Source organism: Balaenoptera borealis (assembly GCF_965194805.1).
Source record: "Balaenoptera borealis genome assembly, chromosome: 17".
Taxonomy (NCBI): domain Eukaryota; kingdom Metazoa; phylum Chordata; class Mammalia; order Artiodactyla; family Balaenopteridae; genus Balaenoptera; species Balaenoptera borealis.
This window is the reverse complement of record NC_138876.1, coordinates 36,030,145-36,134,833: the sequence shown is the minus strand read 5'-3', so window position 1 is coordinate 36,134,833 and position 104,689 is coordinate 36,030,145. Positions and strand designations below refer to the sequence as shown.

The 104,689-nt window shown below is 38.0% G+C and overlaps 2 protein-coding genes across 6 annotated transcripts; both read left to right on the top strand.

The window, feature by feature from the left end:
* Window positions 1–681: 681 nt before the first annotated feature.
* POLR2K (RNA polymerase II, I and III subunit K) lies at window positions 682–2,816 on the top strand. 2 transcript variants are annotated; one of them, XM_082364541.1, is made up of 4 exons: window positions 682–788; window positions 1,452–1,520; window positions 1,863–1,955; window positions 2,617–2,816. In XM_082364541.1, exons 2-4 carry the CDS (start codon window positions 1,460–1,462, stop codon window positions 2,637–2,639), a joined length of 177 nt encoding a protein of 58 aa, XP_082220667.1. In that variant the 5' UTR covers window positions 682–788; window positions 1,452–1,459; the 3' UTR covers window positions 2,640–2,816. The 2 variants fall into 2 exon arrangements, with proteins under 2 accessions (XP_082220667.1, XP_082220668.1); XM_082364542.1 differs by lacking the exon at window positions 682–788 and adding an exon at window positions 1,024–1,127.
* A 3,260-nt stretch (window positions 2,817–6,076) lies between these two features.
* SPAG1 (sperm associated antigen 1) lies at window positions 6,077–100,154 on the top strand. Of its 4 annotated transcripts, XM_082364267.1 has the most exons (19): window positions 6,077–6,156; window positions 9,768–9,909; window positions 11,655–11,814; window positions 22,124–22,249; window positions 26,204–26,268; window positions 26,775–26,884; window positions 27,485–27,590; window positions 30,664–30,794; window positions 34,071–34,177; window positions 43,325–43,484; window positions 71,088–71,501; window positions 71,887–71,986; window positions 77,014–77,166; window positions 86,026–86,192; window positions 89,945–90,077; window positions 91,966–92,092; window positions 97,201–97,365; window positions 98,447–98,818; window positions 98,924–100,154. In XM_082364267.1, exons 2-19 carry the CDS (start codon window positions 9,770–9,772, stop codon window positions 99,053–99,055), a joined length of 2,868 nt encoding a protein of 955 aa, XP_082220393.1. In that variant the 5' UTR covers window positions 6,077–6,156; window positions 9,768–9,769; the 3' UTR covers window positions 99,056–100,154. The 4 variants fall into 4 exon arrangements, with proteins under 4 accessions (XP_082220393.1, XP_082220394.1, XP_082220395.1 ...); XM_082364268.1 differs by lacking the exons at window positions 6,077–6,156; window positions 77,014–77,166 and having other exon boundaries at window positions 6,623–9,909; XM_082364269.1 differs by lacking the exons at window positions 6,077–6,156; window positions 26,775–26,884 and having other exon boundaries at window positions 9,830–11,814.
* Window positions 100,155–104,689: the final 4,535 nt, after the last annotated feature.

Sequence of the window (104,689 nt, the reverse complement as noted above, 5' to 3'; positions counted from 1 at the left end):
TTGTGAACCCAACAGTTACTAGTCTCACTAAAATTTTGATCTTTGAAAGAACACGCCTCCACTGAGCAAGTCGTTTTGTTCTTCTGGGGAGGAATGAATACATGGGATGAAAGGAGGGTCGATGGACGGCTACCACTACCTAAATCCCTTAGCTTTAAGTGGGAGTAATTGACGTAGCTGCCCGCAAGCCCACCTGTGCTTTCAAACGAGTAAAAGGAGGGGGTTACAGGGATGACGGGAGCCTAGAAGAGAAAGGGGCGAAAAGCAAAAACGAAATTATGCTAAGGATAGGGGCGGCTGCTCCACTGCCCCAGCACAGGTATCAAACGACTTGAAATGCATAATCTGAAAAGTGCTTTTCTACGTGGAAATGAGCGGTGGAGCCGATTCTTCTACGTTCCTCGGAGTAACGGTCAGCCTAGGATTCCACGAGCACTTCACTTGGGTTTCTCTTCTAACCCTCTGCCCTCCTGGAAAACTGTTACTTTCTACCGACTTCATATGTCAGAGAAACAAACCTCCTTCGACTTGAGAAGCTTCTAAAACGCTTTACTTCCCTGAAAAATGAAAACAGGTGAGACCGAAACAAGCACTTTTGTCCAGAGTCTAAAACACAAAAAAAGAACCAGCTTCACCACCTGCGCTTAATCCGGCTTTCTCCGCCACACCTGGGGCGGAAGGGGCGGAGACTCCGCTTGCGTCATAAGCCAGCGCCGGAAGTTGGCTGCGATACAGCGGCGAGTCGGAATCTGCTCGGAAAGGCAGAGAAGTTTCTCCGTGTTACGTGGGTAAGGAATTGGCGGATTGGGGGGTGGGTATTTGGGCCAAAACTGGAAAGACGCTAGGGGCTAAACAGGTCTGGTGTGGGGTTAGAGTCGGGAGAGGCTGGGGATAGAGTCTATGCTGTTAGTTCTTTGCCTCTTTAGCTGTTGGGTTGTCTGTTTAGCTGTTGGCTTTTTAGCCGTTCGGAGTTATTTCTTTGTTCTTCCCTTATCTTCGGTTCGCATGTTCTCCTGTTGAGGGATTCAGTTTTTTGGCAATCTCTTGCTAAAGTTTGGAAGAATGGAACTTGTGTTAAATGAAGACGTGAGCTTTGCAGTCAGATCTAAATCTCTGACTCTTAACAGGTGAATAATCCTGTCCAAATTAACTTCCTTAAACCCCAGTTCCTTCATCTGTAAAGTAAGAGTAATACCTCCTAGAATTGTTGTAAAGATTATAATGAAATAGCATGCATAATTGAAATGACATATGTAAAGTGTTTATTATTGTGTCCAGTTTGGGGGTAAATGCACAATACGTTGTGTTTTTGTTTCGACCCACCTATAGGATTTGGAAAAAGTACAGATTAGGAATTGGGACCTTTTTAGCTTTTTCCTAGAAAAATGAGGCCTGGTTAGATTTGTGAGGAGCCCATTTGAGATATTAAATATTTGAGTCTGTGATTTCAGGGACAACAATGGACACCCAGAAGGACGTTCAACCCCCAAAGCAGCAGCCAATGATATATATCTGTGGAGGTAAGAGTAACACTCACAAAAGTAAGAGTATTTCACCTTTTTAAAAAATTATTGCATTTATCTTTGGCTTAACTGAGTCATTCATCTTTAAAGTTAGAAAGCAGAACAACTTTAGCAATCTTAAAAAAAATCCTCTTATTAAGATTTCATTTTCTTTCCTAGGAAAAATGCATTGCCCGCCACTCTTTTATTCTTTCTCCCTTAATATATTGGTAATGGCAACATACCCTTGAGATTGAGTATACTGTATTTTAGTGCTTTGGGTGAAAAGTATGGTTAAGATAATTTGCTTGTCTGTAATATTTCTCTTTTAGGCATTGAATAAACGTGTTTTGTTTCTAGAATGTCACACAGAAAATGAAATAAAATCAAGGGATCCAATCCGTTGCAGAGAATGTGGATACAGAATAATGTACAAGAAAAGGACTAAAAGACGTATCCTTCTAACTAAGCTTTCTGAATATGAGATAAGAGGAAGTGAAAAATAATGCATGGTTTGATAGTCAAAGACTAATTTCTGGTAAAAATGGTAACAACTTGGATTACTTACCAAAAAAGCAAAAGGCGTGATTAGCATTTTCATGGACCAGTACTCCAGTGTATAGACATATACTAAATAATCTAAATACTAGTTGATTCTGGCTTTCATAAGTGTATTTTTTCAGGGATTCTGTATATAAGTACTCATTCTTGAGCTTCAGTTTATGGGCAAACTAAATGATACAAGGATAAATACAAATATTGAGTTTGTATGCTACCTAATGGAATAAGTGAGGCTTACAAATTAGGTGGAAGACTGAGAGTAAATTGTTATGTAATAACTACCAGTGTTTTTTAGATCACTAAATTATCACTTTTAACACTGCTTTAGTATGTCTTGGTGCGTTGGTCTTTTGTATCATTGGGGGGGCTAATAATTAAAATAGTTTATTTTTTTGGTTCATTTCTAATTATCATAGTAAATAGTGAACTTCATTCTTTTGTGCATTTTAGATTAAATAACTAGCTTATTGCAAAGAGAAAGTGACTTGGAAGTATTAAATTTTTAATATAATTTTAAAGTACTTTTTTTGTCCTTAACTCAGTTTTTGTATAGTGGTGGTTTTTGATGCTCGATGAAACATGAAATTCAGAGGAATGTCTTCATTTGGATTTGAATGTGCTATTAATGTTGTCGTATAGCTTTTGATTAGTGTACTTTATGAATATAACTATATACACATGATTTCATTTTAAAAACCATATTGTATTTAGGTATCTATTAATAGCTTATATAAAGATATTTTTGTTCAGTTACATGGTTTGTACTTTAATTTTATCGTATATGTAATCTGACACACGATGAAGGTTAAAAGTGCTTCCCCAAACTACACTTTAATCAAAACCTAGAATCATCTGGGGCCCTTGTTAAAAATGAAGTTTGCTAGGGCCCTCTAAAGGTCTGATTAAGTAAGTTCCTAGGAAACCACTGTTTTACATCACCAATTGTTTGTAAACTCTCCAGCCTCATTTTGTATAGAGTATACCAATGCACTTACTGTCAGTGTGCATACCTCATTTTGAGTTCTAATTTTCATTTGTTAACTTGGCATAGGCCTTTCTGTATTTGTATATAATGCTTGACTGTTTTTTAAATCTTCAGCAAGGGAAAAGAAACTTTAATGGTTGCTTTCTCTAAGGCAAAATCAACCCCAAGTAAAGTGGATGAAGCAGACTATTAAGGCAGGTGCAGTTTCCCAGGTGTAATCATTCATTAAGGTAAAAAACTCTGCTTCCAGGATATAGAAAAAATAGGAGTTGGTTTACACTGAATTGGATGAATGTTTAAAGCTTTTGCCTTGATCTTAGGGATATGGATGCTCAGATACTCCATCTGTTCCAGGATTCGATTAGATATATTTCAACTTTGTTAATAGCTTTGTGTGTCTCGCACATTCAAAGTATTAACTGTGCAACTGTGCCGTTTAAAAAAGAAAACAAAACATTGTTTCTACTACCATCCTCAAATATTAAGTTCTGTAAATTTATTATGTGCTATACAAAGTACTACCATACTCAAGATTTTTAAAGAGTGCTTCCTTGGTCCAGGTTTTCCTGGACTGTGGCTTTCATAATTTTGTAATTCTGCCATGTTCCTTCTTGAGCTTGTCCTTTTTGTACAAGAGTCCCAATAAATATCTCTTTACGACAGGCTTCTAAACCATAGCTCATTGGGTAATGTTGCTCTTAACTATTCTAATTTCATCATAGGTCCTTTGTGTATCAGTAGTTTAATTGAATACTGTTATTTGGTTAACTAGACAGTGGTTTAATGGGAAAAGTATTATCACTGGAACTCAAGACCATCGTTTCAGTCAGTTACCTCTTCGTGTCCCCATCATCTATAAAATGGAAGTAATTTTACTTCTTGCCTACCTGGACAGTTTTAAGAAAAGGTAAAATAGGTATAAAATTGCTTTTAAAAGATCCTTTTGAATAGTGCTCTATAAATATAAAAATCAGTAAATCTGAGCTTGAAGCTAATACATAACTTGTCCCCTACTAAACTGCTCACCAATGACTGTAGACACGCAGGTCCATGAAAAATATCAATACATGGAAATTGGTTCAAATCCAGCGCTGCTACTCAATTACTGGCCAGTTTATTTCTTTTGACTTCAGCTTGTCAAAGTCAAGGAATTAATGATAGTTCAGTGCTTTTAGACTCTGAAGCTATCTTCAGAGATTGAAGTTAATGACATTCAAAACTAGTAGATGAAATCATAAATGACTAATTTTAAGAAGATTAAAATATCACATAAAGTGAGAAAGTGTAAACTGAGAACACGTAAAAACAAGTTGCCTCCTTACATGTACAAATACATGCACATCCATCCACCCTCCACCCTCCACCCTCCACCCTCCACCCTCCACCCTCCACCCTCCACCCTCCACCCTCCACCCTCCACCCTCCACCCTCCACCCTCCACCCTCTGCCCAGACTTAAAAGATTACTGGGTCTGTTCTGTGGGAACGGACAATATAGGGACAGGATGGTGGGAAGCCAGTTAGGGGCCACCTGTAAAAGTTCCGGCTAAGAGTAATGGTGGCTGGGCCAGGGTAGGCGTAGAGGGAGTGAGAAGTAGCTGGTTGTGAGATATGTTTTGAAGTTGAATAGGACTTACTTGTGAATTGGTTAGTACTTAGGAGCACAATAAACAATATGGACTTTGGCAAAAGGCTTTGGGTCTGTATTCCCAGAGTGTCCCTTGTTCGATGCCAGTGACTACCAAGATTCACTTTCCTTATTTGCAAAATGGGCAAATGGGCATGAAATAATAGCACCTATGTCAAAGGTTTGCTGCAAGATAAAATTAAATACTCCATAAAAACTCTTAATCTAATAAATGTTAACTGTTAACACCATTACAAAAAGTAGTAGCATTTTCTGCACAGGTGCTTGTATCAGCCTTAGGATTAGTCTCAGTTACCGGTCTTGCTGTTTTCCATACTCTTTAGCTTGCTCATTGTAGAGTCCTAATCACTGGACCACCAGGGAATGCCCAGCTTGCTCATTGTAAAATAGAAATTGCACAGCACTGTCTTGCTGAAAATTCTTAGTAGCTTCCCATTTTGATAAAACAAAAACTATTGGGAATAGTATATTTGGGAATAGTATAGACTCCTTTCCTGCCTCTGTCACCACTTCAACCCACCTCTCAATCTTGGTTTTAAGGAGATGTTTGCAGTTCCTTAGGCAGATAACGGACCTTTTTGCCTGTGCTCCTGCTTTTCTCTCTGCCTGAAATGACCTGTCTTGTGTTCTTCACCAGTGTCAGAATGTCATCTAGTTTTCTGTATTATTGTGGAGAAGTCCAAAACTATTCTTCCTAACGCTTTGTATGTGACCTGTTTTCGCTCTAGAAACTTAGAACTTTCTTTGCTGGTGTCCTGAAATTTTGCAGTTTGTGCCTTGGTATGGGTCTGTTTTCCTTCCCTGTTTTGGTCACTTGGTGGGTGCTTTCAGTCTGGAAACTCAAGCTCTTCAATTCTGGAAAATTTTCTTGAATTGATAACTTCCTACCCTCGGTATTCTCTTCTCTCTAGATCTTTTAAATCTAATATTAGACCTAACTTTTTCATCTTTTTCGATTTCCTTTTTTTTCTTTATCTGCTCTGTGAAAGATTTCTTCAACTTTACTTTCTAATCCATCTATTAATTATTGGACGCAATGTCTTTATGAAGATGATAGTGGTAATTTTCATTTGCCTGCATAGTCCATTTCCTTTGAGTTAGTTTCTATCCTGCTTGTTTATTCAGCATAATTGTATATGTACATAATTATAACCAGAAAAAAAAAGTGCGTGAAAAGAAAATTACAGGGCACGTGGAATTGCAACTGTTCTTATTTCTCGGCTAACGTTCTTCTGTCCGGGTGAAGCTGGGTCTGCAAGGCCAATCAGCCGGATGGCAAACCGGAGACTAGCCAGTCATCACGCAGAGGCTCTAATCCCCGCCCCCGGCAGTCAGCCGCAAGCCCTCGGGTGCCGGAGTGGGGGGGAGTGGGGCGGGGCGACACGCCCCTCCCTGGGTACGAGCCGCGCGGCTGGTGAAGTGTGTGGCTGCGGCCTCCGCAAGGCTTGGGGTCTGAACCAGGTGAGTATCTGCCGGCCAGGAGTAAACTACGTCTCTCCATCGCAATCCCTTCCTCTGGGAGCCGGGGTGAAAGACGGACCCGGAGGAGTAAATGCACCGTCGGACTGCAGTTGGAGGGATGAACAACCTTGTCGGACGGGGAAACAACCTGGGGGCCTTCTGTTTCTCGGGGCTGACGGTGGCGGATGTTGGGGCAGAGCGGCAACGCGGAGGTGGTGGTGCGGCGGGGAGGTTCCCGGGCTCTGGCGGCGGCCACCGGTCCTTGTGAACAAAGCAGGGGAATGGGGAGCAGTTTCGTAGAGTCCTAAAGTGCCCCTTGACCGTTGCGGGTTGGCTGTAGAGCTCTCGGATCTCAGGCAATCCCTGACTCGCGCTGTACATAGAAACCGTTGCTACGGCTGGAGGATGCCGTTTCCTTTCGGTCTCCGGCTGCAGGTGGCGCCCAGCCCTGTGGATGCTGGAAAGAACGTGCCTAGGTGGAAGAAAACCATTTTTCGTGTTAACTAGCCCATTGCAGTTTGCGCTGGAGGTATTACTGATAAACTGATTAGGAAATATGGGAAATGGATGTGGATTAGGATTGTGGAGAAGAAATTAACGCCAATTAGGACCAAAGTTTTTTCTAATCAGAGACAAAGAAATTGCAAGCAGATATGGAAGAGTTCTACATAGAGCAAACAAAGTATTGTATGACTTGTTTTTTGGAGTTTGAGAGTTAACATTTAGTGGTCTTGAGAATGTCTCTCCTACCCCCCCCCCCTCAAGTGGTAGTTTTCAAAGAGGATTCTCAGAAACGTTGAAACAGTGTTCAGAATAAAATTCGCTTGATTAGATAAGAGGTGTCTTTATCATTTCAAATGTTTTTCACCATATTTTATTCAAATCATAAAATCTCAGGGGTTTCAAGATTCCTTTAATTCGAGCGAATCTATTTTAATCCCATTAGATGCTTAAGTCACTCCCATCAAAGATCCTCCAGCTCTTTGGAAAAATTCTCCTAAAGACAACTCATTCTATTCTGGGCAGCATCAATAATTTTAAAGTTCTTCACTGGCTTTCATGTGACCTCCACCCCGAAGGCTATCCTTGTGATGGGAGACATTCATCATACTGGGCCCCCGCTAGCATGGTGTGAAAGCCATATTCTCACTTCTCAGCTGGATCTCATTCGAAAGCTGGCAAACTGTCATCTATATTCTATACCCAAGCCAAAGCCAGCAGGAATACGGAGAAACTGACAGAGCATCCTCTTTCTCTGCAGAGATCTGATATATGACCAGACTCCCAGAGGGCAGGCATGCTGAAGGGAATACTGCTAATGAATTAGACCCATTGCTACTTGTTTAAAAATTTATCACCCAGTGTGTTTTAGTGCAGTGTTTTTTTTAAAAAATACTTTGACAATAACTCATAATATATTTTTCTTTGCAACATTTATGTACACAACATTCGTGTGTGCATTTATATACACATATATTTATAATTTTTTTATATAGACGAAATAAAATTTTCTATAAAACAGTATTTAATGGTATGTGTCAGGTAGTCTGATTTTATTGCTGTTCTATCTCATAAAACAATGCTGATTGCAGCTCACGAAATTGATTTCTTGGGTTGCCACCTGCAATTTGAAAAGCACGATTAAATATGATGGTTAAGTATGTGAGCTCTGTAGTGGCCTACTGAGATTCAACTCTTCAGTTCACTACTTAAGAGTTATATGACCTTGAGCAGTTTATATACTTGAAACGTCACCTTTCTCATCTGTAAAAAGGGAGTAATTATTAATATCTTTCATGAAAGTGGTTTTGAAGATTGAAATAATTCATGGCATATAGAAATTTAGCTCCATAAATGTTGACTATTATTACTGCTCTCTACTTAAAATCTACTTGATATAGTAGTTGAAGGATTAAATGAAGTAATAATATAAGTAAAGTACATTAAGAACTACATATTTGTTGCTGTTATTGTCACCATCATTAGCAGCATATCAATAGAGTGAAACTGTCCAGGGCCGTCTTATTCCCAATTCAGTTGAATTTAGCAGGTATTTTTTAAGGGGTATAAGACAGTATTTACTATGTTAGACCTGAAGCTCTTGAGATGAATGAGGTAAGATCTCTCGTGATCTAGAAGGGAAGACAAAGAAACAGAATTTGGATATGTACTATGTGATATGAGAGAGGTATGTACAGAGTGCCTTTAGAACACAGCTTTGGCAGCTGTTCATTATGGGAGTGGGCAACTGAGAATGTAAGGAGGCAAGGAATAAGGAAGAGGGTGATATTAAGGAGAGTTACAGAAAAGATGTTATTTATGTTTGTGCTGAATCACGAAAGGATGGTTGGGATATTAACAGCTAAAGTAGAAGATACCAAAATCAACATTAAAAGATATCTTAAAAAGCAGTTTGAGCACTAAAGAGGATCAGAATATTCCACCCCCAAGTAGACCACTTTGACATGAAGATTATTTTGAGCTAAAGGCAATTAGGAAACAGCAGACACAGGAAGAACTCTCGGCCTTCCCCTTTTTTGCCAAAAAGCAGGGCATAAATTTCCCTTTATGAAGGTGTTCCCTCCTCTCCTTTCTCATACCAAGATGAAGAGAACAACCCTTATCACAGTAGATGGACAATCAGCACTGAGGTGAGTCTGCATAAACAAACCTTATTAAAATAACCCTTATCTGCCATTAGTTTCTTCCATAGATTTACCTTCTAGAAACCAAAACCCCTTTTCCTTTGTCTAATCATTTCTACACAATTTATCACCCTTTGTTAAAATGGTATATAGTTCCCCAGGCCTAACAGTTTCTTTGAGTTTTCACTTTTCTGTGAAGCCCCAGGAGTATATAAAATGAACCTTTTCTCCCGTTAATATCATTTGTCAGTTTAATTTACAGCCCTCAGGGGCTGAACCCAAATGGATACAAGAAAAAAATGTTTTCCTCTACAGCACCAAAACCTGCTCTGTTGTTGTATTTCAATTTTGCTTAAGTGAAGATTAAGTAAAATAATCCATCTGTGGTATATAGTAATTTATTTTTATCTATTTATTTATTTAGTTATTTTTGGCTGCGTTGGGTCTTCGTTGCTGTGCACGGGCTTTCTCTAGTTGCAGCGAGCGGGGGCTACTCTTCGTTGCGGTGCACAGGCTTCTCATCGCAGTGGCTTCTCTTTGTTGCAGAGCACAGGCTCAGGTGCACGGGCTTCAGTAGTTGTAGCACGCAGACTCAGTAGTTGTGGCTCATGGGCTCTAGAGCGGAAGCTCAGCAGTTGTGGCTCATGGGCTTAGTTGGTCTGCGGCATATGGGGTCTTCCTGGACTAGGGCTCGAACCCATGTCCCCTGCATTGGCAGGCGGATTCTTAACCACCACACCACCAGGGAAGTCCGTATATTGTAATTTAGCCCCATGAATGTTAACTGTTCTTATCGGGGAGAGAGAATTTACAATGTGTAGCTTCCTCCTTAGAAGAAATACTCCATCTCCTTTTCTATAGAAATGAAAAATAAATATTACAGAAGTACCTAGATGGTTACTACTATCCAAATTGAGTATTAATGTATTTTTAGATTCATAACTATTTTCCTACACTATATTTCAGCCATGACTGCCAAAGATTATCCGTCATTGTGGGGCTTTGGAACAACAAAAACATTTAAAATACCTGTTGAACATTTGGATTTCAAGTATATTGAAAAATGTTCAGACGTTAAACACTTGGAAAAAATTCTTTGTGTGCTCAGGTAAGCGTTTAAAAATCATATCATGTTTCAGTTTGCCAATTTTAATTATATTGTTGACTTCTAAAATTCAAAGCTACATTAGAAATTTTGGAGCAGATTTTCCAATATTGAAATTGTTGTTTTTGTCCATGTTAGGTTCCAAAATAGTGGTTTTGATCCTGTGGTTAGTTTGGCGGGTTCTGGCTAGATCTACTTCCAGCACAAGACTTAGGCTAATTAGTACCCAAGAGGGCATTTTTCTTGCTTCCTGGCACTTTCTAGGAACCGGTAAAGCATCCGTTAGGAGGCACCTGCTTATGCTGATAAAGTGCTTTGGCACTCTCCCACTTCACACTATCTGCCAGCAAAGGTGGGTGACTCAATGGGAGCCGTTGCATGGGGGATGGGGTGGCGGGGGAGAAAGTAGGACCAGAAGTCAGGGAATCAAAGCCTTTTCTGGGTAAGAGCCCTGTGGCTGTGATTCTCAAACTTTAATATTTGCCAAACATGGTGGTTAGAAAATGCAAATTTGAGGGCACCACTCCTGGAGATTCTGCTTCAGGAAATCAGGAGTGGAGCCCAGGAACATGTGTTTTTAACAAGCACACTGGCTGATCAACATGCGGGTGGCCAAGGGAACTCTACAAGAAACATTGCCCTGTGGCCTACCAACCTGTGCCAACTGTTTGGGGTTTCTTGAGGGTTTTGCATTTGGAGGGTAGCCTCATTATTGCAGAAGTACTTGTGAGCACAAACTGCCCATTTCCGGGACATCAGTAGTATTCCTTTTGCTCAGCAGTGGTTCTCTCTTTTCTTTCCTCTGATGCCCTTCCTTACTGCTGTGTCCTTTCCTTTTTCTTTCTTATCACCTTTAGCCTCCTGTCCTTCCTAAGCATCCCTGCTTGTCCCCAGCCAGTGTTGATGTAATAGCCTCATCATATCATTGTTTTCCCTCTTGTTTTTCTCAACATATAAGAATGTTTTCATTTTTATTTGATTAAAGACTAAAAGAAAATGTGAAGTTTATGGGATGAAAGAGTTTGAAAGACATTTTATGAATAGCCTAATTAAATTGTATTGACTTGGGACTATTTTTTTTAAATTTAATTTGAAAATGGGATTTATTTTTATTTTTCTAAAAATTTAGAAGTAAACAGATTCACAAGAAACGAGGAAAAGATTGATTTTCCTTAAAAAAAAAAAAAAGCAAAAAAGAACACATGTCTCTGTTTAACTCTCTAAGGAAGGAATTCTGTTCCTTGAGTGGTTGAATTTAGAGGTGTGTTGTTCTAAACTGTTCCTCTGCCATATTCTTCCTATCCCTTTGGGGGGAAAAAAAAATGAGCCAGAACAGTAACTCCTCATTGGAAAATAAGTCCAAAGTCTCATTCTTTGCCTGTCTCTAATAATGAATTTCCATTTATAAGTTTAAAATTACCTTATGTACAAAATGAACATATGTGTGTTAAAGAGGAGAGAAAATGTTATCTATTCAACTTTTAAAGCGTGTGATGGAAATTGATGTCTTTGGAGCTCCTTTTTTTCCCCCTTCAGCTCAGCACTCCATAGATTAGCATGTGAAAGTGGAGGTTGCTCTAATTGAGGACGGTGAGGGGGAAGGCAGCAGCTCAGCCTTCATCCTCGTTCGGGGCAGACCGTGAGATCTCTGTGGAACCCCTGGGCTCCATGGAACCCAGCTTGCAAACCACTGGTCTATATGGTCTCTAAGTGAAGTGGTAACTCTAAAATTCTGAATTTTTTAAAAGGTCTGGTGAGGAAGGATATTATCCTGAACTTACTGAATTTTGTGAAAAGCGCCTTTCAGGCTTGGCTCCTGGAAGTAGAGCTTTGAGGAGAGAGAAACCTGCAGCGACAGCAGCCAGTTTCACAGCAGAAGAATGGGAAAAAATTGACGGTGATATAAAGGTATAGAGTAACATCACTTTTTGTGGCATTGTCATGGATATATATCTACTTTACTTATCTGAAATCCTAGGCTTCCTTTTTTGTCAGTAAAGGGCTTTTAGTGGTAATTACTTAGGTGGTACTGGTTGCTTCTTACACCTAGGAGAATATTGTGAATGTGTGTGTGTCTCTGTGTGTGTATGTCTGTGGATTTGTTGGTGGGGGGTGGGGAGGGCATGCTCATGTATTTTATTTTTTTTTTATTTATTTTTAAAATAAATTTATTTATTTATTTATTTTTGGCTGAGTTGGATCTTTGTTGCTGCGCGTGGGCTTTCTCTAGTTGCAGTGAGCTGGGGCTACTCTTCGTTGTGGTGTGTGAGCTTCTCATTGCAGTGGCTTCTCTTGTTGCAGAGCACGGGCTCTAGGTGCACAGGCTTCAGTAGTTGTGGCACGTGGGCTCTAGAGCACAGGCTCAGTAGTTGTGGCGCACAGGCTTAGTTGCTCCACGGCATGTGGGATCTTCCCGGACCAGGGCTCGAACCCGTGTCCCCTGCATTGGCAGGCGGATCCTTAACCACTGTGCCACCAGGGAAGCCCTGCACATGTATTTTATTTTATTTTTTTTTTTTAATAATTTTTTTTTTTTTTGAAATTCACGGTCTTTTATTTATTTATTTATTTATGACTGTGTTGTGTCTTCGTTTCTGTGCGAGGGCTTTCTCTAGTTGTGGCAAGTGGGGACCACTCTTCATCGCGGTGCGCGGGCCTCTCACCATCGCGGCCTCTCTTGTTGCGGAGCACAGGCTCCAGACGTGCAGGCTCAGTAGTTGTGGCTCACGGGCCCAGTTGCTCCGTGGCATGTGGGATCTTCCCAGACCAGGGCTGGAACCCGTGTCCCCTGCATTGGCAGGCAGATTCTCAACCACTGCGCCACCAGGGAAGCCCTGCACATGTATTTTAAATGACTGAATAATATCCCACCCTATGAAAGGAACATAATTCAGTCAGCATCTATAAATAGTGTTATGTTTGTTCATAATTTTTTTGTACCATCCTGGTTGTTTCCTAGGGATAAATTATTAGAATTCAAGTTACTTGATCAAAGGATCTAAATATTTTTAAGGCTGTTGAAACACATTTCTGTGTTCTCAGGAAGTTGTACCTTTGTACTCTCCCACCATCAGTGTGTAAGAATGCTCACTTCAGGTACTCTTCACTGGAAACTGTAATCATTTTTTACATTTTAAAGTCAATTAAATAGTTAAAAAATGATAGTACGTAGTGTATTGTTTGTTTACTAGTAACGTTAAATTTTTTAAAATCTGTCACTTGAATTTCTTCTTTTCTTAATGACCTGTTTGTGTCTTAACTGATTTCTTTTAATCAGCTTTATTGTTATTATTTACATTCAATAAAAATTAGCTATTTTATAAAACAAACAAATGTGTGCAACAAAGCAGAAACAGTCTCACAGACATAGAGAACAAAATAGTGGTTACCAGTGGGGAGAGGGAGGAAGGAGGGGCAGGATAGGGGTAAGGGATTAAGAGATACAAACTACTGTGTATAAAATAAATAAGCAACAAGGGTGTACAGCGCAGGGAAACAGAGCCATTCTTTTGTAATAACTTTAAATGGAATATAATCTATAAAAATATTTAATCACTATGTTGTATACCTGAAACTAACATAATATTGTATATTAACTGTACTTCAATTTTTAAAAAATTAGCTATTTTATGGTAATTTCACTGAGTTTTGACAAATTGCATTTGCTGTGGAATATTTCCATTATCCCTAAAAGTTTTGTTTTGCCCCTTTGCAGTCAGTGCTGACTCCACACCCTGGCTCCTGGCAACCGCTGAACTGCTTTCTATCATTATAGATTTGCCTTTTCTAGACTTTCATATAAATATAATTATATAGTATATCTTATTTCATGTCTGGCTTCTTTCACTTAGCATGATGCTTTTGAGATTCATCTATGTTGTTGCATGTGTCCACAGTTCATTCCTTTTAATTGCTGAGTAGTAGTGAATTGTATGGATATCTCACAGTTTAACCATTTACCCATTGATGAACAAATGCCAAAATGTTTTCCAAAGTGGCATCAGTCCTGCCAATAATGGATAAAAGTTCCAGTTGCTCTACATTGTGGTCCATGCTTATTAGTATTGTCAGTTTTGTTATTTTAGCTATTCTCTTAGGTATATAGTGGTATCTCATTGTGGTTTTCATTTGCATTTCTCTAATAACTAATGATATTGAATGTCTTTTCATGTACTTATTTGTCATCCATATATCTTCTTTTGTAGAGTGTCTTTAAATCCTTTGCCCATTAAAAAAAATTAGATTTTTTGTGTTCTTATTGAGTTGTAAAATACATGTCTTTCATGTATTTTACACACAAAGATACATCTTTGCAAATATTTTCTGATATTGTGTGGCTTGCCTTTTCATTTTTTTAACAGTACCTTTGAAAGAGCAAAAGTTTTTACTTTTGATGAAACTGATTTTTCTTTTTATAGTTTGTGCTTTTGTGTTCTATTAAGAAATCTTTGTCTCATTCAAGATCCCTAAATTTTCTCCTATGATTCTTCTAGAAGATTTATAGTTTTAGCTCTTAAATATACGTCTAAGATCTGTTTCATTTTTTAGACACACACACAAATATATACATACACACACATACATATATTTGTACATACTAACATGGATAGCCAAAAGTTCAAGTGTCATTTAATGAAAGATTATCCTTTCCTCATTGAAATTCTTGGTACCATTGTCAAAAATCAACTGCCCACGTATGTGTAAGTCTATTTCTGAACTCTCTCTATTCTGTTCATCAATCTAAATGTCTGTCTTTACACCAGTACTGCATTGTCTTGATTACAGTAAGTCTGTTTTTTAATTTTAATTTTATCAATATATTGGAGTATAGTTGATTTACAGTGTTGTGTTAGTTTCAGGTGTACAGCAAAGTGATTCAGTTATACATTTTTATATATATCTATTCTTTTTCAGATTCTTTTCCCATATATGCAGTCAGTCTTGAAATCAGATAGTGCAAGTCCTCCAACTCTGTTCTTCATTTTCAGAGTTGTTTTGGGTGTTCAGGTCCTTTGCTTGCCAATTTCTACGAAATAGCTTGCTTGTATTTGAGTTGGGATTGTGTTGAATTTGTGGATCAATTTTGGAAGAATTGATATCTTAACAATATTGAGATTTCTTTTTTTTTTTTTTTTTTAATTAATTTATTTATGGCTGTGTTGGGTCCCCATCTCTGCGCGAGGGCTCCCTCCAGCCGCGGCAAGCAGGGGCCACTCCTCATCGCGGTGCGCAGGCCTCTCACTGTCGCAGCCTCTCTTGTTGCGGAGCACAGGCTCCAGATGCGCAGGCTCAGTAGTTGTGGCTCACGGGCCTAGCCGCTCCGCGGCATGTGGGATCTTCCCGGACCGGGGCACGAACCCGTGTCCCCTGCATTGGCAGGCGGACTCCCAACCACTGCGCCACCAGGGAAGCCCTAAATAACAACTCTCCATCCCACCCCCACCACCAGCCCCTGGCAACCACCATTCTACTTTCTTTTTTATTATTTTTTTTGATCTGTTTACATTCTTTTTTCTTTTTTCTTTTTATTTTTTTATTGAAGTATAGTTGATTTACAATGTTGTGTCAGTATCAGGTGTACAGCACAGTGATTCAGTTATACATACGTATATATCTATTGTTTTTCAGATTCTTTTCCCTTATAGGTTATTATAAAATATTGAGTAGAGTTCCCTGTGCTACACAGTAGGTCCTTGTTGATTATCTATTTTATATATAGTAGTGTATATATTTTAATCCCAAACTCCTAATTTATCCCTCCCCCCCCGCCCCACCTTTCCCTTTTGGCAACCATAAGTTTGTTTTCTATGTCTGTGGGCCTATTTCTGTTTTGTTTATAAGTTCATTTGTATCTTTTTTTTTTCTTTTGGATTCCATATATGAACAGTATCATATGATGTTTGTCTTTCTCTGTCTGGCTTTTCACTTAGTATGATCATCTCTAGTCCATCCATGTTGCTGCAAGTGGCATCATTTCATTCTTTTTTATGGCTGAGTAATATTCCACTGAATAAATATACCACATCTTCCTTATCCATTCACCTGTTGATAGACATTTAGGTTGCTTGCATGTCTTGGCTATTGTAAACAGTGCTGCAATGAACATTGGGGTGCATATATCTTTTTCAATTACGGTTTTATCCAGATGTATGCTCAGGAGTGGGATTGCAGTATCATATGGTAACTCTATTTTTAGTTTTATAAGGAACCTCTATACTGTTCTCCGTAGTGGCTGCACCAATTTACATTCCCACCAACAGTGTAGGAGAGTTCCTTTTTCTCCACACCCTCTCCAACATTTATTATTTGTAGACTTTTTGACGACGGCCATTCTGACCAATGTGAGGTGATACTTCATTGTAGTTTTGATTTGCATTTCTCTAATAATTAGTGATGTTGAGCATCTTTTCATGTGCCTTTTGGCTATCTGTATGTCTTTTTTTTTTTTTTTAAATAAATAATTTATTTATTTATTTATTTTTGGCTGTGTTGGGTCTTTGTTTCTGTGCGAGGGCTTTCTCCAGTTGCGGCAAGTGGGGGCCACTCTTCATCACGGTGCACGGGCCTCTCACTATCGCGGCCTCTCTTGTTGTGGAGCACAGGCTCCAGACGCGCAGGCTCAGTAGTTGTGGCTCACGGGCCCAGTTGCTCCACGGCATGTGGGATCTTCCCAGACCAGGGCTCGAACCTGTGTCCCCTGCATTAGCAGGCGGATTCTCAACCACTGCGCCACCAGGGAAGCCCCTGTATGTCTTCTTTGGAGAAATGTCTATTTAGATCTTCTGCCCATTTTTTTGATTGGTTTTTATATATATATATATTGAACTGTATTAGCTGTTTGTATATTTTAGAGATTAATCTTTTATCATTTGCATCATTTGCAAATATTTTCTCCTATTCTGTTGGTTGTCTTTTCATTTTGTTTGTGGTTTCCTTTGCTGTGCAAAAGCTTTTAAGTTTAATTAAGTACCATTTGTTTATTTTTGTCTTTATTTCCATTATTCTAGGAGATGGATCTAAAAAGATATTGCTGCAATTTATGTCAAAGAGTGTCCTGCCTATGTTTTCTTCTAGGAGCTTTAAAGTATCCAGTCTTACATTTAGGTCTTTAATCCATTTTTAATTTATTTTTGTATGTGGTGTTAGAGAATGTTCTAATTTCATTCTTTTACATGTAGCTGTCCAGTTTTCCCAGCACCACTTATTGAAGAGTCTTTTCTCCATTGTATATTCTTGCCTCCTTTGTCATAGATTAATTGACCATAGGTGTGTGGGTTTATTTCTCGGCTCTCTATCCTGTTTCATTGATCTATATTTCTGTTTTTTGTGCCAGTACCATACTGTATTGATTATTGTAGCTTTATAGTATAGTCTGAAGTCAGGAAGCCCGATTCCTCCAGCTTCATTTTTCTTTCTCAAGATTGCTTTTGGCTCTTTGGGGTCTTTTGTGTTTCCATACAAATGTAAAAATTTTTTGTTCTAGTTCTGTGAAAAATGCCATTGGTAATTTGATAGGGATTGCATTGAATCTGTAAATTGCCTTGGGTAATATAGTCATTTTGACAATATTGGTTCTTCTAATCCAAGAACATGGTATATCTTTCCATCTCTTTGTGTCATCATCGATTTCTTTCATCAGCGTCTTATAGATTTTGGAGTACAGATCTTTTGCCTCCTTGGGTAGGTTTATTCCTAGGTATTTTATTCTTTTTTATGTGATGATAAATGGGATTGTTTCCTTAATTTCTCTTTCTGGTCTTTTGTTGTTAATGTATAGAAATGCAACAGATTTCTGTGTATTAATTTTGTATCCTGCGACTTTACCAAATTCATCGATGAGCTTTAATAGTTTTCTGGTAGCATCTTTAGGATCTTCTATGTATAATAAGTATCATGTCATCTGCAAATTGTGACAGTTTAACAACTTCTTTTCCAATTTGGATGCCTTTTATTTCTTTTTCTTCTCTGATTGCTGTGGCCAGGACTTCCAAAACTATGTTGAATAAAAGTGGCGAGATTGGACATCCTTGTCTTGTTCCTGATCTTAGAGGAAACGCTTTCAGCTGTTCACCGTTGAGTATGATGTTAGCTGTGAGTTTGTCATTTATGGCCTTTGTTATGTTGAGGTATGTTCCCTCTTTGCCCGTTTTCTGGAGAGTTTTTATCATAAATGGATGTTGAATTTTATCAAAAGCTTTTTCTGCATCTATTGACCATTCTACTTTCTGTTTCTTTGAGTTTGGCTAATCTAGATACCTCATATCAGTGGAATTTTAATTTCAATTTCTACTTGTACATTGCAAGCTTATAGTTATCTAAAATTGGCCTTTCTGTATTGACTGTGTATCCTGTGTCTTGTTTAATTCAAACTAACACATTCATTCTAGTAGATTTTTTTGTAGATTCCTTGGATTTTCTTTATGGAAGATTATGTCATCTGTGAATATTGAAAGATTTTCTTCTTTTCCAGACTGACTACCTTTTATTCCTTTTACTTGCCTTATTCCATTGGCTTGGACCTCTAGTACAGTGTTGAAATGAGAGCAGATATCTTTGTCTTGTTCCCCATCTTAGGGGAAATCATTTAGCCTTTCATTATGTTACTTATAGATTTGTATAGTTCTCCTTTATCAGGTTGAGGAAGTTCCCTTCTGTTCCATGTTTGATGGGTGGAGAATTTTTATCATGAATGGATATTGAATTTTGTGAAATGCTTTTCCTGCATTTATTGAGATGAACATATGGTTTTCTTAGTAGTCTGTTAATAAGGTAATTTATGTACACTGTTTTTGAGTGTTATAGCAACCTTACATTCCAGGATAAACCCTACTCATCATGATGTATCTTTTTTATATGGATTGGATAGCTAAAATTTTGTTAAGGACTTTTTGTGTCTATGAATCATGAGAGATATTGGTCTGTAGTTTTCTTGTAATGTCGTTGTCTGGTTTTTGTATCAGGGTACTGTTGACCTCAGAATGAGTTGGAAAGTATTCTCTATTCTTCTGTTTCCTAGAAAAGCTTGTGTATAATTGATATTATTTCTTCCTGAAATGTTTTCTAGAATTTACCATTGATGCCATCTGGGCCTCAAGTTTTCTTTATTGATAAGGTTTTAACTATTAATTCAGTTTCTTTAGTAGACTCTGGGCTATTCAGGTTATATTCAGAGCTTTCTCTCTGTCCACCTCTCTCCTCTCAGAAATCTTACCTCCTCAATTCTTGCAGTCTTGGTCCCAGTCTGACCTCCGTTCTTCTAAATTCATTGAGACCTAAGACTGTTTCCTTTCCCTATGCTGTAGCCTGGAAACACTAGGCAGTCAGTTTGGAGCAAATGTAGGGTTTACCTCATTTGTTTCCCTTCTTTCAAGAATTATTGTCCTGTGCTACCTATTGTCCAGTGTCTGAAACTATTGTTTCATATATTTTTTCAGGTTTTCTAAAGTTTAGGCAGGAGGGTAAATCTAGTCCCTGTTACTTTGTCAGAGCCAGAAGCCCCTTTATTGACTTTTCTATTGATATGTTTCTTATTTATTTGTAAGAGTTCTTTCCTACATATTTTAATTTTCCCCTCAATTTGTTATTTGCCTTGTAAGTTTTGTGTGTGGTGTTTATTCATTTATTTATTTTTATGTAACCACACCTCTTGATTTTATCCTTTATGATCTTTACATTTGTTTTATACTTAGGAAAACTCTGTCTCCACCGGATACATATTTACCTGTATTGTCTTATAGTTCCTTTGTGGTTTCTTTTTGCTTAAGAAATATATATTTTTTAAAACAGACTCTGGAAAAACAAATTTTTTTGGTTTTACTTTATTTTATTCAGCGTATTTTTTCTGAGGTAAATCATACACTTGAAAACAATTTTGAGGTATGTGTATTCTCTAACTCAGAATGCTAATTTTTAAAAACTTTTAGCTTTCTCATTTTGTCATTTTATTGACTTGAGTTTGAAAAATTTGGTAATTAATCTACAGGTTAAAATAGCAGTTCTTGTCCAGCGTTCTTTGGCTTTATTTTCTGAGGGGTAAACAGCTGTTTTAATTGCAGGGCCTGCTTTCCCCCCAGCTGTGTGTTCTTTCTCAGTCAATTCTTAAGTTAGTTTCCTTCTCATCTCCCTTCCTTCATACTTTTCTTGCCACTTCTCCTTCGTTCCCAGTTCTCTCTCTCCCTTTCCTCCTCTATAATCCTTCCTCTCTCTTTTTACCTTTCTTCCCTTGTTTTTCTTTTTCTCTTCCTGTTTCTCCTGTTTGCCTCCTTTTCATCCTCCCCGCCTCCTATATGGGTAGGACAGTTAATATAGTTTATCCTAGCCCCTATTTGAAGAGTGTCTGACAAATATTAGACCCTCACTATATATCTGCTGAATAATAAATAATAGAATTTCACAGATAATAAGGAAATATCTTACTCAATTTTTCTGGCCTCTGTGACGATTCAGTTTAATAAACATTATTGTGAACCTAGTATATGCCAGACAATGTGCTAGGTTTTTTTGTGTTTTTTGTTTGTTTGTTTTAAGTACTTCAACGTTTCTTGTATCTAAGTTAAGTTTTTCAGGGAATTTGTTTATTTTATCTAACTTGCAAAGTTATTGGTATAAATTTGTCTAAAACATCCCCTTGTCATTTTTTTAATATCTGTAGAATTATTAGTGATGTACCTCTTTTATACCTGATACTGGTAATTTGTATTTTTTCCTTTCACTTTCTTTTGACTAGTCTTGCTGAGGGTTTGTCAGTTGTATTAATTTATTTCCAAAAAAACTAGTTTTGAATGTTGATTTTCTTTATTTTTCTATTTTCTGTTTTACAGATTCCTACTCTTATTTTTTAATATTTTTATTTCCTTCTACCTACTTTGGCTTTAATGTGTTTTCTCTCTCTTTATTAGTTTTTTAAGGTAGAAGCTTAGATAATTGGATCTTAAGCCTTTCTTCTTGTTTAAAGTTGTATATTTCCCTCTAATACTTTATCTGAATCCTACAAATTATATGTCATGTTTTCTTTATCACTTAGTTCAAATTATTTTCCAATTTCCCATCTGATTTCCTTTTTTAACCCATGATCTCTTTATAAGTGTATTGTTTAATTTCCAATTACTTGGGGATAATCTAAATACTTCTTATTACTGAATTCTAATTTAGGTCTGTTGTGGTCAGATACCATACTTTGTATAATTTCACCCCTATCAAATTTATTGAGACTTTTTTTGGCCTATGTTCCATGTGCTCTTGAAAATAACATAGAAGTCTTTAATATTGATTAGGTCAAGTTGGTTAATGTTTGCATCTGCTATAACATTACTGATTCTCTTTTTGTCCACTTTTTCCCTGTGTCCATCCTACTGTTAATCAAATAGATTGATTTTGGATACTGAGTTTTTCATTTTCAGGATTTCCATTAAATCTTTTTAAAGTTTCCATTCTTCTCCCAAAGTTCTCAATTGTTCATGCATGTTGTCCACCCTTCTCACATATTTACTGTAGCTGTTTTTAAGTCCCTATTTGTTACTTCCAACATCCATCCACTCTATGTGTCTGCTTCTATTGACTGTGGGTAATGTTTTTCTGCTTCTTTGTCTTTCTTGTTATTTGTATATTTTATACTGACCACTGTATATAAAAAAAATCAGTGGAATCTGAAGTAATTAATATTTACCTACAGAAAGGAGCATGTTCCTTCTGTCAAACTGCTAGAGTTGGAGACTGGGTCAATCTAATCTGTATGTTAAGTTGCAGCTGACATGCTAAGGTTCTTGAGATTAAGACATAGGCTCTGCCCTCAAGGAACTTACAGTGTGGTAAGAGGGACAAACAGTAAATAGAGGATTTAAAATCTCTATGCTAAACACAGAGGAGGAACACTTTTAGCCCAACCAGGAAGTTCAGAGAAAGCTTGCTGGAAGGGATGATGTAAAAGATCTTGTAAGATAAATAAAGTAGGAAGGGCAACAATGAACATACTGAACAATACTGAACTGTACACTTAAAAATAGTTAAGATGATACATTTTATGTTATTGTGTATTTTCCTACAATTGAAAAAAAAACGAGAGAGTAAGAAGGGCATTTCAGGTGGGGAAAATGGCATGATCAAACTGTCACCTAAAAATTGACCCACAGTAAACTATGATGATGTACAGTCCTTTCTAATGCCTGGTTAATTATTTCAAACTGTATATTTACCTTCTTTTTTCCTCTCTTCTTCTCAGAGTTGGGTATCAGAAATTAAAAAAGAAGATGATAAAATACACTTTCAAGAAACTGAAGCATTTCCAGCAATGGAAGATAATTTGCCTCCAGTTCGTGGTTCAAACAGCCATCTTCACGTTGCCAAGGTAGGCCTTTTTGGTGTGGGGTGTGGGTGGTAGGGGGAGAAAGTTGTTGTTTATTAAGAACATTATCTTGGTTTAATCAGTGTAGCTGAAGTGTGATGTCCTGTAGGCAGCTGGGGATTTTTTTCAGGTGATCGTGTGTTATCACCTTCTGGAGTAGGCCTCACCTGGATATCAAAATGAAACAGTATTTTCATTTGAAGACTTGCATCTTGGGTTTACTGCCTTCCTCATTTTTTCTTTTGCTGTTCTGTCTCTTCTACTCTGACAATTTTTGATGAGTACTTATGATCCAATTCAGTGTGTAAGAGTTTCAGGGAGTAATTTCATGTATCCAATAGAGGTATAGAGGGAGTAGTTTGTTACACAATTAAGTATGGATTTAAAGCGTAAAACAGATGGATTAATCTGTTTAATTAACCCATTAAACTTGGATATCAAGCAGTTATAGATGTCATTTCTCTGTTTAGTGCATTTCTCCCCCCATCTCCAGCCCCTCATTTTTATTTCTCTGAGATTGGTCCCTATTTTGCCATGCAGATCTCTCCTTGGTAACCCATGGCTTCCATAGAGAAGGGGCCTGTTGGAGTTCCAGGTTCACTTAACTTCAAGTTAAAATTGAGCTTCTTGGCATCCACCTGACCCTGATATTAAAGAACCCAACCCTTGTCTCCAGTGGGCTTTCGCTTGGATCACACATTCCATTCCCTCTGCCCTCCTTTTTTTTTTTTTTTTTCCTATTATTCCTATCATCTTTAAGAGGATGTTTACCTAAGTCTCTTCATTTTGGGTTGAGTCATTCTTGTTTTTCTCGTCTCTTCTTTGAGTCCCCAATTTTATTAGAAAAACATCCATAGCCTTTTCATCACTCTGCTCCTTGGTAATTTACCTTCCTGGGTCTTTTTACTTCTCATTAGGAATTACTCAGGTAACTGAGGTACAAAGTAAGTAAGTATAGGAAGGATACCACTGTCTGTAATCAATGAATTCGTATTTATTGAACACTCATTATGTGTTAAGTCTGTGTCCTGAAACTGTAACAACAAAAAACATTTGGTCTCTGTCCTCAAAGAGCTTATAGTCCAGTAGGGATAGACAGACTAGTGGTACAGTGGTTCTCAAAGTATGACCCGTGGACACTGGTTGTCCCAGAGATCCTTCTAGGGGATCCAGAAAGTCAATGTTATTTTCAAAAATAATGCTGATGCTTTTGTCTCTTTCACTGGGTTGACATTTGCACTGAGGGTAAAACTGCTGGTGCCTTACCATGAATCAAGGCAGTGGCACCAACTGTGGACTAGCGGTCATTGTTTTCTCCACTGCTGTGCACTCATAGTAAAACATTCCAATTTAACTTAAAAGTGTCTTTGATGAAACAATAAAACCTTTTTTGTCATTAAATCTTGAATCTTGAGGACACATCTTTTTAACATTCTGTGTGTACCAAATGTAAAATAGCTAGCTAGTGGGAAGCAGCCGCATAGCACAGGGAGATCAGCTCTGTGCTGTGTGACCACCTAGAGGGGTGGGACAGGGAGGGTGGGAGGGAGACACAAGAGGGAGGAGATATGGGGATATATGTTTATGTATAGCTGATTCACTTTGTTATACAGTAGAAACTAACACGCCATTGTAAAGAAATTATACTCCAATAAAGATGTTAAAAAAATATTCTGTGTGACAAAATGAGGAGTACACAGAAGGCACTTCACTGTGAAATGAAATATGATGGTTATCATAAGAAAAAGCACTTGTGTGATTGACTGCCAGCTGAATTAGCAACTTTTTCCTGGAACAATTTTTACTTGAAGAAATGACTGACAGACAAGCTATAGTTATTCAGAGTTGAGTTTTTGGCAGACATTTTCTTGGAAATAGTGAAATGGTCTATCACTTCAAAGAAATCAATGAACAGTATTTGTTGCCAGTGCTAAAATCTGAGCTTTCAGGTAGAATTCAGAGTATTTCATATTCTTAGGGGCTCTCAAATACCTACTTGTGACAAAAAAATTTCCCCTTAAGGGAGACACTTAATGACTTTTATGATGAGCTCCATGAGGATTTTTTTTTTTTACTTTTAAACAATTGAGATATAGTTGATGTACAATATTATACAAATTACAGGTGTTATAACAGTGATTCACAGTTTTTAAAGGTTATACTCCATCTATGGTTATTATAAAATATTGGCCATATTAGCTGTGTTGTACAGTATATCCTTGTAGCTAATTTATTTTATACATAATACTTTGTACCTCTTAATCTCCTACTCCTGTTTTGCCCCTCCCCCTCCCCTCTCCCCATTGGTAACCACTAGTTTGTTCTCTGTATCTGTGAGTCTGTTTCCTTTTTGTTATATTCACTAGTTTGTTTTATTTTTTAGATTCCACATATAAGTGATATCATATAGTATTTGTCTTTCTCTGTCTGACTTATTTCACCTAGCATAATACCCTCCAAGTCCATCCATGTTGTTGCAAATGGCAAAATTTCATTCTTTTTTACGTTTGTATACACTACTTCTCCTTTATCCATTCATCTGTTGATAGACACTTAAGTTGCTTCCACATCTTGGCAATTGTAAATAATGCTGCTGTGTACATTGGGGTGCATGTATCTCTTTGAATTAGTGTTTGTATTTTATTCAAATATATACCCTGGAGTGGAATTGCTGGATCATAGGGTAGTTCTATTTTTAGTTTTTTGAGAAACCACCGTACTGTTTTCCACAGTGGATGCACCAACAATGTACAAGGGTTCCCTTTTCTTCACATCCTCTCTAATATTTGTTATTTGTGGTCTTTTTGATGATAGCCATTCTGACAGGTGTGAGGTGATATCTCGTGGTTTTAATTTGCATTTCCCTGATGATTAGTGATGTTGAGCATCTTTGCATGTGCCTGTTGGTGAACTCCATGAGGATTTTAACAGATATGATTTTTTAATTGTATAATGAAATGTAGGAATATTTGGAAGATCTGTGTAACTCCTAATGACCAATGTACAATGATACAAAATCGTGCTTGTATAAATGACCCATTCAAATGGTTTCAAATTATGACTTTTAAGAAGCCATTTAAGAAACTATTTGTGAACTGTTGTTTGCTTTCCTCCCATTCCCTTCAAGGTGCTTGCAGTGGACATGTGACCTGGGTTGAGCCACTTAATAGCACCAAGCTAGTGCTTGGTCAGTGATGGGCCCATAACCCAAGCTAGCCAATCAGAGTCCTTCCCTGGGATTTCTCTAACTAAAGATGGAGAGAAGAGTCACTCTCCTTTTCCTTTCTGATTGGGAGGCCTGTCAGGTTATAATCCCAGACTGTGTGTGGCCACATTTCCAACTACATAGAAAAAGCAAGCAGACAGCAGGGAAAACAAAATCAGGGAGAGAGAAGCAGAGACTTCTGGGGGAGAGAAGGAGAAAAGGGGAGAGAGGGAGAGCTGTAGAAAGAGGGTATATGAATCCTTTATCCAGCAATACCCCTGCCGTTTCATCAGTTTGGTTACATAAGCCAATAATTTATTCTTTTTAACTAAAATTAGTTCAAGTTGGGTGCCTGTCATTGCAAGCAAAACAGCTCTGTCTAACATAGCAAAGTAGTTATTCTTATTTCTTCAATGCCTAGGTTTTAAAAGAATGAATGATAGTTTAGTACTTTATTATTATAAGAAAAATCAATAATAATCACATTTCACACATATAAGTTTTAAAATTTTATATATGTACTTAAAGTCCTGCCCATCACTCTCATAATTAACTACAAATTTAAAATCACTTTTTAACCTGCTGTATATTATTATGTTAAAAAAATTATAATACTGGAGTTGTTGTAACTTCAAGGGTACCTATTTTTCCTACCCATTCAATTTGTGTACCTTAATCCAGTACTACACATTTAAAGGAAAATCTGCTAATCTTATATTAAATATCTCATAAAATATAATTTTTTCTTTCAGGAAAAAAATTCTAAAAGTAGACCAGCTAAAAAGAAAATTCCGAGGGACTATGCAGAGTGGGATAAGTATGTTTTATATTTCTTTATATAAAAATTCTCTACCATAAAATACTGTAATAAATTCTTTATTGTTTTAAACCTGAACATACCAAATATCAAGTTATGTCAGTAGAGTACTAAGAGTATTTGGATTAAGCACTCTTGATTTTGTTTTTTCATTAAATAAAAAACTACTGCATCCTTTTATTTATAAGAGTAACTAAAAATAGCTAATGTAATACTTATACCCATCCAAAATAAAAAATAACAAATTTTTAAATTAAGAGAAATTGGTTACAATTTTAATACCAAAGTTCCACGCAGTTTAGGTCTGATTAATATTTAAGTCCTCACTAAATTCCATGTTTTCTAGGAAAGAATAGAGGTGACTTCTAATACAAACCTATCATATATTTTTGGAATATTATTTCTAAAGGCACAGTGATACAAATACAAGAATATCAATAATAAATTTTACTCTCTTGTTTGTATTGAGCTTTTTTTTCTCTAGTTTTATTATTTTTTCATTTAAGATTTGACGTGGAAAAGGAATGTGCGAAAATTGATGAAGATTACAAAGAAAAAACTATAGTAAACAACAAGTTGCATTTGTCTAAAATTGAGACAAGACTAGATACAGCAGGTAATTGGGGGAAAATAAGAATAATTTAGTAGTCTCTAAATTTTTTGAAATATAATAAAAGCTGTTGACCCAAAGACAGTCTCTTTAAGTGCTGCAGATTTCCATGAAAAGTTTATGGATTTTCTCCTAGAGCTTACCACCTCTAACAAATTCCATTCTATCCTTTAACTTCTTAATTTTATGAGTAAGAGTTACGATATTTAAATTTAGTAAGACTTAAAAATATATATATAAACCTATTTTTTTACTGTAATTCATTTTTCATTCCCTTTTTCAAATCTTCTTTTTCCTCCAAATCCCTCAAATTTTTTTCTTTTTGCCTCAAAACAAAAAGATGGAGGAGGTTGTTTTCACTTGAAGTCCACAGGTGTATAGTACCATTAAAGTAAAACAAAACAATTTATTCAAAAAATCTAAACCTTCAAAAATTCTGAATAATTAAAAAAAGAAAAGAAATATCTCTAAACTTAGGAAACTTTTATCTTCTTTTATTTGTTTTATAATTTTCTGCATCTGTTAAAATAAGCATTCTTGGATTTAAATTTGTTAAAGTTATACTAAGTTATATTTTTACTTATAGCAGATAACATTTATTTCTAGGTCTAACTGAGAAGGAAAAGGATTTTCTTGCTACTCATGAAAAGGAGAAAGGAAATGAAGCTTTTAACTCAGGAGATTATGAAGAGGCTGTGATGTATTATACTCGGTGAGCAGATTTTCGTTGTGGTTTAAACTTGCCATTTATTTATTTATTTATGTTTTAATTTATTTATTTTATTTTTTTGGCTGTGTTGGGTCCTCATTGCTGCGCGCGGGCTTTCTCTAGTTGTGGCAAGTGGGGCCTACTCTTCGTTGGGGCGCATGGGCTTCTCATTGCAGTGGCTTCTCTTGTTGTGGAGCACGGGCTCTAGGCACACGGGCTTCAGTAGTTGTGGCACATGGGCTCAGTAGTTGTGGCTTGTGGGCTCTAGAGAGCAGGCTCAGTAGTTGTGACGCACAGGTTTAGTTGCTCCGCAGCATGTGGGATCTTCCCGGACCAGGGCTCTAACCCATGTCCCCTGCATTGGCAGGTGGATTCTTAACCACTGTGCCATCAGGAAAGCCCAAAAATTGCCATTTAAAAAAATGATAATGTTTAAATTTAATTGTTGAAATGATGTAAATAAGCTAAATAATCAGTGTCAGAACCACTTAAGATATTGTACTTGTGATTTATCATAAATTCATTTGTGTTTGCTTTGTTTTTTCAATAATTTCCTTAAACCTCCAAGCTCCCACTTCATCCCCACTTTTGACAGAGGTTCTAACTTTACTGTTTTACAGAGAAAATAGAAGCTGTCTGAATGGAACTCGACAGAAAGTTCATATAGCTTAGAGGTTAAGAACTCAGGTTCTGTAGTCAGACTGCCTGGATCCTAGTACTTATGGTGCTACCTCCCGCCACAGGGCCTTTGCTTATGCTGGGTCCTCCATCTAGAATACTCTCCCTTTTTCTCATGATTTAGTTAATTCTGACTTATTCTTCAGATCTCAGCCCATGTCTCACTTCTTTGGGGAAGTCTGCCTTTACTTTTCAGACTAGGTTAAACCTCCACCCTACTCAGTTTAACCCCACCCCCCATTTACATACCCATATAGTAATCTTAACTCTACTTTGTTGGAGGTACAATTCAAGTGTGTGTGATTTGGCACTAACTGGACTGTAAGCTCTGTAAGAGCAAAGCCCACTTGTCATTTTTTTAATATCATTGTATCCCTAATACCCAGCAGAGTACCTGGTTCATAGTAGATAATTCATTGTATGCTTGCATGAACTTATGAAGCTCTTACAGTCTATGAAAAGTAAACTAATTTCCTGAAATATTGTTAGAGACAAACTGTGCTTATACAACCACTAATGCTTTCTCAGAGCTAAACTCTGTACAATCTTGCTTCCACATTTGGAAAGAAAAGTTTTTTTTTAATGTTGTTGGTGTCTGTAAAGAAGTTTGCTCAACTGTTTAAGTGAACATACAAAGTAAAGAGGATATTGAGGTATCATTCATTCAGTACAGCCTCCCCTGTTCAGGCAGGTGGATGTCAGCTCTGGTATTGTTATTTGTCTTTTTGTAGATTTCTACCAGTGGAGAATCTCTTGCCTATTACAGGGAACAAACTTTTTCTTGTCTTTCTCTTTGAAGAAATCATAGAGGTGAAAAATTAAAGCAGCATATTGTAATGGTTAAGGGAACTCAAATTGCCACTTTTCTGACCTTGGGTAGATTCTTCAACTCTCTTACCTCAGTCTTCTCAATGCGATGAGACTATAACAGTGCCTACCTCAGAGCAGCTGTGAGGATTAAATAAAACAACATGCTGAAAGGCAGGGTAACATGATGGTAAAGAGAACAGGTGCTGGAGTAGACAGTTGGGATTTAAATCCTGACTCTACCATTTCCAAGCTTGTGGCCTTGGGCATGTTACTTAACCTTTCCGTTACATCTGTTTTCTCATCTGTAAAATCGTAAGAGCAGTAATGCCTCCTCCGTGGATTATAATGAGGATTAAATGAGTTGACTGTTTAGTGCCTGGCATGTGGGAAGTACTCAGTGTCAGGTACTCGTGTTATTTATTCTTACATGTATTGTCCATGTTTGGTCTCTACCCAACTGTGTAATTTCTTTATATTCATCTTTAATGATCTTAGTAAATTGACACTTTTTGTGACTTTCCCATTTTTTTTTCTGGATTTAGAAAATTTAGTGCACCGATACCCTTATGTTTCCTATATCTAGGAATACATTATTTTACAGCATTCCAAATCAGTTTTTAAAGCAACAGCCAGGTAGGTTTTAAATTCTTCTTTTCATTAATTATTTTGCATTCATACCCTTAATGTAGCAAAATTTACTCTCTTAAGGTCTGTATTCCTCAATTACTACTACTCTCTTCTGTTTCCTTCAATTAAATTCCTTTGATAAAATTATGATCATTTCCTTAGATTTAAATTTACTTTTAGATTACAGACTAATTTGTATCTGTTAACACAATAACAACTTAATAAAGGATATTAGTTGTGGTTGATTGCTCCTTTTTTTTTGTACTAGAAACTTGTCCCTAAAGAGTAAAAAAAAAATGTATTTGATATTTGATGTTAACTAAACTGGGTTTTTAAGAGATCTGTGAGTATTTAAGTGATCATGTCACTTCTAAAGCCAGAGTCAACGTTAAATCTCTTAACTGGATATTTAAGCATCTGTCCAAACATTGATTTAATATGTTTATAGAATTGTATGTTATTATTTTTGATGATGCAAGCCATATTCGTTTGCTAGAGCTGCCATATAAACCGTTACAGACTGAGTGGCTTAAACAACAGAAAAGTATTCTCTCACCGCTCTGGAGGTTAGAAGTCTGAGATCAAGGTGTCTGTAGGGTTGGTTTCTTCTGATGCCTCTCTCCTTGGCTTGTAGATGGCCATCTTCTCTCTGTGTCTTCAAGTGAGCTTTCCTCTGTGCATGTCTGTGTCCTAATCTCGTCTTCTTATAATGACACCAGTCATATTGGATTAGGGAACACCCTCATGACCTCACTTTAACTTAATTATCTCTTTAAAGACTATCTCCAAGTATACTTACATTCTGAGGTGCTGGGGGTTAGGACTTCAACATATGAATTTGGGGGGACACAATTGCACCCGTAACACGAGCTGTGATTGTTTTACTTACAACTTTAGATGAGTTTCTCTATCTTATGTTTTCCTGTCATCTGCTTGTTGCCATTAAATGTCTCTTTTACAGGAGCATATCAGTGCTTCCCACGGTAGCAGCCTATAACAATCGCGCTCAAGCAGAACTCAAATTACAGAACTGGAACAGTGCTTTTCAGGATTGTGAAAAGGTCTTGGAGTTAGAACCCGGGAACTTAAAGGGTAAAAGTGTTCATAGAATACCTTTAAATTTGCAACAGGATCTGTTAAAGACCATTTGTAGACACTTATATTTACACTAAAAATATTTCAAATGAACTCAAATTTCTATATGTGAATCATTACCTTCCTCAAGTTACTTTTAATTTCAAGTTTAACTTGGAATTTAAGTTCCTAATTATTTGAAGTGAAGTAGCTAATAATCCCAGATGATTGATTGAATAAAGTGTACATGTGTTTTTTTAAAATTAATTAATTAATTTTATTTATTTATTTTTGGCTGTGTTGGGTCTTCGTTTCTGTGCGAGGGCTTTCTCTAGTTGTGGCAAGCGGGGGCCACTCTTCATCGCGGTGCGCGGGCCTCTCACTATCTCGGCCTCTCTTGTTGCAGAGCACAGGCTCCAGACGCTCAGGCTCAGTAGTTGTGGCTCACGGGCCTAGTTGCTCCGTGGCATGTGGGATCTTCCCAGACCAGGGCTCGAACCCATGTCCCCTGCATTGGCAAGCAGATTCTCAACCACTGCGCCACCAGGGAAGCCCCTGTACATGTGTTTTAAAAGAAATATCTCACGCTTGCATTTGAATTGTGGTTTGTGGTTTTTTTTTTTTCTTTCAATTTTTTTTTGTTGTGGTAAAATTGACATAACATAAAATTTACCATCTTAATCATTTTTAAGTGAATAGTTCAGTGGTATTAAGTACATTCATATTGTTGTGCAGTCATCACTACCATCCATCTCCAGAACTTTTTAAATCTGAAAGTGCACCCATTAAACAGCAACTCTGTATTTCTCCACCCACCCCAGCCTCTGGCAACCACCAGTCTACTTTCTGTCTCTATGATTTTATTATTTTAGGTACATCATATGAATGAAATCATACAGTATTTATCTTTTTGTGACTGGCTTATTGAATTGTATCTTTTTATTCAAAAATAAATTTAAGTATAATTTAATATAGATTTAAAAATATTTATTAATATAATACAATAAGTCCACACTAGAGCTCTAGAACTTTCTACCAGCTGCTTTGTGGGCTTTTCCACCTAGATGTCCATAGACATTTTAAATTAAATGTGTCTAAAACTGACTACATCTTTCCACCAACACCTGTCCTCTGTTCTGATTTCCTGTCTCAGTGACTGCACCACCTTGCTGTGGTCCAAGCCTGAAGTATGCAAGTCAGACTCCACTCTCCTTTTCTGTTATCAGGGAGTCATTCCAAAAGGAAGTGGCATAAATTATAACAGACTCATTCTATTTCTTTAAACACTTACGGATTCAGATAAATATAACCACTTAATTTTTCCTCACATGCCTACAAACGTGGGTGGGCAGAAACCATGGTTGTGCTGAGGGTGGATCCCGGTGCATCAGACCGACTGTCATCATAATAGATTGCTCTCCTTTCCCCAGTAGAGTTCTCCTGTGCCTGTATGTTGTCTCTATCACAGAGTACCGGTGGGCTCCCAGCTTTAGGCAGGTGCCTGGTAAAGGTTTTACGATCTCCTGATGGGCCCACACCATCACTGTGCCAGGCCCTGTGCCATGTAGTACATGTATTAACTCCATTAATTTTCACAACGGCTCAGTAAATGTGCAGGCACTGTTATTAGCACACTCATTTTACAAAAGGACACTGAGGCATAGAGAGATTGAACAACTCACCTAAGATCACACTGCTAGTAAGTGACAGAGCCAGGACTCAACACTGGATGAGACATCAGGAGCCCACATTCAACCACTGTGCTACTCTTCTGCCAGTAGAATGGCCTTCTGTTTTCATTCGTCCTTGATTGAATAATTCCTTAAGCACCAGAATCTTCACTATTTAAAAAAAAATTTGACAGAGCCACATCTAGTAATCACTATGGCCATAAAGCATTGAAGTCTTAGGTTTTCTTAAGTGGATAAATATCTTCCACTTCAAAACTTTATTTTTTACTCAAAAAATAATTGTTCTGAATGCAATGTGGTATTTGATTACATCCTGGAACAGAAAAAGGACATTAGTGGAGAAATTGGTGAAATCCAAAGAAAGCCTGTAGTTTAGTTAACAGTATTGTACCAATGTTATTTTCTTAGTTTTGGCAAAAATACCATAGTTATATAAGATGTTAGCATTAGGGAAAGCTGGGTGAAGGTATATGAGAACTATCTGTATTAGCTTTGCAACTTTCTGTAAATCTAAAGTATTTTCCAAAGTAAAAAGTTTTAAAAAATGGTAATTGTTATATCATGAATATTTCTTTATGGACAATCCCTTCTGAAATCTGAGTAGTAATAGTAAAAGCTAAACTTGTACTTATGCTACAATTTTGATTACACTTATGATAAAATGATTTATCCTCTAGACTTTCGTGGCTTTTTCTAGGACTAAAATCAAACTAGTGAAATTTATGTTTTAAAATAGCATATTGGGACTTCCCTGGCAGTCCAGTGGTTAAGACTTCGCCTTCCAATGCAGGGGGTGTGGGTTCGATGCCTGGTCGGGAAGCTAAGATCCTACATGCCTGTGGCTAAAAAACCAAAACATAAAACAGAAGCAGTATTGTAACAAATTCAATAAAGACTTTAAAAATGGTCCACATCAAAAAAAAAAATCTAAAAAAAAATAAAATAGTGTATTAAAATAAATCAGATATAAATATCTCACTTTTCAGAATTACCAAGACTGATTCTTTTCAAAATCATGTCTAACTACACAAAATTCTCTCATTATATAATTAATAACAATCGGACTAGGAAGGCATTCATTTCAGTATTAAAAAATGATAAAATTAGATATTGTAACCTACCAAAAAAAAAAACAAAACCCTGATACAAATTGCTAAAGTATTTAATTTCTGAACCTAGCTGACTTAATCACCAGGATTCCTTCAGTTCCCTGTGCTATAGAGATTTCACTAACAACCCATATTCTGGGTCAGGTGCTGGTCAGTAATGTACTAAATTTAAAGGAAGGGTTTTCTAAGTTTTCATAAAGTGGAAATAATAGTACTGATGATTATAAGGAGGAACATGTTACTATTTAGTGAAGACCTTCCCAGTGTTGTAGCACAGCATGGTGCCTCTGAGGGGTGAGGTACTGAGTCTCTCAGCCCTTGGAGGAGCTGGTAGGGACTGGAGCGGCCAGAGGGCCAGGTTGTTGGAAGTTGGTGTAGTTTGCACAATTGCATTCTAAACTGTTCTGTGCTACATATATTCTTACACTTGAAAGGTGTGTTATAATCATAATGCCATATGTTAAAGTATGTCTTTTATTTTGGTAAATTTTCAGCTCTTCTGCGCCGTGCCACTACATATAAACATCAAAACAAGCTCCAGGAAGCTATAAAAGATTTGAATAAAGTACTGGCTGTTGAACCTGATAATGAGTTGGCCAAAGTAAGTACAGAAAGTGATACCTCACCTAATTCTATAGTTTGCTATTTCTGTATTTATGTTAAAATGATATCAGTCTTGCTGGAAAAGTGATGTTGAGGATTAGGACACAGATTTAAGAAGTAGGTACGAGGAGCTTCAAGATGGCGGAAGAGTAAGACATGGAGATCACCTTCCTTCCCACAAATACATCAGAAATACATCTACATGTGGAACAACTCCTACAGAACACCTACTGAAAGCTGGCAGAAGAACCCAGACCTCCCAAAAGGCAAGAAACTCCCCACGTACCTGGGTAGGGCAAAAGAGAAAAGAAAAAGCGGAGACAAAAGAATAGGAATGGGACCTGCACCATTGGGAGGGAGCTGTAAAGGAGGAAAGGTTTCCAGACACTAGGAAGCCCCTTCACAGGTGGAGACTGTGGGTGGTTGAGGGGGGAAGCTTCGGGGCCACAGAGGAGAGCGCAGCAACAGGGGTGCGGAGGGCAAAGCGGAGAGATTCCCACACAGAGGATCGGTGCTGACCAGCACTCACCAGCCCAAGAGGCTTGTCTGCTCACTGGCCGGGGCAGGTGGGAGCTGGGAGCTGAGGCTCAGGCTTTGGAGGTCGGATCCCAGGGAGAGGACTGGAATTGGCTGCGTTAACACAGCCTGAAGTGGGCTAGTGCGCCACAGCTAGGCCTGTGCCTCTGAGGTGGGAGAGCTGAGTTCAGGACATTGGTCCACCACAGACCTCCCAGCTCCATGTAATATCAAACAGCAAAAATCTCCCAGAGATCTCCATCTCAATGCCAAGACCCAGCTCCACTCAACGACCAGCAAGCAACAGTGCTGGACACCCTATGCCAAACAAGTAGCAAGGCAGGAACACAACCCCACCCATTAGCAGAGAGGCTGCCTAAAATCATAAGGTCACAGACACTCCAAAACACACCACCAGACGCAGACCTGCCCACCAGTAAGATAAGATCCAGCCTCATCCACCAGAACACAGGCACTAGTCCACTCCACTGGGAAGCCTGCACAACCCACTCAGCCAACCATATCCACTGGGGGCAGACGCCAGAAACAATGGGAACTATGAACTGCAGCCTGCGAAAAGGAGACCCCAAACACAGTAAGTTAAGCAAAATGAGAAGATAGAGAAACACACAGCAGATGAAGGAGCAAGGTAAAAACCCACCAGACCAAACAAATGAAGAGGAAATAGGCAGTCTACCTGAAAAAGAATTCAGAATAATGATAGTAAAGATGATCCAAAATCTTGGAAATAGAATGGAGAAAATACAAGAAACGTTTAACAAGGACCTAGAAGAACTAAAGAGCAAACAAACAATGATGAACAACACAATAAATGAAATTAAAAATTCTCTAGAAGGAATCAATAGCAGAATAACTGAGGCAGAAGAACAGATAAGTGACCTGGAAGATAAAATAGTGGAAATAACTACTGCAGAGCAGAATAAAGAAAAAAGAATGAAAAGAATTGAGGACAGTCTCAGAGACCTCTGGGACAAAATTAAATACACCAACATTCGAATTATACAGGTCCCAGAAGAAGAAGAGAAAAACAAAGGGTCTGAGAAAATCTTTGAAGAGATTATAGTTGAAAACTTCTCTAAGATGTGAAAGCAAATAGTCAATCAAGTCCAGGGAGTGCAGACAGTCCCATACAGGATAAATCCAAGGAGAAACACACCAAGACACATATTAATCAAACTATCAAAAATTAAATACAAAGAAAAAATATTAAAAGCAGTAAGGGAAAAGCAACAAATAACCTACAAGGGAATCCCCATAAGGTTAACATCTGATCTTTCAGCAGAAACTCTGCAAGCCAGAAGGGAGTGGCAGGACATATTTAAAGTGATGAAAGGGAAAAACCTACACCCAAGATTACCCAGCAAGGATCTCATTCAGATTCGACGGAGAAATTAAAACCTTTACAGACAAGCAAAACCTAAGAGAATTCAGCACCACCAAACCAGCTTTACAACAAATGCTCAAGGAACTTCTCTAGGCAGGAAACACAGGAGAAGGAAAAGACCTACAATAACAAACCCCAAACAATTAAGAAAATGGTAATAGGAACATACATATCGATAATTACCTTAAATGTAAATGGATTAAGTGCTCCAACCAAAAGACATAGACTGGCTGAATGCATACAAAAACAAGACCTGTACATATGCTGTCTACAAGAGACCCACTTCAGACCTAGGGACACATACAGACTGAAAGGGGATGGAAAAAGATATTCCATGCAAATGGAAATCAAAAGAAAGCTGGAGTAGCAATTCTCATATCAGAAAAAATAGACTTTAAAATAAAGACTATTACAAGAGACAAAGAAGGACACTACATAATGATCAAGGGCTCAATCCAAGAAGAAGATATAACAATTGTAAATATTTATACACCCAATATAGGAGCACCTCAATACATAAGGCAAATGCTAACAGCCATAAAAGGGGAAATCAACAGTAACACAATCATAGTAGGGGACTTTAACACCCCACTTTCACCAATGGACAGATCATCCAAAATGAAACTAAATAAGGAAACACAAGCTTTAAATGATACATTAAACAAGATGGACTTAATTGATATTTATAAGACATTCCATCCAAAAACAAGAGAATAAACTTTCTTCTCAAGTGCTCATGGAACATTCCCCAGGATAGATCATATCTTGGGTCACAAATCAAGCCTTGGTAAATTTAAGAAAATTGAAATCATATCAAGTATCTTTTCCGACCACAATGCTATGAGACTAGATGTTAATTACAGGAAAAAATTTGTAAAAAATACAAACACATGGAGGCTAAACAATACACTACTTAACAGCCAAGAGATCACAGAAGAAATCAAAGAGGAAATCAAAAAGTACCTAGAAACAAATGACAAGGAAAACACAACGCCCCAAAACCTATGGGACGCAGCAAGAGCAGTTCTTAGAGGGAAGTTTATAGCAATACAGTCCTACCTTAAGAAACAAGAAACATCTCGAATAAAAAATCTAACCTTACACCTAAAGTGATTAGACAAAGAAGAACAAAAAAACCCCAAAGTTAGCAGAAGGAAAGAAATCATAAAGATCAGATCAGAAATAAATGAAAAACAAATGAAGGAAACAATAGCAAAAATCAATAAAACTAAAAGCTGGTTCTTTGAGAAGATAGACAAAATTGATAAACCATTAGCCAGACTCATCAAGAAAAAAAGGGAGAAGACTCAAATCAATAGAATTAGAAATGAAAAAGGAGAAGTAACAACTGACACTGCAGAAATACAAAGGATCATGAGAGATTACTACAAGCAACTCTATGCCAATAAAATGGACAACCTGGAAGAAATGGACAAATTCTTAGAAAAGCACAACCTTCTGAGACTGAACCAGGAAGAAATAGAAAATATAAACAGACCAATCACAAGTACTGAAATTGAAACTGTGATTAAAAATCTTCCAACAAAGAAAAGCCCAGGACCACATGGCTTCACAGGAAAATTCTATCACACATTTAGAGAAGAGCTAACACCTCTCCTTCTCAAACTCTTCCAAAATATAGCAGAGGGAGGAACACTCCCAAACTCATTCTATGAGGCCACCATCACCCAGATACCAAAACCAGACAAAGATGTCACAAAGAAAGAAAACTACAGGCCAATATCACTGATGAACATAGATGCAAAAATCCTCAACAAAATACTAGCAAACAGAAACCAATAGCACATTAAAAGGATCATACACCATGATCAAGTGGGGTTTATCCCAGGAATGCAAGGATCCTTCAATATACGCAAATTAATCAATGTGATACACCATATTAACAAATTGAAGAATAAAAACCATATGATCATTTCAATAGATGCAGAAAAAGCTTTAGACAAAATTCAACACTCATTTATGATAAAAACCCTCCAGAAAGTAGGCATAGAGGGAACTTACGTCAACATAATAAAGGCCATATATGACAAACCCACAGCCAACATCGTCCTCAATAGTGAAAAACGGAAACCATTTCCACTAAGATCAGGAACAAGACAAGGTTCCCTACTCTCACCACTATTACTCAACATAGTTTTGGAAGTTTTAGCCACAGCAATCAGAGAAGAAAAAGAAATAAAAGGAATCCAAATCAGAAAAGAAGAAGTAAAGCTGTCACTGTTTGCAGATGACATGATACTATCCATAGAGAATCCTAAAGATGCTAGCAGAAAACTACTAGAGCTAATCAATGAATTTGGTAAAGTAGCAGGATACAAAATTAATGCACAGAAATCTCTTACATTGCTATACAATAATGATGAAAAATCTGAAAGAGAAATTAAGGAAACACTCCCATTTACCATTGCAACAAAAAGAATAAAATACGTAGAAATAAACCTACCTAAGGAGGCAAAAGACTTGTATGCAGAAGACTATAAGACACTGATGAAAGAAATTAAAGATGATACAAACAGATGGAGAGATATACCATGTTCTTGGATTGTAAGAATGAACATTGTGAAAATGACTCTACTACCCCAAGCAATCTACAGATTCAATGCAATCCCTATCAAACTACCACTGGCATTTTTCACAGAACTAGAACTAAAAATTGCAGAATTTGTATGGAAACACAAAAGACCCCATATAGCCAAAGCAATCTTGAGAAAGAAAAATGGAGCTGGAGGAATCAGGCTCCCTGACTTCAGACTGTACTACAACGCTACAGTAATCAAGACAGTATGGTACTGGCACAAAAACAGAAATATAGATCCATGGAACAGGATAGAAAGCCCAGAGATAAACCCACGCACATATGGTCACCTTATTTTTGATAAAGGAGGCAAGAATATACTATGGAGAAAAGACAGCCTCTTCAATAAGTGGTGCTGGGAAAACTGGACAGCTACATGTAAAAGAATGAAATTAGAACACTCCCTAACACCATACACAAAAATAAACCTAAAATGGATTAAGGACCTAAATGTAAGGCTAGACACTATAAAACTCCTAGAGGAAAACATAGGCAGAACACTCTATGACATAAATCACAGCAAGATCCTTTTTGACCCACCTCCTAGAGAAATGGAAATAAAAACAAAAATTAACAAATGGGGCCTAATGAAAATTAAAAGCTTTTGCACAGCAAAGGAAAACATAAACAGGACGAAAAGACAACCCTCAGAATGGGAGAAAATATTTGCAAATGAAGCAACTGACAAAGATTAATCTCCAAAATTTACAAGCAGCTCATGCAGCTCAATATCAAAAAAACAAACAACCCAATCCAAAAATGGGCAGAAGACCTAAATAGACATTTCTCCAAAGAAGATATACAGGTTGCCAACAAACACATGAAAGAATGCTCAATATTATTAATCATTAGAGAAATGCGAATCAAAACTACAATGAGATATCATCTCACACCAGTCAGAATGTCCATCATCAAAAAATCTACAAACAATAAATGCTGGAGAGGGTGTGGAGAAAAGGGAACCCTCTTGCACTGTTGGTGGGAATGTAAATTGATACAGCCACTATGGAGAACAGTATGGAGGTTCCTTAAAAAACTAAAAATAGAACTATCATATGACACAGCAATCCCACTACTGGGCATATACCCTGAGAAAACCATAATTCAAAAAGAGTCATGTATGACAATATTCATTGCAGCTCCATTTACAATAGCTAGGACATGGAAGCAACCTAAGTGTCCATCGACAGATGAATGGATAAAGAATATGTGGCACATATATACAATGGAATATTACTCAGCCATAAAAAGAAACGAAATGGAGTTATTTGCAGTGAGGTGGATGGACCTAGAGTCTGTCATACAGAGTGAAGTAAGTCAGAAAGAGAAAAACAAATACAGTATGCTAACAGACATATATGGAATCTAAAAAAAAAAAAAAGGTCATGAAGAACCTTGGGGCAGGACGGGAATAAAGACGTAGACCTTCTAGAAAATGGACTTGAGGATACGGGGAGGGGGAAGGGGAAGCTGGGACAAAGTGAGAGAGTGGCATGGACATATATACCCTACCAAATGTAAAACCGATAGCTAGTGGGAAGCAGCTGCATAGCGCAGGGAGATCAGCTCGGTGCTTTGTGACCACCTAGAGGGGTGGGATAGGGAGGGTGGGAGGGAGATGCAAGAGGGAAGAGATATGGGGATATATTTATATGTATAGCTGATTCACTGTGTTATAAAGCAGAAACTAACACACCATTGTAAAGCAATTATACTCCAATAAAGATGTTAAAAAAAAAAAAAGAGGTACATCTCAGACACTCCCAGTGTTAACATCTGTTTGAAGTGGAAGAAAGCAGGCTCTTAAATTGTCCAAAATCGTAAACCTACTCCTGAAGGGCAAATAATTTTCTCTTTCCTGAAGCTTTGTAGGCAATTCTTTTCTTTGAGCCAAGTTCAATTTATTATGCAAATGGTGTAGAACTTTCCTAGGTAGGATTAAGCATGAGCTTGATGGCTATAAAAGAGTGTTCATTTCTCAATTTGCATGGTAAGTATAGCATCCCTGACAGTAAACTGACTCAGATGTACACTTAGGGGATCTGTGTTCAAGCCTAAAGAGTAGAGGTAAGTGTCAAGAGCTGTGAAGGGCCTGAGGGTTTACCGTACATGAAAATTAGCAAGGTTGCCTAGAAGAATATACAAGACTCCTGGGTCAGGCACAAAAGACTTTGCTACTCATGGCATGGCAAGCCGATGAGCCTCAAGCTCATGTCCGTTACCCTGGCCCCCAAGTTCCGTGGGGGCAGCAGAAGGCCCAGATAGGTGCTTCACACTTGGTGGGTTTGTGTCACGGCTGAGGAGTCCCAAATTCAGAAAATCCAACACCCATATTTTATAATGGGATACAAGCAAATCTGCCAAACCTCTGTGGCAGAGGGAAACATTATTTTGCTGGAAAACAAACGAACCTTCTCTCCTCTGAAGGGAAATATTCTCTATTTCCCAGGGCTGTTCTCAGTACAGACATCCTTAAAACGATAATCTAGGTCCCTTTCTCCAAGTGCAGACACAGCAGGAAGACAGCTGTCTGTGAACCAGAAAGCAGGCCCTCACCAGAAACCAAATCTGCTAGCACCTTAAACTTGGACTTCCTAGCCTTCAGAACTGAGAAATAAATTCCTGTTGTTATAAATCAAAAAAAAAAAGAAAAGAAAAAAGTCTAGAACAAGGGTGGTTTAGTTCCTCTGCTTACAATATATTCAGAAATATGGGAAACCCATGGAGAACTGTCTTCCACCAATAAGTTGTCACTGTTTCCACATACCTTTCAGGTTATCTAACTCTCTCTGAGAGGCAGCTGATGTCCCTACTGTATCAGCTGCATTTATCAAGTCAGCATTTCAGTGGATTAGGTTTAGGGTGCAGCTTAGGAACACATCTTGACACCATAGTATTTCCTTTTTATAATGCTATGTTCATTAAAAAGTTAGCATTATAATATTCTAAAAGAAAAAAATTGAAACAAGGAAAACCACCTTTAATTTTACTATCCAACATAAGTTCATGTTTACATACTAACTTCAGACCTTAACCAAATGCATTTTTACCTTAACCATATGTAAAGATTAACTCAAAGTGGATCATATACCTTAATATAAAACTTGAAGTATGAAAGTTCTAGAAGAAAACATAAGAGAAAATCTTTATGACCTTGGATGAGACAAATATTCCTTAGGTATGACACAGAGGCATAATCCATAAAAAGTTGATAATTGGGCTTCATCAAAATTAAAAAGTTTTTATTTATTCTATCAGAAGAATAAAAAGACAAGCCATAGACTGGGGAAAAATATTTGCAAATCATGTATCCAACAAAGGGCTGTATCCTGAATATATACAGAACTCTAAAAACTCAATAATAAGAAAACAAACAGGTTGATGAAAAATAAGCAAGATATTTGATCAGACACATCACCAAAAGAGTTATGTGAATGGAAAATAAGCACATGAAAAGATGCTCAATGTCATTAGTCACTAGAGAAACATAAATTAAAACCACAAGAGATAACACTACAAACCTGTTAGACAGCTAAAGTGAAAATGATTGACCATACCAAGTGTTGGTGGGCATGTGGGAGAACTGAAACTTTTGGGAATATAAAATGATCCCACTGCTTTGGAATACAGGTAAAAAGTTAAACAAAATAATCATACGCCTACCGCATAACCCAGTCATTCCACTCCGAGTATTCACCAAGAAAAATACAAGCATAGGTCTATACAAAGATTTAAGCACGAATGTTTATAATGGCTTCATTTGTAATTGCCAAAAACTGAAAACAGCCTAAAATGTCCATCAATAGGTGAATGGATAAACAAATCGTTTTATAAGCATATAATAGAATACTACTGAATGATAAAAGGGAATGAACTAATAGGTTCATAAGACGACATGGATAAATTTCAAAATAATTATGCTAAGTGAAAGAAGCCAGACAAAAAGAGTACATGTAGTATGATTCTACTTATATAAAAAACTAGAAAATGCAAACTAATCTATCGTAACAGAAAGAACAGTGGTTGCAGGGATGAGCAAAAGAGAAGCATAACAAAAAGGAAGAAACGTTTTGTGAATGATGGATATGTTTATTATTACGTCAAAATCTATTAAAACTTGTGCTCTTTAAGTATGTGCAGTTTATGTCAATTATACCTCAGTAAGGTGTTAAACATGAGGAAGGAAGCAAAATGGTTTGATCTATTTTTTAAAATTTCTAGTTGGCATAAAATATTAAAGAACTTTCAACATGACTCTTAAAAAACATGTATAGTATGGTTTAATTTGTATAAAACTAGACATCTCTGTGTGTGTATATGCATACAAATACATCTAGGAAGATGATCATCAGAATGTCAATAGTTTATCTGAGTGGCAGGATTTCAGATGATTTTCTTCATCCTTCTTTTATACTTGTTATGCTTTAAGTTTTTTACAGTGGACATGTATAGTTCTAATCAGAAAAAGCAGTGAAGTTGTTTGAAAAGAAAAATAAAGACCACCATAAGAAGCTTTATCTTAGTTATCTTTATTCACTTTTTAATATCTTCATATTCTTACCTGCAAGAATGGTTATTTTTTTTAACTAAAGGAAAAATTTTTCTTTAATGTGGCGATTATGTTTCAGAAAACCTTGTTAGAGGTTGAAAGAGATCTGAAAAATTCTGAACCTGCATCTGAGACTCAAACCAAAGGGAAAAGGATGGTTATTCAGGAAGTAGAAAACTCAGAAGATGAAAATGAAAAGGACAGTGGAAGAAAACATGAAGATGGCATTGGAGATAAGAGTAAGACATCTTTTCTCTTTGGTTTATGCAAAAAAAAAACCCTATCTTCTTATATGATGAGCTGGCTCAAATTTTCTATTTGTACAGAAATTCTTAGTCTACCAAATTTTTCTAGCCTTTACCTTGTAAGTCCACAAGCAGGTTTTTCCTTCATCTTTTTCTTAATACAGCTCATTTCTTTTTCTTTTCTTTTCTTATTGCGGTATAATTGACTTATAACATTATGTTAGTTTCAGGTGTACAACATAATGATTCAGTATTTGTATATATTGTGAAATTATCACCACGATAAGTCTGGTTAAAATCTTTTTCTTAATACAATCTCCCAAACCCATTTTTCTTCATAATCTGACATCTTTTCTAGTGCTCAATTTAATTCCTGATTATCACCTTTAAACACAAATGGCTGCCTTTGTGACACCAACCATTTGCAAGTTAACCTTATGTCCATCTCTTAGATGATTGTTTTATATATAGCTACTTGGTCAAACAAATATGTTGGCTTCAAAGGGGTTGTTTGCCTAAACATTAATGCACTGTTGGAATGCCCTGTAGCTATGCGTGCCTCTCACATAAATTTTTAAAAAATATGCAATTTCACTTTTGATGTAATTTAAAAAAAAAGAATCTAGACTATATAAAGTTTAATCTTCATAATATAAGACAATGAAAATTACATCAACTTTAAGGGGAAAAAAATCTGCCTTTTCATTTGACCAGGGGGGAAAAGTTTTTCTTTTTTCTTGAGAGCCCCTGAGCAGCTGAGGGGGAAATGTCAGCTTTGAAAATCATTCACTGGTAAAAATCAACTTTAAGTAATTTGACAGAATATTTTAATTTAGAGAAATATAAAATGTTCAAGTCATTCAACTTTAAAGAAAGAACAAGGAGTATAAGTTTTTATTTTTTCGTGGCAAAATACATAGTGTAAAATATATACATCAGCTTAAAATATGATCAGTTAAGCTAGGATAAAGACAAAAGCACAGAAAGGAAGGGGGAGAGAGATGAGGAGGCAGAGTAGAGCACCCAAGAAAGATGGAAAAGAAAGTGAGAGCATCAAAGGGATAAAAAGGAGAATTTAAGGTAAGCAGCTTTTCAAGGATTGAGGCTCACCTTTTTTATCTTCAATTTATTTATTTATTTATTTATTTTTGGCTGTGTTGGGTCTTCGTTGCTGCGGCAACGGGCTTTCTTTAGTTGCGGCAAGCGGGGGCTCCTCTTTGTTGCGGTGCGTGGGCTTCTCATTGCGTCGGCTTCTCTTGTTGCCAGGCATGGGCTCTAGGCACGTGGGCTTCAGTAGCTGTGGCACGTGGGCTCAGTAATTGTGGCTCGTGGGCTCCAGAGTGCAGGCTCAGTAGTTGCAGTGCACGGGCTTAGCTGCTCCACGGCATATGGGATCTTCCCGGACCAGGGATTGAACCCGGGTCCCCTGCATTGGCAGGCGGATTCTTAACCACTGCGCCACCTAGGGAAGTCCCGATTGAGGCTCACCTTTAAGCAAGTTCTGGGAGCAAATGTTTTTCTTATGTTTATATTTAGCTTCAGATAATTAGCCAAGCATCTTACAATTAAAGGAAATCATTTAAAATCTTATCTGGAACAAGATATAATATAAACTGTATCAATTGCTACTATTTTTAAATTATTTTTTAAAATTTACATATAGTAAAAATGGACTTTTTGGTATACAGTTCTAACACGTGTATAATTTCATGTAACAACCACCACCGTCAGGATCCAGAACAATTTTATCACAAATTGTTGGCTAAAAGGAAAGCAAAAAAGAACACCTCCTTTTAGCCAAACCCTTCCCTCACCCCAAGCCTTGGTAGCCGTTGATCTATTCTCTGTTCCTGTAGTTTCACCTTTTCCAGAATGTCATATAAATGGAATCAGAGAGTATATAACCTTTTGAGACTAGCTTCCTTCACTTAGCATAATGTCACTGAGATTCATTCATGTAGTTGCATGTATCTTTGATTTATTCTTTTTTATTACTGAGTAATACACCATTATATGGATATACTGCAGCTTGTTTATCCTTTCATTTGTTCAAGGACATTTGGGTTTTTTCCAGTATTTGGTATTTATGAATAGAGCTGCTATTAATATTCATGCACAGGTTTTTGGGTGAACATACGTTTTCATTTCTCTGGGGTAAATACCAGGAGTGGGACTGCTGGGTCATATGGCAAGTGTATGTTTAACTTTATAAAAAATCTCCAGACTGTTTTTCCAGAATGGCGGTACCATTTTTCATTCCCATTAGCAACACGTGAGAGTTCTAGCTGCTTCACATTCTTGCCAGCATTTGGTATTTTATTTAAAATATTTTTTTAGCCATTTTATTAGGTGTATAGTGGTTTCTCACTGTGGTTTTAATTTGCATTTTACTAATGGCTAGTGATGTTGAACATTTTTTCATGTGCTTATTTGCCATGTCTATATCACTTCTGGTAAAGTATCTGTTGAAATTATTCCACCAGTTTTTAAAGTTGGGTTGTTGCTTTCTTACTGTTGAATTTTGAGAGTTCTTTTTATATTTTTGATACAAGTCCTTTGTTAGATATGAGATCTGCAAATATTTTTTCCCTATTTGTAGCTTTTTTTTTTCTCATTCTTTTATCAGTGTCTTTCACAGAAAAAAAAGGGTGTTAGTTTGGTTAGAGTCCAGTTTATCAAAATTTTTTAATGGACTGGTGATTTGGTGTCATATCTTAATGCTTTGACTAAGCTAAAATCATGAGGATTTTCTCCTATGTTTTCCTTTAAAAGTTCCATAGTTTTATGTTTTACACTTATATACCATTCTGAGTTAATTTTTTTATTGAGATATAATTGACATATAACATTCTATTAGTTTCATGGGTACAACATGATTCAATAGTCGTATATATTGTGAAGTAATCGCCACAATAAGTCTAGTTAACAACCATCACCATACACAGTTACAAAAATTTTTTTCTTGTGATGAGAACCTTTAGGATCTCTTTTAGAAACTTTCAAATATATAATAGAGTATTATTAACTCTAGTCACTATGCTGTACATTACATCCCCATGACTTACTTATTTTATAACTGGAAGTTTGTGCCTTTTGACTCCCTTCACCCATTGCACACGTGTGCACATGTACACACACACACACAGAAACACACACACACAGATACACCTCTGGCAACTATCAATCTGTTCTCTATGAGCTCAGTTTGGTTTTTCTTTTTAGATTCCACATATAAATGAGATCATATGGTGTTTATCTTTCTCTGTCTGACTTATTTCACTTAGCCATACTGAGTTAATTTTTCTATGAAGTGTGAGGATTAGATTGAGTTTCACTTTTTTGCATATGGATGTCCAATTGTTCCAAAACCATTTGATGAAAACTATCCTTATTCCTTTGAACTGCCTTTGCACCTTTGTAAGAAAAAATCAATTGGCCATATTTGTGTAGCCAATAGAATCTAACTCTGGGTTCAGTTCTTTTCCACTGATCTATGTGTCTGTCCCTTTGTCAATACCACACTGTCTTGAGTGCTGTAGTTTTACAGTAAGTCTTAAAATCAGGTAGTGTGATTCCTAAAGCTTAATTTTTCTTTTTCAAAATAGTTTGGCTATTCTAGTTCCTTTGCCTTTCACATAGTTTTAAAATCAGGGTTTTTTCAATTATATTTTATTTTTCACAGGCTGCATTTCTCCTATTTCTCTTAATATTCAGGTATATTCCTTTATTACATAAAATCACTTAACAGTCACATACATTTGATGACTATTTTACCACAAGCCTGTTTGTTATATTACTAAAATCTATATTTCTACTCCCTGCAAAACACAAGGAATTTCCCACTGTATATCACTATAGTATATAGTAGAGTATAATTGGACAGCAAATATGAGGTAGTTAAATCAGTTCTTTTTGATTGGAACTGCATTGAATTTATAGATCAATTTAGGGAAGAAATGACATTGTAACTATATGGATTTTTCCAGTCCATGAACATGGTATATCTCTCCACTTATTTAGGTCTTCTTTGATTTATTTCATTAGTGTTTTTTAAGTTTTCAGCACACAGATACTGCACATACTTTGACAAATTTATACTTAAGTATTTAAATTTTTTGGAGCTATTGTAAAGAATGTTTTTTTAATTTCAGAAAATTGAAAATTGAATTGTTCATTGCTAGAATATAAAAATATCATTTATTTTAAAAAATATGTTGACCTTGTATCTTGCAGTCTTGCTAACTCACTGATAAGTTCCAGGATGCTTTTTGTAGACTCCTTGGAATTTTTTTCATAGACAATTACATGGTCTGCAGATAAGAACAGTTTTATTTCTTTAATTTCCAATCTATACCTCTTTTCTTTCTCTTTCTTACTTTATTGCACTGGCTAAGGGCTACGGTGTTGAATAAAAATGGTGAGAGTGAACATCCATGAGCTTTGTTCTTAATCTTAGAGGGCAAGCATTCAATCTTCCATCATTAAGTTTTCTGTTAACTGTGGGTTTTTGAGAGATGGGCTTCATCAAATTAAGGAAGTAACTTTCTATTTCTACATGACTGCGACTTTTTATCTCAAATTGATGTGAACTTTTCAAATACTTTTTCTGCAGCAATTGATTTGATCATGTGGTTTTTCTTCTGTAATCTGTTAGTATATTGGATTATGTTGATTGATTTTCAAAAGTTGAGCTAGCCTTGAATTCTTGGGATAAACCCCATCGATCATCATGTATTATTCTTTTCATATATTACTGGATTTTGTCTGTTATTATCTTGTTGAGGATTTTTGCGTCTATATTCATGAGAGAAATTGGACTATAATTTTTCTTTTTTTTTGTACTGTACATGTCTGGTTTTGGTATCAGGGTAATGGCAACGTCAGAAAAGTTGGGAGCTGGGATGTGCTTCCACCACTTCTATTTTCTGGAAGAGATTGTGTGGAATTGATATTACTTCTTTAAAAATTTGGTAGAATTTGCCAGTGAAATCATCTGGGCCTGGAGGTTCTTTTGTGAAAGATTTAAAATTACAAATTTAATTTCTTTAATAGACATACAACGGTTTAGGTTATCTGTTTTTTTCTTGGGTGAATCCTGAGTTTAGTAGTTTTAAGAAATTGGTCCATTTCATCCAGATTGTTGAATTTATAAGCACAGTTCATAGTACTCCCTTATTATAGCTTTAATGTCTGATTGATCTGTAGTGATATCCTCTCTTCCTGATAGTGGCGATTTGTGTTTTCTCTCTTTTTTGTTTGTCATTCTGGTTTGAGGTTTATCAATGTTATTGATTTTTTCAAATGTTTCATTGAATTTTCTCTGCTTTTTTTTTTTTTAACATCTTTATGGAGTATAATTGCTTTACAATGGTGTGTTAGTTTCTGCTTTATAACACAGTGAATCAGCTATACATATACATATATCTGCATATCTCTTCCCTCTTGCGTCTCCCTCCCACCCTCCCTAGCCCACCCCTCTAGGTGGTCACAAAGCACCAAGTTGATCTCCCTGTGCTATGCAGCTGCTTCCCACTAGTTATCGATTTTATATTTGGTAGTGTATATATGTCCATGCCACTCTCTCACTTTGTCCCAGCTTACCCTTCCCCCACCCCCATGTCTTCAAATCCATTCTCTAGTAGGGCTGCGTCTTTATTCCTGTCCTGCCACTAGGTTCTTAATAACCATTTTTTTTTTTTTAGATTCCATATATTTGTGTTAGCATACGGTATTTGTTTTTCTCTTTCTGACTTACTTCACTCTATATGACAGACTCTAGGTCCATCCACCTCACTACAAATAACTCAATTTTGTTTCTTTTTATGACTGAGTAATATTCCATTGTATATATGTGCCACATCTTCTTTATCCATTCATCTGTCGATGGACACTTAGGTTGCTTCCATGTCCTGGCTATTGTAAATAGAGCTGCAATGAACATTGTCATACATGACTCTTTTTGAATTACGGTTTTCTTAGGGTATATGCCCAGTAGTGGGATTGCTGGGTCGTATGGTAGTTCTATTTTTAGTTTTTTAAGGAACCTCCATACTGTTCTCCATAGTGGCTGTATCAATTTACATTCCCACCAACAGTGCAAGAGGGTTCCCTTTTCTCCACACCCTCTCCAGCATTTATTGTTTGTAGATTTTTCAATGATGGCTATTCTGACCGGTGTGAGGTGATACAATACCTCATTGTAGTTTTGATTTGCATTTCTCTAATGATTAATAATATTGAGCATTCTTTCATGTGTTTGTTAGAAATCTGTATATCTTCTTTGGAGAAATGTCTATCTAGGTCTTCTGCCCATTTTTGGATTGGGTTGTTTGTTTTTTTGATATTGAGCTGCATGAGCTGCTTGTAAATTTTGGAGATTAATCCTTTGTCAGTTGCTTCATTTGCAAATATTTTCTCCCATTCTGAGGGTTGTCTTTTCCTCTTGTTTATGTTTTCCTTTGCTGTGCAAAAGCTTTTAATTTTCATTAGGCCCCATCTGTTTATTTTTGTTTTTATTTCCATTTCTCTAGGAGGTGGGTCAAAAAGGATCTTGCTGTGATTTATGTCATAGAGTGTTCTGCCTGTGTTTTCCTCTAAGAGTTTTATAGTGTCTGGCCTTACATTTAGGTCTTTAATCCATTTTGAGTTTATTTTTGTGTATGGTGTTAGGGAGTGTTCTAATTTCATTTTTTTTTTTACATGTAGCTGTCCAGTTTCCCAGCACCACTTATTGAAGAGGCTATCTTTTCTCCTTTGTATATTCTTCCTCCGTTATGAAAGATAAGGTGACCATATGTGCGTGGGTTTATCTCTGGGCTTTCTATCCTGTTCCATTGATCTATATTTCTGTTTTTGTGTCAGTACCATACTGTCTTGATTACTGTAGCTTTGTAGTATAGTCTGAAGTCCAGGAGCCTGATTCCTCCAGCTCCGTTTTTCTTTCTCAAAATTGCTTTGGCTATTTGGGGTCTTTTGTGTTTCCATACAAATTGTGCAATTTTTTGTTCTGTTTCTCTGAAAAATGCCAGTGGTAGTTTGATAGGGATTGCATTGAATCTGTAGATTGCTTTGGTAGTATAGTCATTTTCACAATGTTGATTCTTCCAATCCAAGAACATGGTATATCTCTCCATATATTTGTATCATCTTTAATCTCTTTCATCAGTGTCTTATAGTTTTCTGCATACAGGTCTTTTGTCTCCTTAAGTAGGTTTATTCCTAGGTATTTTATTCTCTTGTTTCCATGGCAAATGGGAGTGTTTCCTTAATTTCTCTTTCAGATTTTTCATCATTAGTGTATAGGAATGCAAGAGATTTCTGTGCATTAATTTTGTATCCTGCTACTTTACCAAATTCATCGATTAGCTCTAGCAGTTTTCTGGTAGCATCTTTAGGATTCTCTATGGATAGTATCATGTCATCTGCAAACAGTGACAGCTTTACTTCTTCTTTTCCAATTTGTATTCCTTTAATTTCTTTTTCTTCTCTGATTGCCGTGGTTAAAACTTCCAAAACTATGTTGAATAATAGTGGTGAGAGTGGGCAACCTTGTCTTGTTCCTGATCTTAGTGGAAACGGTTTCAGTTTTTCACTATCGAGGACGACGTTGGCTCTGGGTTTGTCATGTATGGCCTTTATTATGTTGAGATAAGTTCCCTCTATGCCTACTTTCTGGAGGATTTTTATCATAAATGCGTGTTGAATTTTGTCGAAAGCTTTTTCTGCATCTATTGAGATGATCACATGGTTTTTCTCCTTCAATTTGTTAATATGGTGTATCACATTGATTGATTTGCGTATATAGAAGAATCCTTGCATTCCTGGGATAACCCCACTTGATCATGGTGTACGATCCTTTTAATGTGCTGTTGGATTCTGTTTGCTAGTATTTTGTTGAGGATTTTTGCATCTATGTTCATCAGTGATATTGGCCTGTAGTTTTCTTTCTTTGTGACATCTTTGTCTGGTTTTGGTATCTGGGTGATGGTGGCTTCATAGAATGAGTTGGGGAGTGTTCCTCCCTCTGCTATATTTTGGAAGAGTTTGAGAAGGATAGGTGTTAGCTCTTCTCTAAATGTTTTGTAGAATTTTCCTGTGAAGCCATGTGGTCCTGGGCTTTTGTTTGTTGGAAGATTTTTAATCACAGTTTCAATTTCAGTGCTTGTGATTGGTCTGTTTTTATTTTCTATCTCTTCCTGGTTCAGTCTCAGAAGGTTGTGCTTTTGTAAGAATTTGTCCAGTTTTTCCAGGTTGTCCATTTTATTGGCATATAGTTGCTGTAATAATCTCTCATGATCCTTTGTATTTCTGCAGTGTCAGTGGTTACTTCTCCTTTTTCATTTCTAATTCTATTGATTTGAGTCTTCTACCTTTTTTTCTAGATGAGTCTGGCTAATGGTTTATCAATTTTGTTTATCTTCTCAAAGAACCAGCTTTTAGTTTTATTGATCTTTGCTATAGTTTCCTTCATTTCTTTTTCATTTATTTCTGATCTGATCTTTATGATTTCTTTCCTTCTGCTAACTTTGGGGTTTTTATGTTCTTCCTCTAATCGCTTTAGTTGTAAAGTTAGGTTCATTTGAGATGTTCCTTGTTTCTTAAGGTAGTATTGTATTGCTATAAACTTCCCTCTTAGTACTGATTTTGCTGCATCCCATAGGTTTAGTTTTGTCGTGTTTTCATTGTCATTTGTGTCTAGGTATTTTTTGATTTCCTCTTTGATTTCTTCAGTGATCTCTTGGGTATTAAGTAGTGTATTGTTTAGCCCCCATGTGTTTGTATTTGTTACAGATTTTTTCCTGTAATTGATATCTAGTCTCATAGCGTTGTGGTCAGAAAAGATATTTGATACGATTTCAATTTTCTTAAATTTACCAAGGCTTGATTTGTGACCCAAGATATGATCTATCCTGGAGAATGTTCCATGAGCACTTGAGAAGAAAGCGTATTCTGTTGTTTTTGGATGGAATGTCCTATAATATCAATTAAGTCCACCTTGTTTAATGTATCATTTAAAGCTAGTGTTTCTTTATTTAGTTTCATTTTGGATGATCTGTCCATTGGTGAAAGAGGGGTGATAAAGTCCCCTACTATGATTGTCTTACTGTCAGTTTCCCCTTTTATGGCTGTTAGCATTTGCCTTATGTATTGAGGTGCTCCTATGTTGGGTGCATAAATATTTATAATTGTTATATCTTCTTCTTGGCTTGAGCCCTTGATCATTATGTAGTGTCCTTCTTTGTCTCTGGTAATAGTCTTTATTTTAAAGTCTATTTTGTCTGATATGAGAATTGCTACTCCAGCTTACTTTTGATTTCCATTTGCATGGAATATCTTTTTCCATCCCCTTTCAGTCTGTATGTGTCCCTAGGTCTGAAGTGGGTCTCTTGTAGACAACATATGTACAGGTCTTGTTTTTGTATGCATTCAGCCAGTCTATGTCTTTTGGTTGGAGCACTTAATCCATTTACATTTAAGGTAATTATCGATATGTATGTTCCTATTACCATTTTCTGAATTTGTGTGTTTGTTATTGTAGGTCTTTCCTTTCTCCTGTGTTTCCTGCCTAGAGAAGTTCCTTGAGCATTTGTTGTAAAGCTGGTTTGGTGGTGCTGAATTCTCTTAGCTTTTGTTTGTCTGCAAAGATTTTAATTTCTCCATTAAATCTGAATGAGATCCTTGCTGGGTAGAGTAATCTTGACTGTAGGTTTTTCCCTTTCATCACTTTAAATATGTCCTGCCACTCCCTTCTGGCTTGCAGAGTTTCTGCTGAAAGATCAGCGGTTAACCTTATGGGGATTTCCTTGTATGTTATTTTTTGCTTTTAATATTTTTCCTTTGTATTTAATTTTTGATAGTTTGATTAATATGTGTCCTGGCGTGTTTCTCCTTGGATTTAGTCTGTATGGGATTCTCTGCACTCCCTGGACTTGATTAACTTTTCCTTTCCCATGTTAGGGAAGTTTTCAACTATAATCTCTTCAAAGATTTTCTCAGTCGTTTTCTTTTTCTCTTGTTCTTCTGGGACCCCTATAATTCGATTGTTGGTGTGTTTAATGTTGTCCCAGAGGTCTCTGAGACTGTCCTTAATTCTTTTCATTCTTTTTTCTTTATTCTGCTCTGAAGTAGTTATTTCCACTCTTTTATCTTCCATGTAACTTATCCATTCTTCTGCCTCCGTTGTTCTGCTATTGATTCCTTCTAGAGAATTTTTAATTTCATTTATTGTGTTGTTCATCATTGTTTGTTTGCTCTTTAGTTCTTCTAGGTCCTTGTTAAACGTTTCTTGTATTTTCTCCATTCTATTTCCAATATTTTGGATCATCTTTAGTATCAATACTCTGAATTCTTTTTCAGGTAGACTGCCTATTTCTTCTTCTTTTGTTTGGTCTGGTGGGTTTTTACCTCGCTCCTTCATCTGCTGTGTGTTTCTCTGTCTTCTCATTTTGCTTAACTTACTGTGTTTGAGGTCTCCTTTTCACAGGCTGCCGGTTCGTAATTCCCGTTGTTTTTGGTGTCTGCCCTCAGTGGCTAAGGTTGGTTCAGTGGGTTCTGTAGGCTTCCTGGTGGAGGGGACTGGTGCCTGTGTTCTGGTGGATGAGGCTGGATCTTGTCTTTCTAGTGGGCAGCTCCACATCTGGTGGTGTGTTTTAGGGTGTCTGTGACATTATGATTTTAGGCAGCCTTTCTGCTAGTGGGTGCGGTTGTGTTCCATCTTGGCATAGGGTGTACAGCACTGGAGTTTGCTGGTCGTTGAGTGGAGCTGGGTCTTGGCGCTGAGATGGAGATCTCTGGGTGATTTTTGCTGTTTGATATTACATGGAGCTGGGAGGTCTCTGGTGGACCAATGTCCTGAACTCAGCTCTCCCACCTCAGAGGCACAGGCCTGACACACGGCCAGAGCACCAAGATCTTGTCATCCACACGGCTCAGGATAAAAGGGAGAATAAAGGAAAGAAAAAAATAAAATAAAATAAAGTAAAATAAAATAAAGTTGTTAAAATAAAAAATAATTATTAAAAATAAAAAACAATTAAAAAGTAAAAAAAGAAAAAAAAGAGGCAAAGAAAGAAAGAAGAGAGCAACCAAACCAGAAAACAAATCCACGAATGATAAGAAGCGCTAAAACCCATAGTTAAAAAAAAAAAAAAAAAAAAGGGCAGTCAGAACCCTAGGACAAATGGTAAAAGCAAAGCTGTACAGACAAAATTACACACAGAAGCATACACATACAAACTCACAAAAAGAGAAAAACGAAAAGTATATATATATTGTTGCTCCCAAAGTCCACTGCCTCAGTTTGGGATGATTTGTTGTCTATTCAGGTATTCCACAGATGCAGGGTACATCAAGTTGATTGTGCAGATTTAATCCGCTGCTCCTGAGGCTGCTGGGAGAGATTTCCCTTTCTCTTCTTTGTTCGCACAGCTCCAAGGGTTCAGCTTTGGATTTGGCTCTGCCTCTCCATGTAGGTCGCCTGAGGGCACCTGTTCTTCGCTCAGACAGGATGGGGTTAAAGGAGCAGCTGATTAGGGGGCTCTGGCTCACTCAGGCCAGGGGAATGGAGGGGTACGGAATGCGGGGCGAGCCTGCAGCGGCAGAGGCCGGCATGACGTTGCAACAGCCTGAGTCATGCTGTGTGTTCCCCTGGGGAAGTTGTCCCTGGATCACGGGACCCTGGCAGTGGTGGACTGCACAGGCTCCTGGGAGGGGAGGTGTGGATAGTGACCTGTGTTTGCACACAGGCTTCTTGGTGGCTGCAGCAGCAGCCTTAGCGTCTCATGCCTGTCTCTGGGGTCCGCGCTGATAGCCGCAGCTCATGCCCATCTCTGGAGCTTGTTTTGGCGGTACTCTGAATCACCTCTCCTTGTGCATCGTGAAACAACAAGGCAAGAAAAAGTCTCTTGCCTCTTTGGCAGCTCCAGACTTTTCCCCCCAGACTCCCTCCCGGCTAGTTGTGGGGCACTAGCCCCCTTCAGGCTGTGTTCACGCAGCCAACCCCAGTCCCCTCCCTGGGATCCAACCTCCAAAGCCCGAGCCTCAGCTCCCAGCCCCCACCTGTCCCGGTGGGTGAGCAGACAAGCCTGTCAGGCTGGTGAATGCTGGTCGGCACTGATCCTATGTGCGGGAATCTCTCCCCTTTGCCCTCCGCACCCGTTGCTGCACTCTCCTCCGTGGCTCCGAAGCTCCCCCTCTCCACCACCCGCAGTCTCTGCCAACAAAGGGGCTTCCTAGTGTGTGGAACTTTTCTTCCTTCACAGCTCCCTCCCACTGGTGCCGGTCGCATCCCTATTTTTTGTCTCTGTTTTTTCTTTTTTCTTTTGCCCTACCCAGGTACGTGGGGGAGTCCCTTGCCTTTTGGGAGGTCTGAGGTCTTCTGCCAGTGTTCAGTAGTTGTTCTGTAGGAGTTGTTCCACATGTAGATGTATTTCTGATGTATTTGTGGGGAGGAAGGTGATCTCTACGTCTTACTCTTTTGCCATCTTGAAGGTCTCCTCCCTTCTCTGCTTTTTTATCTTTTTCAGTTTCATTGATTTCTGCTCTTTATCATTTCCTTCTTTTTGTTTGTTATGGGTTTATTTTCTCCTCTTTCTCTAAGATAGTTTCTCAAATTGAAGCTTAGAATGTTGATTTGAAACTTTTTTCCCTAACATAAGCATTTGACGCTATGCTTTCTTCTAAGTGTGGCATTAGCTGCATCCCATACATTTTGATATGTTGTATTCTCATTGTCATTCAATTGGAAATATTTTCTAATTTCCTTCAAGGCTCCCTCTTTGACCCATATGGCATATTTAGTTTCCAAATTTTTGAGACATCAGTAATCTTTCTGTTATTGATTTAAAGTTTACCTCCGTGTTATACAGTAGAAACTAACACACCATTGTAAAGCAGTTATACTCCAATAAAGATGTTAAAATTTTTTTTTTAATAAAAAAATTTTAAAAAGAATGGAAATAAAAAAAATAAAAATAAAAAAACATAAAATTTACCTCCGTTAAGGTCAGAGAATACACTTTGTGTTACATTATTACTTTCAAATTTGTTGAGGCTTTTTTTTATGACATAGGATATATTATTTCTTGATGAATATTCCATGTGCACTTGAAAAGAATGTTATTCTGCTATTTTTTGGTGGAGTGTTTTATAAATGTCAATTAAGTTGGTTGATGGTGCTGCTTAGTTCTTTATCCTTGCTGATTTTGTTTGCTTGTTATATTCCTTACTTTTATATTCCTTATTGAGGAGTATTGTTGTCTACAGTTGTGGATTTGTCCATTTCTCTTTTTAGTTCTACCAGTTTTTGCTTCATGTGTCTTGAGGCTCTGTTGTTAGAAATATTCACGTTTAGGATTTCTGTGACTTGTTGGTCAGTTGATCCTTTTATCATTACATAATGTTTCTCTATCTTTGGTAATTTTACTTGCTTTTAAGTCTGCTTTGTCTGACAGTAATATAGCTATTTCAGCTCTCTTTGGATTAATATTTTTACAGTATATATTTTCCTAGGCTTTTACTTTAACCTACCTATATAATTAAGGTGGTTTTCTATTAGACAGTAAATAGTTGGGTCTTGTTTTTAATCTTACTAACTCTTGTCTTATAACTGGTATATGTACACCAGTTACAATTAATTAAGTATTGATGTTTGTAGTAGGTCTAACATTGTATTATTTGTTTTTCTGTTTCTTCCCTCTGTTTTTTGTTCAACTTTTTTTCTTTTATACCTTCTTTTGGGTTATTTAAATATTGTTTAGTTTTACATTTTAATATATTGATTGTGTTTTTTTACTGTGTTTCTTTGTACATTCTTTTAGTGGTCCCACTAGGAATTTATATATACATACTTAACTTTCCACATTTTACTTAGAATTAATATTTTACCACTTCCAGTGGAATGTAAAAAAAAAAAAAAAAACTTACCACCAAATCAGTCCCTTTATCCACTGTCTTTATGTTGTAATCATATGTGTTATATCTACGTTCATTGGAAATCCCATTAGACAATGTTATACTTTCTGCTTTCAACCTCTCTACATTTTTTAAAGAATTTAAGAGGAGAATAAAACAGTATTTTATTTACTCATTTATCATTTCTATTGTTCTTCCTTCATTCCTAATGGTACAAGTTTCTTCCTGCTATCATTTCCTTTACATATGAAGTATTTCCTTTAGCATTTCTTTTAAAGAATGTCTGCTAGAGATGAATTCTCTTAGTTTTCCTTCACTGAGGATGTCTTTATTTCACCTTCATTTCTGAAGGATATTTTTGTGAGATATAGAATTATGGTTTGACAGTTCTTTCTTTCAGCGTTTTAAACATTTTGCCCTGCTGCCTTCTGTCCTTCATGATTCTGATGAGAAATCCATTGTTATTCAAATTGTTGTTCCCCTATATTTGATGCATTGTTTTTCTCTGGATGCTTTCAAGACTTTTTCCTTTGTTTTTATTTTTTAGCAGTTTGATTATGATATGTCTTGATGTGCATTTCTTTGAATTTATCCTTTTGGTACTGGTATGCTGAGATTCTTGACTCTATAAGTTCATGTCATTGCCACATTCGTGAAGTTGTCAGCCCTGATTTCTTCAAATTTTTTTCTGGACAACACTATTTTTCCTTTCCTACTGGGACTATTATGACACAATTGTTAGACCATTTGGTATTGTCCTACAAGACTTTGAGCCTCTGTTCTTTTCGCCCCCCAGTTATTTTTCCCCTCTCTTGTTAAGATTGAAAAATTTCTCTTGATCTATATATTCAAGTTCACTGACCTTTTCCTCTCATCTCAATTGTATTATTGCAGCCATTTGGTGAATTTTTTTATCTTGGTTATTGTATTTTTCCATTGTAATGTTTCCATTTGGTTCTTTGTTTTTTTGAAATCTTCTATTTTTCAGCAAAACTTTTTAATCTTTCTATTCATTTTAAGAGTATTTGCCTTTATTTCTTGGAGCATGGTTAGTATTGCCACTTTAAAGTCTTCGTTTGAGAATTCATAACATCTGGTTATCCAGGGTTTAGTATTACTTAATTGCCTTTTTCTTTGCCACATGTTGAGATTTTCTTTCTTCTTCACTTGTAAGGAATTTTGTACTGTATATTAGCAATTTTTAATATTATTATATGTGATTTTCAGTTTTGTTTAAATCTGATGGGGAACTTTTATTTTAAAGCAGTTAATCAATCTGGTTAGTTTTGGGTAACAGTTCTCCTACCAGACTTCCTTGGACTATGGTTCTAATGTCAGTTTAGTTTCAAAACCTTTGCAGCACTATTTGGATCTGTCCCACTTGTGCACCACCCCATGACCAACTGGGGCCTGGGTAATGGTTTCCCCCGGAATTCACTTCTCAAAATTTTTGGTAGGATGTTTCAGGTCAAATTTATGCATATGGATCACCTGGTGGGTAAGCTCATTTCAGTTACAATTTTATGCAATTGTTTTCTTAATTTTCCACTTTCCTCTCTGTGATTCTTCCCTACTCTTTCTGGATCCCAGAGGTTTTCCTTCCTCTTCCTGTGGCTAGAAAGCCACACTTTAATTCTACTGTACACTTCCCATGACTATGTGCCTCCAGTACTGAGCAGCAAGAGGACAGAAAGAGAAAAAAAAAGCAATGGGGATATCCTTGGAACCACAGTTTCTCTGACCAGAGATAAGAGTTCCTCTCCCTCAAAGTTTTAGCTGTCTACTTGGCTGCTACTGCCACTGCAGCTGCTGAAGGATTGCCTGGGAGCTGGGATTGGAGAGAAAGGAAAAACAAGACAAACAAACAAACAGAAATAGGGAATTTCCCCATAGGGGCCAACTATCTTTTTTTTTTTCCTTAAGGTAAATAATAAAGGGGATCTCCTAAAGCTCTTTTTCTCCAGACCCAGTGCACAGTTTTGGGTTTTAAACTGACTTTGACCCACGCTAGGAGATATCAGAGGAAAGAAAAATGAGAAACTCACCGCTGTTTGGGGGGTATTTCCAATTCTAGTTCCTTTCCGCAATCAGCCTGTTAACCATTTACTTTTCAGTGTCCTCATATAACTGCTCCATGAATTCTGTCCCAGGTTTTTAGTTGTATTCAGTGTGAGAGACAGGGTGGATTATGTTTACTCCATCTTGACAGTAATTGCTCTTCTCATTACTTTTTTTTTTTTTGAACAATTAGCACACTTGAAGAACTGTGAAAGTGCTTTACTTAATTATTTCACTTAATACTTAAGGAAGCTATAATTATCCATACTTTTATAGATTAGGAAACAGAAGCTTAGAAAGGTTATTTGCCACATTTGCACAGGTTATAAGTCATATGGTTAGGATATGGCCCCAAATCTGTGAGATTCCAAAGTCTATCTCTTAAACATGGTTATTAGATACCAACTAAGGAAGTACAGGTTCTATAAAACCCAGGCTGAATATCACCGGACTACACTGTCAAAGAAACAGATATAATTTGGTGTTTATCCACTCTTGTGCTGACGCTGTACTAAGAACTCTTATCAGAGGTTGAACGTATGTTGAGAAACAAGTGGGTTAATGACTAATATGATCATTTTTGATTAAAGAATGGGCAGAGGAACTCAATAGACATTTTTCCAGAGAAGACATTTATATGGCCAACAGGTACATGAAAAGGTGCTCAACATCACTAATCATCAGGGAAATGCAAAGCAAAACCACAATGAGATATCACCTCACACCTATTTGAATGGCCATCAACAAGAAGACAAGAGATCACAAGTGTCAGCAAGGATATGGAGAAAAGGGAACTCTTGTACACTACTGGTGGGAATATAACCACTATGGAAAACAGTATGGAGTTTCCTCAAAAATTTAAAAAATAGAACTACCATATGATCCAGCCATCCCACTTCTGGGTATATGTCCAAAAGAAATGAAATCACTATCTTGAAGAGATATCCATTGTTCATTGCAGCATTATTCCCAATAACCAAGATATGGAAACAATCTAAGTGTCCATCAAAGGATGAATAAGTAAAGAAAGTGTGATACAAACACACACACAACACACACACACATACACGAATATTATTCAGCCATAATAAAGAAGAAAATCCTGCCATTTGTGACAACATGGAGGGAACTTGAGGGTATTGTACTAAGTGAAATAAGTCAGACAGAGAAAGACAAATACTGTATGATCCCACTTACGGTGTGGAATATTAAAAAAGCCAAATTCATAATAATAGAGAGTAGAATGGTGGTCCAGGGGCTGAGGGGTTGGAGGTATTGGGGAGAAGTTGGTCAAAGGGTATAAACTTCCAGTTATAAGATGAATAAGTTCTGGGGATTCAGTATAGCATGATGACTATAGTTAACAATACTGTATTATATACTTGAAAGGTGCTAAGAGAGTAGATCTTAAATATTTTTAATACAAAAATAATAGTAGTTCTGTGACGGATGTATTAAGTAACCTTATTGTGGTAATCATTCTGCAGTATATATGTGTATCAAATCACCATGTTGTACAACTTAAACAATGTTATGTGTCAACTGCATCTCAATAAACATACTAAAATGCCCTCTTCACAAATAGAGATAAACAGCAAAGGGCTAATCAAAAATTAGTAATACATATGGTTCCATGATTAAAAATCTGAGTTAGGATTACTGTAGTGTAATATCACTTAACAGATTGATATGTTTCTCTCTGAATTAGGTGGTTATCCCTAAGGTAAGTCTCATAGGGAAGCAATATTCCCATTCAGATTTCCAAGCAGGCAGAGCTTTAAGAGAACCATTTCTGATCCTGTCATTCATGCCCGCCCCCCCATAATTATTTTGTAGATTAGGGAATATATAAAAGTATACAAGATTCAGAAAACAAAAATGTCTTGATTAAGAAGGATATAAATTTTAAGACCAGTTAGTTCCCTTTTATCAGAAGCAAATCAAGATTAGGTAGGTTAAATGGCTGGAAGCCCAGAAGTAGTGCTTTTAAGATGAAGTAAGAACAATGGGACTATATTATGTTCATTTTTAACAAGTTCCATTGTTAGATAACATGTAAAAAGAGGTCCTGGAGCCTTGGACAAGACAGGAGAAATCCAAGTCACTTTTAGGAAAATAATGTGAAAGCCCAGAGGGAGGTTATCAAACTGGAATCTTTGCCTGTGGTTCCCCTCCCACCACGTTCCAAGAAAGAATTCTTAGTCATTATGGGGTATGATGCAGGGAGCCCTGAAGACCATGGGAAACTGCAGCAATTAGTGTGTTCTATCCTCGGCTGATAATGCTGCTCCCCCGCGGGCTCCACGTGGGTTGGCCAGGCCCAGTTCATCCAGACTAAGGTACAACATAACCAATGGGTTTTTTTTTTTTTTAAAGATTGATTGATTGATTGATTGCTATGTTGGGTCTTCGTTTCTGTGCTAGGGCTTTCGCTAGTTGCGGCAAGCGGGGGCCACTCCTCATCGCGGTGCGCGGGCCTCTCACTATCGCGGCCTCTCTTGTTGCGGAGCGCAGGCTCCAGACGCGCAGGCTCAGTAGCTGTGGCCCACGGGCCCAGCCGCTCCGCGGCACATGGGATCCTCCCAGACCAGGGCTCGAACACGCGTCCCCCGCATCAGCAGGCAGACTCCCAATCACTGCGCCACCAGGGAAGCCCACCAATGGGTTTAATTTAACAGCTGACAGTTACTGAGCACCTACTCTGTGTCAAGTACTGAGATAAGACAATTGATAGGCTTTCTTCACCTGTCCTTTTGAGGACTGCTATGAAGAAATACCTGTCCTCACCAGGCTGATTGGATCTGGGATTTGAGTTCATGGGCTTTCTCGGAAACTTCCCTATTTGTGGTTTCCTTCCCTAGTAGAGAATATTTAGAAGTGGCCGTCAGAGGAAAGTAAGGCTCTAGACTCCCTTGTAGTGTTGTTGCTTATTCTCCACTTAAAAATGAAATATAAGAAAATTAAACAGTCATTGACAAACAGAAGAATAAAATGTAAATATTTCTCTTGTCCTAGAATTGGTGGGATCAGGAGGGTGGAAGGGTGGGGATTTCAAAGAGTTAAAACAACAGACAAAATCATAAGGAGAAAGATGAATTATTTTGATTATGTAAAAATTAAAAACTTGTATAAGACAGATGCCATAAAAAAAATAAAAGGCAAAGGACAAATTAGTAAAATGGCAAAGGGTTAATGACCTTAGATATGAAGAGCTTTTACAAAACCACAAGACCAAGTTAAAGAGCCTAGTACCAAAATGAACAAAGCATAGGAACAGAGAAATCACTAATGAAGAAATTAAATGATCAATACATTTTTGTATTGCTAATAAAAAGATGAAAGTTAAATATAGATTTTTTTTTCTCCCATCAAATTGACCAAGATGGAAAAAAAAAAGTATTCTTTGTTGTCAAGGGTAAGGTAAAATAAGCATTCTTTTTAAAAACTTGAGATATAATTCATATATCATAAAATTCATCCTTTACAAATTCAGTAGATTTTAGTATACTTACAAGGTTGTACAATCATCACGACTGTCTAATTCCAGAACATTTTTATCATCACAAAAAGAAATCCCATTCCCATTAGCAGTCACTCCCATCTCCCTTTCCCCTGTCAACTACTAATCCACTTTCTGTCTCTACGGATTTGCTTATTCTGAATATCTCATGTAAATGGAATCATACAAGATGTGGCCTTTTGTGTCTGGCTTCTCTCACTCAGCATAATGTTTTCAAGGTTTATCCATGTTGAAGTGTTGAAGTATGTATCAGTACTTCGTTCCTTTTTTTTTTTCTTCCAGTTTTATTAATATATAACTAACATTAGCACTGTATAAAGTTTAAGGCGTACAGCATGATTTTCCTCACATACATCATGAAATGATTATCACAATAAGTTTAGAAAGCATCCATCATCTCATATAGATGCAACATTTTTAAAATAGAAAAAAAATTTTTTTCCTTATGATGAGAACTCTTAGGATTTATTCTCTCAACAACTTTCATACATAAAAGTGTTAATTATGTTTATCATGTTGTACATTACATCCCTAGTACTTATTTATCTTATAACTGGAAATTTGTACCTTTTGACTGCCTTCATCCATTTCCCCCTCCCCTCATTCCCCACCTCTGGTAACCACAAATCTGATCTTTTTTTCTATGAGCTTGCTTATTTGGTTTCGAAGTATAATTGACTGACAACATGTTAGTTCCTGCTAAACAACTTAGTGATTTTGTATTTCTATACATTTCAAAATGATCACCACAGTAAGTCTAGCTATGATCTGTCACCATATGAAGATATTACGTAATTATTGACTATATTCTCCATACTGTACATTTCATACCTGTGACTCATTTATTTTTGCAGGTGCAAGTTTTTACTTCTTAATCTCCCTCAGCTTTTTCTCTCTTTCCCTCAGCCCCTTCCCCTCAGCCCCTTCCCCTCCAGCAACCATCTGTTTGTTCTCTGTATCTATGACTCTGTTTCTGTTTTATGTTTGTTCATTTGTTTCGTTTTTACATTCCACATATAAGTGAAATCATACAGTATTTGTTTTTCTCTGTCTGACTTATTTCCCTAAGCATAATACCCTCTACATCTATCCTGTTGTCACAAATGGCAAGATTTCATTCTTTTTTATGGCTGAGTAATATTCTATTATATATTTTATGTATATTTATTTATATATGTATGCTACATCTTCTTTATCCATTCATCTATTAGTGGGCACTTAGGTTGCTTCCGTATTTTGGCTATTGTAAATAATGCTGCAATGAACATAGAGGTCTGTATATCTTTTCTAATTAGTGTTTTTGTTTTCTTCAGATAAATACCCAGGAGTGGAATTGTTGGATTTTATGGTAGTTCTGTTTTTAATTTTTTGAGGAATCTCCATACTGTTTTCCATACTGGCTGTACCAATTCACATTCCCACCAAGAGTGTACAAGGGTTACACTTTCTCTACGTCCTCACTAACACTTATTATTTGTTGTCTTTTTGATAACAGCCATTCTGCAAGGTGTGAGGTGATAGCTCATTGTCTTTTTAATCTCTGATGATTAACGATTTTGAGCATCTTTTCATGTGCCTGTTGGCCATCTGTGTGTCTTTTTCGGAAAAATGTTTATTCAGATCCTATGCCCATTTTTTAACTGGGTTGTTTGGGTTTTTTTGCTATGCGTTATATGAGTTGTTTGGATATTTTGAATACTAACTCATCGGATATATTGTTTACAAATATCTTCTCCCATTCAGTAGGTGGCCTTTTCATTTTTTCATAGTTTCCTTTGCTGTGCAAAAGCTTTTTAGTTTGATGTAGTCCCATTTGTTTGTTTTTACTTTTGTTTCCCTTGTCTGAGGAGACATATCCAAAAAAAATATTACTAAGACCAATGTCTTAGTACCTCACTCCTTTTTATGGAAAAACAATATTCTTGCATTGATAATATCACATTTTCTTTTTTCATTAATCAGTTGATGGACATTTGGGTTGTTTCCACTTTTTGGCTATTATGAATAATGCTTTTGTGAACATTCATGTACAAGTATTTTTGTTTGTGTCTATGTATGTACATATGTTTTTAACTTTGGGGGGTATATACTTAAGAGTGGAATACTGGGTTATATGGTAACTCTATGTTTAACTTCTAGAGGAACTGCAAGACTGTTTTCCAAAGTGTTTACACCATTTTATATTCTTACCAGCAATATATAAGGATTCCAATTCCTCCACATTCTTGCAAACACTTATGTTTTGCCTCTTTGAGTATAACCATACTAATGGGTGTAAAGTGGTAACTCCTTATGGTTTTGATTTGGATTTCCCTAATGACTTATTATGTTGACCGTTTTCCATGTGCTTATTAGCCGTTTGTATATCTTCTTTGGAGAAATGTTTATTCAAGTCCTTTGCCCATTTTAAAATTAGGCTGTCTTTTTATTGTTGCATTGTAACTGTTATTTATGTATTCTGGACATTAGACCCTTATCAGATACTTGATTTGCACATAATTTCTCCCATTCTGTGGGGTTTTTAACTTTCTTGATAATATCCTCTGATGCACAAAAGTTTTTAATTTTGATGAAGTCCAATTTATCTACTTTTGTTACTTATACCTTTGGTGTCATATATAAAAATCCACTGTTAGGACTTCCCTGGTGGTTCAGTGGTTAAGACTCCGTGCTCCCAATGCAGGGGGCATGGATTCGATTCCTGGTCAGGGAACTAAGATCTCGCATGCCACGTGGTGTGGCCAAAAAAAAAAAAAAAAAAATCCACTTTTAAATCCAAGGTCATGTAGATTTACTCCTATGTTTTCTTCTAAGAGTGTTGGGTTTTAGCTCTTATATTTATGTCATTGATTTATTTTGATTAGTTGAGGTAGGAAGGAGTCCAACTTAGCTTTGATTTTTTTGTTTTTGTTTTTGTTGTTGTTTTTTGACATGTAGAAATCTAGTTGTCCTAACACCATTTGTTAAAGAAATTATTCTTTCCTCATTGAATGGACTTGGCACCTTTGTCAAAAATCAGTTGGCCATATCCACACACTTATGGTCAATTAATCTACAACAAAGGAGGCAAGAATATATAATGGAGAAAAGACAGTCTCTTCAATAAGCGGTACTGGGAAAACTAGACAGCTCCATGTAAAAGAATGAAATTAGAATATTTTCTAACACCATATACAAAAATAAACTCAAAATGGATTAAAGACCTAAATGTAAGACCAGGAACCATAAAACTCCTGAAGAAAATATAGGCAAAACATCCTTTCACATAAGTTGTAGCAATATTTTTTTGGATCTGTCTCCTAAGGCAAAGGAAACAAAAGCGAAAATAAACAAATGGGACCTAATTAAACTAAAAAGCTTTTGCACAGCAAAGGAAACCACCAACAAAACAAAAAGACAACCTACTGAATGGCAGAAGATATTTGCAAATGATAAGATCGATAAGGGGTTAATATCCAACATATACAAACAGCTCCAACAACCCATGTCAAAACAAACAACTTGATTAAAAACTGGGCAGAAGATCTGAATAGACATTTTTCCAAAGGAGATATACAAATGGCCAACAGGCACATGAAAAGATGACCAACTTCATTAATCATCAGAGAAATGCAAATCAAAACCACAATGAGATATCACCTCACATCTTTCAGAATGGCTATCACCAAAAAGACCACAAAGAGCAAATGTTGGCAAGGATGTGGAGAAAATGTAACCCTTGTGCACTGTTGGTGGGACTGTAAATTGGTATAGCCACTGTGGAAAATGGTATGGGGGTTTCTCAAAAAACTAAAAATAGAACTACCATATGATCCAGCAATTCCATTCCAGGGTATATATTCAAATAAAATGAAAACAAATACCGTATGCTAACACATATATATGGAACCTAAAAAAAAATGGTTCTGAAGAACCTAGGGGCAGGACAGGAATAAAGATGCAGACGTAGAGAATGGACTTGAGGACATGGGGAGGGGGAAGGGTAAGCTGGAATGAAGTGAGAGAGTGGCATGGACATATATACACTACCAAATGTAAAATAGATAGCTAGTGGGAAGCAGCTGCATAGCACAGGGAGATCAGCTCGGTGCTTTGTGACCACCTAGAGGGGTGGGATAGGGAGGGTGGGAGAGAGACACAAGAGGGAGGAGATATGGTGATATATGTATATGTATAGCTGATTCACTTTGTTATACAGCAGAAACTAACACACTATTGTAAAGCAATTATACTCCAATAAAGATGTTAAAAAAAAAAAAAAAGAAAACACTAATTCAAAAAGATATATGCACCCCAGTGTTCATAGCAGCATTATTTACAATAGCTAGGATATGGAAACAACTGGTGTCCATCAACAGATGAATGGATAAAGAAAATGTCACACACACACACACACACACACACACACACACACACACACACACTGGACTACTACTCAGTCTTAAAAAAAGAGTGAAATTTTGCCATTTGCAGCAACATGGATGGAGTTGGAGGGTATTATGCCTAGTGAAATAAGTCAGAGAAAGAGAAATACTATATGATAAAACTTATATGTGGAATTTAAAAAATAAAATAAAATAGTGGATATAACAAAAAAGAAACAGACTTACAGACATAGAGAACAAACCAGAGGGGAGAGGAAAGCAGGGAGGGACAAGGTAGAAGTATTGGATTAAGTGGTACAAACTACTATGTATAAAATAAATAAGCTACAAGGGTATGTTATACAGCACAGGGAATATAGCCAATATTTTATAATAACTATCAATGGAATATAACCTTTAAAAATTGTGAATCACTATTTTGTACACCTAAAACTTATATAATATTGTAAATCAACTATACCTCAAAAAAAAAATAATAAAGATGTATTAAAACAAACAAAAAAACCACCTAACTGACTGACATGGTCCAAAGCTGTGGTTTTTAGAGGTTTCATTGATTTGCATTTGATAAAAATTCAAACATATTTTACCCTAAAAAAAAAAATCACGTGGCCATAGATGTATGGGTTTATTTCTGGACTCTCTATTTCATTGGTTTATATGTCTATCCTTATGTTGTACCACACTGTTTTGATTACTGTAGCTTTCCATAAGTTTTGAAATCTGAAGTGTAAGTCCTTTGATTTTGTTCTCTTTTTCAAGATTGTTTTGGCTATTCTAGGCCCCTTGAAAGTCCACATGAATTTGAGGATCAGCTTTTCCATTTCTTCCCAAAAAGCTGTGGAGTTTTGATAGGGATTATGTTGAATCTGTAGACTGCTTTGTATAGTATTAATATTTTAACAACATTAAGTCTTCCTATCCATGATCAAGAGATGTTTTTCCATTTATTTAATTTCTTTCAGCAATATTTATTATACAAGTCTTTTGCTGCCTTGGTTAAATTTATTCCTAAATATTTTATTCCTTTGGATGCTATTGTAAATGGAATTATTTTTGTAATTTCCTTTCAGGATTTTTCATTGCTAATTTATAGAAACAACTGATTTTTCATGTTGATCTTGTACCCTGAAATCACTGAATTTGCTTATTAGCTCTAGTAGTTGTTTGTGTGTGTGTGTATTCTTTGGGAATATATGTACATTTATATATATATAGGTATATATAGATAGATAATCTGTATATAATCATGTCATCTATGACATAATCATGTCATCTCTGTAGATAATCATGTCATCTATGAATAGAGATAGTTTTACTTTTTCCTTTCCAATATATATGTCTTTTATTTCTTTTTCTTGTCTAATTGATCAGGCTACAACTTCCAGTACAATGTTGAGTAGCTGCAGTGAAAACAGAATCTTTGTCTTGTTCCTGAGCTTCAGGGGAAAGCTTTCAGGATTTCACTATTGAGTATGATGTTAGCTGTTTTTCATAAAAGTACTTCATCATGTTGAGAAATTTTACTTCTCTTCTTAGTTTTCTGAGTGTTTTTATCATGAAAGGGTGTTGGATTTTGTCAAGTTCCTTTTCAGTGTCAGTTATGACGGTGTCAGTTTTTCCCCTTGTCCTTTAATGTCATGTGTTGCATAGATTGATTTTCTACTGTTGAACTACTCTTCCATTCCTGATATAAATCCCACTTGGTCATGATGTATAATCCTTTTAACAGTTTGCTAGTATTTCATTGAGGATTTTTGTATCTACCAGCTACCCAAACCACCCCACCCCAGGGTACTGAAGTCTTTGTGGTCTTTAGATCTAATGATTTTCTTTAGTCCTTATGCAGTCAAAACTCTTGCCCATTCCTTCCTTTGATATTAGTTACTGTTGACTCCTTTCTCCCTGAAATACTCTTTCTTCTTGGTTTCTGAGGCAGTACACCTTCCTGTTTTCTCTCTCATTTCTAGGTACTCCTCCATCTCCACTGGAGATTCTCATCATCCTTTAAGTGTTTTATTTCTTAGGGATCCTTTGGAAGATCTTGGTGACTCCATTCACACTCAAACTTCAGTGATCCTTTTTATGCCAGCAACCCCAAGTCAGTGTCTCTGGATAAGGCTTCCTCTGATCTACATTTGGAGCCACCTCCTGAACAACTCCTCTGGAATGTCCCACAGGTAGTTAAATACCCAACAGGACTCACAGGTCTTTCATGTTCAGGCCTCTGCTTACCTTTGCAGGGAAATGTTAAGGGGCATTTCAGTCTTAAGGAAAGAGGTACAGCATTCATTTCATTTGAATCTCAGTTATGTTGGTTTCTAGCTCTTCATGCTTGAGAGAATTCCTTAGCTTCTTCCTTGTGTTTCTCTTGCTTCATTTGTAATGTGGGGACAATACTTGGTATGAAGATTAATGATAATGAAAAATGATAATGTATGTAAAGGTCTTGACCCATATTAAGTTCTAAATAAATGGCAGCTATTTAGTAATAGTATTGGTCAGACATAAAAGGGAATAGAAAATAATACTAGCTGTCCATCGTTTCTACTGACACTGACTTAAGCTTCCATCCATTTTTATGCTGGGTGGGACTTGAGCAGCAGATACCAGATGAAAAGTACTGGAGCCTTCCTCTGGGTCCAGTCTGGGGATTTATCACTATAATAAGATCATCTTTTTATTGTTAAGCCCCTTTTGGTTAGTGATCCAAAATTGGATGTTATTCTGCTGTATAGAAAACTGTATTTATTAATTAGTGTGTTTTTATACTCATTGCTTGCCTTAAGGTGATCATCCATCCACTGATTTTTATTTAAGTACTAGTGGTTTTCTACTTCCTCTGTTTTTGTGCTTCAAATTCTGGCTTTACCATTCATGAAACAGAATGGGAAATAGATTCATTAAAAATCAGATTAGAATTTGTTACAAGAGAAAGCTGGGAAGTCTCTGCATTTAGTGCTTTGAAATGATGAATTGCTTTGTTTTAAATATTAAGACACCCATCAATGAAATATTTATGCATCATTTGCCTATTTAAATATCAATTCAATAATCAATTATTAAAGCTCTGATAAGTACCTAAAATCTTTCAATCAAGATCAAAGGACTTTTTAAATTTGAATAAGGTATTGTACTGGAAATTTTACTGTCTTTTTAAGGTTCACTTTAAAAACTAGGTGCCTGTTTTATGTGAGTTCTTTGCTAAAATCATTTTTAAATGGCTTAAAAATCACTTGGACTTTTTTTTTTTTCAAATTATCTTCTCCCAGTGCCTTAACATAAGGAAAGGGTGCCCTAACTTTGGGTGCAATTATTATATTCAAGTTTTAGTAACTTCATTCATTCACTTCTAAACTGTAAATGGAAGAAAAGTACATATTTTGTAAGACCTACCTCGACACGTATGCTTTGATGAATGGAATGATTTTGAAATGCCGGTTTTCACGTCCCAAGCTCTTCAGCGTTTGAAGAGTTAAATCCGGGGTTGGCTTCCGTCCCTAGCCCGGGAAGCCACTAGGGCTCGGAGCGCGGCCTCCGCTGTTAACTCTCTGGGCCGACCGGCCCCCCAAAGGCGCCGGAACCGCCGGATTCCGCCCGAGGGGCGGGCCCACTCTGCCCGGCTTCTCCCGCGACCCCGCCCCTGCGCCGGCACCGCCGCGGCCTCCCTGGTAGTTGCTCGCGATGATGCAAACACTCACTTCCCGCATCCACTCCCCACAGAGGCCGCGGAGCCGGCGCCAGCCGGGCGCGCCGCCGAGCCGCGCGGCATGGGCAACATCCAGAAGAAGCTGACGGGCAAGAGCGAGGGCGGCCGGCGGCCGGAGAGGGGCGCGCCGCGGCGGGGCCGGGCGCTGGAGGCCGGCGCGGACAAGTGGGACCGGCCGCGGACCCCGGCGACGGCGGGCGGTGCCAGTGGGCACCCGGGCGGCGGGCGGGGCGCCGGGGACCCCGCGGCCAGCGCGCCCCCTGGGCCCGGCGCGTCCCCCGGACCTGGCTCGCCGCCGCCGACGGCGCCCGCCGTCCAGGTCGGCCCCGCCGGCCTGAAGAGCCAGGGCAACGAGCTCTTTAAAAACGGGCAGTTCGCCGAGGCGGCTCTCAGGTACTCGGCGGCGATCGCGCAGCTGGAGCCTGCAGGTGAGTGAGCTGCGCCCGCGGGGTCCCTGGCCCCTCGGGCTGCGGCTCGCGAGACCTGAAGGGGCCACCGCGGGAGAGGCGCGGGCCACCTCCCGAATGACAGGCGCTCGCCCTGTAGGTTCCTTCCCAGTAACCGAGGGCAGGGCGGGAGCGACTCCACCTCCGGGAGCTGTACCTTGGAACGCGTAGCGTGTGCCCGCGCCGGGCACGGTTGCAGCGGTCCCTTACGGGCTTGGCCTCTGTGGCCACTGCGGGCACAGGGAGGTCCTCGGAGCTGCATTAGCAGCGGGGTGTAGGACTGCAGTGCCGCGGGAGACCTCAGTCGTCTGGTGAACTGTGATTTCGCTAATGGATTTTAACTGTATTTAATTAACTGTGATTTTAGGAAGTGGAAGTGCAGATGATCTAAGTATCTTATATTCAAATAGAGCAGCATGTTACCTAAAAGACGGAAACTGCAGTGGCTGCATTCAAGACTGTAACAGGTAAACTGCCCGTTTTCAGCTTTGTCAGGAGATTATCATTTCACTGTGATGAATATAGTAAATTTTCTGCATAAGAGTCTAATTTCTTAAGACATTTAAGATGTGTTAATTGGTTAATACATAGAACCCGTAAATCCTTTCACATATATGAAGACAATTATAGAAGATTGTGCAAACTTTTTTCACTTCCACTGCTATCACCTTAATTCATACTCTTTTTCACATCAATCCCAGAGTACTGGAGAAGCCTTCTAACTAGTCTCTCTGCTTCCTCTAATCCACTGTGGCATCAGAATAGCTTTTCCGGAAGCATTATTTTGTGCAGACTGTTTCAGCGGGTGTTCAGTGGCTCAGTATGGTCTTCTAGATAATTATAACCTCCTCTGTCACCACACTGCCCCCCAAAAAAGCTTTCTGCTCCCATTTGGTCCATATCTATAATGCCCTCTGCACATCTTTGCTTTTCAGAAATCCTTCCTCTTCAGCTTCCCCATCCTCTCTGCTTTCCTCGTCACCTCAGGCTCCCTGGTCATCTTCATGGCTGTAATGCTTGCACTGTCACTCTCACACCTGTAGGTACTTATGTCATCCACTGCATTGGATTTTAAGCTCCCTGAGGTCAAGAAGCATGTATTATAGGGTTGCATCCCTCAAGCACATTAGTCACCCATGGTACTCAACAAGTTACTTGCTGAGATGGATGAATATATTTACATGAATAAAAAGTATCGTTTTACCATTAAATAATAAGCCTGCTTCAGGAGCCCTTTGGAAAGAAGCTACTATTAGTGCATCTAAAACATAAGAAGCCATATGTACTGGTTTAACCTTCACAGTTTTGGTTTACTCCGGTAGTCTGGTATAATTGTTAATATCACCCCCTTTCACTCTCAGAAGCCCTAGTTTGGACAATAGCATATGTGGACACCTTGATTATAAGGTAAACAATTTTTTTTTCCATTGATAGTATCAGTTTATTGATATGGATAAAATCTTGCTGGTATCTGTGCCTGCAGTTTAAAAAGAAGGCCGTGAGCTGCTTGGATTTTTTGCCTATTTTACATATTAAGATTTAAAATCAGTAATATTTATATTCACTTTGGTCTGACTCTAGACCCCACCTACTGCTGTGCTTGCTCACACTAGCTAATTGTTACGTTTTCAGGATCTTGTGAGTTGGTTGAAGTCAAGTTGGTAGTTGAAATCTGCCATGGTTGGAGTACTACTAATATCATGAAAATTGGCAAATGCCCCAAATCTGGACCTTTTTCTCAGGAGAGCCAGTTGTTAAACATTTACTGCTGCCCATAACTAACAACAGACCACGTGTATTTGCAGATTATCAGGCACGTTGTGACTTGCAGCTAAGAACCTTTCAGTTCAAGTGTGTGATGGTAATACATTACCCTTCAGACTTGTCTTAGGTCTTCCTTCAGTGAGTGAGTTCAGGACTCTAGTTAAAAACAGCGGACTCACTTTATCCTTAAGTGAGAGAGAGAGAGTAAGGTGGCAGACATTTTCTTGCTAAAATGTGATTCAGTGTAGACCCAGGAGGAAGTCACAGAGGAGACTCTGGGGTCAGGAGTGGGGGCGGGCGCTAGAATGGAGGTTTGCCCTGGAGGAGAGCGGGAGATTGCCTGCAGGGGAGGGAGGGAGGTGGGTGGTGGTTTAGGTAAGGTGTCCTTAGTTAAGAGCTGTGTTCTAGGCCGAGGAATCTGGCTCTGCTGGTCAGTACTGACCTTTCTAGAAACCGACTTACTTAGATGTTTTCTTTGATACCTGGTGTATGAGTCTTAGCATAAGGGCATGGGGTGATTTTACTCCAAAGCAGCGATTCTCAAACTCATTTCAGTGCCAGGGAAACCATGATTTACTTATGCGAACATGTTGAAATATGGCTGTATTTAAATCTGTATAAACTAGGAACCAATTATTAGCAGAAGGATGACTGTTTTCTCTTCACCTCAAAAAGATTACATACATTTTAAAGGGAGCCTATTTTTTAGTTTTTCAGTTAATTATCTTTGCTCCTGTTGGAGAGTTGTTTCCTGTTGCAGGAGCGCTTATTACAAAACAAGTGGTAGCAGGATTCAAACAGCGAAAAAGAAAAACTCCCCGGGGCAAAGTTTAAAATAAGGGAGAGGGGGAACCTATGAAATAACTTTGTATGCATTTTTGGGGAAAAGTCTTTGATTTTAAGTGTCTACACTCCTGGGGCCTACTCCGAAGCACTTCCCTTGAGCTCTTTCCCAGGGGCTTATGGAGAGCAGCTGTTGGGAGCCTGAGGCGTGTTTGAGGAGCTCAGTGGCTGCAGGCCCTGCCCTCTCCTCGCCTCAGCATCTCCAGGTTTCTAGGTTAGGCTTCCAGGTGAAGCATGAAACAGTGTTATGACACCTAAGAAAAGTTTAAAACCAAATGATTTTAAACAATAAAACAATTTCTAGAAATAATTCTAGAATTTCTAGAATTATTTCTAGAAATTTCTAGAAATTCTAGAATTATTTCTAGAAATTACTTATCATTCTTATAATTGCTTATCAGCTAAAAGAAAAATCTTCACTGTTCCCATCTGTCAGAGAATCTTTTTGGGTTATCTAAACCACATCAAAAATCTTTCACTGACTTTCCATTGAGGGTATTCTGACAGAATCAAGACGAATGAATGTTGCCTAGTAATCCTCTGCTTTTTCTCATCTTTGCTCCTCGCAGACGGACTTGAAATTAGAAGACGATTTAAGAGTCTTAACTGTGTTAACTTGAATAGTTAAACTTTTGTAAACCCTGGTTTAAAAGTTCTCTGTGTGTGTTTGCTTTTATGAATGGATGTGCTTTTTTTTTTTTTCTTTTTTTCTTCTAGTGGAATTCCCACTTAAAAGCTCACATTCATTTTCAGGATTGTGGTTAAAGAGAAAACACCTTGCATTTACTTGGCTGGGCAATGCTAAAAATTAAACGCATCATCTCATTCAGTTTTAGATTCCACGCCTACCTCAGGTCAATCTTGTGGATAAATAGCACCTTGGGTGTTGGAAGTCTTTGGTAAAATGGGGGTAGTCTTGTGTTTGTGACCTATATTTATAATCACTGTTTGTGTAGTTAATATCCCCTAAGCATTTAACTAAGGTAGATTTAAGGCAGTGGTACAGATGCCCAGAAACCTGTTTTCTAGTGTTTGAGTGTTTTTAATAGACTTTAATTTTATTTTTAAAATAATTTTTACTGGTTACAAGAGTAACACATACCTATTATAGAAAAAAATCTTAAAACCCAGTACAACGCAAAGGAGATCATTAAAATCATCCCCAATCCTAACACCTAGGCAGAGCAAAATTGGTTATTTTTCCAAGAAATGAAGCTAATTAGGTTTAATGACATTTCTTGAACAAATTCTATGGTACGCAGCTGAGGAACACACCCACACGTGCAGTTGAGTATCTGTACAATGTAGAGCAGTGGTCCCCAACCTCTTGGGCACCAGGGACCAGTTTCGCGGAAGACAGTTTTCCTTGGATTGGGGGGGATGGTTCAGGAAGTCACGCGAGGGACTGGGAGGTGGGGAGCGGCAGGTGAAGCTTCGCTCGCTCACCCGCCGCTCACCTCCTGCTGTGCAGCCTGGTTCCTAACAGGCCGTGGACCGGTACCGGTCCGTGGCCCAGGGGTTGGGGACCCCTGAATGGCAGGTGACTCCAAGTTCCTTTATCTGTGGTGCTCTTGTTTCCGTTCGTGGTAGAAAGAGTGTAGGCCCTGCAGGTTCATTTGGGAGGGGTTTGCCGAGTCCCTCCAGTGGCCTGGCAGTGATCTAGGCACTGGGATACAGTGGTGATCAGCTCCCGCAACGCCCTTGCTTTCCTGTAGCTTAAATTCAGAAGAACGGGCACGTGGGCAGACGGCTCCCTGTGTCTCTCCGTTTCCTCACCTGCAACATGAACATATTACTATTTACCTTGCAGGCTTGCTGTGACATTAGGTGAGAATGTCTGCAGAGACTAGCACCGGCAGATGTTGTCGGAGCTTCCTCCTTCCAGATCACTGTAGACAGGAATAGACAGCAGATCTCTAGGACTGTTGGGGAGAAAGTCAAGAAGCCCTCACTCGTGCTTTTCCTGAAGCAAGTTAAATGTCTGATATATAAACTGCTCATGCATAAGAATTACCAAAAGAGCAAACCTTTATCCCCACTGTGGACAGTCTGGCACAGAGATTTGTTAGTGGATTATTAGCTCTTCATAGGATCTCTGCACGGAGTACTTCTTTACAGTTTCAGTTGATTTTGTTAAAACTAAGAGTACAATAGTTTTCATTCATAAATACAATCCTTTGATTGTATGCTTTATTTCAGAGTATAATGAAGTGCCTTAAATAGTGAGGTAGCTTTAAGCAGTTACTTCAGACAAAACCAAGGAACATAACCTTGAAATACATCTCTAGTGATATTGGAAATGCTTCATAGACTAAAAAGTGCAAGGTGAAAATTCATGACTTACAAGAAATCATTGGATACTTACTCCCTTGATTTCCTCGGGTCTATGTTTGAAGCCCTTTGGCAGCAAGTAAATCATAGTCAACTGTATTAAGTTTTGGAGAGCTGATTTTCAAAATGCAGTGTAGGTTTTGTGGTTCTGTGCTAAGTGCCTTATTAAATACATAGGTGCAAATAAAAATTTTCCTTTTAATCTGTCAATAACAAGAACCTGTTGAAAGCCTACTCTGTGCCTGGTGCCATGATGGGCTCTGCTAGTACACAGGGGAGTGGGAGGGAGGGCACCGCCTGCTGTCAGGGAGTTCAGTCTCACTGGGGGAAAGAGTAAATGCCAAAGGGCTTCAATACTGGTTTAAAAGAAAGGAAGTAACCACAGATTTGATTGCTCTGCTACTCTGGGTTTGCCTTTCTGGTATGTTGCCAGATCCCCAAGGTAAAATATCAGATATGTATGTGAGAGTCCAGTCCTATCGGATACATTCAGTTAGTGTAAGTTAGGGAGTAATTTTCAAAACAAATGACAGTGTAATATTTCTGTCTCCTTTAGGGCTCTGGAACTTCATCCATTCTCAGTCAAGCCTCTTCTTCGACGAGCAATGGCCTATGAAACTTTAGAGCAGTATCAGAAAGCTTATGTGGATTATAAAACAGTGTTGCAAATAGACTGCGGAATCCAGATAGCAAATGACAGTGTTAACAGGTAACCTAATCAGAGGCAGCCGCCTGAGGTCTAGTTGTTTTCTAATGGAATGAGATTTTATTTTCCTCCCCTCCTTCAAGAACGATATCAAAGTGTAGACGTGTTCTTTGTTACTGGCATTACATGAATGATTGCCTTCTTTCATTCCTTCAAAACCAAATGGTTTTGATGGATGTCTTCATGAGCCTGCTAGATATTTGTGTTATATACCCTTTAAATAGACACTCATCTAGGATGAGTATTAACTTAAACTGGTAAAATAGCAAAGAATTTGGTTCTAATTTATATTATGACCTATTTACCCCCTGGGTGAGAATGAGAAGGTAAGAATTTCCAGACTTCATAAATTGCTTTCAGGTGAACTTTGAAAATTACTACTTGGATAACGTTTCTAGTTATGTATAATATTTTCTGACCCCATTTGTCCAAAGTATAATTTCTTCCAAGTATGTGTACATTACACTGAGCCTCGTGTTGGTCTAGTGTACCATGCCCCACTCCCCACAAAAAGACAGAAAGGGGGAAAAAAAATGACATAGTCTCTGTCTTTAAGCAAACTGGAACATAGCTAGGGGGAACAACTTAACATAAGACAGATTCTCCCCAAGTGTGAACATTAGTGAGGTGGGGATCACAGAGAGGTCAGGCTGCCTTTGTCTGTGTGGGCCGCAGTTGTTGGAGAGGTGAAGGGCGTTGAGAGACCACGAGGGGACCTTGAACAAAGCTATGGAAAACGAGAATGGCAGGTTTTGGATTAATTCTTTTTTTAAGATCCTGCCTTACCTCCCCACCTGGTCCCACTGCACTTTGGAGAAAAACTCTTGGAAAGATCTGTGTGGAGAGTGGGCAGCCGTTCCTTGGTGCTTCTACCATGTGGTCGCTCAGGACCTGTCTGGTCCCAGCCTGTCTGGAAGTAAAGGGTAGATATTGGTTATTGGATCTGAGTGGGACCAGATGGAACTGTGGGCATTCACAGCTTGGTCTCCATCCTGTAGAATCAGGCATGTCACTGAGAGCTCTCCAAGCCTTTTCTCCCGCCGCACAGCTGCCTTGCTGCACGTCATCTGCTGCCTCCTCATATGTGTCTGAAGGCTCTCCTTCCCCCTTTTTGTCTGGTTAATTCCTTCTTGTCCTGAAGAAGAGGACTTTCCCTGATCCACCATCTCCCCAGCACACGTGCCCTTCAGGCTCCTCTCCTACCACCTGTGCCTTCTTTCCATATTGTTTGTAAATTCTCTGCCTTCTCTTTTTGTAAAGTTCTTTTTCTCTTATTCTTCTAGGAGTTCCTGGAGGTCGGGGTTGTGTTTTACCCGTCTCTGGAGTTGCGGTACTTTGTACAGTAGGCATCCTCAGTAAAATTGTGTGGAATGAATGCATTCTCCAACAGACAGAGCGTGGCTCACCCCATGCTGTGGAATTCTGCTCTTAATTTGCCCATCCTCTGTCTGGGAGTCTCCGAGATGGTTGGGGAAAGTAGGATCTTCTCCTAGGGTTAGGGGTTCTTGTGAAACAAAGAAGTATCTGACAGAGAGACAAGGGGCCTGTTGAGGAGGTGTTTTAGGAAATCTGGTTCATAATGATAGGCTGAATGGTCTGAAGGGAGGAATTTATGTCTGAGAGACTGTGGTCATTCACATTTCTGAACCTTCTGCATTATGCTTTGTTAAAAAATTGAAGTAAAATTCACATAACAAGTAAATTAACTATTTTAAGGTGTACAATTTAGTGGCCTTTAGTACACTCACAGTGTTGTGCAGCCATCACCTTTAACTAGTTCCAAAATATTCCATCCCCAAAGGGAAACTCTGTCCCCATTAAGCAGTCACTCCTCATTCTCCCTTTCCAAGCACCTGGTCTGCTGTCTCTGTGGATTTACCCTTTCTGGATAGTTCATATAAATAGAATCATACGATATGTACCTTTGGTGTCTGGCTTATTTCACTTAGCATAATGTTTTCAAGGTTGGTCCACGGTGTGGCATGTATGTTGATGTCATTTCTTTTTATGACTGAATAATATTCTGTCGTATGGATGTATCACATTGTGTTTATCCATTCATCCGTTGATGGACCTTTCAGCTGTTTCCACCATTTGGCTGTTGTGAATAGTGCTGCTATGAACATTCACGTGCAAGGTTTTGTTTGCATACCTGTTTTCAGTTCCTTTTGGCGTACACCTAGGCATGGAATTGCTGAGTCATATGGTAATTCTGTTTAGCTTTTTGAGGATTGTATTGTAATTTTTATATGTACTCAAGAAGGTTCTTTTACACAAGTTGACTTTTAAGACTCATTCATTTTTTTAAATCGAATGGCTCTTGCTGATACATCATTTGATAAGAAGATGAGGAGGCTTTGTCTGGTTTTGCCATATATATCTTCTATAAAATATCCATTTAGAAAATTTCACTATTCCTTTTCATGAATCCCATATTTATGCTTGCTTTGCCACCTAAGCCACAGAAGCTTTTTTTTTTTTAAATTTAAACATCTGTGCTTATTTTGTCTGTGTCTTCCATTAACCATATCCCTCTCCAGGAATCTTATGTGTTACATTTCCCTGCATATACTTATTTATTCCCAGGCAACACATCATCTCTTTTCAGCTGCTTCTTCCTTACCTCTCTGCTCGTAATACAAGTTTTGCTTGAAAATTCTTTTTTTCTAAAATTTTCTTTCTTTTTCTTCTGCTATTGTGGGTGGTTATACATTTATTTTTTCAAATTTATTTTTTACACTAAAATATATGAGATGTGGTTATCATAACCAAAGATCACTATTGAAATTTCGGTTTATGAAATTGTAGGGAAAGTGTATGTATTACGTTTGCCTCTATATAAATATAAAATTTTTTTCACACAAAAAGTACTACTGAGCTAACTAATTTGAATGCATTCTACTAATTACCAGTAACTTTCTCAGTCTTGGGGACCACCTTTTTAAAATTATTTATTTATTTTTAACATCTTTATTGGAGTATAATTGCTTAACAACGGTGTGTTAGTTTCTGCTTTATAACAAAGTGAATCAGCTATACATATACATATATCCCCGTATCTCCTCCCTCTTGAGTCTCCCTCCCTCCCACCCTCCCTATCCCACCCCCTGGGTGGTCACAAAGCACCGAGCTGATCTCCCTGTGCTATACGGCTGCTTCCCACTAGCTATCTATTTTACATTTGGTAGTGTATATATGTCCATGCCACTCTCTCACTTCGTCCCAGCTTACCCTTCTCTCTCCTCGTGTCCTCAAGTCCATTCTCTGCGTCTGCATCTTTATTCCTGTCCTGCCCCCAGGTTCTTCAGAACCTTTTCTTTTTTTTTTTTTAAATTTAGATTCCATATATATGTGTTAGCATACAGTATTTGTTTTCCTCTTTCTGACTTACTTCACTCTGTATGACAGACTCTATGTCCATCCACCTCACTACAAATAACTCCATTTCGTTTCTTTTTATGGCTGAGTAATATTCCATTGTATATATGTGCCACATCTTCTTTATCCATTCATCTGTCGATGGACATTTAGGTTGCTTCCATGTCCTGGCTATTGTAAATAGAGCTGCAGTGAACATTGTGGTACATGACTCTTTTTGAATTACGGTTTTCTCTGGGTATATGCCCAGTAGTGGGATTGCTGGGTCATATGGTAGTTCTAATTTTAGTTTTTTAAGGACCCTCCATACTGTTCTCCATAGTGGCTGTATCAGTGTACATTCCCACCAACAGTGCAAGAGAGTTCCCTTTTCTCCAAACCCTCTCCAGCATTTATTGTTTGTAGATTTTTTGATGATGGCCATTCCGACTGGTGTGAGATGATACCTCATTGTAGTTTTGATTTGCATTTCTCTAATGATTAGTGATGTTGAGCATCCTTTCATGTGTTTGTTGACATTCTGTATATCTTCTTTGGAGAAATGTCTGTTTATTTATTTTTTTTATTTTTGTTTTTATTTCCAATTCTCTAGGAGGTGGGTCAGAAAGGATCTTGCTGTGATTTATGTCATAGAGTGTTCTGCCTATGTTTTCCTCTAAGAGTTTTATAGTGCCTGGTCTTACATTTAGGTCTTTAATCCATTTTGAGTTTATTTTTGTATATGGTGTTAGGGAGTGTTCTAATTTCATTCTTTTACATGTAGCTGTCCAGTTTTCCCAGAACCACTTATTAAAGAGGCTGTCTTTTCTCCATTGTATATTCTTGCCTCCTTTATCAAAAATAAGGTGACATAGGTGTGTGGGTTTATCTCTGGGTTTTCTATTCTGTTCCATTGATCTGTATTTCTGTTTTTGTGACAGTACCATGCTGTCTTTGATTACTGTAGCTTTGTGGTATAGTCTGAAGTCCAGGAGCCTGATTCCTCCAGCTCCGTTTTTCTTTCTCAAGATTGCTTTGGCTATTCGGGGTCTTTTGTGTTTCCATACAAATTGTGCAATTTTTTGTCCTAGTGCTGTGAAAAATCACATTGGTAGTTTGATAGGGATTGCATTGAATCTGTAGATTGCTTTGGGTAGTATAGTCATTTTCACAATGTTGATTCTTCCAATCCAAGAACACGGTATATCTCTCCATCTGTTTGTATCATTAATTTCTTTCATCAGTGTCTTATAGTCGTCTGCATACAAGTCTTTTGTCTCCTTAGGTAGGTTTATTCCTAGGTATTTTATTCTTTTTGTTGCAGTGGTAAATGCGAGTGTTTCCTTAATTTCTCTTTCAGATTTTTCATCATTAGTGTATAGCAATGCAAGAGATTTCTGTGCATTAATTTTGTATTCTGCTACTTTACCAAATTCATTGATTAGCTCTAGTAGTTTTCTGGTAGCATCTTTAGGATTCTCTATGTATAGTATCATGGCATCTGCAAACAGTGACAGCTTTACTTCTTCTTTTCTGATTTGGATTCCTTTTATTTCTTTTTCTTCTCTGATTGCTGTGGCTAAAACTTCCAAAACTATGTTGAATAACAGTGGTAAGAGTGGGCAACCTTGTCTTGTTCCTGATCTTAGTGGAAATGGTTTCCATTTTTCACCATTGAGGACGATGTTGGCTGTGGGTTTGTCATATATGGCCTTTATTATGTTGAGGTAAGTTCCGTCTATGCCTACTTTCTGGAGGGTTTTTACCATAAATGGGTGTTGAATTTTGTTGAAAGCTTTTTCTGCATCTATTGAGATGATCATATGGTTTTTATTCTTCAATTTGTTAATATGGTTTATCACATTGTTTGATTTGTGTATATTGAAGAATCCTTGCATTCCTGGGATAAACCCCACTTGATCATGGTGTATGATCCTTTTAATGTGCTGTTGGATTCTGTTTGCTAGTATTTTGTTGAGGATTTTTGCATCTATGTTCATCAGTGATATTGGCCTGTAGTTTTCTTTCTTTGTGACATCTTTGTTTGGTTTTGGTATCAGGGTGATGGTGGCCTCGTAGAATGAGTTTGGGAGTGATCCTCCCTCTGCTATATTTTGGCAGAGTTTGAGGATAGGTGTTAGCTCTACTCTAAATGTTTGATAGAATTCGCCTGTGAAGCCATCTGATCCTGGGCTTTTGTTTGTTGGAAGATTTTTAATCTCAGTCTCAATTTCAGTGCTTGTGATTGGTCTGTTTATATCTTCTGTTTCTTCCTGGTTCAGTCTCAGAGGGTTGTGCTTTTCTAAGAAATTGTCCATTTCTTCCAGTTTGTCCATTTTATTGGCATAGAGCTGCTTGTAGTAATCTCTCATGATCCTTTGTATTTCTGCAGTGTCAGTTGTTACTTCTCCTTTTTCACTTCTAATTCTATTGATTTGAGTCTTCTCCCTTTTTCTCTTGATGAGTCTGGCTAATGGTTTAACAATTTTGCTTATCTTCTCAAAGAACCAGCTTTTTGTTTTATTGATCTTTGCTATTGTTTCCTTCATTTCTTTTTCATTTATTTTTGATCTGATCTTTATGATTTCTTTCCTTCTGCTAACTTTGTGGGGGTTTTTGTTCTTCTTTCTCTAATTGCTTTAGGTGTAAGGTTAGGTTGTTGGAGATGTTTCTTGTTTCTTGAAGTAGGATTGTATTGCTATAAACTTCCCTCTAAGAACTGCTTTTGCTGTGTCCCATAGGTTTTGGGGCATCGTGTTTTCATTGTCATTTGTTTCTAGGTACTTGTTGGTTTCCTTTTTGATTTCTTCTGTGATCTCTTGGTTGTTAAGTAGTGTATTGTTTAGCCTCCATGTGTTTGTATTTTTTACAGATTTTTTCCTGTAATCGATATCTAGTCTCATAGCATTGTGGTCGGAAAAGATACTTGATACGATTTTAATTTTCTTAAATTTTCCAAGGTTTGATTTGTGACCCAAGATATGATCTATCCTGGAGAATGTTCCATGAGCACTTGAGAAGAAAGTGTATTCTGTTGTTTTTGGATGGAATGTCCTATAAATATCAATTAAGTCCATCTTGTTTAATGTATCATTTAAAGCTTGTGTTTCCTTATTTAGTTTCATTTTGGATGATCTGTGCATTGGTGAAAGTGGGGTGTTAAAGTCCCCTACTATGATTGTGTTACTGTTGGTTTCCCCTTTTATGGCTGTTAGCATTTGCCTTATGTATTGAGGTGCTCCTATGTTGGGTGCATAAATATTTACAATTGTTATATCTTCTTCTTGGATTGAGCCCTTGATCATTATGTAGTGTCCTTCTTTGTCTCTTGTAATAGTCTTTATTTTAAAGTCTATTTTGTCTGATATGAGAATTGCTACTCCAGTTTTCTTTGGATTTCCATTTGCATGGAATATCTTTTTCCATCCCCTTTCAGTCTGTATGTGTCCCTAGGTCTGAAGTGGGTCTCCTGTAGACAGCATATATGTGGATCTGTTTCGGTATCCATTCAGCCAGTCTATGTCTTTTGGTTGGAGCATTTAATCCACTTACATTTAAGGTAGTTATCGATATGTATGTTCCTATTACCATTTTCTTAATTGTTTGGGGTTTGTTATTGTAGGTCTTTTCCTTCTCTTGTGTTGCCTGCCTAGAGAAGTTCCTTGAGCATTTTCTGTAAAGCTGGTTTGGTGGTGCTGAATTCTCTTAGGTTTTGCTTGTCTGTAAAGGTTTTAATTTCTCCGTCGAATCTGAATGAGATCCTTGCTGGGTAGAGTAATCTTGGTTGTAGGTTTTTCCCTTTCATCACTTTAGATATGTCCTGCCACTCTCTTCTGGCTTGCAGAGTTTCTGCTGAAAGATCAGCTGTTAACCTTATGGGGAGTCCCTTGTATGTTATTTGTTGTTTTTCCCTTGTTGCTTTTAATATTTTTTTCTTTGTATTTAATTTTTGATAGTTTGATTAATGTGTGTCTTGGCGTGTTTCTCCTTGGATTTATACTGTATGGGACTCTCTGCACTTCCTGGACTTGACTATTTCCTTTCCCATATTAGGGAAGTTTTCAACTATAATCTCTTCAAATATTTTCCCAGTCCCTTTCTTTTTCTCTTCCTCTTCTGGGACCCCTATAATTCGAATGTTGGTGCATTTAATGTTGTCCCAGAGGTCTCTGAGACTGTCCTCAATTCTTTTCATTATTTTTCCTTTATTCTGCTCTGCGGTAGTTATTTCCACCATTTTATCTTCCAGGTCACTTATCCGTTCTTCTGCCTCAGTTATTCTGCTATTGATTCCTTCTAGAGAATTTTTAATTTCATTTATTGTGTTGTTCATCATTGTTTGTTTGCTCTTTAGTTCTTCTAAGTCCTTGTTAAACGTTTCTTGTATTTTCTCCATTCTATTTCCAAGATTTTGGATCATCTTTACTATCATTACTCTGAATTCTTTTTCAGATAGACTGCCTATTTCCTCTTCATTTGTTTGGTCTGGTGGGTTTTTACCTTGCTCCTTCATCTGCTGTGTGTTTCTCTGTCTTCTCATTTTGCTTAACTTATTGTGTTTGGGGTCTCCTTTTTGCAGGCTGTAGGTTCGTAGTTCCTGTTGTTTTTGGTGTCTGCCCCCAGTGGCTATGGTTGGCTCAGTGGGTTGTGTAGGCTTCCCTGTGGAGGGGACTAGTGCCTGTGTTCTGGTGGATGAGGCTGGATCTTGTCTTTCTGGTGGGTAGGAACCACCTTTTTTTTAAACCAGATTTTTCCCAAAGACGTAATTCAGTTTTGTTTTAAAATCTAAGTATGATATTTTGTAACTTTAAAGTGATGAGAAAGTGATAATCAGGGATGTTATCTCAATATTATGATAGCCATTAGCAAATGTCATTAATACAAGGGCCCTCGTAGTAGACTCCAATATCCTATTCTTTCATCTTTATGCATATGAAAACAAAAAGAGTAGATAATTTTAGAGATGGAAAAAAACACAAGGTAAAGAGTATCTTAACCACAGGTTTCAGGAAGAAGCACTATTCCATGTAACTGCTACTCCTCATCAGTTTTAGCAGCCAGTGTTATAAACCTGTCTTTCGTATACACTTTGGGCATAGAAATTCCAAAGTACTGCTGATTATTCTCAAGAGTAATACATTATCAATTTAGTAATTATATGAAATGTTATGTAGGGGATATTTCTTCTAGGCCTCCTAAATTTTATACTTCACTTTTTTAAAAATTAAAATTTTATTGCATATATGTTAAAAAATTTTTTAAACTAATTAGAAATGTCTTAATTTTTTCTTGTGATGCGAAAAGGATCTAACGTTACATAGTTTGGGGCAATTTTTAAGAGTCCTTTTTAAGACTGTTTATGTGGACAGCAAATAGCTTGATTGTGTGCTTTCTACAGGGAAGTACAGAAATGCATAGCATTTGTAAATTTTACTCTTGATATGACCTCCAGTAATATAGAAAGCAAATTGCATGCTCAACAGAGAAAACTGATTTTCTTTTTAGGATAACAAAAATTTTAATGGCCCTGGATGGACCAAGCTGGCGGGAGAAGCTGTCACCCATTCCTGCTGTGCCCACTTCTGCACAATTGCGAGCTTGGCGGCCTGTGGCAGAGACGCCCCCAGACCAAGTGGGAGATTCCTGCAGCCATCACCAACCGGGCATCACAGGTAGGGGAAACCTACACTTATTTCTTCTGAGGGTTATCGTGAGCTGTGCATATATTTTCACAGTAAAGCAGAAGGTAAGTGCATGAAATCAGGCGTCTGCTATGGGTTTAAGTTAAGACCCTGTTCTCCCTCTTTCTAACTGCAGAGTCTTAAGAAGTTGCTGCACACCTCCAGTGTTTGAGTGTATATGAAAGGGGGAAATATGAGTAACTGTCTCATGGAGTTATTCTCAGGAATAAATGGAGAGATGCATATGAAATACTTAACACATGTGCTGACTGTGTAAGCTTATAGTAGCCTCTTAATAAATGTTAAGTCAGCATTATTATTAAAAATAAGAAAAAAGAATTGAGTAGCATATAGTTCTCTATACACCTTGTATGTGGCAAGGCTAGTTTAATGAGATTGATGTTTTGGAAATAATAAAGCAAAATAAAGCCCTACAACAATTAGAAAGCTACTGACAGCTGAGCAGAATCACCCTGGCTACTGTGATGAGATTCAGTTATAGAAAGCCAAGGAAGGAAGAGATAGGGGCATTAAAAAACTACCATAATAATCCAGTCAAAAGATAAGGGTGGCTTGAATAAAGAGGGTAGTAGAAGAGGTAGTGAGAATTATTAGATTCTAGTTACAATTTAAAGGTAGAGCTGACTAGTTGGATGTGGGAGAAGCGCTACAGATAATTTCAGGGTTTTTGTCTTGAGAAAGTAGAAGGATGGAAGTGCCATTTATTAGATGGGAAAACCGCAGAAAAATTAGATTTGGAACAATCAAGAACTCAGTTTTGGACACATCAAGTTCAGAAAACCTACTAGACATTCAAAAGAACTTAGAGTTTGAGAGGGGAGGGAGGTTGTATTGACATATAAACTTGGAAGCAGGCAGGTTATAAATGATATTTCAAGTTATGAGGTTAGATGAGATCACCAAAGTTTTACAAAGTATAATTGAGAGATCTAAAGATCAAGTCTTAGGGAATGCCATCATTTATTATAAGAACTTCTATGTACTTCCATATGAATTTTATAAATCTCACCATACAGAAATTCTAGAATGTCAAAGATGCAAGGCTTTAATTTAAAACATCGTTTGGTTGTTTACATTTAAGGTTGGGGATGGGGCTATATAACATCTGACTTTGGTTTTACAAAGCCCAGAGGGAGTAGGAACAAAAATTATTACTCTGTAGTAGCACCTTTCTCCCATCCTGTGGAGTTTGTTTTGGGGAACATGCCCAGGAAGATCTCTATTAAGTAACAACAAGAAAGTATACATTTTTTTCAGGCTGTGCCGCCATGCCAAGGGAAGGGGCCAGAGCCTCACAAATCATGAAATGACTGACAAAAGTTGGGGTCACATGGATCCTTGTAATTTAATCCCAATTTTCTTATAAAATAAACTATAGGTTTTCAACAACAACAACAACAAAAAAGCCCTACAGCATATATCTAGCAGCAGTACCTCCTTCTGCCTTGTATCGTAGTTGTTCACATCCATACCTACATCCCCACAGTGCTTTCCTCAGAACTTTGTGCAGAGTGTTTAATAAACGTGGCTTCGCGCTTGCCTTCTGCTTGAAAGCTGGCTGAGGCTCTATTTCTCCTGCCTGCTTAGGAACCCCATGTGTGCCTGTGTCGAGCTTCATCTTGCAGACACACTGAGCCGTGATGTCCCAATGGCTCACCCTTTTCATTGCCTAGAAAGAAGATGCAGGGAACTTCTGCCAAGGCTTTTAGATGGTTCAGCAGTCCTGGGAAAAACATGGAGATCTCTAGCTTCTAGAATCCATTATTAATGGGGCCTGGCACAAAGCATTTGCTCAATAAAGGGTAGCTATTCATTACTAATAATGTGCATATACTAACCATACTATAGATATGTGATAGTGAACCATAAGCACAAGAATAATCAGCTCTTTCTGTTCATATTTGTGTACTAATTATTAGTGAGACTGGATACCAAAGGCTTAAAAACAATGTAGGAAGAAGAGCTTGAGGAAAGTTTTTCAGCAAATTGGAAGAAAAAAAATCCTCTGTAATATTCTGTTTTAGAGCTTAGATACACCAAGATTTATGGGGACTGTCATTTGGCCACATAGTGTGAGTTCTTTTGAAACATGAAACATTAGGCAGAAATATTCTGTAATTTGAAATAAAGGATGAAAAGTTAATATGTCATGCCATTTGTGCAGAGGCACAAATAAGATTATTTTTTACATTCCAAGTTTATACTATAAATTCAGTACATCTATCAAGATTTTTAGATCACAGAATTTAAAGTCATATTTTAAAATTTGTTATGCAATTTTATTTTATATCAAGATACTCCATAGAGTAAAGTTATTACATAGATTTAAAACTTTAAATTTTAACATTTTAGGTATGTTAGAAAACTTTGGTTGCAAGTAACAGAAAATCTGTTGACTTATAACTGTAAGGAATAGTTTTGGCTCAAGTAACTGAAAGGGCCCAGACAGGCTCTAAAATCAGGCACAACTTGTCAGGGCTCAGGCTCTGGCCAGAAATAATAGAACTCTAGCAGTTTTAGACTTCATGTCTGCACATATCAATGTCCAAAGGGGGAGAGACACCATTGCTTTTGGTGGCATTAATTTAAGAATGAGGAGATATGTTGCCCCAAAGACCCAGCTTTTTTAGCCTGTTACTCTGTTGGCTGAGCTCTGTTGGTATTTATTCTAATGGGTTATGTGCCCATTGCTGAACCACTCCCTGTAATGAAGAAATGCCATGCCATGAGTTCCTGATCAGTGGGGCTTCCCCTGGACACATGGGCTGAGTAGGAGAGGAGTGATAGCTGAATGAATGCTGAGGTACCCTTAGGAAGAAGGAAATGGATCCTGAGTGAGGAGTCAGCCATGCTCACTGCAAGATAATAGGCAATAGTAATAGTTGGGACTCTGATCGCAGATAACAGAAAACCCAACCATTAATGTCTTAAGCAAAAGAGGTTGTTTATCGGCACCCCTTGTGGAAAAGTCCACAGGTAGGATAGCTGCAGGGATGGCTGGATTCGGCACTCAGAGGTTATTCTTTAGCTGTCTGTCTTGGCCTCTCTCTTGCTCTGTTGGCCCCATTCTCAGACAGATTCTCCCCTTGCATCGCACGATGGCAAAATAGCTCCTCCTTTTATCCTCATGTTCCACGGGAAAGAGCAAGAATTACCTTACCAGAAGCTGCCACTAAAATCTTACTGTAGCTCTTTGGCTCTCATAGGTCCAATTAGACCTAATCTGACCAATTAGATTATTGTGGCCAAGGGAACATAGTGTGCTGGTTAGTAAAACAAAGATTACTCCAAAAGGTAGGGCTAGGGTGGGATTTGCTTTACTTAAACCTTAAGAGCAGAGAGTGGAGGAGGTGTGATTCCAAGGAAATTTGGACTGTTGGAAGATGTCTTAATTCAGGCTTTAATGTGTTTGTTCACTTTTCATGAAATACTTACTACACCAAACACTAGATATTTCTATCTCCAGCAGAGAAAAGAAGGCGTGCTAATATGGATAAAAGGATAGAATCACTTGTATTTTATTTTCTAATTTGAAAAAATAGTGTCATAATTGTATAATCATTTTTACTTATAGCCAATTTATCTTTTTAATTTGTATACAATGTTTTGTTCCATTTAGACTTTAGCTCTGTATGGTTTGTGGTCACTTAATTTACAGTATACTTAAAGTTTTGTAAAGGTGCTTGTATGAATACTTGCTCTTTTTTGTGTGTGTCCCATAGATGAAAAAATGTTTAAAACCCTTAAAGAAGAAGGAAATCAATGTGTAAAGGACAAAAACTATAAAGATGCCCTTAGTAAATACAGTGAATGCTTGAAGATTAACAACAAGGAATGTGCCATTTATACAAACAGGCAAGTTCTTTGTAACTTTCTATATTTCTTATGTGAATATTTTTGATGGAAAAATTATAGATAATTGCCAAAGTTTATTCCCATGATTCTGAGACTCTATATAGCAAATTGTTTTAAGTGAGTGTTTTTTAAAGAGGTGGGGCTATCGGAGAGATTGAAAACATGCTGTGTCTTGGAGCTGGGAGGTCTGACGTGGGCTGCGTTAGGTTCCCGCTTGGCCATCGCTGCCTTGGCTGGTGCTGCTTTGACTCTCCCTGGCGTGTGGCCTCGCCGCGGCTCATGAGGAGGCCTCAGTGCGGTCCTCCAGAGTGGGAGCAGGAATCAGTTACCTTTCAAACTAGCGTCTTAGGTGCCCCTTTTCTCTTGAAGTGCTAAGGGAAGGGCCCGGCATCTTCTAATGTGTAGTAGGAATGGGCAGATTTTTCCAGAATGCTGCTCAGGTGCCATGTTTAACACATTATGGTAAAAAAGATAGTTACCTAGAATATGGTGATTTGGGGATTTTTAGGGAGTAGATAGAGTCTGCGGTGACAAGGAAGAATAAGGTATGGTTCCTAAATAGGGGCTCAGCATGGGTTCTCCTAGCCATTTCAGAAAAAATTTTTAAGCTTAATCTCTCACTGCTTTGTTTTTGTACATGTTTTCCTCTTTTGGCAACCTTTTTTGTGAAAAATTCCGTCACTGAACCCAACAGGTATTTTTCTACCTTTCTCCTGTTCGGCCTCAGTGGTCTTGGGCATCAGTGGCCACTCAGTTTTTCCTGGAGACCACCTCCCCGCTCGGCTGCGGTGCAGACAGCTCACTTGCCTGGCTCTCCCCTTCTCACTTCTCTTTTTTCTTTCCCTGCTGTTCTCGGGCTTCTAAAGGCATAGATCCCTTGTCTGCTCGAATGTTCTCTGGGCCATTTAATCCTCTCCCCAGCTCCATTTACCACCTTCCAATTATGTCCCCCAAATCTCTGTGTCTGAGCCCCGGACCTGAGCGCCTCCCTCCCTCCTGCGCTCATGGTGGGTTATCATCCCTGACCCACGCCTCCCTCTCCAGGCTGTCAGCAGCTCAGATGTCCTACCTTCTAAATTCCTCTTGGGCGTGAGCCTTTCTGTCCACCCTCACCGTCAGCCCCTGCTCCGGCTGACGCCGGCTCTCCCTAGACATCTGCAGTGCCCTCCCAGGTGTCCCTGCACAGTCTTGTTCCCTCTGATTCTCCATGCTGCAGCTGGAGCGATCATCCTAAAACATGGTGAACGGATCAGCCTCTGCTTAAAAACCCACCACTGGACTACCATTAACCTTGGGATAAAGCTCAGCCTCCTGCCGGGACCTTTCTGATCTGGCCTCCCACTCTCCCAGCCTCATCACCACCATAGCGCTCTTTTCTTAGTCCATCAAGACACCGTGTTCTCTGTCACTGTAGGACTTTGCACGTGCTGTGCCCTCCCTGCATATTAAATCTCAGCCCAGTGCCTTCGCATTGGATAATTATCACTGTGTACTCTGGGCTTCAACTTAAACGTCACTTCTTCTGGGAAGTCTTCCCTGACTACTCCTCCCCTTGCTTCAGCTCCACCAAATGTGATGAGAGTCTCAGCTCTGTGCTACCAGAGCATCCTCTACAGATTTTATTGTGTTTGCTTCTTTTGACTGTCTCTTCCCCTAGACTGCAGCCTCCTTGAGGGCCGGGACTGTTTTGATTGCAGTTGTATCCCCAGGGTCCTAATTGCAAGTATTGCAAGAAAATGCCATAATTGGAGGAAAATGTTAGGTTTCAATTGCAGCAGCTGTGGTATAGAAACGGACTTATTTAGCTATTTTCTGATTTCTGTTAGTTGTCCAAGTTTATAGATATGTTGTTTTGACTTTCATAATGCTGAGTTCCATTACATACCAGAGCCCTCTGTTACCTGAAGCTGGGCCAGTTTGAAGAGGCAAAGCAGGACTGTGACCGGGCGCTTCAGATGGACCTCGGCAATGTGAAAGCGTGCTACAGACGAGCTCTTGCTCACAAAGGACTCAAGGTGAGGAAATCTTCGTTTTAATATATAAATGTCAGCTCTGAACAGATCATGTGGTTTTCATGAACATGAATTGTGGGCTCAAGGAATGGCAGTGACATTATCCTGGGATTTAATCCCAGTTCTGTACTCAGCAGTCCCAAAACCTTGGAAGATGCCTCAGATTTCCCTGAACTATAATGTGGAGCTAGATAATTTCTAAGATTCCTTCCAGCTCAAAAATGATGATTTATTTCCTGATTTTCTAAGGAGTGTTGTTAGTTATAATAGGTCCACTTTAAAGGACAGGAAGGTTTGTTACTGAATTACTGAAGGCCACCAGCAACGCCACTGAATTCCTCTAGCAGGGGACTGGGGTTGTCTGTACGGTGGGAGGGAGGTATCAGAACTGAAGGTGTGTTCACGCCACGGACGTTGGTAGAGACATGGCAGAGTCTGGGAAGTTCGTTGTGATTTGGGCCTTAAACTGGCCAGTGGTCAGAGTGAGGCTATAGGATGGCATTCTTCTCTAAGAAAACCACACCATTATTTTCAAGGAAAGTATTGTATAATTACATTTTTCTTTATGATGATTCTTCTACGTGGAAAACTTGAGTGAATGTTCACATTTGTAGAAAATAACATGACAAGGAAAAATCAGAACATACTGGGAAATGGCATTTCCTGAAATGGTATTTTTAAAGAATCAAGTTGATTAAGGTTTAATACAATGAAATTCACACATTGTCAGTGTACAGGTCATTGACTTTTTTTTTTCCTCTTTAAAGTTTTTTTTAATTGAGATATAATTGACATTTTATATCAGTATCAGGTGTACAACATAGTGATTTGGTATTTGTATATACTGTGAAATGACCATAGTATGTCTAGTTCACCACACATAGTTACAAATTTTTTTTTGTGACGAGAACTTTTAAGATTTATTGTCTTAGAGACTCTCCAATATACAATACACGATTACTATCTCGAATCACCATGCTGTTTACATCTCCATGACTTACTTATTTTATAACTGGAATTTTGTACCTTTTAAGGGTCTTCAACCATTCCCACCCATCCTCCACACCCCAGCTCCCACCTTGCCTCTGGCAACCACCAATCTGTTCTCTGTTTCTGTGAGTTCAGGTGGTTGTTTTTTTTCTTGGTGGTAGTTTTTTTTTGTTTTCTTGGATTCCACATGTAAGTGAGATCATAAGGTAATTGTCTTTCTCTGTATGACTAATTTTACTTAGCATGACGCCTTCAAAGTCCATCATGTTGTCACAAATGGCAGAACTTCCTTCTTTTTTATGGCTGAATAATATTCCATTGTGTAGATATACTACATTTTCTTTATCTGTTCATTCACTGATGGACACTTAGGTTGCTACTGTAAATAATGCTGCAGTGAGCATGGGAGTATCTTTTCAAGTTAGTGTTCTCGTTTTCTTTGGATAAATACAGGTTCCTGTCTCAGGTGGCTGAGCAGTACAGTGTGATAAGGGAGGGTGTACAGCAGGAGGGAGAGATTTGAGGGAGGAGTGTTGACCTTATTGAGTTTGGAGTATAGCACACAGATGAACAGGCAAGTGAACAGGCAAGTGAAGAGGTGCGTAGGGCGAGGTCCAGAAACGTCCCGCGCGCAGGAGCTTCTGTCCCCATGGAACTGGGGTGTGTCACCCTCCCAGCATGTGGATGCCCCACTCACCAGCCCAGCAGCTCCACTGTATCCAGTATTCACAGTGTGTTCACTGTATTCCCAGGGCCCAGGTGACCTGACCACTCCCCTCCCCTTTTTTTTGTTAGCAACATACTCATTTGTAAACCTCACGTAAAGATTTCCTAGGTGGTGTGTGGAACCATGAATTAAAAGAGGCTTCTTGAAAATTTATTCAACTGTTTTTGAACTTAATGGATTTGGGTCCGTGAGGTACTCATGATCTGCATGACTCATGAGTTTATATATGTCCAGACCCTTAGAACAGGTTTATCCCATACTGGCTGCCTGACTCTTTGAACTTGTTTACTTTATTCAAAGTCAGAAGTTGTACCTAATGAAAGACTGGAATTTTATACTTCCTTGGAATGAATTCTAGAAATTGTATTATGATGCAGAAAGATAATCCCAATTTTTTTTTTTTAAAGATGTTTTCTGGCTTTATTTATTTATTTATTTTTGGGTGTGTTGGGTCTTCGTTTTTGTGCGAGGGCTTTCTCTAGTTGCGGCAAGCGGGGGCCACTCTTCATCGTGGTGTGCGGGCCTCTCACTATCGCGGCCTCTCTTGTTGCGGAGCACAGGCTCCAGACGCGCAGGCTCAGTAGTTGTGGCTCGTGGGCCTAGTTGCTCTGCGGCATGTGGGATCTTCCCAGACCAGGGCTCAAACCCGTGTCTCCTGCATTAGCAGGCCGATTCTCAACCACTGTGCCACCAGGGAAGCCTGATAATCCCAATTTTTAGTAATCCTATCCCACTAGAGTATGAGGCTGGCAGCTTGTTTTCCTGGTTTGATTTTTTATAACTTGATCTGTATACCCTGTAGTTTGAGTTATGTGCCAAGTGAATTTACTTGCAGGATCTTCAAAGGCTACCACTGCTTATAAAACGCATCAGAACTCACACCTGGATCGGCTTCCTCTGTGTGACTGGTGAGGAAGTGGCACAGGGGCTCACAGGGAGCTGGGGCCCTGCCTGTGCTTTCTCAGATATTTTGTTTGTTTTCTAGCTTGCTTTATTTTATTTTTATTTTTTCTGTGTGCCAGGTTTGAAAAATATAGGGCTTTCCTTAATGTTCAGCTGTTCTTCATAAGAAAAGATAATTGAACATTTTGCTTTTACTTACAATTTATATCTTCTATCGAGTGCCACTCACGTGCTAGGCTTTGGGAGCATAGAGGTGGTAAGACATAGTGCCTGCCTTAGGGAATTCACAGCCAACCGGGGATGCTATCAGGCCAAAAGTATCAAAAAGAGTAATATCGTCTAAAGTAAATGCTGTTATTGGAGTTTAAGCACATTTATTAATAGTAAATGTTATCATAAACACATGTGATTATACTTTACCTTTTTTTTTTTGTTGAGGCCTAATAAGGTCATTAGCAACCTTTAACGTCCTCCTTTTTGCTGGAGCCGCACTTCTCTCTCTGTGTGAGCTCTGCTCTGCCCCCCACTCTGCGTGGCTGGCTTCCCTTCAGGTCTTGTGTTCTCTGACACACGTGTCAAAGGAGACTCCTTCCCCTCGTTTGCGTCCGTCTCCATCCTTGCTTCTCTTAATTGCATAAATGACAGTGCACGCTTACTTTATTTATTCATTTGTTCACTTGTTTTCTTATTGTTTCCCCTCATAAGACGTAAGCTTCCACGAGGGCCGGGGCCCCGGCTGTCCTTTCCCCTGCGGTGTCCTAGCCGCTGGCCCATGGAGGGGCCGGATCTGGTCTGACACTGTGGTTACCCATCAGCCTGGCCCCTCCTCTGCCACCGCCTCCCTGCTCCATGGCCGTCCCCGCTCCTCCTGCTGTCGGGCCCTCTCTTCACACTTGCCTGCCTCTGTTTAACATTTATCAAAGTGTATTTCTTGCTTTCTTAGGTTTCTTCCAACCAGACAGATTGGTCTTTAGGCACAGACTTTCCTTGAATGGATGAAAAAGTAGTCATGTCAACTCCTTGCTGGTGGCCTTCTATTTCCAAGGCTACAGCTCACAAATCTCCATTTTCAGGCCTCTCACTTGAGCTCCACCACTGTCTTATCATTCACCTTCTGCTCATTGCTGCCTTCATCGTCTCAAAGATTATCTTTCTATGCCTCAGTTTCCTCATCTTTAAATGGGGACAGTAACAGTTAGTATTTATAGGGCTATTGTGGGACTAAAATAAGAATACTTGCAAAATGCTGAGACGGGTAAGAGTTAACTATTATTACTTCCTCAACTTGCCCCGCTGCCCCCCCCTTCTTGCCTTTCGGTATGATTCCATGCCTGGAACACCTAGGATGGAAACACAGTGTCATTTGTTTTTTGTAGCAGGTTTTCCAACTGCGCTGTTGTGACACAGTGCTGTGTGGAGATTGTTGTTAATAGCGCTGATGTACTACATTTTGTAAGTAATTTACCTTTTTAAAAAATAAGTTAGAGCAGGTTTAAGGTTATCCCTTTTAAACACATCACTCTTGCTCTAGTATGTTGCTGGCTGGAGTGGGAAGGGCCGCGGCATTACAGCTCGTCCCCCGGGAGTGTCACATAAGCCCCAGCTTATTTTACCTGTGCTTCAGTGTCCGGTGCATGCTGTTATTATATGTCATGAATCCTTGAGAGGTTACACGTCATTGGAATTCCTGGCCTCCTCACAGAATTAATTTTGGCTTAATCAAAACACGAGTCTAGTCTGTAGTTCTAGAACGTGGCTTGTCACAGCACACTGTGATTCTGTGGTGTCCGTCTCTGCCAGCAGATTCTGTGCAGTGTCTGGTTAAGCGTAGATCCCTTCTCCTTCCCCTCAACCTCTCCAGTGTATTGCCTGACTGTTCATGGAGGAATAAAGGTTGACTCCAGGCTGTTTGAGCAGTAGACAACTCGAAGGGTGTTACAGAACAGGGCATCATGATAACAGCTAACACTGGCCCAGCTCTTTCTAAGGCTAAGCCACTCCCATGTTATTTTATTAATGCGCTGATTACTCGGCACAACCTCGTGAAAACTAGAGTAGAGAATCTCTTCTCATCCTTACTCTAAAGATGAGAGAACTGAAACTCAGAAAGGTTAAGTGGGATCTCGCTCAAGCTTTCATTGCTAGTAGGTGCTGATGTGAGGCCGTTCGCTCTTTCATCTATTCATTCAGCAGACCACAAATGCCTGTGTGTGCCAGGGACTATGAAAGCTGTGGTGATACAGAACTTAACTTGCCTTCTAACCCCAGATTCTGTGCTCACTCTTCTGTAGAGGATGGCCACTGTGTTGTGGGCTACAATATTTTAGCCCAAGACTTACCTCATAGGCCTAACTTTACTACTGCGGTACTAATGGAACCCACCGCACACGCTCTGTGTACTCGTCTCACCAATTTCACTCCCACCCGGGCTCATCTGTGCCCCTTCTCCTTTTATGTATGAAAATTATTTTCTCTGCCTTCCTGCTTTCAGAATTATCAGAAAAGTTTAAACGATCTCCATAAAGTTCTCCTACTAGACCCAAATATTATTGAGGCAAAAATGGAACTGGAAGAGGTCACCAGAATCCTGAATGTTCAGGATAATGCAGCATCATTCAACAAAGAAAAGGAGAGAAGGAAAGTTGAGATTCAAGAGGTATGTATATTTGATTATCTCTGAAAGTACTCTTTTGGAGATCCTATACTCATATGGGATTCTGAGGTCATATTCCTAAGACTTTTAAAAATTTCGTGTTTTTATTCTGATGATCAATGAAGACATTTTAACAAATTATAATGACAAGATTTTTCTTTTGTTGTGATAATTAGCCATTGCATTTCCCAACTTGGGTCCAAGGACCCTTGGGTGTTTGCATTCTTCCTTTCTGTGCTCCCCTCCCCCTGTACCACCTGGCCTGTGGTTTTATTGCTTCTACTCCAGGTTGCCCTGCGAGCCTGTGGCCACTGAACTTTGCTTCCTGGTCGACCCAGAGAACCCTACAGGACTGATTCAGTTTCAGCGGTCCTGCACGCCACACCCCGTAGAGGGTTCCTGATTGATTTAGACTTTTTTTAGTAAACTTGTAAACAAGACCGGCCTCATCAGGGGTCCTGGACTACCCTAGAATCAAACCTACCTTTGTGATTTCAGACAACTGGATGCCTTGTGCTGTAGCCTTTTGTTTTGCCTTTAGTGAGGAATGTCAGCTCTTGGATTACTGTGTCAGCTACCTATCATCTTACATTTCTACTAAGAGTTAAAGGCTAATATGTGAAAGAAGCTAGGGAGTTTTTTCCCTCTAAGGAGGGAAGGAAAAAGCTGTTTTAAGAGAATTGAAAAATGTAAGTTGACTTCTCTATCAAATGTAACGAAACAAGTAAATGTAAAATTTATCATGAAGAAGAGGTATAAGGTTGTTACAGGTCTTCTTTTATACAGCAGCTTTTACTTGTGGAAAATTATAAAATTTCACTATCACATTCTCAATGTCAAAAATTTTTTTTAAACTTTAAAAAAGAATGCTTTTATGAATGGATACTTATACTTTAAAACTTCTCTTCCTAAAAAAAAGTAGATTTTATGATTATTACAAGTTATATATTTTTCACTTAGAACTTGACTAAACCACAGTCCACCTGTGTTTTTCAGTTCCTTCCCGTTTTAATAAAGGTAACTTACCTTTATGGGGTGTGTGCAGTGGCCGTTGTGTCACAGTGTAATTTGTCTCCCCCTGAAGGTGAATGAGGGCCATAAAGAGGAGCCTGAAAGGACCTCGGAGGACGTCTCCACTGACTCCCGTGCTTCTGAGAAGGGGGACACAAGCAATGGGCCACGAGAATTCTATGAGAAACTACCAATCCCCAAGCCTAACAATGCCTACGAATTTGGCCAGGTTATAAACGCCGTCAGTACTAGGAAAGATAAAGAAGCCTGTGCACACCTGTTAGCCATCACTGAACCGAAAGACTTGCCAGTGTTGTTGAGTAACAAACTTGAAGGGGATACATTCCTGCTCCTCATCCAGTCTCTGAAAAATAATCTTATTGATAAAGATCCTTCTTTGGTATATCAGCATCTTTTATATCTGAGTAAAGCAGAAAGGTTTAAGGTAAGTGGCAAACTATGTTCATGGAGATAGATTTTTTTTTAGGGTTTTTATAACAACTTTAAAATGTCAGTTTGTATGCTAATATAATTTTTCTCCTTCTTTCAGATGATGTTGACACTGATTAGCAAGGGCCAAAAGGAGCAGATTAAACAGCTCTTTGATGACCTCTCAGACAGACCAAACAAACATTTTACTTTAGAAGATGTGCAGGCCCTCAAAAGGCAGTATGAGCTTTAAATAAAGATTATTGTTAGATTTCTTCCATGCATGTATGTGTTCCAGTAATGCTAATGAGATGGTATTGTAATAGAGTTGCATGGATAAAAACCTGGCTTAGAAAAGATCCCTTGGTCTGGACTATAAAATATTTTACTTATTTTTATACATAGAACACATATATTCTACAATCTGCTTTTTATTAGTTGTAAATATTTTCTTATGTACCAGAGCTAACATCTTTATATTTAATAATAAGTATATCTGGAACTTGTTAAGATGCATTTTAATTTATATTATACATTTTCTTTTAATAACTTACTTGTTAAAATTTTGAGTTAAATTACACTTCTTTGGGCTATGAAGGAGTCCTGTTAAGTTTGATAGAAATGTATTTCTTTACAGTTCATTTTTAAAAGTGGAAATCATTAACAGTGATTATTACATCACTTTTATTTCCTGCTAAGATATATATAAATCCCATTTTATACTACTTGTGGATTACAGGCCTCTAAGATGAAATGTAACACTTAAGTCTATAATATGAAATGATTATTAAATAAATTGTGATTATTAATTTAGAGCTATAAGAGGAACTTATTTTTTTCTAATATGGAAGCATTGCCTAATAATTAAGAACAAAAATTGCCTGAAATTCTGCTCCTTTTTACTAGATTTTTAAAGGCAAGTTTCCCTTATGTGTTGCTTATATAAGCAATAACGAAACAACCACTATATAAAAGCAACTAAGCCTGCATTTCTATTTGAATTGTCACTCCCACATTTCCCCCAAACATTTTGAGTGACTTCTCCCTCTTTGTTTCCCCCCTCCTTTAAGCATGATCATATTTATTCCCTTAGTGCAAAAGGGAAAATGAAGAACTCTTTATATTGAGAGCTCCCTTGTTAACTGGGTCAGGGTAAAGGTGTTTCTTACGATAAAACCTTCAGGTCTCTATCAATCAGTGTGCTGTCATTTATTCCTGTAGTCTTTGGTCAGGTTTCTTTTTCTGAAGCATTTTCTTATTCTTTAGAAGAGCAGAGGAAAGATGACTATCACATTCGTTATTTCCATATCCATTATTATCTAATATTTAATAATTAAAGAATATTTAAAGTATTGTGGGTAAATGGTTTCAAACTGTGCCATTTTTTAAAAAAACTATTCTTTCCTAAGCTCATAAATGAAAATCTGCTGTGATGGGTATTTAACTCTAGTCTTCAAGCAAACGAACAAAACAGTTTTCTCCTTTTGAATGATGCTAAGTTTTTGTGCAAGTACATGAGGGAGTGTGTTAGTAACTTTACAGTAGAAACAACATGAAAAGGAAACGTTCTCTTCTGTTGACAGTTACATACCCAGTACTAGCTGCACGGGGCAGCCTCTCCTGTGGAGGAGGTGGGAAGCAGTGAGCAAGTGCCGGGCTGTCCCAACTGTTGGGTCACACCTGGAGAAACTTGTTTCTCCCCAGCCGGAGTCCTGAGGGGGGACCTCCATGACTGAAGGAAGGGAAGAGAAAGTGAAGGAAGCAGATAAGAATATCAAGGGCATTAAAGGAGCACAGTTCCTGCAGACAGCTTCAGGACTTCAGCAGGAAGTCTGCCCACAAGCCTCTGGGAGTACCCTACTTAGGGATCTCCCCACTGGGTCCGTGGGCATCCCCAACACCCCAAGTGCTAAACCCACACCTCCTGCCATTCTGTGGCCAGATCCTTCTGCATGCTCCTGAGTGCTGCAGCAGTGAGAGCAGGCGCAGTAGTTGGAGTATTCTCAGAAGGATGGACCAGAGTCTGTGGGTAAGGGAGAAATTGCAACTGAAGCTATAACACTACCTTCTGGAAGACAAAAGGGAGGTTTCCAGCAGCCAGTCTGGTGAGTTCTAAGAATAAGGAGAAACATAAAAGGTTAAGAATTCTGCCACAAGGCAGAACAAGAAGAGTGGAGCAGGTCTATCCATTCAGAAACCGAGGAAACCCCTCATATAGCAACACCAATGATTAGTATCCCAACTGAAGGCAACCAGTAAAGATTTAAGGAGGTGTCTGCTACTTCAAATGCAAAAACAGCAACACAAAAATACAAGGAACATGAAAAATCAAGAAAATATGTCACCTCCAAAAGATACCAATAATTCTCCAACAATCAAGCTCAAAGCTACAGAATACTCTGATGTAGCTGATAAAGAGTTCATAATAGCTGTTCTGAAGAAACTCAGTGAGCTACAAGAAAACTCAGAAAGACAGCTTAATGACAATAGGAAGGAAAATACGTGAACAAAATTAACTCTTTACCAAAAAATCACAAAAAAGAACTAAACAGGAATTCTGGAGCTGAAGAAGTCAATGAATGAGATGAAGAATGCACTGGAGAGCCTCTGCAGTAGCACAGAGCAGATGGAAGACAGAATAAATGACTTAGGGGATGAGAATTCTGAAATAAATCAGAATAAAAAAGAGCAAAGAAAGCATGCATGCTCTGTGGGACTTGAGACAGAGAGCAAATATCAATACTAGAAGAATTGGGGATCCAGAGGGAGAAGGGGACAGAAAGTTTACTTAAAGAAATATTAGCTGAAAACTTCCCAAATCTGGGGAGACTTGGACATCCAAATTCACAAAGCTAATAGATCACCCTATTATCTGTGAAAATACCTTCTCCAAGACACATTGTAATGAAACTACCAAAAATCAAAGATAAAGAATTCTAAAGGCAGCCAGGGGGAAAAAAAAGTGTAACCCACAAAGGTACATCCATTGGGCTATCATCAGGTTTCTCACCAAAACCCCTGCAGGCTAGGAGAGAGTGGGATTACATATTCAGAGCATTGAAAGATTAAAAACTCCCAGCCAAGAATATTCTATCTAGCAAAGTTATTCTTCAGATATGAAGGAAAAATACTTTCTCAAGACAAACAAAAGCTGAGGGAGTTTATCACCATTAGACCTGCCTTACAAGAAATGTTGAAAGGAGTTCTTCAAGCTGACATGAAGAGAGGCTCATCAGTGACATGAAAACACCTTTATACCTGTAAAGGTGAAAAATACGTGCTCAAATTTAGAAAATTCTAATTCTATAATAAGATGGTGTATTACCCACTCAATTATAGATAAAGGTTAAAGAAAAGAGTATTAAAAGTAACTATAGCTACTATAATTTGTTAAATACACAACATAAAAAGATAGATTGTGACATCAAAAATGTAAAGGGTTGGGTAGTGAAGGGAGGAGTCTTCATTGGTGAATGAAGATGCTGTCAGTGTAAAATGGACTGTTTCATCTATGAGCTGTTTTAGCTAAGCTTCATGGTAACCATGAAGCGAAAGTCTAGAGCAGATTCATGAAAGATTTCAAAAAGGGAAAACAGCATATCACCATGGAAAATCACCAGTTTACCAAGATGAAACAAAAGGAAAAAGAAACATCAGGAAAAAACAGAAACAGACGGGAAAGAAACAATGGAAATAGAAACCAGAAAGCAATCAATAAGATGGCAATAGTAAGTCCTTACATATCAATAATTACTCTGAATGTATGGATTGAATTCAACAGTTAAAAGGCACAGAGTGGCTGGATTGATTAAAAAACGAGACCCAACTACATGTTTCCTTCAAGAGACTCAATTCAGCTTTAAAGACACACAGGCTCAAAATGAAGGGATGGAAGAAGATATTCCATGCAAGTGGAAACCACAAAAAGTGGGGATACCATACTAATATCAGACAAAATAGACCTTAAGCCAAAAACAATAACAAGAAGCAAAGAAAGTCATTATGTAATGACAAAGGGGGTCAGTAAGCAAGAATTTATAACAATCATAAAGATGTATGGGCTTAAAGTAGGAACACCTAAATATATGACTAAGTGGGATTTATCCTTGGGATACAAGAATGGTTCAACACGTGAGTTAATCTTATATACCATATTTATAGAATGAAAGAAATAAATCACATGATCATCTCAATAGATGCAGAAAAAAGCATATAGCAAAATGCAACATCCTTTCATGATAAAAATCTGCAACAGACTGGATATGGAAGAAACATACCTCAACATAATATAGGCCATACATGACAAGCCCACAGCAAACATACTCAAGAGTGAAAAATTGAAAGCTTTTCCTCTAAGGAACAAGACAAGGATGCACACTCTCACCATTCTTATTCAATACTATTATCAGAAGTTCTCACTAGAACAATTAGGCAAGACAATGAAAGAAAAGGCATCCAAATAGGAAAGGAAGAAGTAAAATTTTCATTATTTGCAGATAGAGGATATGATTTTATATACAGTCAGCCCTCTGTATCCATGGCTTGAATTCTGGCGTTGATTGAATCTACAGATTTAGAATCCATGAGAGGTTGATATAAGGGACTTGTGCATCTGTGAATTTTGGTATTGGTGGGGATTCCAGAAACCAGTCCCCCACAGATACCAAGGGACGACCGTATAGAAAATCCCAAAGTCTCAACCAAAAAAACTGTTAGAACTAATCAACAAATTTAGTAAATTTGCAGGATACAAAATCATCATACAGAGATCAGTTGCATTTCTGTACACTAACAATGAAACACCTGAAAAATAAAACTATCCCACTCAAAATAGCATCAAAAGCAAAATACCATGAATAAATTTAATCAAGGAAGTGATTTCATGTGTACAATGAAAACTACAAGACTTTGTTTAAAGAAATCAAAGATGATGGGCTTCCCTGGTGGCGCAGTGGTTGAGAACCCACCTGCAGGGGACACGGGTTCAAGCCCTGGTCCGGGAAGATCCCACATGCCATGGAGCAACTAAGCCCATGTGCCACAACTACTGAGCCTGCACTCTAGAGCCCGCAAGCCACAACTACTGAGCCTAGAGCCCATGTTCCGCAACAAGAGGCCACCGCAATAAGAAGCCCGCGCACTGCAACGAAGAGTAGCCCCTGCTCGCCGCAACTAAAGAAAACCTGCGCACAGCAACAAAGACCCAACAGAGCCAAAAATTAATTAATTAATTAATTTTAAAAAAAAGGAAATCAAAGATGACTCAAACAAATGGAAAGATACCCCACACTCATGAATTGGAAGAATTAATATTGTTAAAATGTCCGTATTACCCAAAGCCATCTGTAGATTCAGTGCAATCCCTATCAAAATTCAAATGGCATTTTTCACAGAAATAGAAAAAGAAATCCTAAAAATTTGTATGGAGCCACAAAAGACCCCCTATAACCAAAGCAATTATGAGAGAGAAGAGCAAAGCTGGAGGCATCACACTTTCTGACTTCAAACTATACAATAAACCACAGTAATTAAAACAGTATGGTACTGGCATAAAAATAGACACATAGACCAATGGAACAGAATAGAGACCCCAGAATTAAACCTCCACATATATGCCAACTAATATTAGACAAGGGAACCATAAACACCCAATGGGGAAAGGGTAGTCTCTTCAACAAATGGTATTGGGAAAACTGCGTAAACAAATGCAGAAAAAAGAAATTAGACTCCTCTTATACCACTCAGAAAAATTAACTAAAAATAGATCAAGGACTTATAAGACCTGATACTTTAAAGTGCCCATCAACTGATGAATGGATAAAGAAGATATGGAATATATATACTCAAAGGAATATTATTCAGCTATGAGAATGAAGGAAATCCTGTC

Bases quoted from the DNA above. Each gene is read 5' to 3' on its own strand.
- SPAG1 (XM_082364267.1), top strand. From the start codon at position 9,770: ATGACTGCCAAAGATTATCCGTCATTGTGGGGCTTTGGAACAACAAAA. The intron at 11,815-22,123 runs GTATAGAGTAAC...TCTTCTTCTCAG, and splicing joins AAATTGACGGTGATATAAAG to AGTTGGGTATCAGAAATTAA. The intron at 77,167-86,025 runs GTAACCTAATCA...TTTTCTTTTTAG, and splicing joins GCAAATGACAGTGTTAACAG to GATAACAAAAATTTTAATGG.
- POLR2K (XM_082364541.1), top strand. From the start codon at position 1,460: ATGGACACCCAGAAGGACGTTCAACCCCCAAAGCAGCAGCCAATGATA. The intron at 1,521-1,862 runs GTAAGAGTAACA...TTTTGTTTCTAG, and splicing joins AATGATATATATCTGTGGAG to AATGTCACACAGAAAATGAA. The intron at 1,956-2,616 runs GTATCCTTCTAA...GTTTTTGTATAG, and splicing joins CAAGAAAAGGACTAAAAGAC to TGGTGGTTTTTGATGCTCGA.